Source organism: Tachyglossus aculeatus, chromosome 21 (genome assembly GCF_015852505.1).
Source record: "Tachyglossus aculeatus isolate mTacAcu1 chromosome 21, mTacAcu1.pri, whole genome shotgun sequence".
Lineage (NCBI taxonomy): Eukaryota > Metazoa > Chordata > Mammalia > Monotremata > Tachyglossidae > Tachyglossus > Tachyglossus aculeatus.
This window is the reverse complement of record NC_052086.1, coordinates 34,099,076-34,211,756: the sequence shown is the minus strand read 5'-3', so window position 1 is coordinate 34,211,756 and position 112,681 is coordinate 34,099,076. Positions and strand designations below refer to the sequence as shown.

The window sequence follows — 112,681 nt, the reverse complement described above, 5'->3', positions numbered from 1 at the left end:
TCGCTCTCTCTCTCTGATTTTGGGGAGGAGAGGGTGGAGAAGGTGGGATGAACAGCCCGGACTTCAGGGGAGACTGCTGGAAGGCAGTGTTGCCTAATGGAAAGGGCACAGACATGGGTTCTAATCCTGGCTCCACCACCTTCCTGCTGTGTGATTTTTAGGCAATTCATGTAATTTCCCTGTGCCTCAGTTTCCTCATCTGCAAAATGGGGATAAAACACCTGTTTTCCCTCCACTTTAGATTGAGCCTCATGTGGGACGGTTACTGTATCCTTCTTCCTATCTTTTATTATAATAATAATGTTATCTGTTATATGCCAAGCACTGTTCTAAGCACTGGGGGGGGGGGGGGGGGGGGCGGATGCAAGGTAATCAGGTTGTCCCATGTGGAGTTCACAGTCTTAATCCCCATCATTCTCGCCTGTCCCGCCATTGACCCCCGGCCTACGTCATCCCCCGGGCCTGGAATGCCCTCCCTCTGCCCATTCGCCAAGCTAGCTCTCTTCCTCCTTTCAAGGCCCTACTGAGAGCTCACCTCCTCCAGGAGGCCTTCCCAGACTGAGCCCCTTCATTCCTCTCCCCCTCGTCCCCCTCTCCATCCCCCCCATTTTACCTCCTTCCCTTCCCCACAGCACCTGTATATATGTTTGTACATATTTATTACTCTATTTTACTTGTACATATCTATTCTATTTACTTTATTTTGTTAGTATGTTTGGTTTTGTTCTCTGTCTCCCCCTTTTAGACTGTGAGCCCACTGTTGGGGTAGGGACTGTCTCTATATGTTGCCAGCTTGTACTTCCCAAGCGCTTAGTACAGTGCTCTGCACACAGTAAGCACTCAATAAATACGATTGATTGATTTTACAAATGAGGTAACTGAGGCACAGAGAAGCTAAGTGACTTGCCCAAAGCCACACATCTAAGTGGCAGAGCTGAGAATAGAACCCTTGACCTCTGACTCCCAAGCCTATCCTCTTTCCACTGAGCCACGCTGCTCTACCCCAGTGCTTAGCATAAAACAATTAATACCATTATTAACATTAACAGCATCCTCAATCTGAGTATACCCTGTCTCTATTTGGCAATAAGCATTTTGCAATTCAGTTATGGTATTAAGCCATTCCTAGGTGTCAAGCATTTGCGCCAAGCCCTGTGCTAGATACAAAGTAATCAGAGTGGACCCAGTCCATGACTTATTACATGGGGCTCACAGTCTAAGAGCGGAGGAGCAGTTATCTAATCCCTAATTTACAGATGAGGAAACCTCTCTCAGGGAAGTTGACTAGCCCAAGGCTATCCAGGGGGCTACTGGACCAAGCTGGGCTTAGAACCCAGGTCTTTTAGCTTTCAGCCCGGGCCCTTTCCCCTAGGCCATACTGCCTTGAGTCTTAGTATGGCAGCCCCCACCCCGAGTGTAGTCAATCATATTTATTGAGTGCTTTGTGCAGAGCAAAATGCTAAGATATAGAGCACTATACGAACTGCTTGGGAGAATACAACATAATAGCACATTTCCTGCCATCTCCAAGAGACCTTCCCTGACTAATCCCTTCCTTTCCCCACTGTCAATCGTATTTATTGAGCATTTACTGTGGAGAGCACCTTACTAAGTTCTTGGGAGAGTACAACACAACATAACCGACATTTCCCACCCACAACGGGCTTACAATCTAGAGGACAAGATAGCAAGAAGCCCAACAGTAACTCCAAGCCCCTGTAAAAACATTTTTTTAAGCTTTATAAGGCCCGCGAAACAATTCTCATTACTTTCACCAGTAACTGGAATAATAAAGTGTCCTCCCCTTTGTATCCCTTATAATGATAATAATGGTATTTGTTAAGCGCTTACTATGTGCAAAGCACTGTTCTAAGCACTGGGGGTGATACAAGGTAATCAAGGTAGAGAAGCAGCATGGCTCAGTGGAAAGAGCATGGGCTTTGGAGTCGGAGGTCATGGGTTCGAATCCCAGCTCCGCCACATGTCTGCTGTGTGACCTTGGGCAAGTCACTTAACTTCTCTGAGCCTCAGTTACCTCATCTGTAAAATGGGGATTAAGACTGTGAGCCCCACATGGGACAACCTGATCACTTTGTATCCCCCCCCCAGCGCTTAGAACAGTGCTTTGCATATAGTAAGCGCTTAACAAATGCCAACATTATTATTATTAATCAATCAGATTGTCTCTTGGGGCTCAGTCTTAATGCCCATTTTACAGATGAGGGAACTGAGGCACAGAGAAGTGAAGTGACTTGCCCAAGGTCACACAGCTGACAAGTGGCAGAGCAGGATTAGAACCCGTGACCTCTGACTCCCAAGCCTGGACTCTTTCCACTGAGCCACGCTGCTTCTCTGGATACATACTCTTGTATGTATCACCTATGTCCTTGGGTCTGTGCCCTTTAATCACTTTGTTATTCCCTTTAATCGCTTTGATACTCCCCCCAGCCCGACAATACTTGTGTACTTGGCCTTACAGACTATAGACTTAAGCTCCTCCCTGTAAACCGAGATCCTCGTGGGCAGGGATCAGGTCTAACTCGTATTTTCCCAAATACTCGGTACAGTGCTGTGCACATAGTAAACACTCAGTCCCATTGATTGATTGACACGCTGCCATTTCCCCTAACTGTAATTTATTTTAGTGTCTCTGTCCCCCACTTTTCAATCTTTCCCAGCGGTTTCTCTAGAGATCTGCCGTCTCTCAAAATCTACCCCCTTCACCTGCACCTCCGGCCCCACCCGTCTGCATCTTATCAAACCACTTGGCCCTTCCCTGGCCACTATTTTCAACTGTTCACACTTCAGTGACTTCTTCCCCACTGCTTTCAAACATTGCCATATAATAATAATAATAATAATAATGGCACTTATTAAGCGCTTACTGTGTGCAAAACACTGTTCTAAGCGCTGGGAAGATTTCAAGGTGATCAGGTTGTCCCACGGGGGGCTCACAGTCTTAATCCCCATTTTACAGATGAGGAAACTGAGGCCCAGAGAAGTAAAGTGACCTGCCCAAAGTCACAGCTGGCAATTGGTAGAGCTGGGATTTGAACCTCTGACTCCAAAGCCCGTGCTCTTTCCTTTCAGCCATGCTGCTTCTCCAATATAAAGTGAAGGCCCACATTCACTGACAGGGTAACTCAGCTGCTCTGAAAATTGGACTGATTGAGAATCATCTGCATTTGCACTTAGCAATCTCATTGCAATGCTAAGTGTCTTCCTCTGCATTATGCCACCCGCCGCTCACCACCCCTATCTCCCCTATCCTAAAAAAGCCCTCCTTTGACCCCGCAGCTCCCTCCCGTTATCACCCCATCTTCCTCCTACCATTCCACTCCAAACTCCTTGAGTGAGTCGTCTACACCCGCTGTCTCCAGTTCCTCTCCTCCAATTCTCTCCTCGCCCTGCTCCAATCTGGCTTCCTAGATGAGACTGAGGTACAATTGAAAAGGAAAAATTAGAGGAGCCAAGTGTAATAGGAAAGCAGCGAGGAAAGGCAAGAGGAGTCGGTAATTGAATTCTATAAAGCCAATGGTGAGGCGACACTGCTTGGCACATAGTAAGCGCTTAACAAATACCATAATAATTCATTAATTTCTCTGTGCCTCGGTTACCTCATCTGTAAAATGGAGATTAAGACTGTGAGCTGGGACAACCTGATTTCCTTGGATCTACCCCAGCGCTTAGACCAGTGCTTGGCACATAGTAAACGCTAAACAAATACCATTATTATTGCTATTACAATAGAACAAATCACAGACACATTTCCTGCCCACAAGAGCTTTCCATCTAGGGTTTAAGTCAGTGCTTAGGTTTGCCAAACAGTACCTGAGGCCTGTGACCTGCATGCCTGCAAGGAAACGCTAACATTTTTTTTTTATGCTATTTGTTAAGCACCTACTATGTGTCAAGCACTGTTCTAAGCACTGGGGTAGATAGAAGCTAATCAGGTTGGACACAGTCCCTGTGCCACATAGGAATCACAGTCTTAATCCCCATTTTACAGAGGAGGGAAATGAGGCATAGAGAAGTGAAGTAACTTGTCCAGGGTCATGCAGCAAACAAGTGGCAGAGCCAGGATTAGAACCCAGGTCCTGAATCCCAGGCCTGGGCTCTATCCACGAGGCCCTGCTATTTCTCTATGTGGTCAATGTACATATTTACTATTCTATGTATTATTTTGTCTTTTAGACTGTGAGCCCACTGTTGGGTAGGGACTGTCTCTATATGTTGCCAGCTTGTACTTCCCAAGTGCTTAGTCCAGTGCTCTGCACATAGTAAGCGCTCAATAAATACGATTGATGATGATTTTGTTAATATGTTTTGTTTTGTTGTCTGTCTCCCCCTTCTAGACTGTGAGCCCGCTGTTGGGTAGGGACTGTCTCTATATATTGCCAGCTTGTACTTCCCAAGCGCTTAGTACAGTGCTCAGCACATAGTAAGCGCTCAATAAATACGATTGATGATGATTTTGTTAATATGTTTTGTTGTCTGTCTCCCCCTTCTAGCCTGTGAGCCCGCTGTTGGGTAGGGACCGTCTCTAGATGTTGCCAGCTTGTACTTCCCAAGCGCTTAGTCCGGTGCTCTGCACACAGTAAGCGCTCAATAAATACAATTGAATGAATGAATGAATGGGCAACCACTGGAGATTTTTGAGGAGAAGGGGAAGGTGAATAATTTTGTTACAACTTTTAACTCTGCAGGCAGCGAAGTATAGATTGGAGGGGAGAGAGACAGGAGGCAGGGAGGTCAACAATTGCCACCAACTTTTCACCCATGTCCTGGGACACCCTCTCTCTTCGTATTCAGTCGACCATCACTCTCCCCAACTTCTAAACCTTATCGAAGTTACATCTCCAAGAGGTCTTCCCGGATTAGGCCCTCATTTCCTCTTCTCCCATTCCCTTCTGCCTCACCCTGATTTCCTCCCTTTATTCACCCTCCCCACAGCCCCACAGCACTTACCTGCATATCTGAAATTGATTTATTTATATTGTCTGTCTCTCCCTCTCGATCATAATCCTGATGTTGGGCCGGGAACACGTCTACCAATTCTGTGCTATTGTACTCTCTGAAGCGCTTAGTACAATGCTCTGCACACAGTAAGCCCTCAATAAATATGACTGATTAATTTATTAGCAAGTCCGCTCATTGAGGTAGGAATCAAGTCAACCAACTCTGTTGTATTGTCCTCTCCCAAGCTCTTAGCACACAGTAAGTGTTCAATAAATGCTATTAATTGATAGAATCCATGGAAGTCTGCGGAGGCGGGAATTCCAGGCAGCCATGATTGGGGCTCAGAGGCACTTGGTTGTAGTTTTATTTATCTTTTTTATAATGGCATTTATTAAGCGCTTACTATGTTCAAAGCACTGTACTAAGCGCTGATATAATGATGGCATTAAGTGCTTACCATGTGCAAAGCACTGTTCTAAGTGCTGGGGAGGTTACAAGGTGATCAGGTTGTCCCACGGGGGGCTCACAATCTTAATCCCCATTTTACAGATGAGGTCACTGAGGCACAGAGAAGTGAAGTGGCTCGCCCAAAGTCACCCAGCTGACAATTGGCGGAGCCGGGATTCGAACCCATGACCTCTGACTCCAGAGCCCGGGCTCTTTCCACTGAGCCACGCTGCTTATCTTCTTCTGCTATTCCCCAAACTGAGAAGAGACCCCCCCACACACACCCACGCACATACCCCTTCCCCTTCTCATAACTTGTCTGTTCAAGTTGGGGAAGCAGCGTGGCTCAGTGGGAAGAGCCTGGGCTTTGGAGTTAGAGGTCATGGGTTCAAATCCCGGCTCTGCCAATTGTCAGTTGTGTGACTTTGGGCAAGTCACATAACTTCTCTGTGCCTCAATGACCTCGTCTGTAAAATGGGGGTGAAGACGGTGAGCCCCATGAGGGACAACCTGATCATCTTGTAACCTCCCCAGTGCTTAGAACAGTGCTGTGCACATTAATGCTATTATTATTATTATTATTATTATTATTATTATTATTATTATTAATGGTTAAAGCACTGGGCCTGGGAGCCAAAAGACCTGGGTTCTAATCCCCGCCCTGCCACTTCCCTGTTGCGTGACCTTGGGAAAGTCACAGCTTCTCTGTGCCTCAGTCTCCTCAACTGTAAAATGGGGATACAATATCTGTTCTCCCTCCTCCTTGACTGGGAGCCCCATGTGGGACAGGGACTGTGTCCCACCTGACAAACTTGTATCTACCCAAGTGCTTAGAACAGTACTTGGCACATAGTAAGCGCTTAAATATTCATTCATTCAATCATATTTATTGAGCGCTTACTGTGTGCAGAGCACTGTACTAAGCGCTTGGGAAGTACAAGTTGGCAACCTATAAAGACGGTCCCTACCCAAAAGGGGGCTCACAGTCTAGAAGGGGGAGACAGACAACAAAACATATTAACAAAATAAAATAAATAGAATAAATATGTACAAGTAAAATAGAGTAATAAGTATGTACAAACATCAGAGGAGCAGTTTGGCTTAGTGGAAAGAGCCCGCGCTTTGGAGTCAGAGGTCATGCGTTCAAATCCCAGCTCTACCAGTTGTCAGCTGTGTGACTTTGGGCAAGTCACTTCACTTCTCTGGGCCTCAGTTACCTCATCTGTAAAATGGGGATTGACTGTGAGCCCCACGTGGGACAACCTGATCACCTTGTAACCTCCCCAGCGCTTAGAACAGTGCTTTGCACATAGTAAGCGTTTAATAAATGCCATTATTATTATTATTATATATACAGGGGCTGTGGGGAGGGGAAGGAGGTAAGGCGGGGGGGATGGGGAGGGCTCAGTCTGGGAAGGCTTCCTGGAGGAAATACCATTTAGAAAAAGGCCCCCTTGAGGTGTCACCCTCAGGGCACCCTAAGAAGGGAAAAGATCTCTTCAGTTTCAAGCAAGGAAGCATTTCCACTGTGAGTTTCTTGTGTGTCTGTGTGGGGGCGATTGTGTTTGACAGTTTTCCCACGTAGACGGACACAAAGTTTTAGGCCCCCGGATCCCTGCTCTGGGGTCCACCAGCACAGCCACCATGGCCTGGGGCAGATTGCAGGAGCAGCAATGGAGCCATGAAACCACAGTAATCCCAACTTGGATCTGACCAACTGAGCCAACTGTGCCCGGAATAGCAACAGCTGGAGGTTGGAATGGGAAAGTGGAGGATGGGAAAGCGGAGGGTGGGAGGGGATAGCAGATAGCATGGGGAGGAGAGTAGAATCTATTGCTTTTTCAAAAATGGTATTTGATAAGCACTTACTACGTGCCAGGCACTGCACTGATTGCTAGGGTAGATCTAAACTAATCAGGTTGGACAGTCCATGTTCTGCATGAGGCTCACAGTCTTAATCCCCATTTTACAGATTCATTCATTCATTCAGTCGTATTGAGTGCTTACTGTGTGCAGAGCACTGGACTAAGCGCTTGGGAAGTACAATTTGGCAACATATAGAGACGGTCCCTACCCAACAGTGGGCTCACAGTCTAGAAGGGGGACACAGACAACAATAAAATAAATAGAATATGTACAAATAAAATAAATAAAGTAATAAATACATACAAACATATATACAGGTGCTGTGGGGAGGGGAAGGAGGTAAGGCGAGGGGATGGAGAGGGGGAGGAGGGGGAGAGGAAGGAGGGGGCTTAAGGTAAGTGAGGCACAGGGAAGGTAAGTGAGGCACAGAGAAGGTAAGTGAGTAGCCCAAGGTCACACAACAGGCACATCATCATCATCAGTCGTATTTATTGAGCGCTTACTGTGTGCAGAGCACTGTACTAAGCGCTTGGGAAGTACAAGTTGGCAACATATAGAGACAGTCCCTACCCAACAGTGGGCTCACAGTCTAAAAGGGGGAGACAGGGAACAAAACCAAACATACTAACAAAATAAAATAGAATAGATATGTACAAGTAAAATAAATAAATAAATAGAGTAACAAATATGTACAAACATATATACATATATACAGGTGCTGTGGGGAAGGGAAGGAGGTAAGATGGGGGGATGGAGAGGGGGACGAGGGGGAGAGGAAGGAAGGGGCTCAGTCTGGGAAGCAACGTGGCTCAGAGGAATCAGAGGTCATGGGTTCAAATCCAGGCTCCGTCGATTGTCAGCCGGGTGACTTTGGGCAAGTCACTTCACTTCTCTGGGCCTCAGTGACCTCATCTGTAAAATGGGGATGAAGACTGTGAGCCTCCCATGGGACAACCTGATCACCTTGTAACCTCCTCAGCGCTTAGGACAGTGCTTTGCGCAGCTTGTGCTTCCCAAGCTCTTAGTCCAGTGCTCTGCACACAGTAAGCGCTCAATAAATACGACTGAATGAATGAATAGGAAGCGCTTAATAAATACCATTATTATTATTGTTATCGCGAGGGGGCTTCCAAAGTGACGCAGTGATGCTCTGCGGCCACTAGGTGGCGAGGTGCTCCAACCCAACTCCCCCAGCAAAGTTGCTTTCCGAAGGGCCCCGTGGCGGCCGGAGTCATTCATTCATCCATCCGTATTTATTAATAATAATAATAATAATAATAATGGCACTTGTTAAGCTCTTACTATATACAAAGCACTGTTCTAAGCGCTGTGGAGAATCCAAGGTGATCAGGTTGCGCCACGTGGGCCTCACAGTCTTAATCCCCATTTTACAGATGGGGTAATTGAGGCTCAGAGAATCAATCGTATTTATTGAGCGCTTACTGTGTGCAGAGCACTGGACTAAGCGCTTGGGAAGTCCAAGTTGGCAACATATAGAGGCAGTCCCTACCCAACAGTGGGCTCACAGTCAGAGAAGTTAAGTGACTTGCCCAAGGTCCCACAGCTGACAATTGGCAGAGCCGGGATTTGAACCCATGGCCTCTGACTCCCAAGCCCGTGCTCTTTCCATTGAGCCGCGCGTTACTGAGCACTTTCAAGGCCCTACTGAGAGCTCACCTCCTCCAGGAGGCCTTCCCAGACTGAGCCCCCTCCTTCCTCTCCCCCTCGCCCCCCCTCCATCCCCCATCTTACCTCCTTTCCTTCCCCACAGCACCTGTATATATGTATATATGTTTGTACATATTTATTACTCTATATTTATCTTACTTGTACATATCTATTCTATTTATTTTATTTTGTTAGTATGTTTGGTTTTGTTCTCTGTCTCCCCCTTCTAGACTGTGAGCCCACTGTTGGTTAGGGACTGTCTCTATATGTTGCCTACTTGTACTTCCCAAGTGCTTATTACAGTGCTCTGCACACAGTAAGCGCTCAATAAATACCATTGATGATGATTGATTGATACATATCTACTCTATTTTAATTTGTTAGTATGTTTGGTTTTGTTCTCTGTCTCCCCCTTCTAGACTGTGAGCCCACTGTTGGGTAGGGACTGTCTCTATATGTTGCCAACTTGTACTTCCCAAGCGCTTAATACAGTGCTCTGCACACAGTAAGCGCTCAATAAGTATGATTGATTGATTGACTTACTTGGAAAGTACAATACAGCAATAAACTGTGATATTCCCAGCTCACAACGAGCTCACGGTCTAGAAGAGGAGAGACAGACATCAAAACAAGTAAACAGGCAGCTTACAATGTCACCACACGCCCCCCACCTCTGTTTTAAAAACGAAAAGAAGGGTTTGTGTCACTTACAAAAATCATGCCCAAACTGTTGTGTGATGGCATCATTAGGAGGAGCTGTATTTCTCTATAAGCAAAAAGGACTTGCATTTTGAGAAGCAGCTTGACCGAGTGGAAAGGACAGAGGGTCTGGAGACCTGGGTTCTAACCCCGCCCTCTGTGAGGCCTTAGGCTAGTCACTTAACGTCTCTGTGCCTCAGTTTCCTTATCTGGAAAATGGGGCATCAGTAACTGTTCTCCTCATTTAGACTGTGAATCCCTGCAGGGCAGGGACTGTGTCTGATGTGATCTAGTTGTACCTACTCCAGCTCTTAGGACAGTGCTTGGCACGTAGGAAATATTTAATGACTATCACCATTATTAGTATTCCTATAACTGGAAGGACATACTTCACTCTGTTGCCCGGATCATTTTTCCAGAATACGTTCAGTCCATTTCTTCCTACTCTGCAAAAATCCCCCAGAGGTTGCCCACCCACCAGCTGATTAAACAGAAATGCCTTACCAATCAATCATATTTATTGAGCGCTTACTGTGTGCAGAGCACTGTACTAAGTGCTTGACTTTATGCCACTCAATCACCTTGCCCCCTCCTACCTTACCTCCCTGATTTCCTACTACAAAATTCCCTGGGCTGGTCAGGCTGGCTATTTCCCCAGGGGGAGTTGCCCATGAGCCAATAATATTAATGATAATAAGAATAATAATGGTATCGAGCACTTACGTTCCAAGCACTGGGGTAGATACAAGGTAACCAGGTTGTCCCACGAGGGGCTCACAGTCTTCATCCCCATTTTACAGATGAGGTAACAGGCATAAAGAAGTTGTTACTTGCCCCAAGTCACACAGCTGATAAGTGGCAGAGCCGGGATTAAAAACTATGAACTCTACCTTCCAAGCCGGTGCTCTTTCCACTAAGCCCCACTGCTGCTCTAATAAATATGGTACTTTTTAAGCACTTACTATTTGTCAAGCGATGGTCTAAGCACTGGGACCCCCAGGGCCACCTGAGCCCCCAGGCTCGTGCAGAGAAGCAGCATGGCTTAGTGGCAAGAGCCCGGGCTTGAGAGTCTGAAGTCATGGGTTCTAATCCCAGCTCCACCACTCATCAGCTGTGTGACTTTGGGCAAATCACTTAAATTATCTGTGCCTGTTACCTCATCTGTAAAATAGGGACTGACTGTGAGCCCCATGTGGGACAGCCTAATTACCTTGTATCTACCCCAGTGCTTGGCGCATAGTAAGCACTTAACAAATTCATTCATTCAATCGTATTTATTGAGCGCTTACTGTGTGCAGAGCACTGAACTAAGCGCTTGGGAAGTACAAGTTGGCAACATGTAGAGACAGTCCCTATACAACAACGGGCTCACAGTCTAGAAGGGGGAGACAGACAACAAAACAAAACGTGGAGACAGGTGTCAAAATCGTCAAAATTAAAGCTCTATAATAATAATAATGATAGCATTTATTAAGCAAATGCCACCATTATTATTATTAATTTCTATCAGGCCCTTTCTGTCTCCCCCTTCTAGACTGTGAGCCCACTGTTGGGTAGGCACTGTCTCTACATGTTGCCAACTTGTACTTCCCAAGCGCTTAGTCCAGTGCTCTGCACACAGTAAGCGCTCAATAAATACGATTGATTGATTGATTGACTGATTCCTGGACCAGGGGACCCTCGGTGACACGTAGTAGCATCAAACCACAGGCCACCAAGGTGAACCGAGGAACGTTTTTACTTAGTTTTACCAACACGCACGGGAGTGACATACTCACTCGCTCCATTCCACCCAGGGTCCAATGCCGGTCAAGGGGACCCGTTGTACCTATGCTTCTTCTGCCGCTTCCGAGCGCAGCTCTCCTGCTTTTAATGCTTACCCTCTTGCTTCTCAATTAATCAATCGTATTTATTGAGAGCTTACTGCGTGCAGAGCACTGTACTAAGCACTTGGGAAGTCCAAGTTGGCAACATATAGAGACGGTCCCTACCCAACAGTGGGCTCACAATCTAGAATTGTCCTCTGAAACTTTCTTCTCCTGCCCTTGATGTTTCCCTCTGCTTCTCCATGTGCTTCTTCGTGGGCCTCCTGACCAGTCCAAACGAGCCCCTTTTATAATAATCATAACAATGATGGCATTTGTTAAGCGCTTACTTTGTGCAGAGCACTGTTCTAAGCTCTGGGGAGGGGAAACAAGGTAATGAGGTTGTCCCATGTGGGGCTCACAGTCTTAATCCCCATTTTACAGATGAGGGAACTGAGGCTCAGAGAAGTTAAGTGACTTACCCAAGGTCACACAGCAAACATGTGGCGGAGTCGGGATTCGAACCTATGATCTGACTTAGGCTTGGCAGCGAGGGCTCCACGTGCAGTCATTGATCAGTCCAGGCCTATATTGGGTAGAACAGGGAGAGAGAATCAGGCCTCCCTCCATGCTCCGCCCCCACAGGCCCACCATCCCCTGCCTCAGGTGGAGCCCATCAGAGCCTTCACCAATCTCTTCCTTCTTCTTGTTTGCGGGATCACAAACCAAAGCGCTTACTACAGTGCACTGCACACAGTAAGCGCTCAGTAAATGCGATTGAATTCATTCATTCAGTACCGGGAACGTCGCCGAGCCTTCCCAGCTCGGGGAGGCCGGGGCCACGGGGCGGGGAGTGCCCTTCACGTAGTAAGCACTCAATAGATACGATCAATTGATTGAGTCTTTTTCCAGTCAGTCAGTTTGGTAGCGCTCAGGACAGTGCCTGGCATGTGGTAAGCGCTTCATCAATCGCATTTATTGAGCACTTACTGTGTGCAGAGCACTGCACTAAGCGCTTGGGAAGTACAATTTGGCAACATATAGAGACAGTCCCTACCCAATAGTGGGCTCTTAATACCATAATTATTATTAGCTGGGAAGTGGGAAAGGTGGTTTCTTTGGGGTGGGCCTCAATCGAGTGGCCTTCTAGACCGTGAGCCCACTGTTGGGTAGGGACCGTCTCTATATGTTGCCAGCTTGTACTTCCTAAGCGCTTAGTACAGTGCTCTGCACACAGTAAGCGCTCAATAAATACAGTTGAATGAATGAATGAATGAATTGAGCGCTTACTGTGTGCAGAGCACTGGACTAAGATCAGCGCTTAGAACAGTGCTTTGCACATAATAAGCACTTAATAAATGCCATCATCATTATTATTATTATTATTACTAAGCACTTGGGAAGTACACGTTGAATGGATGAATCACAGCATAGAGAAGCAGCTTGGCTCAGTGGAAAAAGCATGGGCTTGTGAGTCAGAGGTCATGGGTTCGAATCCCTGCTCTGCCACATGTCCGCTGTGTGACCTTGGGCAAGCCACTTAACTTCTCTGTGCCTCAGTTACCTCACCTGTAAAATGGGGATTAAGACTGTGAACCCCACGTGGGACAACCTGATTACAGTGTATCCTCCCCAGCGCTTAGAACAGTGCTTTGCACATAGTAAGCGCTTAACAAATGCCATTATTATTAACAGTCACTAAGGCTGCAGCTTGTTGTGGGCTCACCACATTCATTCACTCAATCGTATTTGTTGAGCGCTTACTGTGTGCAGAGCACTGTACTAAGCGCTTGGGAAGTACAAGTCGGCAACATATAGAGACAGTCCCTACCCAACAACGGGCTCACAGTCTAGAAGGGGGAGAAATCCAAGAAAACAAAACACGTAGATGGGTTTCAAAACCGTCAGAATAAATAGAATAATAGTTCATTCATTTGATCATATTTATTGAGTATTTACTGTGTGCAGAGCACTGTACTAAGCGCTTGGAAAGTACAAGTCGGCAACATATAGAGACAGTCCCTACCCAACAACTGGCTCATAGTCTAGAAGGGGGAGACATACAAGAAAACAAAACATGTAAGGTTTCAAAACCGTCAGAATAAATAGAATTATAGTTATATGTGCATCATTAACAAAATAAATAGAATAGTAAATATGTACAAGTAAAATAGAGTAATAAATTTGTACAAATATATACAAGTGCTGTGGGGAGGGGAAGGAGGTGGGAGGGGGGATGGGGAGGAGGGGATAAAGGGGGCTCAGCGACCTGCGGAGCCTAAGAGCGAGCGTGTTTGCAGAAAAGGTACAGCGTGGTTTACTGGAAAGAGCCCGGGCTTGGGAGTCTGAGGTCGTGGGTTCTAATTCCCAATCAATCAATCAATCAATCAATCAATCATATTTATTGAGCACTTACTGTGTGCAGAGCACTGTACTAAGCGCTTGGGAAGTACAAACTGGCAACATATAGAGCAGTCCCTACCCAAGAGTGGGCTCACAGTCTAGAAGGGGGAGACAGAGAACAAAACCAAACATACTAACAAAATAAAATAAATAGAATAGATAGGTACAAGTAAAATAAATAAATAAATAAATAGAGAAATTCCCACTCTGCCACTTATCAGCTGTGTGACTTTGAGCAAGTCACTTCACTTCTCTATGCTTCGGTTACCTCATCTGTGAAATGGGGATTAAGACTGTAAGCCCCACATGGGACAACCTCATTACCTTGTATCTACTCCAGTGTTTAGAACAGTGCTTGGCACACAGTAAGCGCTTAACAAACTCCACAATAATAATAATAATTATTAATAATGATAATAATAATAAAACCACAGTGTGGCTGGTTTTCCCCCTTCAGTGCAGTTTCCCTGCTGGGGGGGTTGTGGTGGAGACCTGAGGGGGGTCGGGGGGGGTCAGCCTCTTGCTCCCAGTATTCAGTTGGAGAATCTGAGGCCTGGTGGGATGGGGGAAGGGCTAAATAGCCCCCACCCAACCCCTCCCCGCTCACACAGTAGCTTATCGCAGTGTGGCTCAGTGGAAAGAGCCCGGGCTTTGGAGTCAGAGGTCATGGGTTCAAATCCCAGCTCCGCCAATTGTCAGCTGTGTGACTTAGGGCAAGTCACTTCACTTCTCTGGGCCTCAGTTCCCTCTCATCTGTAAAATGGGGATGGAGACTGTGAGCCCCCCGTGGGACAACCTGATCATCTTGTAACCTCCCCAGCGCTTAGAACAGTGCCTTGCACATAGTAAGCGCTTAATAAATGCCATTATTATTATTATTATTATCCTGCAAACCCAAGTGAGTCCTTGCTGCTGGGCACAGTAACTTTCCAGGGGAGATTGCGGGATGAAGCCCTCCTGAAATCCAGCGGCAGCTCGGCACCAGTCCTGGGCAAAGGCCCCGAGCGCCCGCTCCTCCTCTCCGGAGTGCTCTGTGCAATGCTCTGCACACAGTGGGCACTCAGTCACTACCACTGATGGATTGTTTGGTTTGTCGGGTGTGGGTGTCTTTATGAGTTACCCGCTGTGCTGGGTCTGCCCCCCAGACTGTTGAACTCCAGGGATGGGCCCAAACCCCTGCCACCCCCCCACCCCACCTCCTACTACAATCTGCCTTTAGTAGCAAAGCAGCCAGGTGAGGTAGAAGGGGGCAAGGTGACCGAGTGCCTTAAATACTTATAAATAAATATTTATTTATTTATTTTACTTGTACATATCTATTCTATTTATTTTATTTTGTTAGTAGGTTTGGTTTTGTTCTCTGTCTCCCCCTTTTAGACTGTGAGCCCACTGTTGGGTAGGGACTGTTTCTATATGTTGCCAATTTGTACTTCCCAAGCGCTTAGTACAGTGCTCTGCACATAGTAAGCGCTCAATAAATACGATTGATGATGATGATGAAAGATGACAGTAAGGAGATTCTGTTGGCTGCAGAGCTGGATGGGCAACCACTGGAGGTTTTTGAGGAATGGGGAGAAAGGGACTGAACGTTTTTTAGAAAAATGATCTGGGCAGCAAAGTATGGAAATTAAATTTAGATTCAAAATGTAAAGGTGAGAGAGAGGAGAAATTTAATCTCCATTTTATTAGTATTACCAAGTGCCGTCGAGTCGTTTCTGATTCATGGCGACTCCTTGGGTATATTTTCTCCAGAACGTCCCTGTCTTCTGCCAAAATCCATAGCCTTCCTAACGGTTCTTCCATTATTATTGTTATGGTCGCTGTCCATCTAGTTGCCAGTCTGCCTCTTCCAAGTTTTCCCTGAACTTTCCCTAGCATTAGTATCTTCTCCAGAGAATTAGTCATTCTGATTATGTGTCCAAAATATGCTAATCTAAGTCTAGTAATTTGGCCTTCCAAAGAAAACTTTGGCTCAATTTGCTCCAAAATCCATTTGTTCGTTTTTCGGGCAGTCCATGGCATTCGCAAAAGCCTTCTCCAACACCCCATTTCAAAAGAATCGACGCTCTCTCTGTCCTGTCCAGCTTTCGAATCATATGCACCATAGAATTGACAATTGTTATTTTTTTGGCAATTGTTACATCAACACGTCATGACTTTTTCCAGGCTCTTCCTAGCAAGTCTTCCTAACATAATCTTCGGCGTATTTCTTGACTACTAGTTCCTTTATTACTGATTATCGATCCCAGGAGAGAAAAATGGTCAACTATTTCAATCTTCTCTTCATCCACGACAAATGTGTTAAAACTTCCAGTTATGATCTTTGTTTTCTTGACATTCAAATGTAGGCCCGCCTTTTTTCTCTGTTCCTTAACTTTTAATAAGAAGCCTTTCAAATCTTCTTCACTTTCTGCTAGTAGGGCAGTTTCATCAGTGTAACGAAGGTTGTTTATATTCCTTTCTCCAATCTTTACTCCCCGTTCGTCTTCATCCAATCCGGCTCCTCTCATCATGTGTTCGGTATAAAGGATGAACAGATAAGGTGATGAGATACATCCTTGTCTTACACCCTTACTAATGAGAAACTACAGTTCAGGAAACTGAGGTAGAGAAGTTGGATGACTTGGCCAATGTCACATAACAGGTAAATGGGGGAGACAGAATTAGAACTTTGGTCCTCTGATTTCCCCAGTGGATTTTCCCGTTTATTGTTCTACGTCTGCTCTCCAGACTTAGTCCCTTGACGCCCTGGTACTTTGTTTAATTGATTTCCCTGTGCCATACTGTCTCCAGGGTTGAACTTTAAGTTCAGTTACTTGTGCCAAACTATATTTTAGTTTCTCCCACTAGATCGCTAGGTCCTCGAGGGCAGGGATCATGTCTACTAACTCTATTGTACTCTCCCTAGCATTTATTGAAGAACATGAGAAGCAGCGTGGCTCAGTGGAAAAAGCCCGGGCTTTGGAGTCAGAGGTCATGGGTTCAAATCCCAGCTCCACCACTTGTCAGCTGTTCGACTTTGGGCAAGTCACTTAACTCCTCTGTGCCTCAGTTCCCTCACCTGTAAAATGGGGATGAAGACTGTGAGCCCCCCGTGGGACATCCTGATCACCTTGTAACCTCCCCAGCGCTTAGAACAGTGCTTTGCACATAGTAAGCACTTAATAAATGCCATCATTATTATTAACTGTGCATGAAAAAAACTCTCAACAAAAATTACTATTGAATGATCAGTACAGCACTTAGTCCAATGTAAGCACTTCACAGACATTATTCATTCATTCATTCAATCGTATTTATCGAGCACTTACTGCATGCAGAGCACTGTACTAAACGCTTGGGAAGTACGAATCGGCAACATATAGTCCCTACCCAACAACGGAATCACAGTAGTCACAGTAATGCCAGTCTCGTCACAAATCCCATTCTATTGGGCTTGGTTTTCTTTCCGGTTTAAATAGAGTGGAATTGCATTTCAGAAAGCTAAAATTAGAATCTCTTTGGGGATTCAGGGTTTCAAAAACCCACCCTGTCACATCTGCTAAACTCTCAGTGAACCCAAGATGGTAGTTCCTGCACGACGGAGAACAAAATCAAATGTGACAACAAAATATCCACCCTGAGTCTTTCCTTCTGTTTTCTCTGAACGATACAGCTGCTACTCCAGAACACAATACTACTCCTGAGCACAACAACTAAGCAGCATGGCTCAGTGGAAAGAGCATGGGGCTTTGGAGTCAGAGGTCATGGGTTCACATCCCAGCTCCGCCACTTGTCAGCTGTGTGACTTTGGGAAAGTCACTTAACTTCTGTGCCTCAGTTACCTCATCTGTAACCTGATCACCTTGTACCCTCCCCAGCACTTAGAACAGTGCTTGGCACATAGTAAGCGCTTAATACCAACATTATTATTATTATTAATAAGAATCTTTGGCCAGCTCCACTTGGGTTTGAGGGGGGGCAGAGGGGTGGGGGTGAGGGGCAACGTTTAACCCCCCCAGAGTAGAATGGGTGTTTTGGGCTTGCTTAGTTTTGGAGGGAAACTTTTAAACTCCCTCTGATTGCTATTAAATGTTGGCAGGGCACTTCTGCAAATTTCATCCAAAAAATAAATCAAAGATCTCTTCCTGGAGCCAGAATGATTTTAACCTAGTCCAGCCTGACTCAGGCATGGAGCTGTGGCATTTTTCCAAGAGTCATCCCGAGCACTGCCCAAGGCCAGTCATTTACCTGAGGAGCCAGGTACATGTAACAAAGCAGAGGTCAGTACTTTTCCAACAAAAATCCACTCTAAAGAGGTAAGGCACCAACGCCTAAAAAGGGTATAGACTGAGACCTTCTTGCCTCATGAGAGTGGAGATTCAACGATTCAAAGTGAATTTTTTAAAGGTTAGGGCAGACCCTCCCTCCCATGCTCTGACCCCACTCTTAAAAATCAGCTCAAATCTTCAGTAACTACAGAGCCACTGACTGCTTTGGGAATGGTTGTCATGAGAATGATAGGGGGAAGACCAAGTTTGTAGCTTCTCAGGAAGCTGAGGGCTTCAAGATGCAGCGAGGCACAGAAGTCAGACGATCAATCAATCAATAAATCAAATGTACTTGAATGCTGACCATGTATTAAGCACTTTTAGGACAGTACAATGTAACAGACACATTCCCTGCCTGCAATGAGCTCACAGTCTACAAGGGGAACTATTCCAATCTCAGCTCTCTGGGCAAGTCATTGAATTTCTTCATGCCTCAGTTTCCCTCGTCTGCAAAATGGAGATTAAAAACCCGTTCTCCCTCCCACTTCAACTGCGAGCCCTCTAAAGAACTGCATCTGACCGGGTTATCCTTTATCTACCCCAGCACTTGGTACAATGTTTGCCACAAATCAAGTGCTTCACCAACGCTATCGTTCGTCTTATTAGAGCGGTACCGCTTTAGGACATCATTTCCAGAATGCGGTGGGAGACAGGAAAGCAAGAAATTATACTGTAGTAGCGACATTTAAAGATCGTTAAACCGGGCCAACATTAAGACAATAATTTCAAATCAGTTTATTTTCTTAAATTGATGTTACACAATTTAAAACGAAAGGAAAAATAAATCACACGAACAGTAGAATTAAAAAAAAGTTGACAAAGTATCAGGCATCATCTTGTAAAATAACAACAGGATACACTTTCCACACAAACCTGTAGATACGTGCTATTAGGCTTACGTCTCCTGAAACCTACTCTGAGACACAACATACAAATGCTGCAACAGTAACGAATGGGTAACGAGAGTGAATACAGACTACCATAACCACTTCGATTTTTCTTGTTTTTTTTTTTGGGGCGGGGGGGTTGTTTTGCATTCCTTGGCTATAAAGCAATAAATACTAATTTTGTACAAGAAGGCTGTTTACATGCCACATGCAGTTAGGTAAAAATAAAGTCACCAAAGTGATGGCAAAAGAAACCTGTCTGTTTTTTTTTTTCTTTTATGTCCAAGCACAGTGGCTAAGTTTCAAGTATTGAGAAAATATATATATATATATGTGTGTGTGTGTGTGTACATGTATGTGTGTTTTATACATACATATATATATATATATGTATATATAGGTAGAAGACTTGTAAACCACTTTAAGGGGAGCAACATATTTCTAGAGGTTGAACGTGGATTTTCCTGATACATTCAAGTAACTAAGCCCAGCAGCGGGAAGTTGCGCGCTGAGCTGACCTGTAACATGGCTTGTTGAGCCCCTGGGAAATCCCGCACATCTTTCTGGATGCCGCGCCCCGGGATGGGGTCGGGTCGGGCGTGGCGGGGTGCGGGTGCTGTCGGGTTTTAAGATGGTAAGGAAAAAACAGGCGGTCTCCCGAAGAGCGGCTAGCGAGCTACCGCTGCCGAGGACGGCCCGGTCCCTCTTTGGCTGGCATCCAGTCAGCCCATCCACCCGCCCCTTGGCTTCGGTGGCTCGGGCCTCCTGGTCCCCGGCTCCCGGGAAGGGGTGGGGGCGGCGGGCTGGGGATTCCTCACACCTCCGCGTCAGTCAGTTCTCTGGCTACCGCTGGCACTGCCTCGTGGGAGAGGTTGTCCACGTCAAAGTGGCCCACCAGCCGGGGGGAGCCCGGGTGGGTGGCGGGGAGGGAAGGCCACCTGAAAGCGGCTCGCTCAAGGGACTTTCTAAGCTCAGCCGAGAGGTCACCTCTGGCCAGCGCCAGCCCAAACCAGGAGGCCGCTCGGCTCCCAGTCCGGCGGGGCCCCTCCCATGCTCAGGAAGCAGCAGAGAGAGGCCAAGTGTCCGACATTCCCACCCGCGGCATCCGTTTGGCTCTCGAAATCTCACGTAAAAAGACACGCTTGAACACACGCGCACATTCACTCCGCACCCCCCCCGCCCCCCAACACACACACCCTCCCAAAGAAAACGCACGCTAAAGAGATTGTTTTCGTCTTTTAAAAAAAAAATGAGCTGCAAAAAAAATGAAACGCACTTTTACGTCTGAAGTGTGTAAGATTTCGTCGTCTGTTCTGAAGCTTTTAAAAAGCTTGGAGCTTTATACTGTCTGTCCTTAAAAGAACATTTAAATAAAACCACTGTATCTTTTCTCTTGGACCTGCAGGGTCCCACCCGTCCCCGGAAGCCACAGGTGAGCAGGTCGCCACACTGCATGGGCTGTTTTCCTCACAAGTACAAGATACAGTGCAGTTAAATACATACAACACACACCCTCGCAACACACAGCTCTATTTATATATGTACACACTAGTAGTGCAATAAAGTAACCGGGAAAAAAGGGAGTGGGAGTCGGAGAGGAATATAAAGGGCCAGCATAATTCCTGGCTGTCAGTATGTTCCTGGAACACCCCATAACGCATTTTCGAGGTTTTCGAGGTCTCCATCCCGTATAAAGTGCTCCTTTGATTCACAAAGCTAGTGGGGAGGCTTTTTGGGTTCTCTGAAGAATGATTAAAAGTAGGAGGAGGTGGCAGATTCTCTTGTGCAGGTTGGCCTGGCCCTGTCTTTGAAGATGGAGCTGGAGAAAACGCACGTTTTGGCTTGGATCTCCGGCAGAGGGATCGGGTTCTTTATTCAAGGAAGTTTTTCCTTTTCCCGGGTTGCTTCCCCGTTCCCGGCCGTCGGCAGAGGCCGGGCTGTTCCCCACGGGCCCCGGGGTGCGGGGGGTAGGTCAGGAAGCGTCCCTGGGTGACCCCTGGAGTAACTGTGCTGCTCTGTGCCCAGCACGGGAAACTCCTCCGGTTCGCCCCTTCTCTGGCCCCAGCGGAGGGGACGGGAAAGAGTGGGGTCGTTCCAGGACCCTGCCGGGTGACTGGCGGTCAGCGGGAGGGAGGGAGGAAGAGGAGGAGGAGGAAGACGAGGGAGGAAAGAGAACACTCACAACTGGCCTTGTGTCATCAGGGAAGGTGAATTCACGGTGTCCGCTGCCTGCAATGGACGCCTCCTGCCCACCCTGCCCACTCCCCGGAGGGAGACCCTACCCCTGGGAAGGGAGGATTGTATGTAGCAGCTTGGCTCTCCGGAGGGCAGGAGAGCCCTTTGTGCCGCCTTCCCTCTCCGTCCCAGGCGGCTCCAAGCGGGGTGAAGCTGGCCCGGATCGCCGCGGCCCAGGTCTCTACCCGGAGAGAGTCGACGATCTGTCTCGCCGCGGGGCCGGCGCTTCCTGGAGACGAGTCCGGCGGCAGTGCCGTCCAGGGCCGGCCTTCCCGCCTTCTGGCGGGCTCCGCTCTGCGGCCTGAGACCAAAAACTGAAAGCGGTTGTCTGGGGGGCGTGGGCTGGAGGCGGAGGCCGGCTGGGTCACGCGCAGATGCCAGACAGCAGGGCTGACAGTCGCCGCTCGATGCACATCTTACCTGGAGGAAGGACCCGAATGCATGAGTGGCGGGGCGGGGGCGCACAACTAATAATAATAATGATGGCATATATTAAGTGCTTACTATGTGCCAGGCACTGTACTGAGCGCTGGGGTGAAAACAAGCATATCTAGTTGGATACAGTCCCTGTCCCATGTGGGGCTCACAGTCTCAATCCCCATTTTACAGACGAGGTCACTGAGGCCCAGAGAAGTGAAGTGACTCGCCCAAGGTCACACATCAGTCATTCATTCATTCGATCGTATTTATTGAGCGCTTACTGTGTGCAGAGCACCGTACTAAGCGCTTGGGAAGTACAAGTTGGCAGATAAGTGGTGGAGCAGGGATTAGACAGCATGATCTTCTGACTTTAAGGCCCGTGCTCTAGCCACTCCCTGGGGTGGGCGGGGAGGGGTGTAAGTATACATATATATCAATCTATATCTACAAATATATAGATATAAATATTATTCATTTAATTAATGAATTATGGTATTTGTCAATCACTGTTCTAAGTGCTGGGCTCACAGTCTAAGTAGGAAGACAAACACAGATTTAATCCCCTTTTTTAGATGATGAAACTAAGGCACAGAAAAATTGAATAAATTGCCCAAGATCACCCAGCGGACCAGTGGCGGAGCCGGAATTAGAACTCAGGTGCTCTGATTCCCAGGGCCATGCTCTATTTATTAGGCGACGCCGCTTCCCACAACCACCTGGAAAAGGAGTGTGCCCAAAATGGTTCAGTGAACATCTATACTTCACGCTGCTGCCCGGATCATCTTTGTGCAGAAACGCTCTGGGCATGTCACCCCCCTCCTCAAAAATCTCCAGCGGCTACCAGTCAACCTACGCATCAGGCAAAAACTCCTCACTCTCGGCTTCCGGGCTCTCCATCCCCTCGCCCCCTCCTACCTCACCTCCCTTCTTTCCTTCTCCAGCCCAGCCCGCATCCTCCGCTCCTCTGCCGCTAATCTCCTCACTGTGCCTCGTTCTTGCCCGTCCCGCCGTCGACACCCGGCCCATGTCCTCCCCCTGCACATCCGCCAAGCTAGCTCTCTTCCTCCCCTCAAAGCCCTACTGAGAGCTCACCTCCTCCAGGAGGCCTTCCCAGACTGAGCCCCCTCCTTCCTCTCCCCCTTCCCATCCCCCCAGCCATACCTCGTTCCCCTCCCCACAGCACCTGTATATGTTTGTACAGATTTATTACTCTATTTTACTTGTACATATTTACTATTCTATTTTGTTTAGTTAATGATGTGCATATAGCTTTAATTCTATTTGTTCTGACGATTTTGACACCTGTCTACGTTTTGTTTTGTTGCCCGTCTCTCCCTTCTGGACTGTGAGCCCATTGTTGGGTAAGGACTGTCGCTATATGTTGCCGACTTGTACTTCCCAAGTGCTTAGTCCAGTGCTCTGCACACAGTAAGCGCTCAATAAATACGATTGAATGAATGAATGAATGAACCAACCCCCGCCTCCAGGGCTCCATTTCCCCAGTCGGTTCTGGTATATCCAGACCAGATAACGGGGCATTTGGGATCATGGGATTTCCTCAGATCTGGGGGTTCAGTGTCCAACTCTGGGGCACCAGGGGAGAGCCAGCTTGGGAAGGGTGAACAGGAAAGGAGCTTGAGTTACAAAGAAACCAGTGTCCAGACAGAGCCAGCGATAACACACCTGTCCACCCCCGCAGCTTCCAGGGGAGCCTCTGAGCGGGTCAGAAGAGCTCTTGTTGACCACTGGGTCGGTGTGTGTCTGTGTGAATTGGTGAGGCGGCTTTGGGAGGTTTCTTTAGGGTTCTCTGGTCCGGGGGCGACGGTCCTGAATCGGACAGGCCCTCGTGGCCCGTCCCACCCTGGTTGGCTTTCCTACCCAGCTCTCCCAACCCACTCCTCTAGCAATTGGACACATCCTCCCTCTGCTCTCCCATCATCTCCTGCTGAGAAGCAGCGTGGCTCAGTGGAAAGAGCCCGGGCTTTTGGGAGTCAGAGGTCATGGATTCTAATCATGACTTCGCCGCTTGTCTGCTGTGTGACCTTGGGCAAGTCACTTAACTGCTCTGAGCCGCAGTTCCCTCATCTGTAAAATGGGGATGAAGAGTGTGAGCCCCACGTGGGACAACCTGATCACCTTGTATCCTCCCCAGCACTTAGAACGGTGCTTTGCACATAGTAAGCGCTTAACAAATGCCATCACTATTATTATTATTATCTTCCTCTTGCACTGGGGGGGGGTGAGGGTGGAGCTTCTCATGGACACACACTCTGTTCTCCTACCCTACAGGAGGAGGGCAGTTGCAGTGCGAAAAGGGGTAAAGGGGATGGAAGGTAAGGTAATTAGAGGGTGTTGGGGACATACGAGCACACCGGGGTCATGCTGGTCACAGGGGTGCTCCGTGGTGGTCTGGGGAATACTGGGAGCAATACTGGGCTCAGGTGACCAGAAACGGGACTCAGCCACCTGCAACTGTGCCACATCCCTCTACCCATTCCCTGTCCTCTCCGGCACCCAGCCCAGCCCCCCGGCACCTGGCGGACAGGAGAGGAGGAGGAGGGGCTCCCAGCGGCCACATCCTCTCTACCAGCAGAAGTGTGTGGAGCTGGTGACTGCGTCAGAGACGGGAGAGGCTCCCGTCCCTGCTACACCCTCCGTGCCACTGCCCCAACAGGGCACCATCGGGGCAGTCACAAACTCATCTCTCAGGAGCTCCCCTGGGGCACCGAAAGGCTGTGCGCCCCCGGTTGCGGGCAGCCCAAGCCCTCCACTCACATTTGTTGATGTTCTCGATGTCGGCCTGCTCCGTGATGATGTGCAGCAGCCCCTCCATCAACAGCAGCGCTTTGTGGTAGCGCTGAACACAGTCTTCCCGATGGTGGAACATCTCGTCCAGGGCAGCTGACTGAACCTGGGACAGGGATGGGGACAGTGGGTAGTTGGGTGGGAGGGCAAGGAAGTGAGGACCTGAGTTTTGGGTATATCCGCATCCAACTCTGCCCCGGGAGAAGGGGAGGATATGGGCCATCAACTGTTCTCCAATTGGTAATAATAATAATAATAATGTTAATACTAATAGCTATAACAACATTTATCAATAATAATAATGATAATAATGGTATTCATTAAGCACTTACTATGTGCCAAACACTATTCTAAGCTCTGGGGTAGATACAAGGTCATCAGGTTGTCCCACGTGGAGCTCACAGTCTTATTCCCCATTTTACAGATGAGGGAACTGAGGCACAGAGAAGTGAAGTGACTTGCCCCAAGTCACACAGCCGATAAGTGGCAGAGCTGGGGTTAGAACCCATGACCTCTGAGTCCCCAAGCCCAGGCTCTTTCCACTGAGCCACGCTGCTTCTCAAGCACTTCCTATGTATTGACCACTGTTCTAAACAGGGGAAGATACAGGGCAATCGGACAGGACACTGACCCTACCCTGAACAGGGTTCAACAAGAGGTAAGGAGAGCAGGTACCTTAACTCCATTTTACAGATGAGTAAACTGAGGCCCAGGGAAGTTAAGCACTCTCCGGTAGCATTGCTACAGAGAAGTGAATTTGGACCAACCACACTCCTGGAGCCACAAACCACTTGTTATCTACACTGGCTGAAAGTACAGGATTCATTTCCACAGGTGAGAAGCTCCTAATACTACCAGCCAGCTGATCAGGTTAGACCAGCAGCAGGGTTAGGGTGGGAGAACATAGAGGGTGAGCAGGGACCTCTTGGGTCACAGGCAGCAGGTGGATGGATGGGTGAATGTTTCTCGTAGGGGATGACGTGGGGAGGATATCTTTAAATACGCCCCAGACAAGCAGACACCCAAGGTCCACCAGACCCCTCCCAGGCCCCGAGACTGCTTCACGTGCCTGGCCCCTGGGTCTCAGAGTGGGAACAGAGAGCAGGAGAGGCTCCTTCCCTGGGGAAGCGCGGGCCCCTTACCATCTGCACGGCCGAACTGAAGATGAGCTTCTCGGCTGTGATGCTGTTGATCCGGTCCATGAGCTTCTGCTTGTCCAGGAAGAACCGCTGCAGCCGCACATTCAGACAGTGGCAGGCCGACACGCTGGACTTGTACAGTTCATTCAGCTTCCTCACCACTGGGGAAGGGGCGGAAGGAAAAAAGGGGATCGTGCATCTTAGTTGCTGGGGGAGGGGCTGCCCTGGCTCCCCCGAAAGTCTCAGGCCAACACAACAGACTTATATAGCTCATTCAGCTTCCTCACCACTATGCAGGAGACCGTGCATCTTAGTTTGGGGATGGGGGGGGGCGGGGGGCCTGCCCCACTTTCCCCCGAGCCTCAGGGCCTCCCTCCCCACTCAATCTGCCAACCTTCTCAAGACCCTTTTGGGGGCAGAGTTCACTTAACCTCAATCCATTTCTGTCCCAGATACATATATATATATATATATATATACACACACACCCCCGTGCACAAGCACACATTTATCTGTGGACATAACTCCAATAAAGTTTGAGGCCCTAAGTGCCCAGCTCTGGGTCACATAGCACCACCACCCAAGCCCGGAGCGGATTGGAGGGAGCAGAATGGCATGATGGAGTCAGACAAGACAGGAAACTCCACTTGGACACAGGAGGCTGACTCAACGGTGCCAAAAATAGCAAAAGCCGGGGTTGGAATGGGAGTGTGGTGGGGAGGGAGGGAAGGAGGGAGAAGGAGAAAGGATGGGGAGGGACAGGGAAGGAAGGGGAGGGAAGAGGAGGGGGAAGGAGGAGAAGGGAGGGGAGAGACCCACACTCAGGTCTACCCTTCATGGCATCTGTTCAGTGTTTACTTAGACCAACAGGGCTGCCCAGTGACTCAAGACTCAGTGCAACTAAGACTAATTTGGAATATTATATGCTTCAAGTACATGTGTACACATGGACGCCCGCAAACAAAATACGTTAAAGGGAAAGGTTTGGAGGGAGAACCTCCTGAGCCCAGAGTAGGGGATGGGGGGACCTAAATTCTCAATGACAGCGACGTAGATAAAGTGAATCCAGGGGTGGCTTCTCAGGATGACAACTGCCACCAGGCTGGTATGGCACATCTCCCCCTCTGCCCTGGCCACGCCCTGCCCCTGGGGCCACCAGGCAGGGGTCGGGGGGAGAGAAGGGTGAACACGCAACTGGGGCCTCTGGGCCAACAGTCTGAGGATGCTCTAGACTGTAGCTCCTTGTGGGCAAGGAACGTGTTCTACCAATTCTGTTATATTGCACTCTCTTGAGCCTTTAGTACACTGCACATAATGAGCGCTCAATAAATACCACTGACTGACCCTCCTGGTAGGCCTGGGCACGGCTCAGCCACAAACTCTCCCCAAGAGAGTCTCTCCTGCTGTCAGGCCTGGTCGTTCGAACACCGAACCCACTCCAATTCCAGACTCAGAGCTGGGAATTACAGCTCTGGCCAAAGCCAAGCTCTTGTGGACAATGGAAAAAAACCCAGGGAGGGAGGGAGAACTATGCAGGCGGCTATTTCCAGAGGGTTTCTGGGGGAGGGGGAGGGACCCAACCCCTCCTCTTCCCCACAGATGGGGCAGGCACGCTCACCTTGTTTGACCGTGGATGAGAGGCAGAGCTTGCCGGCTTTGATCTGCTCGATGGCTGTCTGCAGGCCGGAGGAGAGCAGCTCGGCCACTTTCAGATACAGCACCAGTTGCTCAGCGTAGCTGGGGAGGAGAAGCACCAGGTTGGCTGCGAAGTCAACCCGGCCCCCTGCACTAAACCCCAGGGATTACCTGGGCTGGGGGAACCAGGGATGCAGAGCAGAAAGGAAGACCACCCCATCCCCAGCCCTGGCCCCACCCAGCTCCCAAATGTCCCCGGTGGGCCTCACAAGGACGCTGGAGGGAACACCGAGAGTGGAGGGATGGGGGTGGCCTGCAGACACCGCACTACCCATAAATCAATCTGCCCGGCAAAGGGGGACCTTGGGGATCAGCCCTCGGGAGTTCCCAAATGGCTGGGCCTCCCAGAAGCCGTCTTCCAGTGCCAGAGCGGGATCGGGGAAACTCGGTCATCGGGAGGAACTCACCTCCACTCGCGGCTCAGCAGGCTGATCTGGTCGGCCACCACGCTCTCCTGAAGCTGGTACTCCGAGGCCACCGAGCCACCCAGCTCGCCGGCGCTGCCCTTGACGGCTGCGATCTCCATGACGGAGTGGACGAAAGCCAGGGTGAAGCGCAGGCTGCGCAGTATGTCGGTGTGCTCTTGCTGAATGGCGAGTCGGGGGAGAGAAGAGAAGCGGGGATGGCAGGAGAGAGGCTGTCAGACAGCAGAGAGGACCAGCCAGAGGCCCCCAGCCCCTGCCTTGTTCGGAGGGAAGCAGCTGGCAGCTCAGGGCATTTCTCCCGAAGGCGGGAATGCTGACCTCAGCAACTGGGAAAGGGTTGGCCCACTCCTGTAGGCTCAGTATGAGGCCAGAGGCCCTGAGCCTAGCAGCCAAGCTCCCAGCTCCCCTACGGCCTGGCCCCCCCTGCTAACTCACCCCTGCTCCTTCTGCTGCCTCTGAGACCACTGGTACCCTGGGACCCAAGGACCGGGCCAGATTGGGCCAGACTGGGCCGGAGGAGAAAGTGGCTGTTTTGTACTGTGAGCCCCCACTGTCCCGTGCTGTACTGAGGCCTGTCACCTTCCAGGACCTGCTTCCCTCTGCCAGAAGGAGCACCGATACAATCCCAAGGCACCCCTGGCCTGAAGCAGCTACTGTCCCAGAATCTGTTTTCAATTCCGTTTCCCATGTTCCCCTAGAAATTCCAGCCAACTCCTAGCAGGACTTGGTCCTGGAGGTGGGTCAGATCCTTGGCTCTGGGCTCATGGGCAGCAGAGGCCACGGGGGAGCCAGTGGGGCTGCTCTGGGAAGGGAGTGGGTGGGGAGAGACACAGAAGGACACAAGTCAGCGGCAGATGAAATAGACTGAGCAGGAATGACACCTGGGTGTCAGGGACTAACAGCAGGATGCTGCTGGGCCTGGCTTGGGGTCTCAAGCTCCCTGGGACCCCTCCTCTTACAGGCTCAGCCTAGGTAGAGGGGACCATGCCACCCCACACTGCTGGATCCAGGGCCCCAGCAGACTTCTAGGCTTCAAGGTGCTCCTTCCTCTAGTGCCCACAATCCCGCTAAGACTGTCCTCCTTCCCTCCTTTCCAGTTGGGAGGACGCTCCCTCTCCACCCCCCACCCAAATGAGCCTTGCTGAGGCACTCCCCCGAACAGGATAACTGTACTCAGTGCTGTGGGAAACTTTCAGCCCGGTTCCAAATTGAGCAAGGCCCCCTCTCCGCCGCCACTTCCCTCCCTCCAGCTCCCGGCACTCGGGCCTGAGAGTTAACTCCGCCTTGGCTGCACTCACCTCCATGAGCGTCTCCTCGGGGAGCTCTGGGGCCTCAAAGGTCACCGCTCCCTCCAGGTTGGCGGCGATAGGGTCAGTGAAGGTGCAGCGTAGGCTGGACGGGGCCTCCAGGGCTTCGGCGCCCATCCCCAGGAGCATGTGGCGACCGCTGAAGGAGGTTCCCGAGCTCAGGGAGCCCGGTGAGCCCACTGTGGAGAAGCGGGGGTGGGGTTGGGAGGGAGAAACAGGACAGCCAGCCGTCATGGGCGCTGTGAGACAGCGGGCATGAGCCCAGGGCTCGAGCTCCCCGGCCGGAGAGAAATCGGGCCAGCCCGGAAGTTAATCAGACTGGGATGGAAAACGTCAGAGTCAGTAAGTCGCCCCCATTCATTCATTCAATTGTATTTATTGAGCGCTTACTGTGTGCAGAGCACTGTACTAAGCTCTTGGGAAGTACAAGTTGGCCCCCAGCCTCGGCATTATCCTCGATGAGGTTCCTTTTCTGTAGAATTCATTCATTCATTCATTTATTCATTCAATCATATGATGAAAGCCCGATTCTCCCTCCGCCCAGACTGTGAACCCCAGGGAGGCTGGAGACTGGGTCCAACCTGATGACCTTGTACCTACCTTAGTGTTTAGAACAGTGCTTGGCACAAAGTCAGCCCTTAACAAACATCACCATTATTATTATTACTTGGCCCTGAGTCACCCCTTCAACCCTCAGGCAGACATGCCCCATCTAATATCCCCTGGTCATGGGGAGAAGGACTGCAGAACTTCATCCCCGTATGCTGGTGTGCCTAAAACTCTTACACTCTTATCAGCAAGGCTGGCTTATGGCAGGGTGGGCGAACATCCATCGCCCAGGCTGTATTCACTCTTCTTCCCCTCACTCAGAGAGTTCTCTACGTGACAGCAGCTGGCTCTGACAGCTTGCCACCCACTCCGATCGAGCCCTGGGTCAAGGATATCTAAAAAACTTTGGTCAATATGTTTCTGTCATCTTACTCCTGTTGCACAGACACACCAGCAGAAAAATATATCTGGGCCTATCCTGACTCCGCCCACTTTCCCGAGAGATCTCAGCCTTGTGTGGGAGGGAGTTAGGGCTGGGAACAGGTCAGGGCCTGGATGGGGTAAGGAAGCCCAGCTCTGTCTCTCCACAGCAGGGAAGGGCCTTCCATTACTACAAGGTCCAAAGGTGCTCTGATTTCCAGGGAGGGAGGGTGGCCTACCGGGTAGAGTCCGGGTTAGGGAGGCAAAGACCTGGGTTCAAGCGTCCTGCACAACTGCTGACTCGCCGTGTGTCATCAGACCAAGTCCCTTCTCTTCTCTGAAGTTGCCTGCCCAACTGGAAAATGTGGACTTTGATTCCTGCCTCTCCTCTACATTGCACGGAGCCGTGCCAATCCTGCTCATACTCACGTGTGGTAGGAGGTAGGCCAAAGCCCCGCTACCGCACCATCTGCTGCCGACTTGTACTTCCCAAGTACTTAGTACAGTGCTCTGCACACAGTAAGCGCTCAATAAATACGACTGAATGAATCTGCTTCAGCCAAACCCATGAGAGCTGAACCAAAGAACTTCGGGATCCAAAAGGCAAAAATCAAAGCCAGAGAAGTTAGATCAAGAGGTCTGGCCCAGGCTCCTGGTTTGAGACGGGTTCTCAAGAAACAGGGGGTGGGAAAGGGGTCCATCTCTGGGTCAAAACCCAGGAAGCTCTACAGATCCAAAGGTGTTTGGTACCAAGTGCCCCCCCAACCCATGGGCCAAGGGGCTAGACTTTCCCCTCCTTGGCAGTGGGCCAGATGGCGGCGGGAGGGAAGCTGGAGAACTCACGGAACGGGTCTGGGTGTGTGTGAAGGATGGGTGACCAGCGGGTACCTGGAACAAGAACAGTGTTCCCAGAGGGACAAGGGGGTTAAAAATGGGCAAATAGGTAGGAGACAGAGACAGAGTGAAGCGGAGAGATAGTGACCAGAGAGAGGGACATGCCATGACCCATCTCATAGGGCACTCCTTCTCCCAAATGCAGTCACCAGGCCCAGAGAGTTGGCTTTGTCACTGATCCTAATTGAGAGAAAGAAGTAGAGATACAAAGCCGGACCAAGCGCCTCCATGCCCGGGCCCGAGCAGTCACCAGACTTGCAGAGCTCCACCACCAGTAGCCAGTGAGTCAGAGGGGTACAGTGGGCATGGCAAAGTTGCCCCGGTGTCCCTGCCCTCCTCCCAGCTCCTGAACATCAGGTCAGAGCTCTCTCTCTCCAATGCAGGGAAGGGCCTTCCATTACTACGAGGTCCAAAGGTGCTCTGATTTCCAGGGAGGGAGGGTGGCCTACCGGGTAGAGTCTGGGTTAGGGAGGCAAAGACCTGGGTTCAAGCCTCCTGCACCACTGCTGACTCACGGCGTGTCGTCAGGCCAAGTCCCTTCTCTTCTCTGAAGTTGCCTGCCCAACTGGAAAACGTGGACATTGATTCCTGCCTCTCCTCTACCTTACAGGGATGTTGGGGTAAATGTGACATGAACACACTTAGCAATAACTCCTGGCAGAAATTCAAGCTTCCATCATTACTGTCACGATGGAAGGTTGATTATCAGGACCGCAATTAACCGGGAAAATGGTCATTTAATCTCCAGGGTAATCTGGAGAATATAAATGAAAGTAGATGCCCTTTCCTAAGTTGCCAAGAAAAGCAATGTGGCCTAGTGGAAAGAACCCAGGATTGGGAGTCAGGAAATGGGGGTTTCTAATCCTCACTCCGCTACGGGCCTCGGGGAGGGGGCGACCTTAGGTAGGTGACTTGAGTTCTCTGTGCCTCAGCTTCCTCATCTGTAAAATGAGGGTTAAATGCCTGTCCACCCTCCCCCTTGTACTGTGGAACCCATGTGAGAAAGGGACTGTTTGGATCTGAGTTATCTTGTACCTACCCCAGTGCTTAGCACAGAGCTTGGCACGTAGTAAGCACTGAACAACTCCCGCCTTGAGGAGGATGATTACCAGAGCCAAACTCCAACGTTGGGGGATCCCAAAACTTCGGGTTCAGTCCCAAACAGTCTGGGTGATCGCCTCTCTATTGTGACATCAAGTTTCTCTGGGGCAGCTGCTTCAGAATTTCCCCCAAACTCCTCTGCTTGCCCTGTCCCAGCGAATCCAGGAAAGCCCTCCTAGCCGGAGCAGATGGTGGAACACAAGAGGACCAGGCCAGCCAAGCTGACAGACCCAGAGAGGATGAGGAGGAAGGAGGTCGGGCCCTAAGAGGCCGGCCTCTATAGAGGGACCCCAGGCACTCAGCTCCCACCCAACCGCTGTGGCCCCACAGGCAGAGATCTCCCCTCTTACCTGAAAACATCCTGGTTCTGGGGGCCTGGGGAGGGGTTGTCCCACTTGGGGGGGAGCCCACGGTGAAGACAACAGGGGAGGGGCTGGAGGAGCCCCCAACCCTAGCACCAGAGAAAAGGTTCCCTCCGTAACCAGCAGAAGGCCCTGGAGGGGAGAGGAAAAGACGCCATCACGATGCAGGCCCCTGTTGCCCGCACAGCCGAATCCAAGGCCTTCTATCCCCAAGACAGGTGTGTGTCTGTCTCTGTCTCTCTCTCATTGGGCTTTGAGATCCACTCAGAACACAGGGGTGGCCTCTCATCCTTTCATATCTCTCTCTCTCTCTCTCCCTCTCCCCCCCGCCGTGAAAATTCTGGTAGTTTCCCCCTCCCCACCTCTCCTTTGGCAATCCACAGGGAGGCAGGGGCCAGACAGGTGCAAGATATGTCTGGTCATTAATGACCAGGCAGAGGCTGACCAGGCAGGGCACGCGGGGCCCCCAGCTGCATATAGCCACAAGCCTGGGGTCAGTCTAAGTCCGGACAAGGCACATTCTCTCTCTCTTCCTCACTGGGCAGTCTGGGCTCAGAGCCTGGGGAGAGGGTTGGCTAATAACTCCAGGGGCTGACTGCCTTGATCTTTTCAGCCAGCTCGGGAATGTCTCACTTAAACTTTCTCTGTCCAGCAATACTGCCTGGGCCTCCAACACAGCAGTCCCCAAGAGCCCCAGGAGTCCAGTGCTTCTTGTGAGCATTTCACCTCACGAGAAATGGTTCTGGATCTGTATGGAATCTGAGTTAGCTTCCACGGCCTGGGTTTCAACTCCCAGACACTTTTCAAGTTGGGTCATCTCAGATCCTTCCCTCCCCGCCCGCCCCCAGGATCACCATTGTTTTGAAGTCTTCCTCTCTGCTCCTGCTCACCCCATCCCCTTGACTGACCCAGATCCCTGCACCTGGAGCGTTTGGGAGAGAAGGGTCGTCAGTTTAGGTACCCAGAGGAAGGGACATAAATGCGGCCTACTGGAAAGCCTAAGGGCCCAGGAGTCAGACGACCAGGGTTTCTGCTGTTTGACCTTGGGCAAGTCACATCTTCTTGGGGCCTCATCTACCTCTTCTACAAAATGGGGATTCAAACCCTGTTCTCCCTCTGTGAGCTCCATGTGGGACAGGGACTGTGTCTGACCTGATTAACTTGTATCTTACCCTAGCACTTAGAACAGTGTCTGACACACAGAACCAAATACCACCATTGTAATGAACATGCCAAGGGAAGAGAGTGAGCAGAGTCATCCTTGTCCCACCTCCCCACCCCCGGCTCTGACCTTGGCATCTCCTGTTCTCTTAGCAGGCTGCCTTACCACTGTCCGAAAAACCTCACATCGCCCAAAGCCCCCTGGCCCACCTTCCCCGCCCACCCACCCCAACAGTTCCTCAAGCACCAAACCTCCGTGGCTGGTCAGCAACAGTTCCCCTACCTGTGATCTCCATTGGTTTCTCATTGTTGAGACTGTCATTGCTTCCCGCTTCTGAAACCTGGGCTCCGAAGGCAGCTTTGAGAAGCAGGTCAGTGAGGCGGCCGGTGCTTAGAGACCTAGACCTCAGGAAGACGGAGAAAGGACAGGGTTTTCTCAGCAGATCCCGCTTAACAGAAAACTCCGGTGCTCAGGGGGCAGTGATTGGGGTATCATTTGGCCTCCAACTGCTTCCCAGAAACATCCTCCCCCTACCTACCCATCCCAGGACCCCAGAATACATCTGGGAGAAAAGATGGGAGACCAGACCTGAAGGGCTCAGAGGGGGAGTCCTGGAGCCCACTTGGATATTTACAGGTCTGAGTTTGGGGAGGGTGGGACTTATGCTGGAGTCCCACATCTGGCCTTCACTGCAGCTCCTCACCTGCCGAAAGGGCCCTTGATCTCCTCCACGGTCCGGAAGCCGAGGCCTGGGTGCTGGCCCTGAAAATGACCCATCTCCTTCAGGTCCGGCAGGGTCCGGTTCCTGGTGGGCGTCACCACCATCCCTTGGTGAGCCAGCAGCGCAAGTAGGTTCTGGGAGCTAGGGGTCTTGGGGAAGTCGAAAGGGGGTATGGCCTAGAGAGGGTGAGAGGCAATGTTCAGCCTCAGGACATCCTTTCCCTCCACATCCCAGTTCGACTCCTTAGCTCCCCAGAACCCCTACCCCCAACCCCAATCCAAGCCCATTCCCTCTCCCTGCCCTAATTCATCCTCCCCTGTCTCTATACCCTACCAAATCAAGTACTCCCAACCCAGCCCTGAGAAACCAGTGGTGAGCTCTGTTGGGAGAAAGCCCAGTCTCAGCATTGGCCTTGTCCCCAACCCCAGTGTTCTCCTGGCTAGCAGATGGTGCCATCTTGTCTGGGATATAATGATGACAATTTTATTAAGTGCTTACTATGTGCAAAGCAATGTTCTAAGCACTGGGGAGTATACAAGGTGATCAGGTTGTTCCACATGGGGCTCACAGTCTTAATCCTCACTTTACAGATGAGGTAACTGAGGCTCAGAGAAGTTAAATGACTTGCCCAAAGTCACACAGCTGACACGTGGCGGAGCTGGGATTTGAACCCATGACCTCTGACTCCCAAGCCCGTGATCTTTCCATTCATTCATTCAATCATTTATTGAGCGCTTACTATGTGCAGTGCACTGTACTAGGCACTTCCACTGAGCCATGCTAAACTGGTAGGGGAAACCTCATCTCTCCTCCTTTCTAGATCTGCCATCACTGGCCATTCTAGCCATTGTATGCACATAGCTGTTCACTTAGATTTAATGAGTTCATTTCTCGCCTGCAGCTTCCCTATCAAGGGCACTTACGTTCTTACTCTTTTAAGGGGGGTAATCTGGAAATCTGTGTCTCCTGGCCTCCCCACATTAGACTGTAAGTAATCAGAGGTCTGTGTGGTGCAATGTCTTTTAGCTTCTACATTTTCCCCAAGTAAACCACTGCAGAACTTCCCTCTAGACTGTACACTCCTCGTGGGCAAGGATCGTGTCTATCAACTCTTATGCTGTATTCTCCCAAGTTCTTAGTACAGTGCTCTGTGCATACTAAGCACTCAATAAATACCACTGACTGCTCGAGTGATTCAGTGTTGTGCCCTCATTGGGAGCTCAAGGGCTGTTGTGAGTGAGGATGAGGGAGCGGTGGTGGTCCCCTCTCATCCCCCTGCCCCTGGGAGCAGGATCTGGCAGGCATCAGAACGGGGAGCCCCACAGGGGTGATGGGATGGGGCCACATCACCTTGGTCGGGGAGCCGACGATGGTGGGCAGGGGGTTCCTCTGCATGAAGTCGGACAACTTGGGGGATGAGCGGAGGGGTCGGCAGGCATGCAGGCCGTGGGGCGGGCTGGCCTGGGCATGGCCGCACGCGGCTACCAGCGGCTCAGACGGTGGCTTGGGCAGCTTCGGCCGCACCGCGTGCAGATCAGACAGGTTGGGGGCACTGTGCAGGCGGGAGCCCAGCCCACGGGCCGAGGGCTCAGGCAGGGAGGCGCCTGAGCCAGGGGAAGACAAGAGAAGATGTCCTGGGTCACCACTGGAGCCCACCCACCTGCTCCTCACTACCCGGCCCGTCCCGGGAAAGAGGAGAATGACTGTACCACATGAAGATGGGGGGTGGGGGGGGGGCGGAAGGGGGAAGGATGTGTCACCAGGCAGGAGATGAGTGGGGCGAAGCCCGGAGGAAGGCCAAACTGGGGGCCACCAGACAACTCCAGGGGAAACAGAGTCCTCTTCACTAGGTCACAGGAGGAATCAAGATGGCGAAAGAGTCAGTTGCGGACTGGGCACTGCCAGGTCTGCCTCTTCCCTCCACCACGACAGGCAGGATGGGATGGGTGGGACAGGGAGCGCAAGAGCCCGGGGGGCTGGGGTACCTCACGCACGTACCAGGGATGGGGAGCCAGGTGCGCAATTCGGCTCCTTGCGGGGAGGGAATCAGGCTCTGTCCAGGTCGCTCTGGGATCGTTCCAACTTAGTGAGGGAGAAGCCGGGGGTGAGGGAAGACAAACCAGCACAACAGGGTCACACACTTAATTAGCCAGAAATCCGGTCGAAAAAAGAAATCGAGCACCTGGATGAGGGAAGGTGCCAGCTTCTGGAGGAACCAGCCGTAACCGGTGAGAAGGAAGCCGCGGGAGCATCCGCCCGACAGAACCAAAACCCTACACATCCATGAACTCACACTTCGCACCTGGTCCAAGGACCCTCTGAAGGAGCCAGTCCCATAGACAAAGGGCTGCAGGTGCTTAGGGCCAAGGGTCAGGCTTAGAGAGGCGGTTTGCTGACACAAACTCGTTTTCTTCGTCTTGGGCCTCGCCCACAGGTGTGGGTGACCTTACAAGAGGCCTCCCCAATGGCGAGCAACCATTTGTGTGGTGAGTGGCAAAGACACCTGACTTCCTTCACTTTAATGCCTGAGTCTGCACGAGGACAGGGCAGCAGGGAGACTGGCGAACGGGCTGATGACTCCTGGCTCTACCTGGCAGGCCTGACGATGGCTTCGGGGAGGCAGGGGAGAGGCCCCTCGAGGACGGGGAGAAGAATGAGTAATGAGGGGGCAACAGAGGCTCTTACCTTGGGGAGATGGAGGGTAGGGATTTGCCCCGCAGAGGGAGAACTTCCTGGCAAAGGCGGCTCCATGCTCTCCGTGGGAGGGGGGCGAGGCGCTGATTCTGGCAAACCCCAGGGGGCTTGTGTTGCTGGGTGCCCGCACCACACAAGACCTGGGGAGAAGAGGGGTGGGAAGAGGAGGAGGAGGCAACAGCAGTGGAATGGTTGGTGGGGCCCAAGGCACAAAGGTACCACTACCCCCGAGGCTCCCAAGGTGACTACAGGCCTGAGCCCAAGCTGATTCACCTCCCACGTAATGCCCGCCTCTCTTTCTTCTGCTCCACCAGCAGCTGTCAAGTGGATCTGTTGAGGTGAGACCTTTTGATAATAATAATAATAATAATAATAATGATGATGGCATTTATTAAGTGCTTACTACATGCAAAGCACTGTTCTAAGCGCTTGGGAGTTTACAAGGTGATCAGGTTGTCCCACGTGGGGCTCACAGTCTTAATCCCCATTTTACAGATGAGGTGCCTGAGGCCCAAAGAAGTTAAGTGACTTGCCCAAAGTCACACAGCTGACAAGTGGTGGAGCCGGAATTTGAACTGATGACCTCTGACTCCAAAGCCCGGGCTCTTTCCACTGAGCCACGTTGCTTCCCCATGACCAGGGCCTGACCCTGGATTCCACATTTTACTTCAATCCTCTCATTTTGTCTGTTTCTAATTCCTGTCAGTTTTTCTTCAGGCAGCAGTATTTATTGAGCACTTGCACTGTGCAAAACACTGTTCTAAGTACTGGGGAGAAGATAGCAGAGCTGGTAAACATGATCATTGTCCTCAAGGAGTTTAGCAGGGGAGACAGACATGAAAATAAATTACAGGCAGGGAGAAAATAACAGAGTATAAAGCAGCATGGCCTAGTGGAAAGAGCTTGGGCCTGGGAGTCGAGAGACTTGGGTTCTACTCCCACATCCACCGCTTGCCAGGTGGGTGACTTTGGGCAAGTCATTTTAACTGCTCCGTGCCTAAGTTTCCTCATCTGTAAAATGGGCATTAAGTAGCCTTTTTTCCCCGCCTTAGATTGTGAGACCCATGTGAGACAGTAACTTTAGCTGAACTGAGCCTCAGAGCTCAGTACAGTGGTTGGCCACATAGTAAGCACTTAATAAATACCATCATTATGTGCACAAGGGCTCCTGGGGGGTGTGAGTGCCCAAGTGCACAGTGGGCACGGAAGTGCTGAAGTGGCAGCAGAGCTGCAAGAAGGGTGGGGAGATGACAGATTAAACACGGCAGGCCTTGTGGAGGAATTATGATATCAGAAGGGGCTTGAGAATCGGGAGCGTAATGGTCAGCCAGATGTGAAGAGGAAGGGAGTTCAAAGCAGAAGGCACTGCCTGAGCAAGAGGTCAGTGGTGAAATAGATTATATTGCCACTACCACATTTCCTGGATCCACCCCTTCCTCTCTACCCAAATGGCCACCACCCTGGCTCAGACACTACTGTTATCTGCCTCGTAACCTGTTTTGACTACTGTTTCAGCCCCCTCAAGGGTCTCCCTGCCTCCAGCTTCTGCTGCCTGGATCTTCAATTGAAAGCATGGCCAGGAAAACATCTCTTAAAAGCCTCCACCGACTATTCATTTGCTACCCAGAAAATCCTACCACTGGATCCCAGGCACTTTACCAACTCGCTCCCTCTTACCCATGGACTCCCCTTTTCCACCACACTTCAGCTTGCACTCTCTGTTCAACCCCAGCTGACTTTCTCACTGTATGTCGCTCTTGACTCCTGTACCTCATGCCCTTCCTCCTGCCTGGGACCCCTTACCATGGCAAATCCATCCGACCCCATCTCTTTTTTTTTTTTTAATGATATTTGTTAAGCACTTACTATGTGCTAGGTTCCATACTAAGCGCTGGGGTAGATACCAGTAAATCAGGTAGGACACAGTCCATGTCCCACATGGGACTCACAATCTTAATCCCCACTTTCCAGGTGAGGTAACTGACGCACAGAAAAGCAAAGTGATCTGCCCAAGGTCACACAGCAGACAAGTGGTAGAGCGGGGTCTAGAACCCAGGTCCTTCTGACTTCCCAGCCTGTGCTCTATCCACTAGGCCATACTGCTTCTTCAGAGCCCTTCTGAAAGCCCACTTCCTCCAGGAGGTTGTCTCCAGTCGGTTTTTCTTCTCCCTGGGACACATTCTCCCTCGTATCACTTCGGCACATTTGTGCCCACAACTTCTCGTCACACTTTGGTGCTTATTAATGTACACATATTACTATGTGAGCACTCCTTCCTCTTACTGGAAAATTTTTTTACACCTCCCTCTCCGGTTAGACTGTAACATCCCCCTAGGGAGGGATCGCATCTTCTACCTCTGCTGATTTCAGTGCGATGGTCTGCCCATGGTAAGTGTGAATAATTACAGGAAAAAGATGGATGATCTGAAATCTGAACTGAATGGACGTAGTGTGTAGTGACTGAGGTCAGTCTGGATAAACACATAAGGAGTGCCAATAGCCAAAGTGGGTGCAGGTCTGGCAGAAAGCCAAGATGACTCTGATCGTCGGCTCACCTCACCCCGTCTTGGTTCCAAGTAATGATAATAATTAATAATACTGGCCTTTATTAAGCGCTTACTACGTGCAAAGCACTGTTCTAAGCACTGGGGAGGTTACAAGGTGATCAGGTTGTCCCACGTGGGACTCAGTCTTAATCCCCATTTTACAGATGAGGAAATTTAGGCCCAGAGAAGTTAAGTGACTCGCCCAAAGTCACACAGCTGACAAGTGGTGGCGCCAGGATTTGAACCCATGACCTCTGACTCCAAAGCCCACGCTGACAGTTGTTATTTCTGGGTTTCCCTCTGCAAGGCTGGCATTTTCCTACAACTGTTCACTAACTCTCTGCTGCCCCACCTTCCTGGTGCACCCAGGGACTCTTGGACAGCAATGGAGAGAGATCCATTTGCTCCCACTCAGCCAGCCCTATATGTTTAACGCGCTACCCTGTCAGAAATGCAAAAAGGGAAAGAGGAAGGGGATCCTGGCCCCATAGCGTGCCCCCTTAATGACCCTAGAAGGTACTTTCCCTTTGATTTTCATATTCAAAACCAAACTAACCCATAGCGGAGGCTGTACACTTCAAGATCCCTTCTCCCAGGCTCAGCCCAAAACCCAAATCGTGGTCTGCGGCAAAGACCTTCATTCTGCACCACAGTCCCCCCATCCTCAAGGGACCTTTCCAGAAACATCATGACTCAGGGCCTCCCTCCCGTCCTGACCCGAAAGCTAGGGGAAGCTTTGGGGCCTCGTGCAAACAGCATGGGTCCGGGATCCAGAGGACCTGGGTTTTAATCCTGACTCTGACACTTGCCTGCTGAATGACCTTGGGCAAAATACCTTATTTTGCTATACCTCAGTTTTCTCATCTGTAAAAAATGAAAATTCCATACCTTTTCTGTCTCCCACTTGGAATGTGAGCCCCATGAGGGACAGGGATTGTGTCCAACTTGATGATTTTAAAAAATTAATATTATTATCATATTAGTTATGCACTTACTATGTGTCAAGCACTGTTCAAAACGCTGGGGTATATACAAGTTAATCAGGTTGGACACAGTCCCAGTCCTAAATGGGGCTCACAGTTTAAATAGGAAGGAGCAGGATTTAATCCCCACTTTACAGTTGAGGAAACTGAGGCAGAGGGAAGTTAAATGACTTGTCCAAGATCACACAGCAATTGTCAGGGTCAGGATTAGAACCCAGGTCCTCTGGATCCCAGGCAAATGCTCTTTCCACGCCATGCTGCTTCTCATGCATCTTGTATCTACCCCAGAGCTTAATGTGATCCTTAGAAATAATAAGCACTTTTATGCAATTAATATTGTATACTAATCCACGGAGATGTAGAGTTAGAGAGTTATGGGTGGGGTAGAAGGAACCCCTCAGGGTTTTAGTTTCCCCTTCACTCAATGACACAGAAGGAGCAAAAGGGCAGCGGGGAAGGAAGAGACGAGGGGATCCTCGGGGCACCTGCTTACCGTGGGGGTGTGTACTGGATGGGAGACTGGAGGTTCTGCTCGATGCGCTTGTAGTTCTGGATTTGTGTCGGAACTGGGATGGGGATGGAAGGACCATATCTGCTGCTGGAGAACGGGCCGGGCCGACTGTGGGAGGTCAGGAAACAGAGAGAGAGACCCAGTGAGTCCTGGGAGGGGTTGGGGAGGGGGGTAGCTATGGAACTTGGGGAACAGGAGCCCCGGGCACCTCCTGTCTGGCCACAGGCTGCCACTGCTGCTGCTAACCCAGGCTAGTCAGTTCCAGACCAGCAAGAGTCCCCCACTGAAGCTACTCACTCGGGCTCCTCGGTAAAAAAGGAACCACAACTTGGCAAGAGGAGATAAACCATAAGCCCCCTCAACCTCTCCCAAATGCCTGCTTGGCTCTGCCTGGTTGGCAGCAGTTGACTCTTCCCACCAGGCTCAGATGTGCCTCCAGAGATCCTATCACCCAGTGAAGGGAGGCACGTTTGCCCACGCAGGCCTGGCGGTCAGCTGGCTGCGAGGTGGAGTTGGGGTGGGGTGGGTTGGAGTGCGTGCCTGGGCTCACCCCGCCAAGCAGCCCTCTGCCTGCAGATCTGGACTCGGGCTGCCAATGGGGCCAGCTCACGGGGGGCAGGGCTTCCCCCAGGGAGAGCCTGGGGTTCCACTCCAGCTGATCTCGTGGCATCTTCCGGGGTCAGGACCGGGAGCCATCCCAATCCAACGGGAACCCCAGCTTCCATCAATTAAATGAGTCAATCCATGGTATATACTGAGCGCTTACTGAGCTCTAGAGTCCCTGGGAACATCCTAGATGAACCAACCCTCACTGGCGCAGCCCTCAGCCCCTCTGTCAAGGGCCAGCCGGGATCTCGCAAAGTTAATGGGAGGTGGTTTGTTCTGTTGGCTGTGGGCAGCTGTGTCCACATGACCTAACAAAGGGAGGGGCCTGCCTTGGCCCACCAGATGCTTCTGAATAATGCCGTCCACAGAATGGGGCTCAATCCCCGTTCCCAGGAGCCTTCTTCTGTCTCGCAATCCCATTATGCCTCTCTCCTTAGCCTGAGCCCACTGTCTAGATTTTCTTAGGTCACTCCGAGTGTGCTCCAAGGCCCTCCCCAACTGCATCGTATCCTAGTGGAAACAAGCATGGGCTTGGGACCTAGAGGGGGTGGGTCCTATCTGCGGCTCAGCCACTTGCCTGCTGCGGGACCTTGGCCAAGTCACTTTCTTGGAGTTTAGTTTCAACACCTATAAAATGGGGATTGACTACCTGTTCTCCCTCCCCCTTAAGACTGTGAGCCCCCCGTGGGACAGAACTGGATCCGACCTAAGTATCTTGGATCTATCCCAGCACTTAGTACAGTGCTTGGCACACAGTAAGCAATTCAATACCACAATTGCTGCTGTTGTTATTATTATTGTTGTTGTTATTATTTCCAGCACCAGCCCCACCGCTGACTGGTCTCTTCTAGGGCTAGAGATGGAAGAGCAGACCTGACTAGGTCAGGCTGGGGTTCCCCACAGGAAGATGTGGTTTTCAGTATCTGCTCAGCCCCGAGCCTTCTCCCCATCCCCCAGCCCACCCCAGCCAGCTCTCAAAGCAAAAAAACAAACTACTGGTCTCTAAACAGGCGCAGGCTGAGCAGGGGCACAAGACTAAATTATCCACGCCAGTGGTGGGAAGAATTGCACAAGACTAAATTATCCACTCCAGTGGTGGGAAGAATTCTTTAGGAATAAGACGGCTGTTGTGGGAGTCTACTGGAAGAATGAGATAAGCGGAAAGCCCCAGCCACCAAAATGACCCCTCCAGGCCTCCTTTTCCCCTACTCACCCTGATGGGCTGGGCGAGTTGCCATATGGGGGTGAGGGTGACGGTGTCTGACCCTGGCTCTCCAGTCCAGCTGAAGTCACCAATGAACTCCTGGACAGTCAAGAGGGAGGAGACATGAGATACAAAGAAGTCCTGGGCTTAGTGGTGGAGAGGAAGAAAAAAGCGAAGCGCCCCGTCCAGACACGACGCCCGAAGGTTCTTTCCTCCGAGTCCCCCTCGGCCCGGGCAGACAGTGGCTGTGGCCTACAAAATGACAACCGGGCTGAATGGGGGTCGTGGGGTATGGGGTGGGGAGAGGGGAGATGGGCCAAATGAGCAGCTCTCATCCCCTTCCAGAAGGTGCCCCACGTCCCCCACCCTCTGAGGAAGATGACCTAAGTCCCTGCGTAGTTCCTCCCTCTGGCTGGATATGGGCCAGTGTCCTTCTGAAACCCATGGGGGGAAGAGAGGGGCAGCAGTAGGGGAGCAGGACAGTTTCCATCTCCGCTGCGTCGGGCCAGATCCCAGTCTTGGAGCCCAGGAAACAAATACCTCCTCTCCCTGCCAGCCAGATCCTGGGTGCAGGCACCCTCCCACCCCCACCTCAACCCGGGCTGCCGAGCCCTCTTCCTGGGGTGGCAGGAGGGGGAGCAGGGCCCAGTCTCGAGGCTGGGGACTCACCCGCTATACATCAGGCTGTCCTGGACGGGCTTGCCTCCCGCGGCCTCGGCAGCAATATCACCTGGGGTGACAGGGACGCGGGGGACGGGATTAGCCTGGGGTCCTGTCTCCGGACGCTGCTCAGTAAGAGGGGTCGGGGTTCTGGCCTGGAAAGCGGTCCCTTCTCCGCCATCAGAGAGAGCAGGTGCATGTCAGAGGATGGACGGACAGAACGGCTCTTGGCTTTGCTGGTCCCGAAGGGGTCGGCCTGGCCGGACCTTGGCTCTGTGACTCCCGCTGACCCTCTGACTGAGGGAATGAGTCCCTCCCCCAACACACGTGCATGCACACTCACACATATACGCATATGAACAGCTGGAGACACCTCAGATGCAGCCAGCAAGAACCAGGCTCCACCCTGACTTCAGCCACCCCCTAACCAGGCAACATCGTGTGTTCATTTCCACCATCTTTTTCAGAGTCTACAGGGTGGATGTTGCTTCACTATTTTAATCACTTTGCTGCAAACCAGATTTCCTGTCTGCTCTACCCCTGTGGGGGAGGGGATTGCACAAGGATTCCAGAGGCAGGCTAGACAAGCTTTGTCTCAGAGGAGATGGGGAAAGAGACCCTAGGTAGCTGCACTGGCTCTGCTCAGCCTGAAGCAGGATTTCTCCCCCTTCCCCACCCCTGTCCTCTGGCTGGTTTGATGCTGCAATGGAAACACCCCCAGAAAGGTACAGGAGTGGCCCATCTGTTAGCCCTGGGGATGGACGTAGGCTAGCTTGGATCATCTTGGTCCAGAGGCCGAGAAGTAAACCGAGCCGGCAGCTATGGCACCTTCCTAATCGGGGCACAGCTGTAACAGGATACGGACCCCACTGATTAAGCCCATCCTGGGCTCTTCGCTATTCTAGGCCTCTGGCCTGGGATTGACAGGTCCCTTTCTCTGCGATTCAGAGGACCATGGGGTTTTTGTCCTGTTGCTCTCCCTCCCCTCGTACAATCCAGCCAGCCCCTCTTGCCCCTCAAAGGACCAAGTTTTCTGGCTCACCTCCTCCATGGGGTGGTTGGAGGGACAGCCCTACTTACAGGGAAAGAGCTTACAAGGCAGGCTCACTCCTCCAAATGTCAATCTTTCCCTCAGTAGTGTCTGCCTGAACAGTACTGGGATGAGTTCAGGAAAAGAATATGATACAGGCTCAGAATCCCAAGGATTCTGGAGCAATAAAAGCTGGGTCACAGGACATGCATAAACAGCTTCCCCAACAGAGGCAGAGCCAGAAAAGTCTGGGAGTCCCTGGTCTGAGCCCTGGGATCAGTGAGGGCCAGGGGCTGTGGTCTGGTCCTGTTTAAACAATCCTCAGCAGCACCGGTGCCTCTTGCCGGTCATGGCGACTTAACCGACGACTGTCCAGCTGGTAGAAAAATGGGGAATCCAGAGCTTCTCCCAGATCCAACATCTCCGCAAAAAGGTCCCAAATTAGAACCCTGGGGTCAGTCAGCTGGGAGGGGAGAAGCAGCATGGCTTACTGGATAGAGCATGGGCGTGGGAATCAGGACCTGGGTTTTAGTCCAGGCTCAATCCCTTGTGTGACCTTAAGCAAGCCATTTCTCTTCCGACCTCAGTTACCTCCTCTGTAAAACGGGGATTAAGTCTGTAAGCCCCAAGTGGGATCATGGACCGAATCCAATCTAATTAGTTTATATCCACCCCACCGCTTAGTATAGTGTGAGAAGCAGCGTGGCTCAGAGGAAAGAGCATGGGCTTTGGAGTGAGAGGTCGTGGGTTCAAATCCCGGCTCCGCCAACTGTCAGCTATGTGACTTTGGGCAAATCACTTAACTTCTCTGTGCCTCAGTTACCTCATCTGTAAAATGGGGATTAAGACTGTGAGGCCCCCCCATGGGACAACCTGATCACCTTGTTACCTCCCCAGTGCTTAGAACAGTGCCTTGCACATAGTAAGCGCTTAACAAATACCACCATTATTATTATTATTATTATTATTACAGTGCCTGGCATGTAGTTAGTGCTTATCCAATGCCATAAAAAAGGGGGGTGGGTGTCAAACTCCAGCGGGGTGATGGCCCAGACTGGCGGCTTAGGGTCCTTCCTCAACGCTTCCTGACCCCAAAGGCTAGGGCTTCGGTGCTTGTTTCCCAGACTTGCGCCCCCTTCACCTGAGCAGACTTACTTGGAAAGTGAGCAGGGACCATGACAAAGTCATCGGTGTCACAGGATGAATTCTTGCTGCTGCTGCCAGCTGAATCCTTGGATCGGTGCAGGAAGCCCGCGGTGTCCTGATTTGGGGACGTCAGTGTCTTCTGCAGCTGCTGCATCTCTCCCAAGGACTGTGTGCCCGGTGGAAGACACAAACAGGGGCAAGTTAGGCCACCCTGTCACATGGCCAGAATGGGGGATGGGACAACCCTGGGGGAAGCTGGAGTCCCTTTTTCTGGAGACATCCAAGGACGGGACACAGAACTCTTTCTCCTGGAATCATGTGCAAAATACTTCGCCCCCTTGCAGCCCTGGGATCCCAAAACCTCACTGAGTGAGCCGGGTGGGCCTCAGAGACCACCAACCCAGGAGCAGTAGCTGGAGAACACTGCATCATGCTCATATCCAGACTGGGAAGAATGTTCCCTGTCTTGACAAAGGTGCCCAATCCCAAAGGCTTAATGAAAACAGACTGTACAGTGATGAGTCTGTCTCCCCGCTCTAGACTGTAGGCTCATTATGGGCAGGGAACACATCTGCTAATTCAGCTATATTGTACTCTCTCAAGCCCTTAGAACAGTGCTTTGCATAAAGTACGCAGTCGATAAATACCATTGACTGACTGATTGAGGGGCCTGGCTGAGCTTTCAGAAACCTTTTGGCCTTCTGGAGGAGGAAATGGAGGAAATACGATTGATGATGATGATGATGAATAAAGGGGCCTGGAACTTATCGAAGGGTGCATGAGACAGGCCTCAGGTGACAAGAGCCTGGATTCATTCATTCATTCAATCGTTTTTATTTAGCGCTTACTGTGTGCACAGCACTGTACTAAGCGCTTGGGAAGTACAAGTTGGCGACATATAGAGACGGTCCCTACCCAACAACGGGCTCACAGTCTAGAAGGGGGAGACAGACACCAAAACAAAACAGATGAAGTGCAGCCTAGCGGGAAGAACACAGGCCCGCAAGTTGGGAAATCCGGGTCCTAGACCCACCTCTGCCACTGGCCCACTATGTGACCTCGGGCAAGTCACAGCTCCTTTGGGTTTCAGTTTCCTCATCTGTAAAATGGGAATGAGAGACTGGGGGACAGCGACTGTGTCCGATCTCACCACCTTGCAACTAGCCCCCAGCATGTTGCACATGGTGAGCCCTTAGTAAATACAATTACAACAGCAGTCTAGGATATTCCCATCAGGCATGACTGAGTCCCAGCTTCACTTGCCAAACCATTTTCTCACAACAAACAGCAACTTTCCTTGTTACTTTCTGGGGTGGAGGGTGACTGCGGTTGGGGAGGGGGAAGCAGACCGAAGAGCTGGCATCTCTCTACCTGGCCAGCTTGCCTCAGGCAGGTTTGAGGAGCAGGTTAGCCTGCTCAGAAGCCAAGATACACCTCTTTTGATCTATCAGAGGGACCCAGAGGGGGAAATGAGAAAGAACTAGGATGTAAAGTGCAGAGCAAAGCCAAGGTGTTCCAGCCTAAAAAAGTTCTGATTTATAGAAAGCTTGTGGGAATCTCCTTCCGATTCAGCTGGCTGCAGGAACATCCCAGTTTGGGGAAAAAGGGAGAGGAATGGGGAGTGGCCACCACAATGCTGTGAGTACAACAGCCCCACAGCAATTATGTACATATCTGTAATTCATATATATTAATGTCTGTCTCCCTCTCTAGACTGTAAGCTTGTTGTGAGCAGGGAATGCAGTATACTATCCCAAGTGCTTAATACATTGCTCTGCATGCAGTAAGCACGCAATAAATACAACTGATTGACTGAGCACTAGCAGGGGAGGATTCTCAGGAAGAAACGCTCGGTTTGGCTCTTCCCAGCAGAGGTGTTCGGTCTGGGTCCAAGCAGGGATCTTTTCCAACCGGTTTCTAGAGAGAAGCACCTGACTGCACAATCTGTATAGTTCTCTGCCCTCGAGAGGGGTGTAGGACTTCAATACTTTCCCCTTTTTACTGCCTCTCTTCCCCCCCTAGAGCTGCTCCTACTAGCTCTCCTGTACCCAGTGCAGACAGAGTCACCCACAACTTGGAAAATGAAGGCAGCCAGAAGAGTGTGGTGGAATTTGGGATCCTCAAACACCCGGAAAGAGGTTGAGGGCAGTAGTTAGAGAAGTAGTGTGGCTCAGTGGCAAGAGCATGGGTTTGGGAGTCAGAAGATGTGGGTTTTAATCCCAGTTCTGCCACCTGTCTGCTGTGTGACTTTGGGCAAGTCATTTCACTTCTCTGTGCCTCAGTTACCTCATCTGTAAGACGGGGATTAAGACTGTGAGCCCCACATGGGACAACCTGATTACCTTTTATCTACCCCTTAGAACAGTGCTTGGCACAAAGTAAGCACTTAAGAAATGCTATTATTATTATTATTATTATTATAGTGAGAAACCGCAACAAGGGAAGGTTAAGACCTCTCTCCCCCTCCCCGCTCTCCCCAACTCCTTCCCGCTCTCACGCTGGGTTTTCGGATGGTACTTACAGGGGGGGAAGCCAGGTGTGAGGTGGAAGAGCTGCTGGAGGAGCTGCCGGACCCCGAGCTCGGGTACGAAGGCATTGGCACTGGAGGGGCTGGAGGTGGGGAGAGAAGGTGCAAGAAGCTCAGGGCGAAAGCAAGAAGAACCACTGACCCCCAGGGAAGGGTCCTGGCCCCAAAAGCTCCCAACCTCCCCAGAATCTCCATAACCCACCAGTGAGGAGGAGGAGGGGACAAGAATCCCTGACATTTTAGAAAGTCAACCACAGCATGAAACTGGGAGCAAATGGTATCAGCACAGCCCCCAGTGGTGTCTCCAGCTTTCTTGGGCAGGGAACAGATCTACCAACTCTGTTGTAGTATATTCTCCCAAGCGCTTAGTAAAGTGCTCTGCACACAGTAAACACTCAATAAATTTCATTGATTGACTGAATGATTGGTCCAAGAGCCAGGACTCGGCATGCTTTGGAAATGATGTCTGAAGTCAAGAGGAGAGATCAGAGAAAAGAGGGACCAACACATCTGGTGATCCAGTGGCCCTGGGCTGCTCCATTTCAGCTCAGGCAAGTATTCATTGTTCCCAAACTCAAGACGGGACAAAATCTTTGGAAATATACATGGCCTTGAAGTTGCCCTGGATCAACAGTCCACTTAACTTGACGCCTCTGATCATCTGACCGTTACTACCCGCTAGACGTAACAGCAATCTCGGCCAATTCTGCCATCTGCGCTCCATGCAGCCATTATGCCGTCACTTGGGCTTTAATACACAACCTGTCTCAACCTCCCCTCTCCACCATCAGGCTATAAGTCCTTTGAGGGCAGGAAGCAGGTTTTGCTCTCTTTTTGCAACCCATAATGGACTTAGTCTCCCCCTTGTAGACTGTGAGCCGGCTCGTTGCTGGGTACGGACCGTCTCTATATGTTGCCAACTTGTACTTCCCAAGCGCTTAGTACAGTGCTCTGCACACAGTAAGAGCTCAATAAATACGATTGAATGAATGAATGAATGAATGAATGAGTCTGGGACTCGGCTGAGGCTGTTTACTGACAAGGCCCTATGCCTCAAAGACATTAGTAGGATTTAGTCACCCAGTGGAAAGAGGGAAGGGGCGGGGTTAAGCCAGAGACAACTCAGCCATCTCAACGGCAATTAAACCAAATTTTCTCTGCAATAATCCACTTTAGCTTGTTCAAACAAATGGAGCTGGAATCCTGTTCTCGGCTCCGCCACCATTTCCATAGCGACAACGCGTAAAACCGAGTGGGGTAACTTGGTTATTTAGACCAACACCTGGCTTCACCTCTCTAGTGAAATCCCTCGTCAGCACTTTGGAGTCTAGAATGCCTGAGTAGAACAAGGGAGGGGAGTAGACTTCCAAACAATCAAGAAAGCCAAACTGGCCTAACGCACAGAGAAACGCATGAAGCTGGGTTTTCTAATCTTTTTCTTTAAAAAAACAAAAACCAAAGAAAATCCCACAAAGAAAGAGCAGGAGGGGCGATCGGAAAGAGCATAAAACCGGGAGCCAGGAATCCCGGGTTCTAGTCCTGGCTCTGCAGCTTCCCTGCTGGGCCACCGTGGGCAAGTCACAACTTTTCGGTGCCTCAGTTTCCTCACCTGTAAAATGGGGATAAAATACCAGTTCTCCCTCCCTTTTTAGACTGAGCCCCTTGTGAAAGTGACCACATGCGATCTCACTGCATCATACCTATCCCAGGGTTTAGCATATAGTTCACACTATCATTAAGAGACACTTCTGACAGCTCCTGCTCCAATCCCCTAAACTAGATTCCCTATCCCCTTCTCCAAAGCTCAGAGTGAATGAGCAGCAGATGGAAGTTACCGAATGGCCGGAGCGATGCCCCAAGGAAAGAGGGTTTGAGGAGTTTCCCGGCTGCCCTGACCCCCATTGGGATTGCTCCCATCAGCTCCCCAGCACTCTGTGCCGACAAAATCCAACGGAAGACAACTCAGGGCTGAAGGTGGCAGAAGTCTGGGGTCTGTGTTCATTCCCACAGACCCACAAACCTTCACTAAACCAGGAAGGGTCCTACTGGGCTTGACATCCTCAAAGCCAAGGGTCCATTCTGGACTCCCTTTCCTTCCCTCATCTGTAGCCTTGGAGCTCAGATCTGAAAGCCCATAACCGACAAAAAAAAAAAAATCTCAGGAGGGTTTGGAATTCTCCCTTCCAGAAAGACAATGTCCGGAGGTACCCCGTACTGCTCTTGCCTAACAGGTAGCCAGCTGTTTAGGGAGGCAGTGAGAAAGAGATATGGATTCCCAGCTTGGGGAGTCATCCAGTTGCCCTGCCAAAGAGAATGGAGGGTTACAGGTGAGGGAAAAGGATAATTCAAAGTGAACCTATTGTTGCAAAAGCTTTTCCCCGCCGTCATCAATACCCTTAAGAGTACCAACTCCTAAAGAGAGCTCAATCGGGTGCCACCCACCAGGGGATTCTGAACTGAGTGGCTGATATGGGCCAGAGAGAGCGGGCCGGGGAGAAGACAGTCTGGCTAAAGGGGACTGGCAAGGGAGAGCCAGGCCTGGCTCGTTACACCACACTTACATTTCTTGATGGAGGAGCTCGCATCCAAGAAAGGATGATGGAAAAATTCATCTGCAAACACAAAGAAGAGGAGGAGTTCAGCGAACATGAGACCGACTCAGAAAGCACTTAGCTTTTAAGCCAGCAGGTCAGACTTCAACCCTTTGTGCCCCTTCCCAAGAGTCTTGGCACTCCGGAAGCAGGCAAAATACAGTGTTCCCCCACACCCCTTTACATTATTTAAAGAAAAGAACACAGGAAAGAGGGGGAAACGGGATCCCAGTGGGCTCAGGAGTCTGGTTCGAGGGAAGATTAGACTTCGCAAGTAACTGGCACGTGTTTGGTGCTTTTTTTAGGTTTGGGAAATCTCCCATTGCCCCATTTTCCATGATTCTGGTCCGAGGTGGCAGAAGAAGAGCCATGCTGAGTCAGCCAGAGGACACCTGTTGCTAAGTCCCATCAACAATGCTGGAACATCTGGGCCTCCCTCCCGACTCCTCCCAGATCCCGTGGGCTTCCCCTTCTCAACTGGCCCCACATCAAAATCCCCCCTCCCCACCAGCAGCTGAGGGTCTTTCAGGTCTCTGCAAGTATGAGTCAATCACCAGCCCTGGCAAAGCAGTGGAGTGTGCAGTAAGTGACCAAACTTGTTTTCCATCAAAACATCCTGTTGCAACACCCAGGATTTTCATACCCTTCAGTATCTGGTAAACAGCTCCCAATCAGTGACGTCAAATCTAACCCTAGCTTCCTGCAGGGAACTCTAAGGATCTCCAGTTTACCAGATAAAATGCCTCAGTCTCAGGACCACTAGGTTCTCCCCTCAGGCCAAGTTTTCCCAATTCAACAGTCACCTTTCCTCCCTGGGCCCACATTCCTACCTCTGCGCCCACATGCCCACCCTACAGCGTAGTCTTCTCAACTACCAGGGTGGGCAACCGACCACACCTCATGTGGCTAATCCTTGAATGTCTTTAGCAGATGTCCAGGCTATCAGAAAAGCTCCCCTGGTTCCTCCGAATCCTAAATCACCCAAAGACATCCATCCAATTGGGATTAGTGGGGACCCTCGACCATCCCAAATCAATCACCAAGAGGAACACCTTGGAACACCCAATTCTGCTATAACGCGTGTCTCCGACACATGTTTTGGCTAGAAGGCGCTTTGGGAATTAAAGAATGTTCTCCCGACCTTCTGAGCCTATTTTGGTGCAGTGAACAGTGGTATACAAGAAACTGCTTTGTGTGCGGCTTTGGGACGGGAGACTTTTACATCGCAAGCTTTCCTTAAGGCAAGATTTTGCAAGAATGCAACCCTTGTTTCTTAGGAGAACTGGACACAATTAAATTGAGGGAGGGTCGCTCATCCATCAGAGGCTCGGCACCCCAGAGACAGACACTTTTCAGAGGGGACTGCCGTGATCCAGGGAGCAAACGTCAAGACGATCAAGTCCAGGAAAGTAGTTTTGCCAATAGCCACCCTCCCACTTTCTTAGGGCGAGGCACAATTTATCCTGGGTGAAGAGTTAAAAATGATGGATTTATCCACTTTTTATACCTGGGGGCCTCCCAGGAGTAGGACAGGTTGGCCAAACAGAACAAAAACAACTGAATCTACCTCCGTGAGTTGATAAACTTTGTGCTTATGTGCCAGGCTGATGCAACAGGCTATTGGCCATTCTCAATATAGCCCTGGCAGGGGCAAGAGGATCCAAAGCTCACTAATGGAGCTTGGTTGGCTTGGCCCCCAGGAGACAAATACATAGTGACTGAAATGAAGCCACTTGGATGGGTGTTAGAGGAGAATAGCTGAGAGAGCAAATCAACAGGAAGCCTGTTGGCCCAGTGTAAAGAGCACGTGCATGGGAGTCGGACGACCTGGGTTCTAATTCTGGCTCTGCCACTTGTTTGTTGTGTGACCTTGGACAAGTCACGTCACTTCTACGTGGCTCAGTTACCTCATCTGTAAAGTGGGGATTAAGGCTGTGAGCCACACGTAGGACACGGACTGTGTCAAACCTGATTAGCCTGTATCTATTCCAGAGCTTAGTTCAGTGCCTGGAGCATAGTAAGCAATTAAAAAATGCAAACACACACAAAGCAAAACAAAACAAAAAGCCTGTCTAGTCAGCAAAGTAAAGTCAGCCTCTGAAAGCACCTTTCTTCTTAGTCCCTCTTCTAAACATGGATCTCACTAGATTACAAGCCATGTGTCTTGATATTTGTGTGATCAATCAGCAGCATTTACTGAGTGACAAAGCAGAGCATCGAACTCCGTGGAAGAGAAGAACAGAACTGGAATACAATCCCTGCCTACAAGGAGCTTATGATCTTGCAGGGGGTGAGGAGAATGGAGTGCATAAAATACATTATTATGGTATCTGGTTCACCGGGGGCACTCAAATCAATGCCACTGGTTGGATGGAGTTAGTCTCGGCATTTATGCTTGACCTACAAGTTTTATCTTAAACTCACACATCAGGGAAAGGTTATCCATCTTTCTGGGGAAAAATATAGAAACAGGTCAAGGAATTGAAGAAGCTCTGTGACACCGATGCAAATATGAGATATCAAAATGAATTCAAAAGTGGGCATCAGAGAGCAGAGAGAATAAAAAAACACACTTAGACTGTGAGTCCCATATGGGACAGAAACTGGATCCTACTTGATTATCTTTTTGTACCCCAGTGCTTAGTATAGTCCTTGGCACATAAATATCATACGAAAAAAATATGGGCAATCTGTCCTTCCTGGAACATAAACTTTTAAATACAGAGACAAAGCCTAGCAAAGAGAGTTAGAAATCCTTTGAAGCAGCACCAATTCAGCTGGGGCAGGTGCAGCTTATAAAGAGTCCACATCCATAATGCACTGGGAGTGGAGACTAATGGGCAAGGTTGCTAACGAGGTTTCCTCCACCACCACCACCTTCTCCCTTCCCACCGCCGCTAGCGAACTGCCACAGCTCTTACTTACCAAAGTCCATGCGGTCCTTATGATTCCGCTGGAGAAGTCCCAGGAGCAGTTGTCTCAGGTGGCCGGAGGTCTCCCTGGGGATGCTGGGATTTCCCAAAATGGAAACAAGTCAATCCATGCTTCCCAAAACACCTGCTCTAAGGATGGCCTTTGAGAAAAATTAACCCCAGGAGAAATGCAGAGGCACGGCGGGATGGGAGGAGGACGCCAGCCTCACGCTGGGTCTTGGCTCTCTTCAGGACCTCAACCCTCTCCCTGTGAACCCCCAGCTTGAAATGACAAAGAGAACGCCTCACCTTCCCTTCTCTTCTCATTGACCCATCGCCCCCTCAACCTCCGACACAGACAGGAGAAGGCGGTAGTAGAACTGGGTCTCCGCAGGCAACTTGAGGTGAACGTCCCGCCTCCCAACTTACCATTTCTCCCGATGACGATGCCCCTTCTGAAACCACACTCTCTGCTCTCTTCCCCTTTGTCCCCCAGCAGTCTCACCCTTGTTCCCAGTGCCACATGTCACGTTTGTGACGCCAAGGGAACACAGCCCGTCTCAAACCAAATTAGCGTGGTCTGACTCTGGTAGGACAGCTGAGGAGGCTAGTGATTGCCGGGAAAAGCAAGCTAAAGGCGGAGAATGGATGAGAGAATTCAGGGCCTATGGCAGCAGGGTTCTCTAAGAAAGCAAATGGTGTGAGTGAGCCAAGCTCCCCTCTTTCCACCTGGCCCAGGCCCCAGCAGGGCAGAGGCCCAAAGAGGATGGATTTGGCCCAAGAGTCACATGGATCTCCTTCCATGTTCCCCATTGGGCTCTGAGGAACTGAACTCTGCGCCTTCTCCTCCGAGCATTGGTCTTGCTGGTCCCCTCTCCCTGCAAAGCTCTGGCATAATCCAGGCAAACCCAGTCGCCAGGAGTGAAGAGCAAGAGAAAAGATGCCCTACCAGGCACCACCGATTCCATAAAAGAGGCATGGGGCAATGGGAAACGTACTCTCCCAAGCTTCATCTTTTTAACTGATTCAGATTCCTTCGTGAGCTCCTAGGGCATGTGGGCTTAGACCCCTTGAAACTTTTTTTAAAATGGTATTTGTTAAGCACTTACTATGTGCCAGGCACTGTACTAAGCACTGGGGTGAATACAAGCTAATCAGGTTGGACACAATGTCCCACATGGGAATCACAGTTTTAATCCTCATTTTACTGATGAGGTAACAGACAAAGATAAGTGAAGTGACTTGTCCAAGATCATACACCAGACAAGTGGCGGAGCCGGGATTAGAGCCCCAATCTTCTGACTCCCGGGCCCTTGCTCTTTCTACTAGGTCACACTGGTTCTCGAGCTTTTGATCCCAAACTGTGTCTAAAGAAGCTACTCTGAGCACCACCTTTCTAGAAAGTGATCTGTCAAGTCTTCCCAACCCCTACAGACTCAGTTCTATAAGACAGTTGCTTGAATGGCTCTAGGGGAAGGGGGATGGGTGAAAAGAAGACCGTGAGTCCTTTGTAAATTAATTTCTTCAGGGCATTTAGAATCTCCAAGATCATCATTTCCTCCTCAAGGGAACAAGAAAAACCACAGGGAATTCAATTCTGTCCTCAGCTCCTTGAGGCTTCCCAAACATTCCCAGGAACCATGGCTATACATTAGTGTTTGTTCCCTACTCAATCAAGAGTTTCTTCCCTCACTTTCTGTAGTACAGCCAACCTCACTTCCATCATGAAAAAGGGCACCGGAGGGGAGAGTGCCAAGACACAGGAATGGATGGGAGTGTTGGCGGAGAGAGAAGCATCGAAGCCAAAGGCCAAGAATCCTTGCCTGTTTCTGATTCTGCCACTGACTCACTGTGTGACTGGGGGCACATCTCTGAAACCTCTCCAGGTTTCAGTGTCCAGTTCCGTATGGTGGGGGTGCAGGGTACTTACTCGATTGCAAACCGCTTTGGGATCTTCGGCTGCAAGATGCTATATAAGTGCAAAGCGAGGTCATTAGGATGGCAAGTTTTCTTCAGGGGCACAGAACACATCTGAGTCTGAATGGTATCCTCGCCAAATATTCCCAAGGCAAGATCCATCCTGAAACACTGCAATGGGGAACACTTCCCTCTTCCCCTCTGGGAGGGGAGCTCCCGAGAGAACAATTTTAGATCATTTCAAGCCTGAGACCATGATAGCTCTCCTGGAGTGGGAAGAGCTTGCTCCTTCTTGCTCAGACCCAGATCAGAGAGATGTGTCCTGTAGGGAGCATGGTGGACAGGAGGGGAGGCCGGGCTTTGATCCAGACACGACAGAACGAAACAAGTAATGCGCTTGAAGTCACACAGTGAACCAGAGGCGATGTCCCGGGAAAACGAGTCCAAGTGTGGGTTCTCTCATCTCAGATCTGTTCTCTTGCATTTCCGGAACCTCCAAAGAAAGGTTCAGCAAGCTCACGTTGGGGACGGAGGGGGTGGGTGTGCGTGTACGTGTGCGTGCACCTGTGTAGGCGTGGGCATACTTGTGGGTGGGCACATGGATGTGTGGACAGAGGGTCACTGCTTCTCTCGACTCACTCCCTTTGCTCTACCCACCTCTTATCACCCCACAGCACTTAGACATGTATAGATCTATATTCTATTTATTTATATTGATGTCTGTTTGCTTGTTTCGCTGTCTATCTTCCCCCTTCTAGACTGAAAGCCTGGTGTGGGCAGGACTGTCTCTCTTCATTGCTGAATTGTACTTTCTAAGCACTTAGTACAGTGCTCTGCACACAGTAAGCTCTCAATAAATACGACTGAATGAATAAATGATGGGAGGAAGAAGGTGGTCTTCCCCAACAGCACAACACAGGGGCAAGAAACTCTTCTGACTTTCTCAACCAACTCCCTGTCCCAACGGGGCTGCCTCTCGCACACTGAAAAGTGGCCTGGCCCCCTGACAGCTCCTGAATGCTGAGCTGAAGAGGGTGACCACATCTGGATCAAGCCAATCGGGGCCAAAGGCTCTATCATCAGCATCTAACCCAAATCCTAACAGGTGCTTTGGTCAGGCCCAGAGCTGTCCAGGGAAATGAGGGCCACAAGTGCAGCCACAGGCAGCTCCAAAACAGAGACCAACACAGTGGGATATTGCAGGTTTCAGAATAACAACCTTGCTTCTTACCTTGGGTTCAAGCTGGATATGTGAGTTTCTGCTTTTCTTCCTAACTTCATTCTGCCTCCAGCAAACTCAATAATGCTGAGGAATTGTGTACAGGGGGCTCAGGCCATCCAGTGACTCAATGGCTTCGAAGTGGTTTAAAACGGCCCAGAGATGGGCAGTGTGTGAAAGGGAGAAGGCAACTAGGTCTGGGAGACAGGGATGCACTCACTCTGGACTCACTCTCCATCATCCCCAAGATGGAGACCTGAGATGAACAACCACCTCCATCAATGACACTGAGCAGGCTTGGAAAAGGTATGGAGAGGGCAGGGGAGGGAAAAGGGGGGTTGTGGCTATCCAAGGCCAAAAGGCAGCACAGGAAATACATCTTTTGGAAAGGAAGTGTGGAGAGGGATGGGGGTAGAGGAGAAGAGATGCTGTGAAAAAGGTGAGCTTCTCCAGTGCTCAAGAGTGGGTGGGGGGATGGGGGGTGGGGAGAGATAGCGAACAAGAGGGGATGAGAACCAAATCTGCCAACTTTCTACTTGAAGATGGGGTAGGACGGCAAGGCCAGAGGTTAACACTGAGCTCACAACTTCCTCTGTTCCACCCGGACTTCGGCGCCAAAAGTGCATGGAAGCAGGCTTGACTAGGACAAGAGTAAGCAGCTGAGGGAGAAGGAGAAGACAAAGAATAGTGAGAGAGGAAGAAGTGCTTACTTGGGCATCAGGGTCTTGTTTTTCTCATAGAAGAGCCGGAGGTCTTGGGGGCTGCTGGCCTGGGGGAGAAAACACAAAATGACTGTGTGAAGAGGAGGAGCGGCAACCAAGCACTGCGTGGACAGTGACCTCTTCAAGCTTCTTTCCCTCTGAATTTGGAGTGGGTTTTACCCCAGTCCTGTTGAGAATTTAAGACGTACTAACACTTCTTTGTAGAAGCCAAGGGACCTATTTGAGAAAGACCAATAGTGCAATTCTTCACACAGGAAATAAGATGTGTGTAAATTTATACCCTGGGTGGGGGACACCTCCCCTCCAAATAAAAACATCTACCAAACCCTCTAGACTGTAAGTTCATTGTGGGCAGGGAATGTGTCTGTTACACTGTTATATTTTACTGTCTCGAGAGCTTAATACAGCGGTCTGCACACAATAAGAGCTTAATAAATATGACTGGCTAAGCTCTATTTAAGGGGTGGGGGTTCTGTTATAAAAAGGCTGGGTAAAAGATGTTTTTTTGTTCTACATATTCTGCTGGTTAGTCCCAATCTGACCCTAATAACTTCTCCTGGGACAGGGGAGACTTGAAAAGCAGGTTCCCCTCCCTGGCGCCCCCCACAATGGGGATGAGATCGTCTGGGAGACTCAGACACGGGTTTTGTAAACACCAGAAGTTTTGTCTAGAGGCCTCCAGGCTCTAAGGAAAAGCTTCCCATTCCACTAGGCACCAAGCTCTTGCTGACCCCAGACGGCCCGCTCAGCCGCAAGTGAAGCCCTGGAGAAAGTGCTAGAAACCTCACGATGGGGCAGAGGCAAAGTTCCAAGGGTCAAGCAGTCTCTGAAAATGGGAAAGGAAGCAACCTTTTAAACTTTATCTCGTGCTCCCACAACTGTCCAGAGGAGAGTAAAGTGAAATGTAGGGCTGCCCATCCCCGGCACCCAACCCTGAAGTAGCTATCAAAAACTGTGATATTTGTTAAGAGCTTACTATGTGCCAAGCACTGGGGCAGACAGAAAATAATCCAATTGGACAGAGTCCCTGTCCCACCCAGGGATAAAAATCTAAGCAAAAATCCCCATTTTACAGGGGAGGAAACTGGAGCCACAGAGAAGTGAAGTGACTTGCCCAAGGTCATACAGCAGGCATGTGGTGGAGCAGGATTAGAACCCCTGTCCTCTGCTCCTAGGCCCATGCTCTTTCCACTAGGCCATACTGCTTCTCCCTCTGCTAATTAGTGCATGTGGCATGTATGTACCCATCCCCCAAAACACACACATACAGACACACACACACACACACACACACACACACACACACCATCTGTCCTCTGTTCTGAATCCCCAACAACAGGATGGGGCTGGTTACCACAGTAACCCAGCTAGGCCCATTCCTTTGTTTCCAACATACAAGTCTTCCCTTTCCCTCCAGGGTACGAAGAAGGAAGTAGAAACAGGTGTTTCAAACACCAAGAGTTAAACTTTAATAAAATTGTTGTTTCAGCTGATTGCCCAATTAATGCCAAAAAAAGGGCCAAACAGTCCAAAAATAAAAGCTAGACTAACAAAAAGCCAAAAGTAGGTCAGACTTCCAATAATAATTTTCCTGCTGTCAAAATCTCCTCCTGAAAGAGGGGGACTCAGAAGCTGGGAGGGTGGGAGGGGGAAAATCCCTGATTATTTTTTCCTCATCCTTAAACACAACCACCAGCCCCATATCTTTCCCAGTCTGTCTGGTGCCCACTTATACCCTTCCACTGCCACTCCAGACATAATAATAATGATTAATTATGGTATTTGTTAGGCACTTACTATGTGCCAGGCACTGTATTAAGCACTGGGGTGAACACAAGCAAATCAGGTTGGTCACAGTCCCTGTCTCATATGGGGCTCACAGTTTCAATCCCCATTTTATAGATGAGGTAACTGAGGCACCGAGAAGTGAAGTGACTTGCCCAAGGTCACAGAGCAGACACGTGCTGGAGGCAGGATTAGAACCCATGACCTTCTGATTCCCAGGCCTGTGCTCTATCCACTACATCATGCTGCTTCTCAATAGTGCTAACAGTGGCGCTCAGGGCCTTTCCTGCCCAGGGTCCTTGAGGCCCCTCTCCCAGAAAGAACTTGGGCTTTTCGAAGCCCAAGCAATTCTCTGACATTCAAATGGTTCCTTTTCACTTCTTTGCAGCTCCTGCTGCCCCAGTACTAACAACTGTAATGCCCACAAAAGAGACTCAGCTACACCACAGCTCTGGGCAGCAAAGATGACACAGAAGCCAAATCCCACATGGTCACCCTGTCCTGAGACCTGCCCTCTGCTGCCTCTCAGCCCTGGAGAAGTAAGCCAGAAGTGGGGGGAGCCCAAATGAATTGGTGCAGCAGGAAACATTGCCCAGCAAAGGGAAAGACGGACTTGAGCACACAAAAAACCACATCAGGAGCAAACCATTTTTCTGACAGCTAATGGATGTGACTAACTGCTTGTCCCGCAAGATTTGAAAGGCTTATCAATCATCTCACCTCTGCCAGACTCCTTTATGTAATTTGGACAAATTTCAAAGTCTCTTCTAACCTTGCCAGAGCAGGAAGCCAAAAGCCAAAGGGACCAACCCTCATCCAGAAAGAATCAGGCTGGTGAGAACCTTCTCGGTCTGGTCTTCTTTCCTTAACCATGACCATCTCCCAGAGGACAGAAGCTTCACCAATTCACCATTGCTACAAAGGACCTTCAAAATCAGTCAATTGCAGATTATCTGGTTGGGAAACCAGGTACCACCTCCCTCCGTAGCTTCTGGGTTTGCCTTGATCCTGTCAGCCAAGAGGCTATCTGGTGTCTACTTGGGAATGGAAGGGGGAGGAAAGAAGGGGAGGCAGAGGGAAGAAAGGAAGGGGGAGGGAAGAAGGGGAGGGGGAGGGAATAAGGAAGTGGGAGGAAAGAAGGAGGAAAGAAGGGCAGGGGGAGGAGGAAGAAAGATGGAGGGGGAATAAAATTAGAAAGAAGGCGAGGGAGATAAGTTAGAAAAAAGGGGAGGGGATAAGTTAGTAAGAAGAGGAGGGGGATAAATTAGAAAGAAGGGGAGGGTATTAAGCTAGAAAGAAGGGGAAGGGGATAAGCTAGAAAGAAGGGGAGGGGGATAAGCTAGAAAGAACTGGGGGAAGGGAGAGGAGGAAGAGACAGATAGGAGGGGAAAAAGAAGAAAGAAAACAGAGAAGGGGAAAGAAGCAGGAAAAGGCAAAGGAGGAAGAAAAGGAGCAGGTCCAGAGGGAAGCTAGAGAGAGTGCACTCTGCCTGCGCTGAGATGAAATGAGTGGGCTGGGTTGACGTGCCCAGCACGGGACTCCTGGGGATTGGCTTCTGATCTGGAGTCAGTGAGGACAGACTTGAGAGCCAGGCTCAGGCTGGGGAGGGCATGGAACCAAGTGGCAGATGGATACAGACCCAGAAGGCTTCTTTAAGGTACAGGCAGAGCCCAGGAGCCTGGTACAACGCCCTGCCCACCCGGGACCGACCTTCTTGCTAAAGAGTCTCTGTAGACGAGGCAGAGCTGATGACAGCTCGGAGGACAACGAGGACAGCCTGATGGGACTGGCAACTGAACAGAGCCCTGGAAGGGAAAAGGCAGAGGGGTCAGACAGGGCGGTCTCACCTGGAAGGGGGCCTTTCCAGTCAGGCACTGGTAGATGATGGTGCCTATGCTCCACAGGTCAGCCTTGGCATCGTAGTGCTGGGACATGATAACTTCCGGAGCCTGGGTGGGCACAGAACAGGTGATTAGGTTGGGTTTCCTTAACTCACCTCAGGGCAGACGCTGGACCTTATTATGCCGCTGAACAGAATTCAAACGAGCCCAAGAAGTAACCCCAGTTTTATTTCCGATTCCAAATGCCACCCTTCCAAGCAGGCCCGAGTTCTGACCAGGCTGGGCAAAGGGACAGACAGAGGCTTTCTTGGCTGCCAAACAGCCCAGTGGATCAATGTGTCCAGAGAGAACTTGGGAAGATTTATTACTCTTCTGGAAACAGAGCCCCGGGGTGACCTCATGAGAAGATTCTTACAAAGCTCGATGGGTTTTAAACGAGCTCCCCTCTGCAACCACAGTGAAACTTCCAGAAGTCCTGGGAGTTAGACTGTAGTCTTGGGAATTCAAGCCTCTGGTATTCAGTCCTCTATACTGCAAGTTCCTTGTAGGCAGGGAAAGTGTCTACCAACTCGTTAAACTGCACTTGTTATAATGTACTCTCCTGAGCCCAAAGTACAGTGCTCTGCACAAGGTAATTGTGCAGATAATTGACTGGTTCAAAAAGCAGCCTTTCCAAGCAAAGAAGCCCTTCTATCTCCTGGCTAACTGAATGGAATGTTGGAATTTCCTGAAGTTCAATTTCTTTTGAAGGTTCTAGTTCCTTGCAGCCCTGCCCCTTCATTCCCTTGACCCTCCCCAGGAAACTGGCTCAAGGGTCATAAAAAAGCCATGAACGTTGCCAAGAGATCAGGGTTGGTTTTAAAATAAAGCTGGCTGTGAGGTAGGTATGACTGCCAACCTGAGAAGGCAATCGGCGGGTCAGGGAAGGAAGGAGAAAGGTGGTGAGACAATTCCGCCTTTGAAGATCAAGAACCAGAATTCCGTTTCTCTGGAGTTCTGGGTTGGTCAACAGGAATGAATCCAGGGTCCCTAGGAAGTTCCTGTTCACTCCTCACTTGAGTCTGCCTAAGCACCCTGAGAGCTGGGTGGGACAGTGCTTCTCCCACTTTCACAATCCTTCCGGATGGCGGGAGGAACTGGCAACAGAGAAGGGAAATGATAAACGCTTCAGGCAATTTAGGTCTCAGGGAGAAGGCCAAGCGCTTCAGTCCCTCCCCAGCACACAACTACCCTAGCCCCGCGAGGGTTATGGAACATGGCTGACGTCTAATAATACGGATAATAATTGTGGTATTGGTTAAGCAATTTCTACATGCCAAGCACTTTATTAAGTACTGGGGAAGATACAATACAATCAGATTGGATGCAGTGCCTATCCCAAATGGGGCATATAGCCTAAGGGGGAGGTAGAACAGAGATTGAATCCCTCGAAAGAAATGGAAGTCCAAAGACATTAAGTGACTTGTTCAAGGTCATGCAGCAGACAAAGGGCAGAGCCTGGATCAGAATCCAACTCCTTGGACTACAGGCCTATGCTCTAGGCCAAGTTGTTTCTCACTAGGCCACACTTGTATAGTATTGTTACACTGTTGCTGTTTCAATTATTTCATTCATCTATTTTGTCTGTTGTTCTCTGCCTGATTCATCTTAATTGTTTCCCTTTCCCTGAAGGACTGCCCTGACCCCTCCCACTTTTAGGGATGGGCAAGAAATTGGTTCTGAATCAATCAAAAAGTCAAGAGTATTGAACGCTTTCTCTGAGCTGAGCACAGTATTAAGCAATTGGGAAAGGACAACAGTCAGCATAAGCAACTCCTGCCCTTCAGGAGCTTACAGTCTAGGGCAAGAGCTTCCCTGGGTCAGCAGGAATTTGTACAGCGCTATGCACACTGTACACCCATAATCCATGTTACTGACCGCTCCACTACTGCTAGTAGGAACAGCTGACCTGACATGCCCCCTAAGGGATATGGGTGGGCTAATTATGGGTCATTCTGTCACTCTAAGAGACTTTCTCTATGGGAAGAGTCAGCTTCCCCAGTCTCTGCTCTCATGCTGGGACATCGCCCTGTCAAAGATGGGTTCTGGATTCTCTCCATCACTCATTCCTCCCCACTGTCCCCACCCTTCTTGGGTCATGAAGCAGGAGAGGGGTCTGGCCCAGGATCCGTGGTCACTGCTACTCCTCTCAGAGATGCTTGTCTTGATTTTTATTTTGATCGGGCCTGCTCAGCACCCCTGAGAGCTGGTTCCTGCTCATGACTTGGCCACCTCGGGCTGGGGTATGTGTAGGAGACACCCATCAGGCTGCGAATGACATTCTGCTTCTATCTAAGGGGCTGGGCTGTGGAGGGGAAGGAAACCAAGGACACTGGGGCCCACTGGAGTCCATGTCTGAGTGACATAAACAGGTGGCAAGAACACCCCCACTCCCTTCTTCTCCTAAAGATGCCCAGCCTGGTTGCTGCGTCTGTCACCAGGGCGGGAGGCCTCCTGGGGCCTCCCCAGGTCTCGGCTGCCTTCTCTGGAGAAGAAGTCATTTCTGAGAGCTCGGAGACAGGGGAAGGAGGGCAAAAAGCTGAGGAACGATTAGAATCACAAATATCCTGAGCCCAAATCCCTCCCCTTCCCTGGTGACTCTCCCCACCCTGGTAGCCAGCTACACTGCTCCAAAACAGCAGAACTGCAAAGGACCAAGGCTGCTCTTCTAGGATCTACTCTGCTTCTGAGTCGCAGGGTGAGGGGAGCGAGGGTAGACCCAGTCTCAACCCGAGGCCTGGTCACCTCAGAGCAACACCAGGGGACCAGCCCTAGGAACAGGCGGGGGGCGGGTGTAGGAGGGCAGTGAGAGAACCAAGGAGAAATGGGGAATGAATGATAGCATTTCTCCTTCACCCCGAGCCCTCCCCGAGCCCACGCTATAAGCAAGAAGGAGGCCGGCTGGCCAGGCCCAGCCCCAGGAACTCACCATGTACATGGGGGAGCCGCACAGCGTGGCCGCCATCATGTTGTTCTGCAGGTACCGGGCAAATCCAAAATCAGCTGCCAACGGACAAGGGGACCCAAAGGCATTAGGGCTGGTCTTCCTTAGACCCTGGTTAAGGCTATTCTAGAGAGATGGTGCCCAAATTATGTGTCCTAGCTAGCCCGCTGACACATATGTACACTCACTCTCTCTCCTCTCACGCATGGCTGCTGGACGAGCCAGTAGAATTCCATCTGCACGCAGAGTCACTTAGCATCTCATCTACCATATGATTCCCAGAGGTTCTCTCAAGGTCAACCGCTCACCCGAGCCAGAGTTACCCGACACCGCTGTTTATGGTGCCACCTGCCAAGAGGCGGGTGGGGGTCACGGCCGGCCTTCCCCAGACTCCAGTACAGTCGGCTGGGCTGGGGAGCTGAGCCACAGCAGACACACCGGCCAGCATAAATGGCTCTGAGCAGGTGCGGGGCTCCCGACCCCACCCCACCCCAACCCCTGGGTTCTGTTTCCCAGTGGGAATGGCCAAAGCCTGGAAGGTGAGAGGAATCCTTGACCTCGGGGATCGACTTGGACCCGGCAAAACGCGGACCTAATGAATTATACCTTTAATTTAAAGGTATATATTATATACAGACAAATTACATATATAGTGGTACTTGTTAAGTGCTTCCTCTGTGCCAAGCACTAAGTGCTGGGGTAGATATAGGCTAATCAGGTTGGACACAGGCAGGTCCCAGATGGGGCTCACATTCTAAGTAAGAGGGAGTAGGATTTAATTTCCATTTTACAGGTGGGGTAACTGAAGATCAGATGTCAAGTGATTTGCCCAAGGTCACACAGCAGATTTGTGGAGGAGCCCGGTTTAGAACCCAGGTCCTCTGACTCCCAGGACGGTGCTATTTCCACTTGGTGACCCTGTTTTCTTTTTTAATAAATGGGAGACTCCTCATGCCCCTAACTTGATCAGCCTGAGGGGAGGTCCCACCTGTGCCAGGTGGACAGCCAGGCCTTGGATTCTACTCCGATCTTATCCTGCTTCCTCCACAGAGTCCCAGTTCTTGGGAAGGCAACATCAATCCATTACCAGTCCCTGAATCTGCCCAGCCCAGTCTCCCTCTACTTGGTTATTAGTAGCACCTGCAGAGTAAGGGGAGTAATAGGATTGACAAACACTGAGCCCCACCCTCCTTTCCCTCTTCTTTCCCCACCCACTCTGGTCAGGCTTTAGGTGTCCCAATTTAGCCTCTAAGGACCCGATTTCCCCAATCAGTAATATAATAATAATTGTGGCCCTGATTAAGTGATCACTATGTGCCAAGAACTGTCTGAAGCACTGGTGTAGATGTGAGATGATCAGATGAGACCTAGTCCCTGTCCCCATGGCGGGCTCACCATCTAAAGGGCAGAGAGAACAGATATGGATTCCCTATTTTACAGATGAGGAAACTGAGGTACAGCAGGCAGATGTCAGAGCTGGGATCACAGAAACCAGGTCTTCTGACTCTCAGTTCTGCGCTCTTTCCACTAGACCATGGGACATTAACCTGAGCCTGTTTGTTGGGCCCTGCAGGAAGAACGGAAATCAAGCTAACAGGAGATGCAGCAAAAGCCAAGTGAAATCTGCTTGTGGAGAGAAGGCTCAATCTCACTCCACTGGGTCCCACAAGCAGAGTGAGGGTTATGAGGCGGTCAAGACCTGACCAGGGAGCTAAGTAGGCGCCTCCACAGGACCGGGGCAGAGTGGGATGGGACGGGAAGGGGGGCGGGGGGCTCCTCTTCCCTGACTCACCGATCTTCACGCGAATGTTGTTGGGGTTGGACTTGCGGGCCCCAGGGTAGGACAGGAGGATGTTCTGGGGCTTCAGGTCCCGGTGGATGATGCCTTTGCTGTGGAGCATCTTCATGGCGCCCGCAATCTGCTGGAGGAAGAGCCGGATCGTGTCCTCGCTGAGCGTCCGCATGGCTAAAGGGGAGGGAAACGGAAGGGGCCCGGCCCCATCAGTGCAGGAGCCGGCCACGAGGAAGTCCAGGCCTCAACCTCTCCTTCCCCCAATTCTGGTCTCCTCTGCAACTGGGGGCTGTCGTCCTCTAGACTATAAGCTTCCTGAGGGCAGGACAAGTGTTTACCAACTCTGCTATATTGTTCTCTCTTAAGCACTTAGTACAGTGCTCCCCACACAGTAAGCATTCAATAAATACGACTGATTGATTGTTTTCAGTTGCTGCAGGATGCCCTCCCCTCCTTCACGCTCCGCCTTGGGTCCAAGGCCCAGCCCTCGCCAATGCCTCATCTCACCCACCTCCCACCCAGCCCCTAACCCAGCATCGACAGGCCCCATGCAGCCTACTGATCTTCTCAGTGGGACGGCTAGGCTCCGAACAGGAGGCTCGCCTCCTACATTCCACTCCCGGGCAGGGTTGTGAACAGAAATCACCGCGGCTGAGTCCCTGACCCAGCTTTTTCCCCTTTCTGCTCCACGACCCACCCATCGGCCCGAACCTTCCGCTCCCTGGGGTAATTCTCCTCCAGAATGGTGAGAGAAGATGCAGCTCCCGTGAATTTCCGGCAAAATGGAAACAAAGTGGTCTACTTCAGACAAGGCTTCTAAGCGCAAGAAGATGAAGGCTGAGCCCCGCCCCAATGGGTTTTTATGTCGGGAAGAACATCTGCACAGCAAGTCATCCAACAGCAAAGACAGAAGCCCCCCTCCACCCACACCCACCCGCTGGCCCCCCACCTCTAAGCCGAGTGCTACAGAAATGCGGTCTCCATAGATTCCCCCAGCTGGGACCGCTCTGGCCCACCCAGGTTGTCTGTCTTTGTTGTCCCAGCTGGGCTCCCTCCCTCTGGGGCCTCCCGCTGTCCCTAGCCACCAGAGCGGGCCTCCTCGCCCCTCCTCAGCCAGCAGGGAATCCTCGGGGAAAAACGCGGAAAGGGTCCCCCGGCAGCTTTTGGAATAATACAGGAAGTGAGAGTCGGTTCCATTAGGCCCGCGCTCTTGGGAAAGTGAGAGAGATGCGCTAAACGGAGGGTGGTGGGAAAAGTCCTCTGGGTCTCCACTTCCCACTAAAATCCAACGACATCCGAGCGGGCGGGACACAGATGTAGACTTGGGAGTTGGCTCATGGATATTCCCACCATCCTCTCTGTCCAGACGTCCCTCTCCTTCGCCTGATCCCGTTCCTTCCTCCTGCTCACACTCAGCAGTGAGGGTGGAGAGGCTGGCTTGATCCGGGATCAGAGCCGGACAGCTTTGCTCCTCGGGAGAGACCGATGGCTGCACACGGACACGTGGAAAAGCTGCTCCCTCGGGTCCCGCACCCTCCCCGCCTCTCCTGACCCTAAGCATCAGTCCTGGCCAGCTGTCTTCCTGATGAATACCACTTCATCCCACGGTTTGGGTCTATGCCCCCAGGCCTGGCTAAAGATAGCACTCTGAATACCACACTCTGCTCCCGTTGAGAACTTGTGTACATATCTGTAATTTAATAATTTATTTAATTAATTAATTTGTATATTTTAGTGTCTGTCTCCCCCTCTATACTGTATGCTCGTTGTGGGCAGGGAGTCTGTTTATTGTTATAATGCACTCTACCAGTGTAGTGTACTAGCAGCGTTGCTCAGTGGAAAGAGCACGGGCTTTGGAGTCAGAGGTCATGGGTTCAAATCCCAGCTCTGCCAATTGTCGCTGTGTGACTCTGGGCAAGTCACTTCACTTTTCTGTGCCTCAGTTACCTCATCTGTAAAAAAATGGGAATGAAGACTGTGAGCCCCCCGTAGGACAACCTGATCACCTTGTAACCTCCCCAGCACTTTAAACAGCGTTTTGCACATAGTAAGCGCTTAATAAATGCCATTATTATTATTACCAAGCGCTTAGTACAGTGCTTTGCACACAGTAAGCACTCACTAAATAAAACTGAATTTATAAATGGCACACGGAGACCCTTTTAAAGCAACAAAAATGCTGGGTGGAGAAACCTGACTGAACTCAGCCTGACAGTCAGGGTCCACCTGCTCAAAGTTGTGCTTTGGACAGTGTCGATCTCCTTTCCCATCTCCAATTTCCGTGAAGTAAACATATCCAACAGGACACATTAAAGCCAAGGATCCAGTTCCCCTGCATCAGGATCAGCAAGAACAGCTCTCCCCGGGCACAGCAAGAGAAAGGGCACCCAACCCACTGGACCACTGACAGTGTTGGGTGGAGAAGGGTGGTGCACAGAGACTGAGGGGCCCCAACTGTTCGGCTCAGCGTCAGGCACCGCCCCGTCCCTGCCCGACGACACCCGCAACGGGGCACCCCTCTCCGAACCTGGCACCAGAGATGTGGAGAGTCAACAGGTTGGAGCAACCCCCCTCTCGAGCTCCGGCCTATCAATACGACTTCCACGGGAGCTCAAAAATAGAGTCCAATTCTTCCACTGGGCCTGCGGATCCGAAAAACAGGCTTTTCTTTGGCCCATTATCTCTGTGTGACTTTAGGGACCTACCCGCCTCGCAAGCAGTGCATTACCTCAGTTAACTCATCGACAAAATGGGGATTAAAACTGAGAATCCCACGTGGGACATGGACTATCTAACCTGATTAGCTTGGATCTACTCCGGTGCACAGAATGGTGCCTGGCACAAAACCACTTTAACAAATACCATTTTAAAAAAGCAGTTAGCAAAAGTTTCTAAAGAAAAAGATAGCTCTGAGCCCTCTCAGCTCTCTCGAGTAAATTTGGAACTCGTGGCCTTCTTCCTTCTCCTCTGGAGGTTCATTCCGCAGAAAACAGACCATGAGAACTCCCATTTTCTCCCCAACTGCTGCTCTAATGACAGGCCATGCTGGAGGAGAGCCAGAGGGAGAGATCAAAAGCCATGTTCCGAAAGCATGCGGGGACAGGATGCATCTCAGCTTCTGATTCAAGCCAGACGGAAAAACCGGGAAGAGCTCGGAGGCTTCTTGGGTACGTGAAAGGGGAAAAGGGGAAGAAAGGGTTTCTTCTTTTCTTTTTCTGTTTGGCTTTTATTAAACCACCGCAGAACAGATTTTGGGGACGGAGGGGAGTTCTCTGTGCCAGCCCACTGCAAGCTGGGCATTCTCACACTTGGCCCAGTTTCGCAAGCCAGACCCTCACCATCGTTAGACAGTAACTAGATCCATGTTTACGCCCACGGACTTTGCTGACTGCTGACCGATGCTGGGCTGGACAGCGGGGGTGGTGGGGGGAGGAGGTCAGTAGACCAGCCATTCTCTGGGTGGGATGAGGTTGTCTGGGGTTTTAAGTTCAGGCTGTTCCAGGAGGAGGAGGGGCACACCAGTCCTATGTCTGGACTGAGAGAGAATCTGCAGCAGTGAGTCACTGCTGTGTGATTATAGTCCAATCAATCAATTCAGCTCTCAGAACCGCTAGATTGTATACTCCTGGAGGGCAGGGAGCACGTCAACTGACTCTACTGTACTCTTCTAAACTCTCAGTACAGTGCTCTGCACACTGAGGGAGCTCAATAAGTACACCTGATTGACTGAAGCAACCATTTACTCCAGGGGAATGCTCAATCACCAGAGGCTGCTGATTAACTATATTACCTGGGGACAGTAAGAGAGGATTGTTGAATACTGGAACATCACTGCAAGCTGGCTTCAGAACCACCCGTGCTCTCAAACTCCAGGCCCCCCACTACCTGGTTTGGGTGCTCAAAAGTGGCTTTTTCAGTGGCTGTTTTCAGAACAGTCTGGCTAACTGGTCAAGCAACTCGGGGAAGAAAAAAAAGTTTGGACAACAACGACAAAAAATTGGGCCAGACACTGTTGAAGAAAGCCAAACTCAATTGTCTTCAGTCACCCGAAGTCTCAATTAGCTAAAGAAGCTTTTATCCGAATTAGTTTGGACGACCGGCTTCCTAGCTTAATTCCAGAGATAGGCGCTTACCCAAGACATGCTGGCAGTCTCTTGGTCCCACAGCATTCAGCTTCTGCTAGGGTGGGGATCATGTAAGCTCACAAGCACTTGGGACAGTGCTCTGCACATAGTCAGTGTTCAGTGAACACCTAATTTAACAGCAAGGAGAGCGGGGGCTGTTCTGACCCCTCATTCCTCTAGACTAATAACAACAACAACAACTATGAATTTTTAACAGCTTATTATGTGCCAAGCACTGTACTAAGCACTGGGATAGATACCTGATAATCTTTCTTTTATGGTACTTGTTAAGCGCTCACTGCGTGCCAGGCACTGTACTCAATGCTGGCGTAGATATAAGCTAATCAGTCTCTGGCCCACATAGAGTTCACATTCTTAATCCCCATTTTACAGATGAGGTACATGATGTTCAGAGAAGTTAAGAGACTTGCCCAAGATCCCTCAGCAGACAAATGGCAGAGTCAGGATTAGAACCCAGGTCCTTCTGATACCCAGGTCTGTGCTCTATCCACTAGGCCACGCTGTTGGTCAGACACAGGCCCTGTCCCACATGGGGGTTACAGGCATTAAATCCCCATTTTAGAGATGAGGAAACTGGGGCCCAGAGAAGTGACTTTCCCCATTTCACACAGCAGGCAAACAGAAGAGAGAGGATTAGAACCCAGGTCTTCTGACACCTAAGCCCATGGTCTTTCCATTAGGCCACCCTGCTCCTCAGAAGCGGAGGATGGGAGAGCTTGACATGAATCGGTCAATCACTGGTATTTATTGAGCACTGACTTTGTGCCAAGCATTGTACTAAGTGCTTGGGAGAGTACAACAGAGAGTACAACAGAGTTGGTAGACATGTGCCCTGCCCACAACAAGCTTACAGTCTAGAGGATGAAGCCAGCTGGGTCTGAAAGGCTCAGAAAGCAGGTGACTGACTCGCTCTGCTCTGCCCCCACGCCCATGGTGACCGCAGCAGCTGCTCTCGAGGCTGCCTGTGTACGCCCAACGGTGGCTATGAGCTACAAAGTGCTTGCCACAAAGCACTGCAGCAGACAAATGCCTTCTCATATAGCTCGTCAGAAGCAGACTGTAGACTCTAGACCGTACGCTCATCGTGGGCAGGGAATGTGTCCTTTATATTGTACTCTACCAAGTGCTTGGTACAATGCTCTGCACACAGAAAGCGCCCCAATTAATATGACTGTCAAGTAGAGGAGCTGAAGGGAGCACTGCGGTGGGGTGCTCTCCTCGCTCTCTTCAGACAACTTCCAGAATGGCCACCCCAGGCCTCTCGTGGGGGCCGCGACTGAACACGGACTTTACAAAACCGCCTCCCTCCTATAAACGATCGCATCGCCCTCCCAGTGGTAGCCCACACCTGCTTCTACCATGGTTCTCCCACTCTGTCTTGCATCACAGCAACTGCTCCATCGGAAAGTACCCTCGGAAAAGACATAGTTAATAATAATCATGGTTTTTGTTAGGTGCCTACTATTTACCAAGCACTGTATTAAGAAATGGAGTAAATAAATGTAGATCTATGACGAGCAGTCCCGTAACTCAACATGACTTAGACTGTGAGCCCCGTGTGGGACAGGGACTGTGTCTGACCTGATCAATCTATCTCCCCAACTGCTTAGAACAATTTTTATTATTATTATGGTATTTTTATGCACTTACTACATGTCAAGCACTACACTAAGCACTGAGGTAGATATAAGTTAATCACACTGGACACAGTCCCTGTTCTACATGGGGCGCAAGGTCTAAGAGGGAGAAGACTCCCCATTTTATAGTTGAGGAAACTGAAGGACACAGAATTGAAGTGACTTCCCTAAGGAAACCCAGCAAGCAACTGGCAGAGCCGGGGCTAGATTGCAGGACCCATTCTCTTTCACTAGGCCATGCTGCTTCTCAGCTTGGCACATAGTAAGGGCTGAACAAACACCATAATAATAAAGTGAAATTTAGTTATGAAAACCAGAACCCTGATCACAAGGGTGTTTTCTTTTAAAATGGTATTTGTTAAGTGCTTACTATGTGCCAGACACTGTAATAATAATAATAATAACAATAATAATAATAAAGATGGCATCAGTTAAGCTCTTACTATGTGCAAAGCACTGTTCTAAGCACTGGGGGCGATACAAGGTGATCACGTTGTCCCACAGTCTTAATCCCCATTTTACAGATGAGGGAACTGAGGCTCAGAGAAGTTAAGTGACTTGCCCAAGGTCACACAGCAGACATGTGGGGGAGCCGGCATTAGAACCCATGACCTCTGACTCCCAAGTCCATTCTCTTTCCACTGAGCCATGCTAGGGTAGATAAAAGCTTGTCACTTTGGACACAATCCCTGTCCCACATGGGAAGATAATAATCATAATAGTCATAATCCCCATTTTACAGCTGAGGCAACTGAGGCACTGAAGTGGAGTGACTTGTCCAAAGTCATCCAGCAGACAAGTGACGGAGCCAGGATTAGATCCCAGGTCCTCCCGAGTCCCAGGCCTGGGCTCTCTCCACTAAGCCACGCTGCTTCTTTAAATGGATTTTGTTTTTTGTTTTTTAAGCTTTCAGCCAAAACTCACACAACGCAGCCCTCACAGCTGACCCTGTCCCATCTGTTTTTCACACAGCTCAGACTCCTGAAACCACCATGCGAAGTTTCACTAGGTCGACACTGCAGGGCCCGGAGGGAGACTAGCGGGCGGGCACCCTGTGAGTTCTCAGTGCGGTGCGCTCTCCACATTAGTAAGCGCTCAATAAATACCACGGACTGATCGGTGGGTGAAGAGAGTCCTCTTCCAGTGGAGGGGACGCTCAGAGCAGGTAAAAACTGCATGCCTGGTTTCCGGGTCCCAGTGGACCGTGGCCTTGGGCCGACTTCCCGTCAGTGAGTCCCCGGTAGCCCGTGGCCAGGGAAGAGGCCTGCGCAACGGCCCCGGGGTCAAGGCTCTTGAACACAAACAAACGAGGAGCCAATGGAACTGCAACACCCGTTGAGTCCCCACGTGGAAATGCCGCCAGCTGCGTTAGCACCATGACGGCCCTGCTTACAGGGCCCGGCTGCGAGGAGGTCAGAAAGAGGCGGGGACCCAGAGCCCTTACCCCCCCGTCAGTCGGTCCATCAATCAATCCTAGTCATTGAGCACTTACTGTTCATTCATTCATTCAATCGTATTTATTGAGCACTTACCGTGTGCAGAGCACTGGACTAAGTGCTTGGGAAGTACAAGTTGGCAACATATAGAGACGGTCCCTACCCAACAGCGGGCTCACAGTCTAGAAGGGGGAGACGGGCAACAAAACACGTGGACAGGTGTCAAGTCATCAGAATAAATAGAAGTAAATAGAATAGAATAAACAGAAGTAAAGCTAGATGCACATCATTAACAAAATAAATAGAATAGTAACACTACAGAACACTGTACTAAGTGCTTGGGAGAGCATGGCATAACAATAAATTGGACATATTCCCTGACCGCAACAAAATTACAGTCCAGAGGCGCTTAACCCAGCCCTGATTAAAAAAAAAATGTATAGTACTTGTTAAGCGCTTACTATATAGGTCAAGCAATGTTCTAAACGCTGGGGTAGATACAAGTTACTCAGGTTGACACAGTCCCTGTCCTACATTGGACTCACACTCTTAATCCTCATTTTTTACAGATGAGGTAGCTGAGGCACAGAGAAGCGAAGTGCCTTGCCCAAGGTCACAGAGCAGACATGTGGCATAGCTGGGATTAGAACCCAGATCCTTCCGAAACTCGGGCCTGTGCTCTATCAAGTAGGCCATGCTGCTTCGCCAGATAGCCACTCACCCAGTATTGGCTGAACAAATTTAACAGCTGATGCAGGACAACAGGGGAAACTGACACACCCACATCCAGGGCAGCCTAGGCTAAACAAATGTTTGGAGGGCTGATATATTTATTGAGCAATTTTGCAATACACTTAAATACCCAACCAAAAGCAATTTAGCTACTCACTTTTTGTGCAAGCAGGCATCTTTTAAATTCACACGGCATTTGTGTCCGTATTTAGAGTCAGTTGGTCCCCCTACCTATAATTTACTGTAACATTTGCCTGTGCTAGTTTGTTCATTCCTTGAGGGAAGGGATAGGGACTAATTACTCTATTGTTCTCCCCTGGCACTTAGTACAGTGTCCTGCTCAGAGCAAGTGCTCAGTAAATATAAATACCACTGATAGATTGAAAAACTGGTCCACACGCTGGAGTTGTTGATCCACCCACAAACTGTAAGCTCTCATCCTACTTCAACCCTTCTAGTCTGTGAGCCCGCTGTTGGGTAGGGACTGTCTCTATGTGTTGCCGACTTGTACTTCCCAAGCGCTTAGTACAGTGCTCTGCACACAGTAAGTGCTCAATAAATACGATTGACTGATTGATTGATTCAAACAGAGTTCTGGGGTGGTTGAAAGCAGCAGCAAGCCAGTTTTGTCCTAAACTGCTTTTTTCTGAGTTTGGTCTGTGACGCCTGGGTCACCAGAAATCCGCTGAACCCCGGGGGATTTACAAACGGATGACAAGGAGGCAGGTGCCTGGGTCTCACCGCTGTCACTCCTGCTAAAAGATCAACAATCCAAAACCCCGGGAAGGGGAGGAAGGGGAATCCCATTCATTGTGGGCAGGGAATGTGTCTGTTTATTGTTATATTGTACTCTCCCAAGCACTTAGTACAGTGCTCTGCACACAGTAAGCTCTCAATGAATATGAATGAATGAACTTGCCAGACATCCAGTCAATGTGGCATTTACTGGGTGCTTATGGTGTGCGGAGCACTGTACTAAGCAATTGGGAGAGTACGATTCAATAGGGTTGGGAGGCACGTTCCCTGCCCTCCAGGAGCTTACAGTCTAGTGCATCTCCTCTAGCCATTGGGACGGTGTTGCTGAGCAGTGTGGGTCCACCACCCCTGAGCAAGCAGACTACGGGCTTCCCTGGAGTTCGGGCCTGCAAGTCAGAAGGACCTGGTTATTAACCCAGGCTCTGCCACTCGCCGGCTATATGACCCTGGGCATGTCACTTCACTTCTCTGTCCCTCAGTTACCTCATCTGTAAAATGGGGATTAAGACTGTGAGCCCCATGCGGGACCTGGACTGTGTCCAACCTGATTAACTTGTGTCTACCTCAGTGCTTAGTACAGTGTCTGACACATAGTAAGCGATTAACAACACCATTAAAAAAAAAATCAGCTTTGAATCCTATAGTTTCCCCACTCTGTCGGACCGGTCTTCACTCACTGACAAGGCTCCCACCTGGGGCTAGTGTTACCGGGCCAGGACAAGGCAGGAAGAGCTGCACGCATGGCGTAGCATGGATAAAGCACGGAGTCAGAGGATGTGGGTGCTAATCCCGGCTCCTCCACTCATCTGCTGTGTGACCTTAGGCAAGTCACTTCACTTCTCTGGGCCTCAGTTACCTCCTCTTGGCAAAATGGAGATTGAGACTGTGAGCCCCACATGGGACAGGGACTGTGTCTAACTCAATTTCCTTGTATCCACCCTAGTGCTTAGTACAGTGCCTGACACATAGTAAGTGATTAATGAATACTATTATTATTATTATAAATAACCTCTAACCCTAACCCCAAGACAAGAGTCACATTAAATGCCTCCCCCCACCATCCCCGCCTGCCCCCAGACACTTAACACAACAAGTGTGTAGGCCGAAGAGGCATCTGGTTCTGCAGTCCCCTCCCAGCATATCCCAGCTCCGTTCAGCTGGGAGGGCCTGAAAGGGAATCCCAACAAACTGGACAGACTCCTCCCACATGGGTAGGCTGAAGGCTGCAGAGACCTCCCCATCCCCCAGCCCAGCCTATGCTCACTCGCTCACAGACTATGGAGCAGCATTAAGGAGGCTGCAACTCCTGAACCCCTTTACCCCCTCCCCACCCAGTGAGGGAGAGTGAGGGGCTTCCAACCATGCAATCCTGCAGCCATTCTAGTCAACGGAGTCTCGAGGGAGACCCCCAGCCCTCACCACTCCCCGCCCCAGCATGGGCCTCCTCCCCCAACCCCCCCAACAGCAGTGTGGGGCTCACCTCCCACTCCTCAACACTGGTCCAGGCCCCCACCTTACTCGTTGCACCAGAACGGCCTACACCTCACTCCCTGAAAGGAGAGCAGGCCCCCTCCTTGTTCCCCAAAAGGAACATCAAAATACCTGAGTGAGCCCTTCCACTCCCTTACCCCAGAGTGAGCCCCCCAATCTCATGACACCACTACGGGCCACTATGCTCCTGGCCCCAGTCCCAGCGTGGACCCCTCCACTCCCCTGACCTCAAAGCAGGCCTCCCCAGCCCCCGCCACTGAAGCAGGCCCCTCGGCCGCTCCCCATCCCCACCCCAGAGCGCACCCCTTCTGTTCCCTGACCTCGGAGCGGGCCTCCCGGCTCCTACCACTAGAGCAGGCCCCTTGGCCGCTCCTCATCCCAGCCCTGGAGCGGGGTCCCAGTCCAAAGCCACAAAGCATTGTAATGTTCCGAGAGCAAACTCCAGTTCTGGCCCCCTCAGTGGATGGAGATCAACCCTCATTCAGCCTGGCAGCCTTGACCACTCATATTCAGCCATTCTAGTCAACGGAGTCTCGAGGGAGACCCCCGGTCCTCCCCACTCCCCGCCCCAGCATGGGCCTCCTCCCCCAACCCCCTGACACCAGTGTGGGGCTCACCTCCCACTCCTCATCATTGGTCCAGGCCCCCACCTTACTCATTGCACCAGAACGACCTACACCTCACTCCCTGAAAGGAGAGCAGGCCCCCTCCTTGTTCCCCAAAAGGAACATCAAAATACCTGAGTGGGCCCTCAGAGAGCAGAGTGGGCTGCATATATGTTGCCAAATTGTACTTCCCAAGCGCTTAGTACAGTGCTCTGCACACAGTAAGTGCTCAATAAATACGATTGATGATGATGATGATGATACTCAACCCAAGAAATGGTTTCTGGCTCCCTCGGCCTGCATTGACCTAACCTACTCAGGCTAGAGGGAGAAGGAGGGGAATCTCTCCAACTGGGTTTCCTCAGGCTACCTTTCAGCAAGGACTACCCCTTTCAGCAGGACTCCCTATCGGCGAGGGGACACGATCGTCGTTGGCGAGGGGACACGATCGTCGTTCGGGGGCTTTGGACACAGCGCTCTGTGCCCTTGGGCAAATCACTTAATCCCTCTGTGCCTCAATTCCCCGATCTGTAAGATGGACGTATGGTAGCCTGTGCCACTGGGAGTCAGGGTGAGCTCAGCCACTGAAACTCAGATAATCCAGAACCCCAATGCCTCCCTTTTACACACGCTGAACCAACAGCTAGCAAGAGCAAATTTGATACTCCTTGCCCTGCCCTTGCCCCCATCTGATGGAGGCACTGGAGAATTAGCCACTGAAAAATCCAGTGCCAACGCCCCTTCCAAAGCCTTCCCCAAGTATCCTATACTGAGTGTCACTACCGAGCGGACAGGGGCTACTTACAATGCAGGTAGTCAGCCAGGTCCCCGCCATTGCAGTACTGAAAGAGACAAGCCAAAGCTTAGTTTAGCACAGCCCGGCGATGGACTGTAAAAGGGGAAAGGCAGGTAGCGGAAGCAAGCAAGGGGCGCCAAAGACGGAGACGGGAATCGCTGTGGGTCGGGGTGGGCGGGGAAGCAGTGTGGCCTAGTGAATAGAGCACTGGCCTGGCAGTCAGAGGCCCTCGGGTTTTAATCCCAGCTCTGCCACATACCAGCTATGTGAACTCGGGCAAGTCGCTTTACTTAAAAATTGTAATAATAATAATTGTGGTCTTTGTTAAGTGCTTTCTATGTGCCAAACACTGTAATAGGCCCTGGGGTGGATACAAGCAAATTGGGTTGGACACAGTTCCTGTCCCACTTGGGGCTCAAAGTCTTCATCCCCATTTTACAGATGAGGTAACAGAGGCACAGAGAAGTGAAGTGACTTGCCCAAGGCCACACAGCAGACAAGTGGTGGGGCAGCGATTGGAACTCACGACTTTCTGACTCCCAGGCCTGCTTCACTTCTCTGGGCCTGTTTCCCTAACCCATAAAATGGGGATTCAGTACCTCTTCTCCCTTCTCCTTAGAATGTGAGCTCCATGTGGGCTTCTAGACTGTGAGCCCACTGTTGGGTAGGGACCGTTTCTATATGTTGCCAACTTGTACTTCCCAAGGGCTTAGTACAGTGCTCTGCACACAGTAAGCGCTCAATAAATACGACTGATTGATTGATTGATGTGGGACCTGATTATCCTGACTCTACCCCAGCGCTCGGTACAGTGCCTGACAAACAGTAAGCGCTAAACAACTGCCACTCCAATTATTGATGGAGGACCCAGCCCCCTCTGAAACCAAGGGTAAGCCACCAATCTGGCGGGAGGGAGAAATGAGGAAAGTGTCAGGCTAACCAAGTCTCAGCATAAGACTGCAGAGAGCAGCAGGTCCTGGGGGAAAGAGCACAGGCCTGGGAGTAAGGAGAGACAGATTCTAGTCCTGGCTCTGCCACCAGCCCACTGTCAACCCTTGGACTTAATCCCTCCGTGCCTCAATTCCCCATCTGTAAGATGGACATATGATACCGTGAGACTTGTGGGTTCTCTGATTATCTTACATCTGCCCCAGCACTTAGCATAGTGCTTGGCACGTAGTAAGAGAGTAAAGGCATCATCACTCCTGTTAAGATAAGCGACATGACAGAGGAGGACCTGGGGTGAGGAGGGGCACGAGGGGGCTCGCAGGTCTAGAACCTGCTCCCTACGGGGAGCTGGGTGGAAGGCTGCCTTCTGTCACCTCAGCCCTGGAAGTAAAGGCCTCGCAGTGGAGGGGAGTGGGGCAGCCAGAAGGCAGGCAGAGGGCAGAATGAAGTGGGCTGATTTCATCCCCACACTTGCACTCGGGGAAGGGGAATGGCAGCTATGCTCAGTCAGCCCTTGCGTGAGGTCATCTGAAGGAAGCAGTGGTGTGTTGGGGCACGAAAGCAGAGCAGCCCCCTTTGTGACGGCATAACCAGCCCGAGAGAACATCTCACCTCCATTACCAAGTAGACAGAGTTGGCCATTTCCTGAAAGATAAAAAACAAAAAGCAGTGATGCGGGAGGGTGCGAAGACTTTGAGAAGGGAAGCAGTGCCCACCGTAGCGCCCCTCTAGCCAGGGGCTTCCCTGAGTCGTGGGGCCCGTGGCTCTGAACCCCGCCGATTGAGGAGCTCTCCAGAGACCCTTGCCCAATGGGGCTGGGGGCAGCTCTGATGGAGAGGGGGCTGACATTTTGTTCCGATGCTGCACACTCCTGGTGGCGGGAAGGGACAGAACCCCCGAGCTGCTGAGATGCCCACGAGGCCCGTTCTTAGGCACTGCCCCTCGTGCCCAAGACACCTGGGCCCAGATCCGACCATTCCTCAGATCACGGCTCCACATTTCCAGGGAAGTAGTGTGGGGTGGGGCGGAGTACCAGCCAGGGGTTCACTGGGCCTGCTTCTATCTTGGGCTCTTGGAAAATGCCCATCTTAATGCTTCAATAATTAAAGACGCCAACAAATTACAGGGCAGCCCTGCCATGCATGACTCAGACCTCCCCAGGTTGAAAACCAAGAGGCCGACTTAGAGAAAGAAGGTCAAGTTAGGTCCCGAGCTTTGTGCCAACTGCAGATGATCACTTTGCTTTCAGATGGGTTGACTGGTTTTTCTTTTTTTTTTTTTTTAATGGCATTTGTTAAGTGCTTTCTATTTTGCCAGGCACTGTCCCAAGCACTGGAGTAGATACAACAGAATCAGGTTGGGCACAGTCAATATCCCACATAGACCTCACCGTCTTAATCTTCATAATGTTAATGAGTGTTATTTACTAAGTGCTTACTATGTGCCAAGCCCTATTCTAAGCGCTGGGGTAGATACAAAATAATGGGATTGGACCCAGTACCTGTCCCACATGAGGCTCACAGGGGTGAAGACAGATGAGGGAACTGAGGCTCAGAAAAATTAAGTGACTTGCCTAAGGTCTCCCAGCATACAAGTGGCAGAGGCAGGATTAGAACCAAGGTCCTTCTGACCCCCAAGCCCATGCTCTATCCACTAGGCCACTCTACTCTCTCTTCAGATTATATGACTGGGATACTTCAGGTCTTCCCATGTTCCTGGGGAGAAAGTAGTCCAGGTCAGGCTCCATCCAGGAGAAGCGGCAGCTCCTCAGTCAGACTGTAAGCTCCTTGAGGGCAGTAACTGTGGCCATGTCCACCACTTTATTGCACAGTAGTCTTCTGAGCATGTAGTACAGTGCTCTGCACCCAGTACCCAGTAAATACAATCAATTGACTGATTGATGACCAGACCTGGGCCTTCCACTCTCCTGCCTGGAGACGATGGCGAGGGTCCTCGGCCATGCCAAGCTCTGCCTCAGTCCCACAGAGTGGGTTTCGAGCTGACGTTACTGGATTTTAAACTCCGTGGGCAGGGACTGTTATCTACCAACTCTCTCGTCCCCCCCTCAAGTGCTCTGTACAGTGCTCTGCACACAGTAAGCCTGTAGAAATACCACTGATTGGCTGATCGACCCCCACAAAAGCTCCAACAACAAGCAAAGTGAGATTCCATGACTTGCTGCCTTTGTTCTTCCCCCCCGTCCCAGCCCCACAGCACTTTTGTACATATCTGTCATTTATTTATGTTAATATCTCTCTCTCTACCGTACACTGCAAGCTCGTTGTGGGCCGGGAATGTTTCCGTTTATTGTTGTAGTGTACCCTCCCAAGTGCTTAGTACAGTGCTCTGCACATGGTAACTGCTCAATAAATACAAATTAATGAATTCCCAAGGTATCACTGCTTTCTCCGCATTCCTCAGATCCCTTTGCCCATCCTGGCTGGATCCTCAGGTGGAAACAAGCCAGTACCTCTTGGCATCTCCCTGGAGGGAGTGCGCTGACTCCTGGGGAAAAGCTTGGAGAACGATCAATTAACTGAGCATGAACCTTAAGAAACCAGGCTGGGGGAGAAGTACAGGGTTTATTAAAAACAGAAAGTGACCCTTCTCCCTCCACAAAGCCCTTCTCCATTCCCCCCTCCCCTCCCAATCCTCACCCCCAACTTTAGCCCTACAGCTCACAGCCTTCACTGGAGGCGGTGGGATGAGAGGGAAAAGGTGGGACATTTTTTGCTGCCAGAGAGATTAGCTGGACGTGTCTGGAGACAAAGTTAACGGTTTCAGGATTTCAGGAAGAAGCCAATGAATTGGTTAGGATGGCGGGCCAAAGAAATGGAAAGACGTTCCCCAGGTTGACAGGGGCCACTCTCTATCTTTTACAACTGGGACCATGGGCCCCCTGTACGACAGAAACTGTGTCCAGTCTAATTCTCCTGTACCTTCCCCGGGGCTTAGCAAAGAGCTTGGCACATAGAAAGCATTTACCAAATACCATAGCTACTTCAACTTCCAAGCCAAGCAGTTTCCAAAGGTCTCCTTTGTTCAGTCAGGGAGGCAGGACTGAGGGTGGTGGATATTTCTAGAACTTACAAAGAATCTATTTTGCATTTCCATGTATACTTGTACATATTTACTATTCTATTTATTTTGTTAATGATGTGCATTTAGCTTTAATTCTATTTTTTCTGATGACTTGACACCTGTCCACATGTTCTCTTGTCTGTCTCCCCCTTCTAGACTGTGAGCCCGTTGTTGGGTAAGGACCGTCTCTATATGTTGCCAACTTCTACTTCCCAAGAGCTTAGTGCGGTGCTCTGCACACAGTAAGCGCTCAATAAATGCGATTGAATGAATGAATGTAGGACCAGAATTATAGCAAATGGACTTGGGCGTGGAGAACTGTGGGGGACATTAAAGCTCCCCTGCCCCCAGATACACATCCCACTGGACTGGACTCAAATCAAAACATTCCACTGTCTCTCTTGATGACTGCTGATAATATTCAGTCAATAATAATTGGGGCTTTTGTTAAGGGCTTTCCATGATATGCATATTGCATATCCAGCTCTTGCTCTCTCTCGCTATTTATATATACACACACATTGAGAAAATATATACATATAATATATATACATATACATATTATATATATATACATATAATATATATACATATACATATTATATATATAATATATATACATATACATATTATATAATATATGCATATACATATTTTATATATATATATTTATTTATATATATATATATATATATTACATTGAGAAGCAGCATGGCCTAGTGGATAGAGCATGGGCCTGGAGTCAGAAGGATCTGGATTTTAAACTGTGCTTTGTCACTTATCTGTTGTGGGATCTTGGGCAAGTCACTTCACTTTTCTGTACCTCAAACACCTCATCTGTAAAATGGGGATTAAGACTGTGAGCTCCATGTGGGTCATGGACTGTGTCCAACCTAACCGGCTTGTATCAATCATATTAACTGAGTGGTTACTGTGTGCAGGGCACGGTACTAAGCACTTGGGAGAGTACACCACAACAGCGTATCTGGCATGTTCTATCTACCTACCCCAGCACTCAGCACATTGCCTGGCACCTAGTAAGTGCTTAACAAATACCATTAAAAAAAAATGATGTGCCAAGCACTGTTCTAAACCCTAGGAGAGAAACAGGATATACAAGATGGAATTCGGTGCTTGGTTTTAAGAAGGAGGAAATCCAAGTTGAGTGTCCCAAGATTTTCGGGACATCTCCAATCTAGCCCGCTGTTTAACTGGAAAGCCAAATGCACACTGCAGAGAGCACCGCAGCTGCCTTTTATTCACAGCATCTCCCCTCCCCCTCACTCCCCACATCCTTCCTTCCCCAGAGAGGTTTCTCTTTCTCGGGCAAAGACTGCCCCGCACCCACCCTGGGCCCCAAGTACATTCACACCCCGGGGCCACAGCGGGGAGGAAAGGAAGCAGGGGCGCTAGGCTCCTTGGCTGGCTGCCCCTTCCCCCTCACCCCCCAACTCCCACGAGGCTCTTTAAGGGGCAGGTCACCGCAAGCACGCCTCTTAGAGAACTCAGCGCTCAGAGCGTCCCGCTCAGAGGGCGAGGGCAGGATCCAGCCAGGGTGTGCGCTACGTGACTGGGCCTCTCCGCTGGCTGAACACCTCACCGGCTAAGCCAGAGACAGCCGGGGGAGGGAGGGAGGGAGAGAGGGATGCAGGGATGGAGGGACGGAGGGGAGGACCAGCAAAGCCAGCAGGAAAACAGAGCTCTGGGTTCTCCAGCCCAAGGTGAGGGCGAGTCCGCTGTCCAACAACCACACGACCTGGCTTCTTCTCGCCTCCCGCCCAAGGCCGCCCGCATCCCCTTTGGCATGAGCCTGAGCAGCAGGCAGAGCTGTTTCCTGGTCAGGAGTCGCTTCTCCTGGACGGCCCCGGGCCCCGCCGGACACCTCGCACAGAACATCCCCCAGGCTCTCTTGATTCTTTCTTATTATGCTCTCTCGTTTTACAGTTCACCATGAAGGCAATCATTTATTAAATCGTATTTATTGAGCATTTACTGTGTGCAGGGCACTATACTAAGCGCTTGGGAGAGTACGATACAATAGACAGACACACTCCCTTCCCACATTGAGTTTAGAGTCTGGGGGGGAGAGACAGGCATTAATATAAAAAAAATTAGAGATATGTGCGTAAGTGATGTGGGGTGGGAGGGGGAAAGAGCAGAGGGAGCAAGTTAGGATGACATAGAAGGGATAAGGAAAAGAGAAAAGAGGGAGCTCAGTCAAGGAAGGCCTCCACAGAACGGAGACCCGTGGCCTTCACTCTCCCTCACACACCTATGCAAATAGACTAGCTCCATGTCAGGCCTGGGTCGGTTGGTTTTTCTCTCCTCATTAGACTAAGAGTTCTGAGATAGGTAGGAACCACGTTTACCCCAAAGTGTCTGACCTGATTCTCTTGTATCTACCCCAGCCCTTAGTACAATGCTTGGCCCAGTACAGGGGTTGAACAAATCTCCCAATTATTACCCAACCCCCCACTTAGCCCCATATGGTTAATTCAGCTCTTCATAGAAAGAGCACGGGCATGGGAGTGAGAGGACCTGGGTTCTCATCCTGGTTCCACCACATACCTGCTGTGTGACCTCGGGCTTCTATGTGCCTCAGTCCCCTCAGCTGTAAACTAGGGATTGGATACCTGGTCTTCCTTCTTAGACTGTGAGTCCCATTGTTATTGATAATAATTCTTATTATGATTATTATGGTGTTTGTTAAGCACTTATTATGTGCCACACACTGCACTAAGCGCTGGGGCGGATACAAGCATACTGGGTTGGACAGAGTCCCTGCCCCACATGGGGCCCACAGTCTTGATTCCCATTTTACAGATAAGGTAACTGAGACTCAGAGAATGAAGTGACTTGACCAAGGTCCCACAGCAGACAAGTGGCAGAGGCGGGATTAGAACCCATAACCTTCTGACTCCTAGAGCTGTACTCTTTCCACTACACCATGCTACTTCTCCAGAATCTACCCAGTCCTTAGTATGATGCTTGGCACATAGTAAGTACTTAAGAAATGCCATAATTATTAGTAGTATTTTATTGCTATTGGAGTGCAATCAGCTCTTCCTCCCTACCCTCTGTCACAGTGGCTGTGGGCAGACAACAACACGATCGCTCTCCCTCCTACTTAGACTGTAAACCCCATTTGGGACAGGGAGTGCATTCAATCTAATTCACTTGTATCTACTCCAGTGCATGGAAAAGTGTTTGATACAATAAGTGCTTAACAAATATCATTAAAATAAAAGTCACCTAGATCCCGAGGGGAGGAGTCACGAAGAGGATCTGTTATATTTGAGCTTGGTTCCGCTTCAGTTGCTCTAAGAAAATCTAGGAGCTCCCTGAATTCCTGCCGGGGTGGGGAAGGGTGGGGTTAGGCGAGACAGAACTGGATTTGGCGTTTCGCCCTGATTATCCCTTGCCTTGGCTTCAGTCCCCTTAATCTTCATGCATGTGGATGTCAACCTGAAGCCACACCTCGGGCAGCACTCCTCTGGATCCTGCGTGTAAAAAAACCTGGGCACTCACTCTGTTCCCCTGCCCGCCACACTCTTCACCCCAGTGGGCACCTGACGGGCAGAGAGTGCCAGGGCCACTGCCCAACCCCCTAGAACTTTAATCAATTCCTCTGCATGGATTATGACCCTCCATCTGTCCAGGTTCCATCTCTGTAATCTCTGGATTGAGACTGGATTGAGAAGAGCATAGGCTTGGGCATCAGAAGACCTGGGTTCTAATCCTGGGCTCCGTCAATTGAGAAGTAGCATGGCTCAGTGGAAAGAGCCCGGGCTTTGGAGTCAGAGGTCATGGGTTCAGATCCCAGCTCCGCCACTTGTCAGCTGTGTGACTTTGGGCAAGTCACTTCACCTCTCTGGGCCTCAGTAACCTCATCTGTAAAATGGGGATGAAGACTGTGAGCCCCCCGTGGGACAACCTGATCACTTTGTAACCTCCCCAGCGCTCAGCGCTTAGAACAGTGCTCAGCGCTTAGAACAGTGCTTGGCACATAGCAAGCGCTTAATAAATGCCATCATCATCATTATTATTATTATTATTAGAGCAGTGCTTTGCACATAGTAAGCGCTTAATAAATGCCATTAAAAAAAAACTGCCTGCTGGGTGACCTTGGGCAAGTCACTTCACCTCTCTGGATGTCAGTTTCCTCATCTGTCAAATGGCGATTAAATATCTGTTCTCCCTTCCCCTGATTTAGACAGTGAGCCGATCAGGGCATGTCACTCCTCTCCTCAAAAATCTGCAGTGGTTGCCTATCAACCTTCGAATCTAGCAAAAACTCCTCACTCTCGGCTTCAAAGCTCTCCATCACCTCACCTTCACCTCCCTTCCCCTTCTCCAGCCCGGCCCGCAAACTCTGCTCCTCTGCTGCTAACCTCCTCGTTGTGCCTCGTTCTCGCCTGTCCCGCCATCGACCGCTGGTCCATGTCCTACTTCTGTCCTGGAATGCCCTCCCTCCATACATCCGCAAAACTAGCTCTCTTCCTCCCGTCAAAGCACTACTGAGAGCTCAACTCCTCCAAGAGGCCTTCCCAGACTGAGCCCTCCCTTTTTCCTCTCCTCCTCTCCCTGTCCCCCCAGCCCTTCCCCCTTCCCCTCAGCACTTTTGCATATGTGTACATATTTATTACTCTATACTATTAAAGATGTGTATAAGTCTATAATTCTATTTATTCGGTTGGTATTGACACCTGTCTACTTGTTTGTTTGTTTTGTTGTCTGTCTCCCCCTTCTAGACTGTGAGCCTGTTGTTGGGTAGGGACCGTCTCTATATGTTGCCGACTTGTACTTCCCAAGTGCTTAGTACAGTGCTCTGCACACAGTAAGCACTCAATAAATACAACTGAATGAATGAATGAAACGGTGGAACAGGGATGCTGCCTGATCTGATTATCTTGTAATTACCCCAGTTACCTAGTTAGGACTTAAATACCATCTCCTCCAAGAAGCCTTCCCTGACTAAGCCCTCATTTCCTGTACACCCTCTCCCATCTGCCTTGCCCTTGCATTTGAACTTGTACCCTTTATTCACCCACACTCAGCTCCACACCACGTACGCTGTTGTTGTTGTCTCATGCTGTTGAGTCGTCCCTGACCCATTGCGCCGCCACGGACATATCTCTCCCAGAACGCTCCTCCTCCGTCTGCAATTGTTCTGGTAGTTATGTACATAGCCATAACTTATTTTAATGTCTGTCTCCCCATCTAGACTCCTTGTAATCTCCTTGTGAGCAAGGAACAGGCCTACCAGATCTGTTGTAATGTATTACCCCAACTGCTTAGTACAGCGCTCTACATGCAGTAAGTGCTCAATAAACATCATTGCCTGAAGGACTGATACCCGTGGCCAGCATCTGGGGTTTGCAGGGTTACCCGCAGCACAAAGGTTTGCCACGAAAAGTCCATTGCAAAGTTCAGAGCGGGGAATGGGAAATTGCTTATTCGGGTACTGTCCCAGGCAGAGGTAGCCCAACTCTACAGGGTTCCTCGGGTAAGCGCCCAATCAATCAGTAAATATGGTCAGTCATATTTACTGGGCACTTACTGTGTGCAGAGCACTGTACTAAGTGCTTGGGAGAGGACAAAAGAACAATACAACTGACCAAGCAGTTATTAACTGGCTCCTGTGCAGGCAAATATCTGGAAAGGCCTCCTTAGCGCAGTAGGTAGCGCATCAGTCTCATAATCTGAAGGTCCTGAGTTCGAGGCTCAGAGGGGGCAGAATTTTCCCTTCTAGACTGTGAGCCCACTGTTGGGTAGGGACCGTCTCTATATGTTGCCAACTTGTATTTCCCAAGCGCTTAGTACAGTGCTCTGCACACAGTAAGCACTCAATAAATACGATTGAATGAATGAATGAATGGAAGAGCCCTGGGAAGCCTAATGGGCCTTCCTTGACTAATAATAATAGTATTTGGTAAGCACTTACTATGTGCTAAGCACTGTTCTAAGCACTGAGGTAGATACAGGTTTACCTATCAGTTTGGACAGTCCCTGTCCCACATGGAGCTCATTGTCAAGGTAAGAAAGAGTAGGATTTAAACCTTTAATCCCTCGCCCCACTCTCCCCTCTGCATCTATGCACTTGGCTGTGGAATAATAATAATTTTGGTATTTATTAAGTGCTTACTATGTGCAAAGCACTGTTCTTAGCGCTGGGGCGGTTACAAGGTGATCAGGTTGTCCCATGGGGGGCTCACAGTCTTCATCCCCATTTTACAGATGAGGGAACTGAGGCCCAGAGAAGTTAAGTGACTTGCCCAAACTCATACAGCTGACAATTGGCGGAGCCTGGATTTGAACCCATGACCTCCGACTCCAAAGCCCGGGCTCTTTCCGCTGAGCCACGCTGCTTCTCCACCCCGACCACTGAGCTCATTGATAATAATAATGATGTTAAGCGCTTACTATGTGCCAAGTACGATACTCACCCCAGGCCCGCAGAATTTATGTATCCTTCGCAATTAGATTTGCACACTTTCATTCATTCATTCAATCGTATTTATTGAGCACTTACTGTGTGCAGAGTGCTGTACTAAGCGCTTGGGAAGTACAAGTTGGCAACATATAGAGATGGTCCCTACCCAACACAGGGGGCTCACGCTTTATTCAACCCACCCTCAGCCCCAAAGCACTTAAGTACATACCAGACATTTATTTTAATGTCTGTCTCCCCCTCTGGACTGTAAGCTCCTTGTGGGTAGGGAACACGTCTACCAAATCTATGATATCGTATTCTCCCAAGAGCTTAGTAGAGTGCTCTGCCTACAGTAAGTGCTCAATAAATAGGATTGATTTTATAGTATTTCCCCTAACTGTAATTTATTTTAATGTCTGTCTCGCCCTGTAGATTTACGCTCCTTGTGGGCAGGGATCACGTCTACCAATTCTATTATACGGTACTTTCCCAAGTGCTTAGTTCAGTGCCCTGCACACAGCAAGCGCTCAATAAATACCACTGACTGACTAGGGAGGGACAGGTCATGCACAAGACAGGCATACACACAGCCCACCTCCCCTGGAGGGCTGGGAGAGTGGGGGGTGCGATAGGCAGTCTGCCTGCCTGCCAGCCTGGGATCAATCAATCAATCGTATTTATTGAGCGCTTACTGTGTGCAGAGCATTGTACTAAGCGCTTGGCAGAGGGGGGTGGGGGTGGAGGGAGGGGACGGCTCACAGAGTGGGGAAGGAGCACTGTAATTGAAGAACTATGGCACTTCCTTCTCTCCCCCTCACTCAAGCAGCCAAGCAAAACCACAACAAAGTGGTGTCAATCCGCTACCGTTCAATGGCGAACAACACATGCTGGGGTCTAATATTGCTACAGCTGTGGCCCGGGGACGTACATTTTGCATACCAGCTGCCTTCTCTCTCTCCTGAATCCCCTTTCCCTCCTCCACATCAACATCATCCTCATCAATGGCATTTGTCTGTGGGCAGAGCACTGTACTAAGTGCTTGGGAGTTGGCAGACTTGTTCACTGCCCTCACAAGGAGCTCCCGTCACTCTCTCATCAATCGATGGTATTTACTGAGTGCTTACTATGTGCAGAGCAAGTGCTGGGCACTTGGGAGTCTTCTAGACTGTGAGCCTGCTGTTGGGTAGGAATTGTCTCTATCTGTTGCCGAATTGTACTTTTCAAGCGCTTACTACAGTGCTCTGCGTACAGTAAGCGCTCGATAAATGCGATTGAATAAATGAATGGGAGAGAACAATACAGAAGAGTTGATAAACATGTTTCCTGCTCACAAAGTGCTCTATCCACTCCCAGCAGCCCGGAGAGTAGAAAACCCACATTAAGAGGGACCCAAAATGTCAGACTGATTGATCCTTGAAAAATCTGGCACCCAAAAAACACTGCACAACTGCCCTTCAGATGGCTTAACCTTTGGAAACAAAACAAGAAAGTGTCAGAACTAACCAACCCAGATCTTCACAGAGCCCCTTCTGAACAGACACCCTCACTCCTCTGAAGGAGGGGGAACACTTCATTCATTCAATCGTATTTATTAAGCATTTACTGGGTGCAGAGCACTGTACGAAGTGTTTGGGAGAGCACAATATAAGAATAAACTGACGCATTCCCTGCCCACAACGAGCTTCTGAGCTAGTGTGTGGATTTACACTGACAGCAGTCATCACGAGGACTTGCTGATGCTGCCAGACCTGCATCAGGGAATGAAGACTGGGAAGACCTGAAGTGCAGACCTTTCTGGCTGGACTAATAATAATACCTGTGGTACTTATTAAGTGGTTACTAGGTACCAGGCACTGTACTAAGTGGTGGGGTAGAACGAAGATGTCAAATGAGACACTGTCCCTGTCCCACCTGGGGCTTACCGTCTGAGTAAGGAAATGGGAAGAGGTCTTCCAAGGAAATGGGAAGACAGTTGAGGAGACCGCGGCCTAAAAGAAGTCAAATGACTTGCCCCCAAATCACACAGCAGGTAAGTGATGGAACCGGGATTAGAACCCAGGTTCTCTAACTGCCAGGCCTGTGCTCTATCCATGCTTCCAAGCTGCTTCCTCAACTGGGAACTATCCCCAAAGCTGATGGCACACTATCACTCCATACTTGCCTCTTCTCTCCCTTTATGAAGCTGTCCCTCTATAAACCCCTAAGAAGATTTTCCTCCCATTTCCTTCCCTGACCAACTTTTTCTCTGCATCTTTCTGCCCAGAGTATGTCTGGCACTCTCAATAGGCAAACCCAGACCAAGGGCTCAAGAAAATAAAAGGGTCAAACCTTTGGCTTCCCAACCTTATGCCTGAAAAGCTCTAATACTAATCAGTTACCTCACTCATCCATCACAACAGAGAAAGCCCAGATCTCAATTCCCAGCAGAGAGGGTCATTCACATTATTTCCACTTCCCTGTGGAATGATATTGTACACCTGCAACTCAAGAATATAACCAGCCAAGTGTTTACTGAGCACCAATAAATCAATGGTATTTATTGAAAGCTTTCTGTGTGCAGAGCACTGTACTAAGTGTTTGGGAGAATATACTACAACAGAGATAACTGAACTGGGTGCGAGGCGATATCACAGCCCCATAAACTCTGAAAACACCATGATTAGAGATGCTGGTACAAGTCTGGGAGTCAATGTTTGTCAAACAAGTAAATTGATAGGCAATAAAAAATAAAAAGCATATCACTTGGCTAGTTCTTGGACTCCAGTATCGATTGATGGTATTTACTGAACGCTTGCTGTGTAGCGTGCAGTGTACTGGGAGAGTATGGTATAACAGAGAAACCTATTTATTTATATTAAAGTCTCATCTCTTTCTCTAGATGGTAAGCTCATTGTGGGTGGGGAACGTATCTACTGACTCTGTTATATTGTACTGTCTCAAGCGTTTAGAACAGTGCTCTGAATATGCTAAGCGCTTAATAAACACAATTGAATTCATTCATTCATTCAACTGTATTTACTGAGCGCTTACTGTGTGCAGAGCACTGTACTAAGTGCTTGGGAACTTGTTGCCAACTTGTACTTCCCAAGCGCTTAGTACAGTGCTCTGCACACAGTAAGCGCTCAATAAATACGATTGATTGTTTGATTGATTGGGAAGTGCAAATTGGCAACATATAGAGACAGTCCCTACCCAACAATGGGCTCACAGTCTAGAAGGTGGTGAATTAGAGTTGGCAGACCAGTTCCCTGCCCACAAGGATTTTACAGTCTAGAGACCAACATCCATTTCAGGTAATCCCACAGACCACAGGTTTCAAAGAGGGAATGAGCTGATTAGAGAATGGGGCAAGTCATCCCAAGCGCTTAGCACAGTGCTCTGCACATAATAAGCGCTCAATAAATACGATTGATGATGATCTCTGAATAAACTTTCTCATACTTCCAAGGTCTCTGAATGGAGGGTGATTTTTTGATGGAATTCTACTCGGGACTTGCTCTGGTGGAATAGACTCTCCTCACTGGACAATCCTCTGAGACTTCTTAGGGCAGTCAAAAAAATCCCCATTTTCTGTAGCGTTGGAGGTAGGAGGGTGGACAGAGGAGAAGGGGAGAATCGAAACAAGGCCTTAGAAAGAACTTAGACCCCAGGACTTAAGAACAAGAAATTAGACCAGAAGGCTCCGGCAGGCTATGTTTCCCCCTAGCAACAGCGGAGACTGGACTCCACCTCGCTCTTCGGACCCAGAATTCACTCCTGGCCCCAGCTGGCTACTGATTTCCACACCAGCTGCCAGGCAAAGATAGCAGAGACGTAGGGGCCATCTGCTTCAACCGTGACTCGCACTAGGAGGGTTCAATCAACGTGCACACGCACACATAAACACACACGTACAACAAAAGAAGAGCTCATGATCTGGCTCGACCATACGGTTGCTAAAAGATGAGTCTTACAAAACCCAGCCCGCACACTTCGCTCCTCCAATGCCATCTTACTCACAGTACCTAGAACTCGGCTACCTTGTCGCCAACTCCTTGCCCACATCCTGCCTTTGACTTGGAACTCAATCAATCAATCAATCATATTTATTGAGCGCTTACTGCGTGCAGAGCACCATACTAAGCGCTTGGGAAGTACAAGTTGGCAACATATAGAGACGGTCCCTACCCAACAGTGGGCTCACAGTCTAGAAGGGGGAGACAGAGAACAAAACATATTAACAAAATAAAATAGGATATGTACAAGTAAAATAAATAAATAGAGTAATAAATACGTACAAACACATATACATATATACAGGTGCTGTGGGGAAGGGAAGGAGGTAAGGCGGGGGTGGTGGAGAGGGGAACTCCCTCCCACTTCATCTGACAGACCTTCACTCTTCCCACCTTCATTCATTCATTCAATTGTATTTATTGAGCGCTTACTGTGTGCAGAGCACTGTACTAAGCCCTTGGGAAGTACAAGCTGGCAACATACAGAGACGGTCCCTACCCAACAACGGGCTCACATTCTAGAAGGGGGAGCCAGACAACAAAACAAAACATGGAGACAGGTGTCAAAATCGTCAGAACAAATAGAATTATAGCTATACACACATCATTCATTCATTCATTCAATCGTATTTATTAGAGAAGCAGCGTGGCTCAATGGAAAGAGCACGGGCTTGGGAGTCAGAGGTCATGGGTTCAAATCCCAGCTCTGCCAATTGTCAGCTGTGTGACTTTGGGCAAGTCACTTCACTTCTCGGTGCCTCAGTTACCTCGTCTGGAAAATGGGGATTAAGACTGTGAGCTCCACGTGGGACAACCTGATCACCTTGTATCCTCCCCAGCGCTCAGAACAGTGCTTTGCATATAGTAAGTGCTTAATAAATGCCATGATTATTATTATTATCATTATTATTATTATTATTGAGCGCTTACTGTGTGCAGAGCACTGTACTAAGCACTTGGGAAGTACAAGTTGGCAACATATAGAGATGGTCCCTATCCAACAATGGGCTCAGTCTATTTAAAAAAACATCTCCTAGAAGCCTTTCCCAACTAAGCCCTCATTTCCACTTCTCCTACTCCCTTTTGTATCACCCTTGCACTACGATTTGCACCCTTTATTCACCCCTCCCTCAGGTACCTAAGTCCATAGCCATAATTTCATTCATTGATATTACTGTCTGCCTCCCCCTCTAGACTGTAAACTTGTTGTGGGCAGGGAATGTGTCAACTAACTCTGTTATATTGAACTCTCCCAAGTACTTAGTACAGTGCTCTGCACATAGTAAGCGCTCAAAAAATACAGCTGATTGATTGAGATATCAAGATTCATTCACAGAAACCCAGACTCACACAGGCTATTTACTGACTCCTGCCCGGCTGACCAGGGCACAAGTCCCCTTGGTAATAGAGGGGACTCTGCCTTGGCTGCCGCCTTGCTTTAGCTTCTGGCTTGGCCTCAGTTGGAAAGGCAAAGGTTGGGAGTCTGAATCTGGGATTTGCTGGGAAGGGAGCTTTTCCCTGAAGGCTATAGCCAAGAGTTAGGAGAGCCAGGAGGAACGACCCTGAATGACCAAATATCCACCTAGCCATGCAGGCAATTAAATGCCTACAGAAGCAGGGTTGTCTAGTAGATAGAACACAGGCCTGGGACTCAGAAGGACCTGGGTTCTAGTCCTGGCTTCGCCACTTCCTTGCTGTGCGACCTTGGGCAAGTCACTTCACTTCTCTGTGCTTCAGTTACTTCAGTTAAAATGGGGATTAAGACACTGAGCCCCATGTGGGACAGGGACTATGTCCAAACTGATGATCCTGTATCTACCCCAGCGCTTAGTACGGTTCCTGACACACAGTAAGTGCTTAATAAATACCATTTTTAAAAAATGAAGCATGGCCTAGTGGGAAGCAGCATAACCTAGTGAGAAGAGCATGGGCCTGTGCATCAGAGCACCTAGGCTACAATTTCGGCTCACTACTTGCCTAATGTGTGACCTTGGACAACTCAAGTTCTCTGTGCCTCAGTTACCATCGGTAAAATGGGGTTTAAGACTGTGAGCCCCAAGTGGAACAGGGACTATGTACAACCTAATTATCTGGTATCTACCCCAGTGCTTACTTAGTACAGTGCCTGGCACACAGTAAGCGTTTACAAATACCATTAAAAAAAAAAAAGGAGGTGGGGAAGTGAAAATATTGTCCTTGATCCCCTAAGGGTCTGCATTTCTTGATCTGATTTTCTCTTCTCTACTACTTCTTTCTCACCCAGCTTGATGGCCCAGATCTGCACCAAAGCCCTCCCTTTTTCAGCTGTGAGAAGCAGCATGGCTCAGTGGAAAGAGCACGGGCTTTGGAGTCAGAGGTCATGGGTTCAAATCCTGGCCCCGCCAACTGTCAGCTGTGTGACTCTGGGCAAGTCACTTAACTTCTCTGAGCCTCAGTTACCTCATCTGTAAAATGGGGATGAAGACTGTGAGCCTCCCGTGGGGCAACCTGATCACTTTGTGATCTCCCCGGCACTTAGAACAGTGCTTTGCACATAGTAAGCGCTTAATAAATGCCATCATTATCATTATTATTATTATTAAGGCTCTTCAGACTGAGAAACATTGGTGGGGATGGTGGGGAGGGGTCAGGGACTGAGTAATTCCCACCTGAGTATTTTCCCAGCACTCTGCACACAGTAAACACTTAGCAGCGTGGCTCAGTGGAAAAGAGCCCGGGCTTTGGAGTCAGAGGTCATGGGTTCAAATTCCGGCTCCGCCACTTGTCAGCTGTGTGACTTTGGGCAAGTCACTTCACTTCTCTGAGCCTCAGTTACCTCATCTGTAAAATGGGGGTGAAGACTGTGAGCCCCCCCGTGGGACAACCTGATCACCTTGTAACCTCCCCAGCGCTTAGAACAGTGCTTTGCACATAGTAAGTGCTTAATAAATGCCATTATTATTATTATTATTATTATAAATACGATCACCCCAGGACAAATGGCCACACTTCCTTCATCGTCGTGCTGCGTTCCACCACCAACCGGCTGGCCAGCGCGGCGGGGCAGGCTCAAATGGTGACAATTCATCATCGCAAACTGGTCGAGCCCTCAGGTACCTGCAGAGAAATCTTTCTCCCCTCTCTCCCTCTCCCCTTCACCAAACCACATAAAAACAATAATTACGGTGTTCTTTAAGCGCTTACGAGTCGAGCACTGTTCAACGCGCTGGGGTAGATACACGTTAATCAGGTTGGAAAAAGCGTGGCCTACTGGGAAGAGCTCGGACCTGGGTTCTAATCCAGACTCCACCACATGCCTGTTGTGTGACCTTGGGCAAGTCACTTCATTTCTCTGCGTCTTAGTTTCCTCATCTGTAAAATGGGAATTCATTAGCTATTCTTCTTCCTGCTTAGATTGTGAGGTCTGCGTAGGGCAGGCTCTGGATCTGACCTGATTAACTTGTATCTTCACCAGCACTTCGAACAGTTCTCGACATATAGGAAGTGCTTAATAAGTACCACAGTTATTATTAGGTCAGGCAGAGTCCCTGTCCCACATGGGGTTCTCAATCTAAGTAGGGCAGAGAAGAGGTATTGGCATCCCCATTTTACAGATTAGGAAACTGAGGCCCAGAGAAGTTAAGTGACTTTCCCAAAAAGTCACCCAACAAGCAAGTGGCAGAGTGGGAATTAGAACTCAAGTCCTCTGACTTTTTGGCCCTTGCTCCTTCCATTAAGCCACGCTGCATCTCTTCACTCCCACAAAACCCTCCCTTCTTCATGAAGCCTTCCCATATTAACACCACCCGACTCAGCACTGGAATTTTCACCATTATTTTTGACATTGAAAATGACCTGCAAATCTTTCTGTTATTTGGTCTCTCAATTACCTTCTCAGTCACTTGGAGTTTCATGCTTAAATGCAGACCGTTTTCTTGGTGCTTAATCTCCCAGATTAGAAGGTGAACTCCTCTGGGAGAGGAACCACATATTTTATCTTGTTCCTTATTTGCAACTCTCTACAGTGTTTAGTTTAGGGGTGCAGGGCGAGTTAGTCCTCAAACACCATAATTATTATTAATACTTAAAATGAGGATGAATTGGGTGTGGATATATTCTTTGATTCTCTAAAACTTTACCCTATAGGTAAACTGTCTCTGGGTTAAAGTGATTATTTTGCCTTATTAGGCTTACTCTATTTCCTAAGACTTTGGCCTAGTTTTTCTCTCCCACCCAAAATAATCCTTCCCTAGCAACCCATGGTTACTTTTTACCAGTAGACACATTGAGGTCACTCTAACTCTGTCCTTCCATACACTTGATGATAATAATAATAATAATATTAGCTAAATGCTATACGTCAAGGACTGTACCAGGGTAGATATAAGTTATTAATCAGGCTGGGCAGTTTCTGTCCCAGATGGGGTTCATAGTCTAAGTGGGAGGGAGAGCAGGTAGTAATACCCATTTTATGGATGAGGACACAGAGGCCCAGAGAAGTGAAGTGACTTGCCCAAGGCCACTCAGCACACAAGTGGCAGAACCAGGATTCAAGCTCAGATCCTCTGACTCCCTGACGGGTACTCTTTCTGCTAGGCCACGCTACTTCTTCAGCTTTTGCCTTCCATCACATCCTTCTTAGGTTTGTCCCTTGGCTGCAAACGGGGGCTAAATGGTGATGTGCTCCCCCGAGGTTGACTGAAGACCAGTGCTTTTGGGTTACCGTTCACAGCTGCTGCCTCTACTGGGCTCATGGCCCCCAGCCTCCCTGAAATCCCCCACTTAATCTAAGGGTGGTTAGATTACGACTAGCCCAGGGTTGGAGGAGGAGGAGGAAGAAAAGAAATGGTCATACTGTTTGCTTGGTTTCTATAACCTGGGACCCATACCCCAGTTTGAGGGCAGAGGCTACTTGTCTAAGCAAGGATCCCCACACCCCAATTATCCAGATAATGAATGCTAAGTAATTCACTTGGACCTGAATTATCTAGATATTTAAAAAGAAACCCATATGCCTGAAATATCTGGGTAATTCCGGCCAAACTATCCAGATGACTGGAGCCGGCCTTGGTTTTCTTCTGGAACTCCATTATCCAGACGAGGACAGTACACCATCTTTCTAGAGAAACACTGCCGCATGACTCTGGTATTAGAACAAGTGAAAGAGATGGGGAATGAACCTTTGGCCTGGTGTTTTAAGAGCCCCGCTGGCTTACACTATTTCAGCACTGTTCCTAAGTAGCCTGAGACCAAAGCCCCAAGCACCAAAACACCATATGAACCCACTTATCCAAATAAAAGTCATTCATTGATGCTAAACAGACCTGCTTTTCCCGCCACGAGCATCCCAAGGAGCCATCTGCTAAATGCCTCTCCTGAAAACAGTGGACAGGAACGGGGAGGGAGTTGGAAAACCACCTTTCACTAAGCCGTGTGGGCTGGAGAGCTGGCCCCTCAAGAGAGAGTTTAAAAGAAAAAAAAAATCAGCAGGGATTCCCATTCAGGGAGAGCAGTTATTGTCCAAGCTTTCTCACTAGCACTAAGCCAAGTCACTAAAAAGGGAGCCCGGGCCATCTGAATCATGGCAAGGGCTTCTCACCAACACTACCGAATAAATTGCTCTGGCTGCGAAGACAAAAGAACCAAGTATAGACCCATCCAGAATGCCCCTCAGCTGGGGATCTCCAAGCCCACGAGAAAAGTCAGCCTTGTCTCTCTTTCCCGGCGTTAGGCTACTCCGATAATCTGTCTCCAGGATGCTCACAGAGCGGCCCCGGCACGCTCCCTGAACGGAAGCCAGGATGAGACACAAAGGCTCCACGACACACGGCAGAGTAAGACGGTGGATATAATGGGCCATTCAAAGTTCACCGGGCAGGACTCCAGCGGGGGAAACAATTGCCCGAAAGGGAAACGCTCTTGACGGGAAGATGGCAAAACTCTGCTCCGTGGGTGCCCAACCTTGTCACTAAATGCGTCAACACTTGCCCCTCCCACCCATGGCCTCGCCTGCCCTCGGCCCTGATTCATTCATTCATTCATTCATTCATTCAATCGTATTTATTGAGTGCTTACTGTGTGCAGAGCACTGCACTAAGTGCTTGGGAAGTACAAGTTGGCAACATATAGAGATAGTCCCTACCCAACAACGGGCTCACAGTCTAGAAGGGGGAGAAAGACAACAAAACCAAACATGTGGACAGGTGTCAAGTCGTCAGAACAAATAGAATTGAAGCTAAATGCACATCGAACAAAATAAACAGAATAGTAAATATGTACAAGTAGAATAAATATAGTAATAAATCTGTCCAAACATATATACAGGTGCTGTGGGGAGGGGAAGGAGGTAGGGCGGGGGGAATGGGGAGGAGGAGAGGAAAAAGGGGGCTCAATCTGGGAAGGCCTCTTGGAGGAGGTGAGCTCATCCACTGGCCTGGCCCAGAAAAGCCCAGAGGGGCGGCAGAGCCAGGTCCCCTTGGGCCGCCAATGGCAGAGTGAGACTGGTGATCTCTCTGCAAACTGGTGGATGGGCAACCACCAACCTCTGCCAACAGGAGATGACTGTTGGAGACGAAGAAAATCATCGGGAAGCCCAAAACCTCTTTAAAATAAAAAAAAAAAATCGGTCAACCTCAACGGACAAATCTTGACATCTCCCCCACTTTCCCTGTTCCATTGAGGACGTGCAAAGAAGCTATCAAACGGTCCCGGTGGAAAGGGCGAACCAGGAGAATCAAGCCATCTGCTCACCCAAAATGGATGATGGAAGGGAGAATCTTGCCGCCTGTCAAGAGGGTTGAGCACAGGGACAGATGACTGAGGAAAGTTGCACGTTCTCCAACTCCACAGTTCCCTGTCCCCTTCCCCTCCCATCTGCCCAGACTGGTTTAGGTAGTCATCCGCCCAGAGGCAGGGGGCTGGACTGGATGGATTCTCAGTTTTCTTTACAGATCTAGGCCTCGACGAACAGCTGGCATTTGGGGAGAATTATTAAATGCCCTGCATGCCAGGTAAAGAAACAAAAAGAGTCCACAGGCAAGTCACCTAACTTCTCTGTGCCTCAATTACTTCACTTGTAAAATGGCTACCAAACCCTCCTCCCTCTGACAAACTGCGAGCCCTATGTGGGACAGGGACTGTGTCCAACCTGATTTCCTTGTATCTACCTTAGCGCTTAGAACAGTGCTTGGCATAGTCTATTATTATTATTGTGCACCAGAACCAGTGGTGGATTGCGGACCTTGGTGGGTGGGGAGAACCCTGGCATATTTTCCAGTCCTCCTCCTCGTCTACCTGTCTGTCCCCACCCCAGAGAGAGCGCCTCTTGCCAGCGGAACCAGTCGGCTCTCAGCCTCCTGACTGCAGGGCAGGGTGACCTGGGCTCCGACTCGTTTCCCAATGCGGCGGCCTCCTCCCTAGCCCTGCTGGCCAAGGAGCTCTCCAGCTTGCTTGGAGAAGCAAGGTCAAGAGCAGTAAAATCCAAACGAGGCAAGGGAACGGTCAAAGCGCCCGGCCTTGCCTACACCGGCCTCCCAGATAATTTCCCAAACACCAAATCTTTTAACGAGGGCAGGGGACAGCGGTCCCCCTCCCTCCACATTTTCCATGAACATCTGGGAACACGCCACATTGCCAAACACCAGGCTGCTTAGGGCAGTAAACTCACTTTCAGCAATCACAGTCTGGCGGGGGGTAACCCAGTCTGAGAAGATGCTAGTTGTCACAGGCACGTCTGGATTTCTGGATTCATTCCTTGACAGGCTGGGCCAGTCCAACCTGACCTAATGCTGGCAGAAGAGGAACTTCACACCAGTTATATGCCAAATCCACAAACTAGCATCTTTTCTCTTTTGAGTCAAAAGCTTGAGCACCTTTTGAATCACGTCAGTCAATCAATCATATTTATTGAGCGCTTACTGTGTGCAGAGTGCCGTACTATGCTCTGGGGAGAGTACAATATAACAAATCACATTCCCTGCCCATAACGAACTTATAGTCCAAAGGGGTAGACAGATATTAATGGGGGAGTGGGTGGGAATGGGAAAATCCTCCCCTCTCCACCCCGGGGGGCCCGACTAGTTTGGTGAACATGGAACTTTGCTCCTGTGCACACCAGCTGCCTGGACCCTCCAAATCTTCTTCTGCTAAATTTGGGTTAACAACAAACTTGGGAAGGCAACAGGTGTTGTCCCTGAGCTCCCAGGATGTCCTACACATGTACCGCCCGCCTCCAGTCCAGCTCTCCCTGCCACCTACAAACAATACAGGATGTGCAGTCAAGGGCCAGGCTGAGGGAGAATTCAACTGACCCCAATTTGGCCCCGTTGCAACCTGGCCTGTGGTAAAGAGGGGCACCCAGGTACCCAAGTGGCCCAGAATGCCTCCACCTGGGGAAATGAGGGTGCTAGCTGCACATGTGCCAATTTGCACAGATTCCCAATAGCAAAACCAAGGCTTTCTGGGACCGGTTCCAATGTGGGGCCGGGGGAGGGTAGACTTCCCAGAGAACTAGAGAAAGAAAGGTGCAAGCAAATGTGATGATGTTGGGAAAGGCAAGCCCCCCACCACAGCCTTCCGCCAGTCATTCTCCACCACTCTCAGAGAGTCGATAGGGACCAGAACACGAGGTCCAAGCTAGGCCCAGGACGAGCTGACTTCTTGTATCTTACCCACCCAGCTCCCAAGTCTTCCTTCTCTTTCTCTTTCTCTCTCACACTCAAACACACACACACACCCCTCCCCCTTCTTCCCATCAGCACAGCTGCCCAGCCTCAGTAAGCATCCAGCAGAGCCCCCTTGCCCCCCAACCCCAGACCAAACTGAGACTGTAGGCTTTGAACCACTCCCTGGTATGGCTGCCAGCTGCTCTGTCACACAGGAGGCTGAGGTCTGTTTCCGTGGTCCTGTGCAGCGTGTTACCTATCCACCATCCCACCTTCACCAGCACATCTTAGATCGATAGGACTTCTGACACATTGGATGGGTGCAGCTGTGCAATTGTGGAGGTGGGGGAGGGAGAGGCTCTTCATAACCCTCCCCATGTGCAAAGCCCTACTTTAAAAAAAAAATCACATCTCCTCCGGGAAGCCTATGCTCTCCCCTCCCCAATCTATTCTCCCTCCCTTCTGGCTTCCTTATGCGCTTAAGTCCATACCCCTCAAAGCACTTAATACTTACACCCTCCCCAACCCTCCAGAATTTAGGAACATGGCCTTATACGTGCTGGTGTTCCAAAGGGACTGATTATCTAGCTTTAGGTATACAGTTCAATCCATCGGGTCTGGATGGTTAAATTTACTCCCTGAGCGAGGCTCCTCCCCAGTAGAAGGAGACCCTGTCTTAGAAGTTGGGAAATTGGAGTCATGGCTGGCTGGGAAGGAGGTTGGGACACAGAGAAGCAACGTGCCACTCTTAGTGGAAAGTGTATAGAGTTGGAAGAAAGGGGACTGAATTCTAATGCTAGCTCTGCCATTTGCCTCCTGTGTGACCTCGGGCAAGTCACTTAACTTCCTGTTCTTCCTCCAGCTTCAATGCTGAGCCCCATGAGGGGCAGGAGCTGAGTCCAACCTGAGTATCTTGTATCTCCCCCAGAGCCTGGTACAGTGCTTAGCCCATAGTAAGTGCTTAAATACCACAAATAAATGGGGTCACGGTCTCCAAGCAGCAACTGGCCCTGGTCTTTTGGAGCCTAAAGGCTGGCATCAAGCAAGGTGTGAATAATAATAATAATAATAATAATGGCATTTATTAAGCGCTTACTATGTGCAAAGCACTGTTCTAAGCGCTGGGGAGGTTACAAGCTGATCAGGTTGTCCCATGTGGGGCTCACAGTCTTAATCCCCATTTTACAGATGAGGTAACTGAGGCCCAGAGAAGTGAAGTGACTTGCCCAAAGTCACACAGCTGACAATTGGTGGAGCCGGAATTCGAACCCATGACCTCTGACTCCAAAGCCCGGGCTCTTTCCACTGAGCCACACTGCTTCTCTGTCTCTGTGTGAAGTAAGGGAAACTGATAAACCCTGCCCTTATGCCAACATCTCACCCAAGGCATGCGGAGGAGCAATTAGCTGCAGCCCTGAAGCAAGGGAAAGGGAGTTTCCCCACATCAGATGGCCTCTTGATTTTTTTTTCCTTTCCCACCTCCCTTTCTCCTGTGGCCCCGATCTCCCAGGCCAGCTCCCCTATCAATCAATCAATCATATTAACTGAGAGCTTACTGTGTGCAGGCCACTGTACTAAGTACTTGGGAGAATACCTACTAGCCTCTCCACTGATCAGGCCAGAATCCTGGGGCTCAGTCCAAGCCTGAAAACCAGGGAGCCCAGCATGGCAGCCTGCCGTTCTTTCGGTCAGGCCTGACCTGCCGTTCCTAAAGGGAGAGGAGAAAAGGAGGGGGGGGGGAAAGACTTCTGGGGATCAACCTCAGGCAACACACCTCACTCTTGACATCCCGCATGCTCAAATATGACCTCCCGCAAGCCCCCTCACCTCCACTGCCCAGTCCGTCCGTTTTCAGCAGGGTCCCATGGAGACCGACTTGAATGCTCGTGCAAGGTCACCCTAGCACTGGGAGAGGAACAGGACTGAGGCAGTTCTAATCTAGGTCATGGCTTGGGCCCATCAAGGCTCGCTGCCTCACAGCTCAGATTTCCCACAAGCTCTTGCTGCACCCTCTACCAAAGGGGTCCGGCTCTCAAAAAGGCTCCCAAACCCCAACAAAAAAGATTTTGCCCCATGTGTGTTTATACAAGGAAGTGTGTGTGTGTGGGGGGGGTGTATAGAGAGATCAGCATTAGAACTCAGACACATCCCAGGCTCAATAACCTATCCAGGAGAGTTACTCATCACCTCCCAACAGCTCTTTGCCACTCCCGAGAATGAAAACAAAGAGGAAGATACCATCACGCTGTCATCATGAACTATCTTTAGCAAAAACATTTGCTAGGTCGCAGAGATGGCCTTTGCCCACAAAAACAGAAACAGAGCTGTTTGTCTTTATCTTCTTTCAGTCACGCTGCCCAGTCCCTTATCTTAATCACTCTTTTGGCTCCTGGGCATCTACTCTGGACCTCCAACAGGAAAACGGGAGGGAAAGCCACACTCAAGGGTGAATCCACCCTAGGCCAGTAGCTGACATCTTGACCGGGAAGCCTGTCTCTAGGAGGTCAGAGTGAATTATTCAACAGGACGTGTGAAAAATTCCCTCACCACCACCAGATCAGGTTGAACCAGTCCAGATAATGGGGCAGGGAAGGGGGTGTTACATGTAGTAGGGGGGTTAACTCCCTTCTAAGTGAAATGGTGGAAAATGAGCATTATTTCCTCGTGTCCCCCCTAGCCGGGGAGACAGTGTCCAATAAATCATATTTATTTAGTGCTTACTGTATGCAGACCACTGTATTAAGCACTAAGGAGAGTACAATACAAAAGTTGGTAAAAACGTTCCCTGCCCACAACCAGCTTATAGTCTAGAGGTGGAGACGGATATTAATATAAATTATGACTATGTACATAAGTTCTGTGGGGCCGACGGAGGGGTGAATACAGGATGCAAATCCCAAACCAACATGATGACCTGGTATCTAGTCTAGTGTTAATACAGAGTAAGCCCTTAACAAATACAATTATTCTTACTATGACGATGACGTTATAAGAACAACAAGCAAAGCCTCTTAGCAGTGGGGCCAACTCCCCCCACACCCGCCACAATCCACCTGAATAACTGTCTTCCCTACCTACAGCTCTGTACACCCCCCTCCTCCCTCGCGGTGAGGTGCAACTGGTCTCCCCTAAGGAGTAGGGGGGACTACACTAGGACCCCAACCCAAGGCAGTGTTCCACCAGGGCAGAAGGGAGTATTGTACACCCCGAAGGGCTTAGTACAGTGTTCTGCACCCAGTAAGCGCTCAATAAATATTACTGATTGATGGGCAGAGACTGGAGAGAAGAGACTGCACAATCTGATGCTGGCGTCCATCCAGTACCCAACATCACAGCTGAAAGAGTCGAGGAAAGTCACAACGGCAGGGCCTGAAAAATGCCCATTCTATCCCCACAACCCAATCACCGAGTGCGAGTTTTAGTAGGCTGGGCATATGGCATATGTAGCAAGGCAAACACTGTATAGGGGGGCCGCTCCCATAGACAAGAGAAACAAGGAACTGCAGAAGTCAAAGGCCTCGGACAGAAAAGGAGGAGAACCAGTGCTTGATGGTCTCTCATTTCCTTCCCAAACCCCATCCCTCACTCCTCAAACCTTTGCAGGAACATTTCAAATCATCAGGTTTAAACCAATCCCTGGAGTGGGGCCAACAGCCCGGTGCCTGGCAGGAAAAGCAGAGAAGCAGTGTGGCTTAGTGGAAAGAACCCGGGCTTGGGAATCAGAGGTCATGGCTTCTAATCCCGGCTTTGCCACTTGTCGGCTGTGTGACTTCGGGCAAGTCAATTAACTTCTCTGTGCTTCAGTTACCTCATCTGTAAAATGGGGATTAAGACTGTGAGCCCCACACAGGATAACCTGATCACCTGGTAACCCCCCAGCACTTAGAACAGTGCTTTGCACATTAAGTGCTTACTAATACCATCGTTATTATTATTATTATTATTATTAAAAGGTGGGGGGAGGAGAGGGAAAGATAATGGGGGTGGGGGACTAACCTGAGAGGTAGCAATTGCAGGGACAGGAAAAGAGGCATCAAACAGTGCTAAAGGAGAAGCAACAGCTTGGAGAGAAGCAAACAGGAGATAAGTAAAAGGCTGTAACCTCCTCCTCCTCCTGGAGCTTTGTTCAGCAAGGACACTCAGTAGGTAGCCAGTTGTGGGGTAGGGACCGTCTCTGTATGTTGCTGACATGTACTTCCCAAGTGCTTAGTACAGTGCTCTGCAAACAGTAAGTGCTCAAAAAATATGAATGAATGGATAACACTGGCCCTTTTACAAAGATGCTAAGTTTGAGGTGAGGTGCAAAATTTTAAACTCCATGAGGGCAGGCATTATACTCTCCCAAACACTCAGTATAGTGCTTTGCATACAGCAGACACTCAGTAAATTCCACAGACTGACTGGGTGTGAGACAGTGAGCTTTGTGGGTGGGATTAGGGTCCGTATCCAGTTGGATTAACTTGGGTCTACCCCAGAGCATGGCACATACTAAGCACTTACATACCACAAATTATTATTAGAAGGGTCAGATGAGTAGAAAAGGGCCTTATGGAAAAAAAAAATCAGAGCCACAAAGCCACCTCTTTCTGGCAATTCCACCATCCTTAATCTCATCCCCTTCTACTCTCAGCCATCCCAAAATTCAAATCAGGTGACTCTATATTCACAGGGGGTGGTAGATCTAAGACCTGCCTTTTTCAAACCTTCCTCACAGGTTATAAAAACACAAGGCCCAAAAACTAACGAGGAATCGCTGCCAGTCTCTTCCTGACCAGGAAGTTCAGAACAGGCGTATCGGCCAGGCACTTGGAATAGGGTTACCTATGGTTTAGGGGTGGGGTGTTAGGCGGAGATGGCTTTAGAAGGCCGAGTATCTCCAAACTATTAAAATCACTGTTCAGTGACAGGGACAGAGGCCTCGTTTCCTCACAGGCCAAGGTGTCCTGTCCTTGTCCTGCCAGCTTGCTGGTTATGATTCAATATTCTGAAGCCCAGCAGCAGGAGAGCAAAGAATGCTGTCTCTCCGGCTGAGTCATCAGGCTGGGGTTCAAATCACCTCACAAACATTAAGACTGGTGCAGCTGCTACAGAACCGGGATGGGCTACTTCTTGTCTTTCAGCGAGATCATCTGTTCAACTCTCTGGCCTGCCTCAAAGGACTGAGATGGGCAGAGAAACAGGTAAAGATGAGCAGCATGGCCTTAGCAGAAGGAACAGGGGCCTCCGAGTCGAAGGCCCTGGCTTCTGATCCCGGCTCTGCCACTGCCTACTCTGTAACTTTGGGCAAGTCATTTAATTTACCTGGGCCTCAGTTTCCTCAGCTGTAAAATGGGGATTCAATACCTGTTCTCCCACTGAGATTGTGAATCCCACATGGGACAGGGACTGTGTCCTACCTGATTATCTTGTATCTACCCTAGAGCTTGGCACCCTGTAAGGACCTAACTACCCCAGTTATTATTATATTATTACCGACAAACTGATGATGACCAAATGCCTCAAGAAGCAAGTGGAGAGAGCCTAGAAGCAAGAAGCAGAGAAATGAGGGGGCCCTGGTTAAAGAGTAACCTGAGTAAAAAGTTATTTAGAGAAAGTGAGGGGAAAAATTTGAACTCAACTGCTGAAAAGAACACAATACTAGAGGCCACTTCCGTCCCTTGGCCCTCCCTATCCCTGACCCACACATGACCCATCCCCTTCCATGAATCCAGCCTGACAATGATAAACATGAGATGGTTCTACCACTCAGGCCAGACTGCTGAGCAGGCATGTGTTACTCTCACAAACAAGACCTCAGAGGGCAGAGAAAGGCAAGGGGGCAAGATGTCCCCTTTCCAGGACAGAGACATGGTGTCTTCTGTCGATGGTGTTTTCCAGGTATTAGCAGTCCGACTCACTCCCCCCCTTCCGCTGGCTCCTTTTCACCTCCCAAGTGAAACAGAGCAAAACAGTCCCAGCCTGATGGGGAGCAGGTGAGACACCTGACCTACATCCCTGCCAAACTTTCCCAGTTAGTCCCCAAAACACCAAGCCAAGCCAAACAGACAAAGGAGACCCTGAGGGCTGAGAAGCTATAGCCATTTCAGCTGTCCTGTTGTAAACAGATTTCAAAACCATTAGTCAGCACGATAGGGTTGTCATCACACAGCCTGCATAAAGACACAAAAAGACATCCCGCTCAATCGATCAATCCATCAGATTTATTGAGTAGTTACTGTGTAAAAAACCCTGTCCTAAGCGCTTGGGAGAGTACACTCTAATGAGAGTTGCTGGCACGTTCCCTGCCTGGAACGTTCTGAAAGAAACCCCTGGGCAACTGTCTCAAAAGTGCATATAGACCCAAAAAGACACCCCGCTCAATCAATCAATCCATCAGATTTACTGAGTGCTTACTGTGTAAAGAACCCTGTCCTAAGCGCTTGGGAGAGTACACTCTAACGAGAGTTGCTAGGCACACTCCCTGCCTGGAACGTCCTGAAAGAAACCCCTAGGCAATTGTCTCAAAAGTCTGATTTCCCCGCCCAGACGCTTAATCACAAAAAGGCTTGGGCTGATCTGATCTGGTTGCTATATATATATATATAGATATAGATATAGATAGAGAGAGTATATATATATATATAGTATAGATATATATATAGTATATAGATATATAGAGTATATATATATAGTATAGTATATATATATATATATATATATATATATATATATATATATATATATACTCTCTCTATATATAAAGTATCAATAATAAGAATCAGGCACAGGAACAATGCACTTCCCCCTTTTCATTCTGAGCACTCTTTCTCCTCTTGCCCCCGGCCCATCTTTCTTTCACCTCGTCTCCAAAGACAGTGGCTTTGTGGGAAATGTAGTCCTGGGGACGGAGAGTTAACGGGGAGGAGATGGTCTGGGCATCTGCAGAGAGGGAGGGGTGTTTCCTGAGGAAAAAGTAGCTAGCTCCCAGCAAGCTTAGCATTCCCGGGCCTGCAAGGAATCTCTGGCCAGCAGGTTATGACGCAGGAGGGAAGCTGAGCCAATCCCAGCTCGGGAACACAATGTCAACAAACAGGGAGCCTTGGACATGTCACCGCCGGCAGGGCACACAGTTGCCCCACCCTCAACCCGTGCCCGGTCTGTGGGGCACCGCCTGGTAGGCGGGACTCGGTCCTGCCAGGGCCAAGGCCAGAGCAGCCAACGATGCCTCCAGAACCTCAGGAGAAGGATTGGGGTGCAACTGCTGCACCGCACGTTAACTGTTTTCCTGAAGACCTACCAAGACGCCGGGTGGAAAATGAACGGTCACCTTCTTTGGGCCAGGCCAAGGGCTCGTGACGTGGGAGCTTCGCCAGGGGCTCAACAGCTAACCACATTCCACTCAAATGAGGGACAATAAGACAGGCAGGGCCTATTCATTGCAAACTTTAATAAAGTGACTATTTGTTCTGTCACTTGTCAACACCATCGGCAGTCGCAGTCACTCTGTGTTGTGGTTTAATAGTCTGGGTTCAACGAGCAGCAAGAAAGAAAAATACTGACACCGGGACCTGGGCCTACTGGCTATGCAATGGCTCACTTGAAGTGAGTTTCTCCTTGGCCCCAAGACACTTGCACCTATATACACCAACTCTTCACTCAGTAACGCAGCGGGGGACTACATCGGAAGACTTCAGGACATTTCATTTCAATAAATTCTCAGCACTCTGATAGGCAACAGTAGAAAGGGTGAGATGCCTGGAATATTTCCCAAGACTCGAGTGATCTACTCAGAGCTGTGCCTGCAGATTTCCTAATGTCACTGTAAAGGGACCTCTCCCCACCCGCAAACTGTACAAACTGAACATGTGTGTGCATTCGTTTAATGCAGCACTCCTCCCCGCTTCACCCACCGCCAGATTATTAACAGAACTAGAACTGTTACCTGAAAGTCATACAAGGCAACGATGTTTTCATGTTTCAGTTCCTAGGGACATAAAAAAGGGATAATGAGAAATAATCACAGAGTTTAACCTTTACCTGGGTCATACTGGGATAGATCCAGCTTCCCCATCCTCACCTCCCCCCCGACACATGGCAAATAAGAAATGGAATAAAAAAATTCTTAAATTCACCTTCAGAATTTTGATTTCCTTCCCCAACAGAGTCTGGGACTTTGCGAGGTTTTTCTTGTTAATACATTTGACCGCCACTTCCAGATCATGTTTCTGAAAGCAAAACATCAATATTATCAAAGAAATGAAATGTTAAAACTATTGATCCCAGAGAGTACCAAGTTCCTGGGAAATGAAATTCCCACCACAATAATTTACCGAGTGCCGGGCAAACAGCTCAATCCCGGGCCCCGGGCTTGTTGGGGCATGATCTCCGGGCAATGCTGCACTTGTCAAAGATTTTGCAGTCCCTGTTGCTCCTACCCGCCTGCCTTTAAGTTTTATTTATTTTTTTAAGCAAACCCTTCATACATTCTTTATAAAGGCTCCAGGCCCATACCGAACATGGAACATTTCATTTTCACGAATGGGGTCGAAAGAGGTGGAACTTGGAAAAATCCACTTCTAGCAGCTAATAATTTGACCTCAGATAGATCTCTCTCGCACTTTTATATTCAAGATGAAAATGTATCCAGATATTTCCCTCACAGAATATTTCCCCGATCCATTTTCAGGGGGAAAGAATGCTGGTTAGGACGTTTATTCTAGTCCTTAAAATTCAGTCAGGGGAGAAATAGGAGGTGCCAATTCTGTTGTAATATACTCTTCCAAGCACTCAGAACAGTGCTCTACACATAGTAAGCGTACTTCCCAAGCGCTTAGTACAGTGCTCTGCACACAGTAAGAGGTCAATAAATGCGACTGAATGAATGACTGATGGAATGGGACAGGGAGCCTTGGCAGGAAATGTTAACCCCTTTAACTCATTCACTCATTCAATCGTATTTGAGCACTTACTGTGTGCAGGGCACTGTACTAAGCGCTCGGAAAGTACAATTCGGCAACCGATAGAGACAATCCCTACCCACCAACGGGTTTTAACGGGATATACTCCTGAATCCAGAGCTCGACAGGGTCCAGATTTATGAGGAAAATCGTACCTAAATCGCCTGCTCTGGGACATACTGTATCCTTCCCAAGGAGATAATTTCGCTAATAACAAGGCGATCACGGGGCTCGGAGGCTATTTTCGGTCTTTATACCTCCCCCCCCTCCAGCACTAACCATTGCTAGAAACACAACTGGAAGTCATCGTTCCTCTTTTTCTAAACCACTTCTGGTGGGACCCAAGAAACCCAATCTATGGGCTGCCACTGCAGCCCAGCACCCCACCTTCATTCATTCGCACATAGTAAGGGCTTAGCAGATGCCATTATTATTATTATTCATTCAACTGTATCTACTGAGCGCTTTACTGTGCGCAGAGCGTTGGACAAGTACCAACCGTCAACGGATGGAGACGGTCCCTACCCAACAGCAGGCTCCCCTTCCCTCGGGAGGCCTCACTGGGTGGGAGAGGATGGAGGGCGAGGGGGGGACCCCAAAAAATAGGCCCACTGAGGCACATATACACGACACACATCAGACCCCCACACCCCGAAAGACTTAGGGATGTACCTCTTGGTGCCTCCCCTTGAACACAACAGCGAAGGCTCCATGTCCAATGAGATCTTTCCTGCTGAACTCAAACTTCCCCACCGTCTCCATTGGGCCGGTTGAGGGTGGGCGACCCCCCTGTAGGCCTCGGCCGGAGGTTTCGAGGAATATTTAATTTTCTTGAAGCGAGAGGAGATTTCACCGAAACGGGTCCTCAAACCCCCTCCTCCCCTCTTCTTCTTCGACGACAACAACAACAACAACAACAAAAAAAAATGATCGACCGCGGAAGGCGGTCAGGAGCCGGCAACCGGCTGGAAAAATACGGCTGTTGGGGGCTCGCTCTCCCGGCAGACGAGGCTTCGGCTCCTTTCTCCCACTCCTCCGTCCGTGGGCTGCCTTTTCCTTAGGAAAAAATGGGTTTTTGTCATTGTTAGTGGATGGGTCTGGGGGTGGGGGGAAGGGAGGGGGGTTGTTTCCTTTCCTGGGCGGTCTGCGGGGTTATTTATGTCAGTTTTCGCCCCCCTCGAGGGTCAGGCCTCATGGTGAGCCCCCATCTCCTCCCGCACCGAAAATCCGATTGGCCAATGATGCAAGAAGGCCAAAACGACGACGGGGTGGGGGGAAAAAGAGGCCACCTTTAAAGCCGTTCGCCCTTAAAGCTAATTCCAGGGGGGGAGGGAGGAGGCGGTGGGGCCGGTCCTTGGTGGGGGGGAAGATGGGGGAGAGCCCGCCCCTAACCCCAACTGAGGTCCAAGGCCTCCGCCTTTCCTGATGCAAAAGCCTCCCTCCTCCACGAAGCCCCCCAAGGGGGATGGCTGGGCCTCGGCCTGCTGTTCCTGGTGTGGCTGCTGTTGCAGCTCCTCTTGCTGTTGCTGCTGCTGCTGTTGCAGCTCCTCTTGCTGCTGCTGCTGCTGCTGCTGCTGCTGCTGCTGTTGCAGCTCCTCTTGCTGCAGCTCCTCTTGCCGGCAGCGTCTTGCAAACAAAAGAGCTGCGGTTCCCACGAGTCCGGCCGGACCGAAGGCCGGACAGGCCCCGGGCCCCGGGGCCGCGGAGGAGGAGGAGGAGGAGGAGGAGGAAGGCGGAGCGGGGGGTGGAGCTCCGCAGGCCCCGATTTAAAGGAGCCGCAAGCGCGGACACTCGGAAGGACCTGTGTTCTCGTGATGATGATGATGATGATGATGGTATTTGTTAAGCGCTCACTATGTGCCAAGCACCGTTCGTTCATTCAGTCGTATTCACTGAGCGCTTGCTGCGCGCAGAGCACTGGACTAACCGCTTGGGAAGTCCAAGTTGTCAACATAGAACTCAATATAGAGTTTTTAGACTGTGAGCCCACTGCTGGGTAGGGCCTGTCTCTGTATGTTGCCAATTTGTACCTCCCAAGCGCTTAGTACAGTGCTCTGCACAGAGTAAGCGCTCAGTAAATACGATTGATGATTGATGAACATAGAGAGCCAATTTGTACTTCCCAAGCGCTTAGTACAGTGCTCTGCACAGAGTAAGCGCTCAATAAATACGATTGATGATTGATGAACATAGAGAGCCAATTTGTACTTCCCAAGCGCTTAGTACAGTGCTCTGCACAGAGTAAGCGCTCAATAAATACGATTGATGATTGATGAACATAGAGAGCCAATTTGTACTTCCCAGGCGCTTAGTACAGTGCTCTGCACATAGTAAGCACTCAATAAATACGATTGATGATGCTAGAGACGGTCCCTACCTGTTCTGATCAATCAATCGTATTTATCGAGCGGTTACTGTGTGCAGAGCACTGGACTAAGCGCTTGGGAAGTACAAGTTGGCAACATATAGAGACAGTCCCTACCCAACAGCGGGCTCACAGTCTAAAGCACTGGGGGGATCCAAGGTGTTCAGGTTGGCCCATGTAGGACTCACAGTCTTAATACCCATTTTACAGATGAGGGAGCTGAGGCCCGGAGAAGTGACGGCAGAGCCGGGATTTGAACCCATGACGTCTGACTCCAAAGCCCGGGCTCTTTCCACTGAGCCACGTTGCTTCTCTACTCCGACTCTGCCAAATGTCTGCTCTGTGACCTTGGGCAAGTCACTTCACTTCTCGGAGCCTCAGTTCCCTCATCTGGAAAATGGGGACTAATACTGTGAGCCCCATGTGGGACAACCTGATCACCTTGTATCCCCCCCCCCCCCCCCCCCCCCCGAGAACTTAGAATGGTGCTTTGCACATCGTAAGCGCTTAACAAATGCCATTATTATTATTATTATTCTCTATAATGATGATACTTGTTAAGCCCTCACTGTGCGCCAAGCACTGTACTAAACGCTGGGGTAGATACAAGGTCATCAGGATGTTCACTCATTCATTCAATCATATTTATTGAGCGCTTACTGTGTGCAGAGCACTGGACTAAGCGCTTGGGAAGTCCAAGTTGGCAACATAGAGAGACGGTCCCTACCTGTGCTA

At 50.0% G+C, this 112,681-nt stretch overlaps 1 protein-coding gene and 1 non-coding gene across 10 annotated transcripts; one reads left to right on the top strand and one right to left on the bottom strand.

The window, feature by feature from the left end:
- Positions 1-19,983: 19,983 nt before the first annotated feature.
- ULK1 (unc-51 like autophagy activating kinase 1) lies at positions 19,984-111,138 on the bottom strand. 9 transcript variants are annotated; one of them, XM_038762273.1, is made up of 29 exons: positions 110,254-111,138; positions 108,757-108,849; positions 108,567-108,608; positions 79,107-79,139; positions 77,556-77,592; positions 65,949-66,122; positions 64,142-64,215; positions 61,180-61,281; positions 57,536-57,594; positions 53,703-53,785; positions 50,748-50,798; positions 48,181-48,269; positions 45,669-45,834; positions 43,493-43,652; positions 42,833-42,922; positions 40,996-41,121; positions 36,965-37,113; positions 36,278-36,361; positions 35,630-35,883; positions 34,262-34,455; positions 33,841-33,962; positions 32,385-32,528; positions 30,883-30,927; positions 29,062-29,249; positions 27,746-27,924; positions 27,262-27,380; positions 25,647-25,804; positions 24,475-24,610; positions 19,984-21,699 (listed from the first exon to the last, which is right to left on the bottom strand). In XM_038762273.1, exons 1-29 carry the CDS (start codon positions 110,341-110,343, stop codon positions 21,644-21,646), a joined length of 3,297 nt encoding a protein of 1,098 aa, XP_038618201.1. In that variant the 5' UTR covers positions 110,344-111,138; the 3' UTR covers positions 19,984-21,643. The 9 variants fall into 9 exon arrangements, with proteins under 9 accessions (XP_038618201.1, XP_038618202.1, XP_038618206.1 ...); XM_038762274.1 differs by having other exon boundaries at positions 33,841-33,956; XM_038762278.1 differs by having other exon boundaries at positions 43,493-43,553.
- On the top strand, positions 87,239-87,311 carry TRNAM-CAU. Its single transcript has one exon. It is a non-coding gene; the product is annotated as a tRNA-Met (tRNA).
- Positions 111,139-112,681: the final 1,543 nt, after the last annotated feature.

Coding starts and splice junctions, on each gene's coding strand:
- ULK1 (XM_038762273.1), bottom strand. CDS start 110,343: ATGGAGACGGTGGGGAAGTTTGAGTTCAGCAGGAAAGATCTCATTGGA. Junction 36,362..36,964: donor CTACCCTCCATCTCCCCAAG/GTAAGAGCCTCT, acceptor TCCCTCACTAAG/TTGGAACGATCCCAGAGCGA. Junction 30,928..32,384: donor CAGAACCAGGATGTTTTCAG/GTAAGAGGGGAG, acceptor TTCTTGTTCCAG/GTACCCGCTGGTCACCCATC.